At 41.4% G+C, this 144,179-nt stretch overlaps 1 protein-coding gene and 1 non-coding gene across 3 annotated transcripts; one reads left to right on the top strand and one right to left on the bottom strand.

Annotated features, from left to right (window-relative positions):
* Positions 1 to 12,788: 12,788 nt before the first annotated feature.
* On the bottom strand, positions 12,789 to 120,515 carry Ccser2 (coiled-coil serine rich protein 2). 2 transcript variants are annotated; one of them, XM_032919240.1, is made up of 13 exons: positions 120,296 to 120,515; positions 107,281 to 107,391; positions 95,565 to 97,017; positions 94,434 to 94,630; positions 70,772 to 70,862; positions 56,842 to 57,004; positions 45,816 to 46,011; positions 35,048 to 35,131; positions 32,372 to 32,458; positions 29,185 to 29,274; positions 23,420 to 23,504; positions 18,933 to 18,972; positions 12,789 to 13,288 (listed from the first exon to the last, which is right to left on the bottom strand). In XM_032919240.1, exons 3-13 carry the CDS (start codon positions 96,976 to 96,978, stop codon positions 13,225 to 13,227), a joined length of 2,511 nt encoding a protein of 836 aa, XP_032775131.1. In that variant the 5' UTR covers positions 96,979 to 97,017; positions 107,281 to 107,391; positions 120,296 to 120,515; the 3' UTR covers positions 12,789 to 13,224. The 2 variants fall into 2 exon arrangements, with proteins under 2 accessions (XP_032775131.1, XP_032775130.1); XM_032919239.1 differs by lacking the exons at positions 12,789 to 13,288; positions 18,933 to 18,972; positions 23,420 to 23,504; positions 107,281 to 107,391 and having other exon boundaries at positions 27,263 to 29,274.
* LOC116915193 lies at positions 47,400 to 47,526 on the top strand. Its single transcript, XR_004389849.1, has one exon. It is a non-coding gene; the product is annotated as a small nucleolar RNA SNORA15 (small nucleolar RNA).
* Positions 120,516 to 144,179: the final 23,664 nt, after the last annotated feature.

Genomic DNA, 144,179 nt, shown 5'->3' on the forward strand with positions numbered 1-144,179 from the left:
TGTTCTAATCATACACAGTTTGGAATGGTCCTGAGTTTGAAAAGTTAAGAAACTGTTTCCATTTGAGGAAATGGACACAGGATGCTAACATTAGGAAGTTGTTTGTCCATTTGACCACTAGGTGGAGGCATTATATAATAGAAGACACCAGACTTCAACGCCATCTATGCCTATGTGACTACTGAGTTACTTTTGGAAGCTGAGTTTTGTGCCAAAAATGGGGTGCCACTGCACAATTGAACTGAGATTAAATGCACCATGAAAAGACACAGACGTTTAATCCTGTTTAATAGGTGCGAGCTCAGGCAGGTTACTTAACTTCTCTAAGCTCAAGTGTCCCCCTACAGAGGAGATGCTAAAGCCTGTGTTGTAGGACTCCAACTTGTAGAAATTAGAAGTATGTGAAACTCAGGCCACCAGACACATCGGGATTACTCATCATTAACACCCAAGTCTCCATAGCCACATACCTCACCAAGCTCGTTTATGGGGGCGGGGGGGCCTTGTGGCTTAGGGTTCCTTCTAGGCTCCAAGGTGCCCTGGGGGCTCCAAGGAGGAGCCACGAAAGTAGACAATGAAGAAAGATGCTTCAGGCCATTGCTCCCCAAACCATAGAGATTACTCATGATCCTCTTCAAAGTTCCCACGTGCTGTTCTTCAAAACTTGGCAAAATAATACTAAAATTTACACAGAATTATAAAACACAATGAAGCAGGCTGAAGAAGCAGGCCGCTTCCTTTAAGCTGTTGTATTAATGGGCTTTATGTGAGTTATATAGTTTTAATTTGGAACTTGAAATAGCATTAGTGTGAGGTAAGTATTTTAGCAAATGCTCTGAGTGGATGCAGAAGAGAGGAATTTAGAAAGAACTTTGGTTTTTGTTTTGTTTTGTTTTTTTTCTTTTTTTCGGAGCTGGGGACCGAACCCAGGGCCTTGCGCTTGCTAGGCAAGCGCTCTACCACTGAGCTAAATCCCCAACCCCAGAACTTTGTTTTTTTAATGATCAGTTAATCTACCATGTAATATTGCTGTAAATGATACTGTGTACAGATACTCTGTTCATGTATTCAATTGTAAACTTGTCAATATTTGCATTTCTATTGCTTTCATATGGAATGAAAACTGCAAAAATAAAGATGCTTTAACTGATTTAAAAAAAACAAAAAAAAAGAATCGAGTTCCACCACGAAAGAGGTATGTCCAGATTCCAATCTGCTGTGGCTACCACAGGTACCTTCTCAGTGCAGACAGCATCAACCCTGGCCCATATGGGCTTTCCAGACTTCACTGACGATGTTTTCACTGGTAAATGCTTAACTCTGCAAATCATTCTCCACAAACGGTAATTGTTGGGTAACCAGATCTCCATGAACCCGGCTCTACCTCAAGCTACAACAGTGGTTTCTTCTTTGTCGTCTCTGCCCACAGGACTGCCAGCTTTGTACCATGACAACTACCATCCCCAGAGACCAGGGCGATATATATATTGCAGTTTTCAATAATACACTTTATTTTGTTGAATTTCATTCATTAGTTTGTATTGAGGCAAAAGAAGTTCGCAGCTGGAGAATGATATTAAAATTATATAGAATATTCTTTCTTTAAATCCCACCTCCCTCAGGCTAATTTTTGACACTAAAAGTAGTTTCTTTCCTAAAGCAAGTCCCCACAACAAATACCCACGCCCATTCTCCATCGCTTAATCATCTCGTGTGTGTTTTAAGCCAGACATCAGATCCTGAACTCTTTTGTAAAAGCACTTATATAAAGCCACTGAGAATCTGGAAGTCTGAAAGCTGAGCCTTCCAAGTGCTCTGGCTGAATTCCTCAGAGTGCCGCTGTTTCCCTCATAGATAAGACATAAGAGAAATTTTATTCAAATGTGTCAGGGGCACTATTTAGGGCCTAGTGCTGGCTCCTATGTAAAATGCGTTTGAGAAAAGAAGGTAGGCACTAGACACTCCATGCTTAGTAAGGTCCCCAGAAGTGGGGTCCCAAATATAAGTGGTCCAAACAACTTACTGTACCCCTGGATCCCTGTGACAACCTCTGAAAGCAAGCTGGGGCCTTGCCTGTCCCATCCCTAAGGTGGAGAGCTGCCTTGGGACATAACAGCCACTTTCCTAGGGAAGGTTTTGTAGCCACAGAGAATCAGTAGGTCTGCCAGCTTTAGTGGACTCAGCCCCAGGATAAAAACAGTTTGTGCAATCATTCACCTCAGCAAGGTGACAGGAGGGTGGGCATCCACACTGGGAAGAGAAGGTACCACCATTATCGGCAGACCCGATCCTGTACACAGACCAACTCTTGAGGCCCATAAATGGCATTGTTGAATCTGACAAAAGCGCAATTCCAGTCTGAGATCCACATACAGCAGTCACGTGCTTCTCTCTGTACAAGTGCTGAGGAACCCAAAGTCTACAAGAGAGAAAACAGCAATAAAATTTCACCCACGATAGCGTAAAAAGAATAATGCATTTGGAAATAAATGTAAGATCTGTATCCTGACAATTATGAGACAGAAATGATTGAAGTGGCAGCCCATGTTTGTAGACAGGGCACTGTAAGGGTGATGGTCAACCCAACACCAGAAGAGCCTGCTACCCTCATGGAGATCCTGTGTGCTTTTGAAGAAATTGACCAGTGATCTCCAAATTTACACAGAACTGTAACGGACTGTGAATGGCCTAAATCGTGTTGACTGACAAGGGAGTACTTCCTTCCTGTCATAATGGCCCACCATTATGAACAGTTCACATGGGCACAAAAACACACAGAGAACCTTACAGCGGACATCACTCTGCAGAAACAAATTCTTCTCTACACTCAGTTGATTTTCAGTACAGGCTCTAAGACTGTGCTTTCAAGAACTGGAAACTGACAAGTCACATGCAGATGAATGCAAGCCTTTACTTCATACTGGGCACCAAAACCAAGTGAGTTTTGCACCCCAGGATTCAGTGCAGGAATCCAGTAACATAACTGCTACAAGAGGTCACAGAACACTATCTTCAAGACCTTTGGCTCAGCAAGGATTCAAGGACGACACCAAAAAGATCAATGAGGCAAATTTAAAGAATGTTACAATTGCCCTTATCAGGACTTAAACATCTGTGCTCCCTAAGATATGAAGATGAGCAACCATATGGGAGAAAATAATTTCTCAAACCCATAACCAGTAAGCAGCCTGTATCTAGAACACAGAATGTAACTTCACACTTCAGTAATACAAAGACTGCCCATAAGAAAACACAAATATGGAGATAGACATGTTACCAAGCACCATAAATGAATAGCTAGTGACAACACAGAAAGACGACCCATTAGCTATTAGGAAAGTGCAGATACAAAAAACACAACTAGACGTCGCTTCACAGCCACTGGACTGGATGTACTAAAAGAGTACAGTGACATGGAGGACAGAGGACCATCAAACACTGTCTGGTACGACATAGGACTGTGTGAGCTCCTTGGAAAAACACCTTGGCTGTTTCTTGAGAAAGTAAACCTAAATGTATCTCGCATCCCAGCAATCCCATTCATAGAGCTATTCCCAAGAGAAAGAAAAATGTATCCATATGAAGGTCTAATCCCAGATACTATCAGGAGCCCTAAATGGAAAATAAGTAAATGCCTTTCAGTTGGTGAATGGATAGACAAATTGTATGTGCCCGTACAATGAAATACTAATGGAATTAATAAGCTTCGTATAACTTCCTGTGATAGGATTGCATTTTATGTATGTTATTCCTGCAGTGACACAGGTAAAGACCCGACTTCTGGACACCAGAAGTAGGACTTCAGACAGCTTCATGAATTCACTCCTTGTTTCCACTTGGGCCTTGAGGTTGACAGTGCTGTGTCAGGGATAGTGACAACTATTAGTGACAGATTTTGTTCTTCTCAAACTTGGCTTATTTGTTCCCTTGGCACATGCAAGCTGGGGGAATGGGGAGACTCACTCTATGGCAGTCCCTCTCTGGGGTCTCCAGTGTTAAATGTCCTTACTTATCATTGGTTCTGTCCACGGGCCCCCAAATAGGAGTGCCAGACATGTAAATGTACTCTGAGTGGTGATTTCCTGGGTTCTGCTGCTATAAGACTTTGCTATAAGGTCCTGGCTGTCACTATATTAGCTTCACCTTCATGCCTGAAAGGACAGAATGTGTACACACGTGGATGGCTTTCTAAACAGCAGTTGAATGGTGCTAGACACTAGAACGGGCCAAATGAGGGGGAGGGGATTGCTTGGCTCACAACTCCCTTTGACTGAAGACTTGAGGCTTCCGCTTCCGTGGCTTTGTCTAATGCCTGCCACCGCTAAGCTTGATGACTTGAAGGCCAGGCCACCGGATTCTGCTGCCTGGTTTTGAGCCAAGGAGGGAGAGCCTAATCTTTATGCTCTTTCTTTAAACCAAACAGAGATGGTCAGTCTACCTCAGTAGCACAATGCTTCTTGGAGCTTCCTTAGTGACTGCATACTTTGAAGCCATGGGGGACAAGGCAGGCTACCCTGCTAAAACTGAAGCCACCATTGACTTATTTTATGTAGAGAAATAAACTTCTCACGCTGTCAGCCATTTTTCTGCCATAATTTCTATACTCCCTGGCCAGCGGCCAGTCTCAGCAATGTCTCTCTAATGAAGTTACACCACTATTTTTCTCTGCCTGAGAAAAAGGATGATTTCCCATTGTTTTGGAACATACTCTTGTTCTGTCACTCAACACTTAAGAGATTAAAAGCGCCAAAGATAACGCACCTTGTCCTGTCTCATTCTTCGCTTGGCCTGATGGGAACAAGAGATTTCTACAGGACCAGCCATGTACAGGGGCAGGGGCTGAGAAATGTGACAGAGAGATGCTCTCTCTTCCCTCTTCTGCCAGAGGGGAAGTTGATGAGGCTAGCACTCTTGGTGCCTTTTAAGCTGTGTGGTCTGGGCTTTCTCCAGCCTTTGAGTAGTCTCATCCGGTCAGAGGATTTTGAACTTTGTATTATACATTGAATATCACTTGAGAATTAGACATCTTTCAAAGGCATCATTCCCTGGGCTCATCCTCTTTCCCAGACTCACTGGGAGATAAATTATCTTTATGTAGGGATGGTTTCCAAAGATGTCTGTTCTCATTTTGTACTTTTGATTTTTCTCTAAACTGATATAGCCAGTCATATATATATATATATATATATATATATATATATACACACACACACACACACACTTTGGAAACAGGATGGATATCATACATACAGGTTTCTTATCAATGTTTCAAAAACATCCAGTTATGCATATAATAAATGTATATTTGCATATGCTTTACAGCATATTGAGCGCTGTAAGCTATCTCAAAGTCACAAAGTACATGAGGGAAGGTGTTCAGGTTATATGTAAGCAGTTATGTGGTTTTGTCTAACGAATTTGAGCACCCATGTATTTGGGTATTAAAAACCCCAAACCAATCTTCCTCAGACATCAAAAGACAAATGTACTTCATTGATTAATCTTTTGCATATATATTTTACCCATCCAAGTATACAGTTCAAAAACATCTTAGTGAGTATATCAGGTACACAGCTCTTATTATGAATCCACTTTAAAGTGTGTCTATCAGTCAGAAGACTGACGTACTCATTTATTAATGTTTACTACTTCCTGTTAGATACCACATTTCCTTTGTGTTTATACATTTTCTACTATATATTTTCAGATATAGCATTATACAGGGTATAGTATCTTGTTAGACTTCTTCCATTTAGCAAGCCATAGCATATCTTAGTTCACTTCTTTACATAATAGAATTTCATTCTTTGGGCATATACAATTTGTTTACCACGAGTCCTATGAAAAAGTAAATGTATTTATAAGGACACAATTTGCAGCATTATTACTATTGTTGAATGCAGGTATTTATAAGCATATGCACAAGACTTCGATGCATAAGTAGATAAATAATGCCTCTCTCTCTTAACTTGCTTACAAATTGTTATAATACAGGCATTTGAGTCCTGTGAATGCAATGTGAATATTACGGTAAATATTTAAGACCATTGTTTAGCTGTGGAATCATTTTTTGTGTGTGGAAATTAGCCATCCTCTTGAGGTGTATGTTATTTCAGGGTCCCACACATTCTTTAAATACACAGGGGCATCATGAGCAGAATGCTATAGCACTATGTGTCTCTCACATGGCTGGCCAGGGTCAATGCCATGTTGGGTTGACTCGCTGTACTTCTATAGTTCTTTTGTGCTGTAACTTTTTGCATCATTCTTTCAGAATTGGGGTTCCCTGGGCTTTCCCACTGAATTCCCAGGAGCTCTGAAATGCTCCTATACCGCCCAAGACAAGCTCTCTCAGAACAACAGCAGTTAAAGGCCCAAGCTTCAGAGGGTGCCCATGGCTAGACCAAGTCCTTTCCTGAGTACCTGGGTCTAACCAAAGCAGTCCGCGGCACCAGGCTCTGACAGTCTCATAGGCCTACCTCATTAGTAACGAAATCAAACAAGATGAGTTACAGTCACAACCCATTATAGGCTACTAATTCTGTCAGTGCAATTCATGTTTGCACTGGACCTACCTTAGTCTGTCGTAGAGGTACAAAACATCAGCTACGGTTTGTCATGGAAACCAGTTTCCTGTAGTTTAAAACTACTGTGAACCAATGTGCATCAAAGAGTCCGATTGGTGAATGGGTTGGTGTGTGCTAATGATCTTTTATCAACATTAAAAAAAACAATGCAGCTCTTATTTATGGAAGAGGCAGTTTTCAAGGCGACTCCCTCTGTGGCCTGGAACACCTGTAGTGTGCCACCTGAGCTCTGTACACTCTGTCTGGGTTGTAACATCTGTGCTTCTGGATCTCGCCCAAGATCCTCCCGGCCAGCACACAGTCAGAACACCTAGTATTCCTTTCACTGCGCTGATGGATCCCTGAGATGTGATTGTGCTGTAGAACATATCCACTCTACAGCAACTTTCACACCCAACATGACTGAGAATGAATGTCCAGGTTATACTTTAGAATCTGGGAACCGCATTTCCATGCTCACAGCCCAGGAAGCAGAGCCTCTGAGGACGCTCCTTTTCTCATGCTTACAAAGAGTAGACAGAAGTGGAGGGTGTGATGATAGGGAGACGACCCATAAGTAGAGAAAAGGCTCTCCCCAGAGATTCACCTGGCAAGAGTGGGGAGGAGGATTTTCAAAATAGCTTGTGAATAAGAGGATGAAGTGAGGGAAAAGAATGAATATCACAGCAAGACTTCAATGAGATCTTTGACATGAGGTGAGAAAAGGGGAAGTTAGTTTAAGAGGGTTGAGGAATTTCAATGTTAAACTCTAAGAACATACAATAGAAAGCAGGATATTTTATGTGGCTAAGAAGTTTATATATACATACACACACACACACACCCATATATATATATATATGCGCCTGTTTTCAGAGGGCAATGAAGGCATGATACTCCAAATAAACATAATAGAACAGCATTGGGAATTAAAGCCCAGAATAAATGAACCTGGGTAGGAGTGAGCATAATGTCACATTCCTGCTGTGTTAAACAGGGAATGCAAGGACCACTGTTCCTGAAGTGAATGGTGTGGTTACCAAAACTGAACCAGCCTTCCGCTCCTGGCACAGGACCCACTCAGTCACTTGAACACACAGCAGCCAGCAGAGCCACTATGCCACCTCACCTCATTACAGTCAGAAGACAATCACTAACTTCTGCCTGGCCGTTCTCTCTGTGGGGAAGGAGTACTTTTAGAATGGAACATTATAGAACCGTCAGTGTACGCGAAGGCACTGACGCGATCATGCTCAGCTGAACAAGATTTGAGTCACCGTGAGCCTGTACTAAGTCAGACACCCTCCAAGGTGAGAGGGGTACCACCTTCTGGCATGGAAAATGGTACTGTCAACCTTAATTATTAATGAGCCCTCAGCTCTTTGTGGGAGATTATATATATATATATATATATATATATATATATATATATACACACACACACATATATATATACATACACACACATACATATAAATGTATGCGCATACACATATAAATCTCTACCTCAGATCAATACAATGGTATTACCTTTGTATCAGTTTTTCTTGGCTGATTTGATTAGGAAATACTAATTGTAATTCTCTTCTTTGTATGCAAAATTTTCTTAAGTTTTTTGTTAAAGGAATTTTGTATGTGTACTGTTTGAAAATGGCTGAAGATATGACATTTTCTTTCTTGCACAGCTTTGTAATTTTGTTTCTTTGGCTATCATAACCCATCCTAATATTTTCTTAAGACAGGTACTTCATTCAGATAGAAACCAAAGCACGAGACTGTTGCAATCAGCAAGGCCATGGAACAACTGCTCGTTCCTGAATTCCCAGGTATCGTGGCTCGGGGTATAACATGTGTGGAGGGAGCTTGCAAACGAAAAATCACAACTTGAAAATAGCAGTATCCTGTCCGTTAGTTAGTGGGGAAAGGAGAGTAGAGAAAACAAACTGTAGAGACAAGCATGCTTTTATAATTATGAACTTTATTTTTTAATTACTATGCCAACACTTTCAGGAGACTTTACATCTGGTTTCCATAATTCATTTTACAGGCAAATTCTAATATACATTATGTACTCGGAACTGGATTGTAAAATCAATGGGAGAAGAACATTGCAGATACTGTTTCTGGTTTTTGTCAGCCGTGACTAAGTTCTCAAGGCCAGCATTCCTCATCATAGCAATGCTCTGCCAGGAAGAAAGGGGCAGCTTTTACTCAACAAGGTGAAGCCACAATCGTTAATCAATTACATAATTATAGGAGCCTCACAATCACTTGTCCAAATGTAGCCTCTCAGACTGCGGCAGCAGGAAGTTAAAGGGACCCATGGAAAGAACAACAACAGAAAAGAGAACTCAAGCATCACGATGAAGAAAAGAGCAGGTGACCACCTCCAGGGAAAATCCCTTGGGTTTACATTACGGCTATACTTCATTTTCAAATGTGTGCATCCGCATGCAGACATAACTACCAAAGCTAACTCAGCAACACGGAAGCTACTGTGGAGAATGGAGAGAGTGGAAATGGGGCTACGGTCTTACTGGACTCCAGTGCAACCTCGGGAATCTGGTAGGACCACTCTGGTGGGAAATTGGAAGCCACCTGCGTCTGGAACACTATCTATGGCGCAGAACCTCGGAAGGGACAGTTACTGGGATAAAGTTGTCTTGATACACTGAGTAAAATACTTAAGGGGGTGATGGACATTCAAAGAAAACTCGGTGCTATCGTGGGCAAAGTGGCATGCTGGGATACAGTTCTGTGAAGACCGTACAGCCACCTTCAGCCAGGAACAATTACAGGGAAAATGATTTCACTGAACAAAGCCACACCCAGAGGAGACATCTTGACATTTCAGGCACAACTCCAAGCAATTAAGCTCATTTAAAGTGCGTATCTGTTATTTCCTTTCATTCTCAAATTCTTGCTTACTAAAATGTTTAGTAAGTTCCCTAACGTCTATATAAATACAACGAACAGTAGCAGATATGACTGAAAATACTGCACAAATAAAAAATGAGACCCATAAGAAAAATAGCAGGTAGATAATCTCAGTGTTTAGAAATCTTCCAAATGATACGACTCTATAATCAATCCTTTGTTGGATGTCTTGACATCGCCTGTCCCTGTGCAATAAACACCTTAGACAAAGCTTTCTTTGAACAAACTCAAGGCTACACAGCAAAACTCCAGCTCACAAAAACAGCTTCAATTTTTTTTCCTGAAATACATCCTGTTAAAAAGCCAAGTAAATAATTCTGTATATTCTTTTCTCTTTCATACATGGGAAAGTTAACCAACCTCACCCTTGGGCCTTAGAATCCACTACTCCCACTGTCCTGACAGAACAGAGGAAGTGAACCGTGTTCCTGCAGAAGTTGGCAGAGTTCGGTTGGTTCACAGACGCAACCAAGAGAATGAGTCACATTGAGAAAATGACCTCTGCTTATTCAGCAGCGCTGGGCCCTCATTTGGACTTAGCGTTACTAGGAGCAGACATGATGTTCTTGCAGCTTTTCCAGAAAACTGCAGGCCAATAGCTGCTCGTGAGTACATCCTAGATATGGTCTCTGGGTGGTGTATTTGAAGCACACGCTGTGCTTCAAAGGCATAGTGATGAGGGCTGGGAATGTCGCTCACTTGGCAGAGTGCTTGCCTAGCACACGTGGAGCCCTAGATCCAGTCTCCAGTGCCACACAGAACTGGGTGTGGTGCTACATGCCTGTGATCTCAGCTCTGTGGAGATGGGGGCAGGAGATGGAAAATCCAAGGTGATCTTTGGCTGCACAGTGAGTTAGAAGCCAGCCTGGCTTTATGTGAGGCTCTATTCTCAAGGAAAACAAAATATATTGATAAGTCTGCCTATGTTCTATCAAGACTAAGGCCCAGCAAAGGTATAGAGAGGGTGATCTGGTAGATAAATACTTGTATAAATTTATCAGGGAGAAAAAAATTAAAGTGGGTCAGAGATTAAAGCTATTACTAGAGTCAACACTTTAATATAACAGACAACAAGGACATTTCCCTCATTTATAATTTATAAATAAATTTAAAAATTCAAACTTTCCTTTAAGGATAAACCAATTTGTGGACGTATTCCATAAAGCCTATACAAGTCTCGAATTTAAAAAACCTAATACATTAGTATGTTCTACTGCGAGGACTAGACTATGATTGTAGCTGATGTGCAATCCATGACATTTAGTCTTCATTCTCCATGAGGGAAGCGGATGTGCCCACCAACACCTGGGTCCAACCTGGCTCACTTCCGGAACAGTCAGTGCTTCTGCCCACAGCAGCGATGGCTCAAGACCACCTACCCATGTGCAGCAAGTCCCAAGCTTCCTCTGACTGAGGTGCTGAAGTGGGAGACTATGCTCCCCTTCCCAAGCTGGAAAAAGGTGTGCATCTCCAAAGAGTAAATTCACTTCAGGGGCTCTGACATTTAAGGGAAGACTGCCCCCAAAGGGCAGCAAATGTGGCTTTGCAACTTTCCACGAATGCATTTGCTATCATGTTTCTCTTTGTAACCTAGGTTCATTTAAAAAGGAAGCCGTAGATAGATATTCAATTGTTTGGGCCATAATTCCTTTTGATACGTTTTGGTCAGCTAGTAAGATACTGATCCTGTAAGGTTATCTTTCGGAGAAATCTTAATGTGAATTGAACAAACGATGACCAGCCTGAGGATGGCATGATTTGGGCACACATGAAGTAAATTCACTCAGCTGCTTGAGAAGTGGCCAGCAGCACAGCTGGGCTCCTGTACGGTCACCTGAAGGCCCGCAGCTGCCTTCAACAGGACATCTGGAGCAATCTCTTCACAAAGTATTCTTTCCTACCTACAACGTAATCTTTCCCCCAAAATCTACTTTTCAAGAACCTGTCATTCAACCTTACAGCAACAGAAAAGAGGAACTTAGGAAACCCAGAAAAGTGACTTATTATGATAGTCTTAAATTTATATATTTTTCTTAAAGTGTTTTAATTCATTTTTTATAGAAAATAAGCTTTTTTAAACCCTCTTTTATAGCCCACCAAAATTTTGTGCAAATATTTCAAGTCCATTATTCCAGTCTTCAGACATTAAGAAAAAGTCAATAAATACAAATATTATAATAAAGACTTAATTTTAAATTTTCAATGTATGCTATGGAAACTTAAAAGTGATACGATGGATCCATAAGTTACTAAGATTCAAAACTCAATTGCAGCACGAAACTCTAGCACCAACAGAGGTTACAACTGATGTATCATCGGCCTCCCAAGCTCTCCAAATGTTCCCAGTAGCAATGTAAGCAAAGAGTAGATGTGTGTGGAAAACAAGATGTTACAGCAGCACAGAACTGGTTTACATAAAATGATAACTGTCAGCGTAGGAATTTGTCTGACAAATGGAGAAACAGTAGGACTAGATTATGAAAGGAAAGATAAAACTGGTAAGACTCCCCCACTACGAGCCTGATCTTTCCTCACTGGGGACCGTTTGCATAGACCTCATAAATATACAAAAGCTGGCCAGGACCCTGCTCGCAGACAACTACCTTCCATCACCACTATGGATCTCTAGTTAAAATAGCAGCCATATTGACAAGAGTTAGAATAAGCATGGCGGGCGAGATTCTGATAACCTGTCATTATGTCCCACAACAGCACTAATCCAGCAAAGTGCACATCTTGCCTGAAAAATGGAGTATTTCCATGAGGAGGGACTTGGCCTCTGGGATGGAGAAGTAAACTTGTGTTTACCTGAGACAAGCCTGTGCAAACGGTACGTAACTCAACCAGGATAGAAAATGGAGGAGCCAAGCTAGTAGAAGCTTCTGCATTTTAATGTTAAGATTTGCTGAAATGGAACCTCCAACATAGAAATAAGCTGCACATAAAGCTATTAGAGAGCAGACTGTTTTCACAGGACAAACTGGCAGGTGATGGCTATGCATTTAATGTATCTTTGGTTTAGGAAGACGAGAATATCGATTAGAGGCCACACAATCCCCAGAATGCAAACTGCTGTGTGGGGCATGCAGTTCTTTTGGCCGCGCTAAGGGCCTCGGGATGCTTGTCTTGGCCTGGAAGGTCTGAGGCTCTGCTTGGGGACTGCTTGCTTGTTTCTGCTTGAAAGAGCCTGAAGGGGGACGGAGTTTGGATGTTTTCAGATTCAAATGATTTGCGACATTGTTAGGATTAGGTGTTGGCTGATGTTTTGAATTGGAAGGTGTGACTCCTGGTGCCTTCTTACATATAGAAGTTCTACCTGGCGATGAATCAGAATCTGGAGGAGGTGTCAAAGAACTCAAGTTGGATGGCTTTAAAAGCTGCAAGGACTTGGGCTGAGGACATTGGTTTCTTCCACCCCTCTTAGTCTGGTCCACTATACTTGACTGGGAAGGTGTCCGAGGAGGAGTTATAAACTGCGCATCACTGGCTTTTTTCTCTGCCAAATGATAAGGCTCTTGAGCATTCAGAGTCAGGTTCGTTTCAGAAGCTTTGCCCTTCACCACATCCACTGTGAACTGTGGGCTTGACGAAAAAGGACGGTCTTCCAAACCATGGCTGTCTTGTTGCGAGCCACGTGTAAAGCTCCCATCTGGACGTGCACCGCCTGGACACATGCCTTGGACTGCAGATTCACTGTGGGCCTCGATACGTTGTGACTTTATTAATTTTCCCTGGGCGTGGTCTGTAGATCTGGGAAGGCTGCTGGGAGGCTGTAGTACTTGAGGCTGTTAAAATTCAAAAACATTGCCAATAATGTATATTAGAAATTCACCAAGAATTAATTCAAGTTTAATTACAACTAGGCAAAACTATCACTTATACTTTAATATGGAAAAGATGTGGCTTTTAAAGAATGAATTGCAATATCCAAGCAAACTCATGACACATAAAAAATGATAATGCAAACAAAAATGAAACAAGCAGCAAACACTGTGGAACAAGATCCAAACTACGGGACGAAAGGAAACCTTTAGGTCATTTACCAAGGGGGCGGGAATCTCTGCACTGCTCCATTTATCCTCAGCCTCATCTACACCAGAGCGGAGGAATCTCAGTAGCTCTTTGATTGAATGTTTCTACGTGGCACTCACATGTAAAGGTAGCCTTCAGGATAGCACCCACTTTATTTTATACACACCACTGTTTTACATATATGTGCATATGTGCACCATGTGTGTGCCTGGTAACTGTGGAGGCTAAATTAGGGCATCAGATCCCCTGGATCTGTTACAGATGGTTCTAACGTGCCATGTGGTTGGGAACTGACCCTGGTCCTATGTAAGAGCATTCAGAGCTCTTAACCAGGGTCATTTCTCTACCTATTATCCACTTTAAAATCCATTTTTAAATGCTTGTTGACAAGTGCTGTGTCTCTTTTGAGAATTACCAAATACAAGGTTAGGAAGAAAAGGCTATAGTATCAGTTTAAACGTTTTCAATCACTTAGCCCAGTATGTGCAAAGCACTAAGTTCCACCCTCATTGCCCCCAGCAAGCCAAAGTCTTTGCAGTGACAGCTGAGGGAATACAGAGATGAACGCACCTAGAACTAGGAGCAGAGCACAGAAGACGTGTTCTTAAGGACAAGGAGCTGTGTGTGCCCTCAGCAGCCTACTGTGACAACACCTTTACAAGCTCAAGAGAGCATACCATGTCCTTCATTTCTAGCTATCCAGTTTTTAGTTTCTTGTTTCTGTTTTTGTTTTTAAAAGGTACAAACTAATATAGGGATTAGTTAAATCAATCACTAACTAACCATTTCCTCTCCCAGATATATACTTTTTATTTTATGCTTTGGGCTAAAGTTTCAAAAACTCCCAGTTTGAAGTGTGAATTTTAATCAATCGTTTTTCACCAATGAAATACTTTTTAACTATGCTAGCCTAAGAAGAAACCCACACAGTGCCTCTCACCACTCCTCCTGCAGGAATGGACCTCTCTCACCACATCACTGTTTGTTTTTACTCCTTGATCAACACTGGAAGTGGCTGCCCAGGGTCAGCAGTGACAGACTGGTGAGGCATGGCTAGGGCTGACTGAGAACAGGATCACCACTCAGCAGGGACCACTGAGGGCTGCTGGTGCTGGTGCTTTAAAAGGTGAGAAGGAATCATAAGACGTCGTGTCAGTCAACGCTCCGGCATGGAGGAAGGAGGCGCCCACAAGCTCCCACTCCCGTGGAGCTATGAACCAGTCAACAGATTTGGGGGGAATGTGTCTGTTCTCTTTAAGGATGAACCACTCGTAGGCTGGCGAAGCTGCAGTGTAAGGCCATAAACCAAGGAGAACATGGGCAACAAAACCGGATTAATAGGTTATTTCCTTTTTACTCTTTAAAAAGAATACAAGGTTGGGATGGAGAGGTAGAGGGGATAAGGAAAACTGAGGGGTGAGAATGATCACACCATCGTATGCATTCATTAAGTTCTTAAAAAATAAAAGCATTTAAACGGCTAAACAATAGTCAAAATTAATCTGGACAGAGAAATAAATATCACCATTAACTCTAACTACAGAATATTTAAAATAAAGCTAGCCCAATCACCTCTCAAAGCTAATTATCCCAGACCTAGTAAGCATATAAAAATAATCACAAATGTCAAAAAGAGAGATCAAGCAGGACCATACTAAGGACGTCAAGATCTCCCTAACGCAGGGCCTGGAGAACAGCAGCACTAATGGCCAAGCACAGGGCCCTTGCTCATTCCCACCTCCAAACCATAAAGTTTTCTTATATCAATGTAAAAGATCTTAAAGCAATTTAAAAACTGAAAATATCAGTGGCCATCCCTAGAAACAAAAACATGCTACTGGCCTGCAAAAATCTCCTTTTCTTATTAAGACAGAGCGGTCAGAGAGCCGCCCCTCCACAGCAGACCACTGATGGACACAAACGTCCACTCACACTGCTGATTCCTCATGCTCCCTACTTCTCAGAGAGAAATACATGGAAACACAGCGGGCAGAAGGATGCTCTGCACATATTCAATGTAACACAGCTCCAGTTACAAGACTGACAATTAGAAAGTGACAAAGCTTCTAAGAACATAGCATGTTGAGTCTTTATCTGAGGGAATAAGACTGACTAGTTACACAAATAAAGTCTAAATTAGCATCTAGTTAGAAATAAACAGTGATTTTTATAAGATAAATAATATAATTTTACATTTCCAAAAATTATTAGTAATATAATTAATTTCCCTATCCTAAAATGATTGCCTCATATTTGAAAACTGTAGTTTGGAAAATTCTTACCATTATGAAGAGAAAAGGTTTCTTTCAAGGAAGAGTTAAAAATTGCTATACTGTGAGGGCTAAGACGACAACATGGACTAGACTGGCACTAACAAACAACAAGCTACCCACTAACAGCTTCAAAACACATAAGTGTATTAAAATGCATAGTGCTAGAAGTGAGAAAACCCAGAGGTGGCCACTCCACAGTCCCTGTGCTTGACAGAGCTCTTAAACAGAGCAGGCAAACTAAAGAAAACCACTCCTCACAGCATGTGACCAAAGAGAACATAAAAGCCTGACTGGAGAGAAGACATACAGAATGGACCCATGGTCGCACTGAGGTTCTAAAGGGGAAACAGCATCGGCCCGGGTGGTGGGGGGCCAGGAAAAGAGGGCTGCTGGGCTGCTTCATGACCAGGACTAACAGCGACACACAGTTCTGACATGGCCGCCATGACTATGTGGAGAGAGCACTGTGGGGGAACTGGCAAGGGTGGTACCAACAGGCACCGAACTATGGACAATGAGGGCTCCTGACGAATGTTAGGCAGAGGATTCAGAGTGCTTCAGGATCTCACTTTGGTGGAGCGAGAGACTCTATGAGGGGAAGAACCTCTGAGTATTTAGTCAGGGGTGAGCTATGAACAGCCGACTGCGCTATCACCAACAGCTCAGTAAAGTTTTCAGTAAAAGATAATTCAGCGTACAATTGTGCAGTAAGACAAGTCAATCAGACCGAGGAGAAGGAAATTCACAGTATTCCCTGCTATCTGGACAAGGTCTCCCAGGAAGCACCCAGGCATTCCATGGCTCACAAGACCTATAAGGCAACAGAAATCCAAGCACCATTGGGGGATCCAGGAATCGTCCTGTAGTAACAGATGACTGGCACTTAGTACTCCGTCCTTGGAACTTGTGGAGCATTTGTTAGGAATGTTCTCAGTGCACACTGAGGTCCAGGCTAGTCCTACCTGGACTCCGCAAGTGCAAGTCTCTCATCAGAGTTTGGAATAAACTCCGCCTTCTATGAACTCTGCAAACGCTATCGATTCTACAAAGTCCTCAGGGTAAATGGTTATGTGTCAAGGACAACATCAGCAACAGGCACTATGGGAAGTTGTGCAATGGCTCGATGGCCGTCTATAGCGAAGCCCTCGGACGCCTGTTTGGACTGCTTGCAAGGATAACCGGAGACCACGAGTCTCTGTGCGAGCTCTATGACACTTTGACTTGCATGCTCCTCAGCACTCCTAGTATGTGTTCCACAGTGCTGACTGAATCCTTGCTTGCTATATAAAGAGCAAGGGAATGTTAGCTGTGTATTCCAGAATGGCTCAATTGGCTATAAACTAGCAAAGATGACTGGTTATGTCTGTCAATAACAGATCATTAATGGTTAAACAAAAATCAACCTCTAAAAATTAATGGACAAATAAGTCTGGATAATAGAAAACAACAATCCCGCTTTTCTTAAAAGTTTGATGTTAATTACATATTAACTTGAACAGAAGTATCTTTCATAATGACCAGCTTAGCCATCAAGTGATTTCCGTTTGTTTTGTTTTGCTTTAACTTGAATGGGCATTTCTTGCTCAGAAGACTGGAAAAACCATCAACCTCAACAGGCATGTAGCTAGTTCCTTTTTCCAGTTCTAACAGTACGATTACACATGCGAGCCATATGGCACGGGGCTTCCTGACACACGTCACCTGTGAGAATTAGAGTATTAACATGGTAGGTTCAAGGTATATGCCTTTTGTAAGTGAGCCTGGTAGAAGAGCCAAGATCGTTATCACATCAACATAAACTACTTCCTACAAAACATGAGGTTTCTAGGTTCAAATGCACGGTTCAATAAGTTAGTCACAGCCATGTGTTTTGAATCAAAGTAGCCGTGTGTATTATAATGTCAAAGGTACGACTCCTTTATTCTTCCCGACTGAAGAACTAGAGTTAGAACATTAAAGTATATTAAAATTTTGAAAGAATTATTGGATGGCTCTGTGATGGAGCTAGTCAGTCAAACACAGCATTGAATTACTCAGCTTCTAGAATCAGACGGGTGTTAGCTTGAGTTTTGCATCTATTCTTTACAACTGGTGAGATACTGAGCAAATCATCACAGTGCCCTGAAATGAAATTTTTTAATTAAATTTCTGCAAATGAAAGCAAGACTATCAGGTCCTTAACACAAGGCTTCGCATTTATAAGTACTGGAGAAATGTTACACTCCAGACTGGGAAACGGGTTTCCTTCTGCCCAAGCACAGGATCCCCAATTCCAAGTTTGCACGTGTGTTGGCTACTTTTCCTGAGACTGTGGGTGAGTTTATTAGACTCTTTTTCTAAATGGGTACACAGATGTTTAATGAAGTAATGTCCAAATTTCACACACCTCATCAACAAGTGGCAAAGATCTATTTTAAAGCATCAGAGGTTTTTAAGTGTAGCACTAAAATACTGCCGTCATGTTATTTGGCTACCAGTATAAATTCCTGGGCGTTCAGAATGCACAATATAATCAGATGATTATCTTAAAGTTGCAGTGCATGAAATCTACATGTCCAACACCATCAAACAGGTAACAGCTTTCCTGAAAAACTTCCCACTTGCTTCTCAGCTGATCCTCACCTAGAAAGAGTCACAATTAGACACAGCAAGCCCAAACCCACTGGCGGAGCAGTCTGTGTGGCTCCACGGTGACTCACTGGATCAACCCCAAGGGAAGCTCCTCATCATTACTGTTTCATCACAGCCAAAGTCTCTAATTATCATGTTGCATTTCCTAAGCATCCTTCCCCTCCAGTTACTAGCAAAAAGATGGCAGCTAAAGTGTCAAGCTCTGGTAAAAATGGTCCAGTCTGGAAACGTAGAAAACAGGAAATCAAGTATAAAACTGCTATTACATAACACACATGAAATACCCACAATAATTTTCTGGGCTACATACAAGTTCATTGTTATTATTAAAGACACATCAATACTTAAAGGGCAGATGGAAATGGAGCCACCTGTAACATGCCTGTAATCTCATGCATGCGCGCTCTGACATGCACCATGCAAACGGGGAGAAAACAGAAAAGCAATAGGTGACCATGAGGAAGGTGGAGGAAAGTCTGAAATTGTACTGTACCACGCTTTGTCAGAGAAGTAATGGACCAACTTCTCAGCTCCTTGCCAATGGCACAATGGGAGAGCAGAGACAAGAGAGAGACAGGACAACGGCATCAGACCAGACGGAACACTGAGAGTCGCCACAACTGCGCAGCAGCCAAGGTGTCTGCTCCGCCTGTCTGTCTAAGCATTACCCATCACTGTAAAAGTCTAAGTGCACATGATGAGTCGTATTTGATAAGTTTATACTTTGTTGCTAAAGTGGTTTACAAGTTAGTACAAATATTCATGCTCATAGAAAAGTAGGCTTAACACTTCTTATACAAAGGGATCGCTTGAATTTTACCAAACATAATACTGAAAAGAATTTTTAAACAATTTAATACTAATATTCCAAAAACCTAAGGAGATTAGGCCTATATAGTCCCTTATGAAGGTAGAAAAAAGGCAAAAGAAATTTAGTAATTTAAAAAATCGTATAGCGCACTATAAAACTAAATATACTTAGTATTTGCTCATTTGTTTCTATTGCTGCAATGGCACTAAAGGCCTCTTAAAGGTACAGCTAACTGGACTTCAACTTAGAAATGACACTATAAAATGATACATGACCTTCCACACATCGCTGTGAAGACAACATATTCAACCAAGTCCCTCTATAGAAAAGCTTCAAATGAATCCAATCATAGTCCCTGGTGATTTTGGAAACTAGGAATACTCTTTTGTCCTCTATATTTCAGAATGATACCCCCAGAACTCAGAAAACTTAAGAGGACATAGGATTAACATGTACATTACTTAAAACTACAGAGGGACAGACTTCACAGGTCCAGGTAAGGCCTTTAAGTCACCAGAGGTGAGAGGTGACCAGTTACTGCAGGGCAGTCACTCAGAGCGCTGGCTCCATGCACCGTCTCTTACACTCTCTCACATCTACCTGGGAGTTCAGAGAGAACATGTCTAAATCCTTTAATAACAGGGTGTGATTTGCCAGAGCAACACCTCTGAACAAGGGCTGGCTAAAGGATACTTTCTCCATCGGCAGAGAGGCCATCACAAAAAGCCCCAGACAGGAAATACTGAACGCTGCACCGGCCACAAGGTCACACACTGACAGAAACTAACACAGGTCTAGGTTTATGGGAAGTCCTGCTAGACTATAACCAATCAATAACTATGCTAGATAGCATCTGAAGTTGACTACAAAGGTATATGATATTACAGAAAAAAAAAATGGCTTAGTTCAGTTTCTACCAAATTACCCTAGTTTCCATTTCAGCAAAATACTTTAATTTTATGAAAAGTCACTCCAAAGCTAATCGCTCATAAAAGCACACCGCTGACGCAATCGTGCAGTCAGAGCTGACTGACATCACATCTCGGAGTCAATCATATTGGGCCATGTAAGTCAAGCCTATCAGCATGTCTGGCCGTTGAAATATACATGGTAACTGCCCCTAGGGAACACACACGGCACTCAGCAAATGATTTCCTTCCAGAGCTCTGGCTAAGAACGTGTTGGCACTGGATTACACACAGAGATAAATGCACTGCAGTAATTTCTGTGGACTAAAAGAAAAAGATTTAATCATAATTCTCTCAAATAATAATACATTGTCATCCACCAATAAAAGAGTGATTGCGAGTTATACTATGTGAAACATGTGTATATGATTCAAAAGTATCTAGAACCAGAAAAGATTATCTCCTTATAAAAGACTAGAAGGAAGTACATACAACTATTTAAGTTCTTTTAGCTCCTTTATAATGAACTTATTATACCGTATATCAGAGGAAATTTTAAATTTTACAGAAAAGGGTATCTACAATAAATTGCAAGATAAAGGCTCTGGATTTAGAATAAAATTCAACTGTAGTGTGTTGACTTACCCTGAACAAATTACAACATCACTCTGATTAACTGATTTGTATTTCTGACTACAAAATTAGAATAATTAATGGCTCTGACTATAGTTATATGGAGATGAAGTGAGAATTCAAATAAAATACCTACATATTCAATGTTATATTTATCCTTTTCTTAAATATATGGTTACATTTTATAAACTATACATAAATATTTCCAAAGTGTAGTATTTAATTATTAGATTAAGGCCATGAACCCTGAGACATAATTCTTGAGCCAAAAAAGAGTGAAAAAGCAGAGAGCAAGCTGTGGAAAACAGGCAGGCTATAAGTTCTACCATTTCAATGTGATTGTGGTAAATATAATTATTAGAATATAAATTTAGGCATCAAGAAACACATCCAGAAATTGCTGAACTGTTAGGACAGAAGGAGACGTACTTTAGGCTCCTCCCACCTAAGCTGCTTTACACAGACAACAGTTACAGAGAATCACTAAGGTATTTTAAGTAACGTAAGGAAGAGGAAATTCTGATGTTAGGTGTAGCAACAAATGGTGTCGCTCTTAAATATGATGCTGAAGCACCAAGTGTGGTAGGAAAAGCTATCTGGACTTGTCAGTAAGGCCTTCTGCTTGCCTGAAGCAATTTTTTTTTTAGTTAATTTTTTCTACTCTACAGCAGGAATTACATCATTCTTAATCCAATGGAGGTGGGCGTTAGCGCGGAAGGAGCAACTCATGCTACTAACGGAAGTCTCCACAGACACAGCAGGAAGAGGTTCAACATACCTAAACAGAGATTATTTTCTGTACCCTGTAAAGATTTTATTTAAAATCGAAAGGTAGCACAAAGTAAATATTAGCATTCATTTTTAATAAAAATTATAAAAGAACACAACTCATCAGTTCTAGAGAAAGCCATGTAAAGCTGGGACCTTCTATACTTCTCTCAGAGTTATTCTTAAATTTAGTAATATTTCTGGCCAGTACAGCTTTGTGAAATGGCCTGGGTACATACTCCTAATAACTGACACTCTCTCACTCTGTGTGCTTTCTAAAGGCTACCTTCCTTCCACACTGTATCTGCCACGTCTAACATCTTCCACTCACTCTTACAACTCAAAAGAAACCCAAGCTGCTACTTCTGAAGACTCAGTCCCACTCCCGGCCTCTACATTTAATGATAAACACTCTAGGTAATGCTCAAGTAGGCATCAGAAAGAACTTTTAAAGTGAAACATTACAATGAAAGCAATACTCCTTAACTCTCACCTGTTATAATCAACCAATGTAACAACTGAGTGCTGGGAACCGAAAACTACGTAAATGTAGAAACAGGTACTATCATGTTGAATGTTCATTTAGTATAGAAAGAAACCTAAGACCTATTCTAAAGTGTCTCTGAAAAAAACATTGGTTTCATTCCTGACTTCATGCCCTTACTTCATATCCCACCCCCCTCTTTCTCACATACACAAACACTCTAAAGGAGGTAGAAAAATAGCTTGGTTAGCATATGGTAACAGCTATCCACAGGGGTGACACTCAGTATAGCAGTTAAAACATCTTTCTCTCCCAAAAGAACCTCTTGAACTCAGTGAGAGATGCTGAAGTGTATGTAATGATCCCGTAGCTATGGTTACAAGGATCCTATGAAAACCTCTTCAGAAAGAACTATCCACTCATTCCTGAGAGCTTAACAGAGCCAAATTATAGAACTAATCCTTATTTTATCTGGGATTCATGCAAACTATTTATAATTTGATAAAGATATAATTTTTCAAAAAGTAAATTTTATTCTAGTTGATTAAAATTCCCCTTGGGACTCCTTGTACTTTACCTAAAGAAAATTAGTGGAAAAAAGTGGTAGGAATCAGAACAAACCATGGAGAAGGTGTGGAACTAGCTCTGATTGACTCTTTTTCACTAATATTAGCTTTTGGAGGAGGTGACTTTTCAAAAAAAAAAAAGATAAAATAAAGCCAACTTACCAGGTATAGTACAATACATAATTAAAGCAGTCAAGATGTGTGGAAGGTCAAGTAATAACTGAATCATTAAAAGTGTTAGTAAACCATGCATATTCAAAGCCACTGCTTCTAGGCTGTGAAGCAGCTAAGAAATTATTAAAGTCATTAGTGGTTTTAAAATGGTCTTGAAAATTTTTAAAAGACTCTTTAGATGGTAACTAAATACAATCAAAGGCTTTGATTAGGAAATATTGAAAGTGTGCAATGGTCTAGTAAGCCTGATCCCTAAACAGTATGCATCTGTCCATCAAATCTGTGTACGTTTTAAAAATAAGTAGGTAAAAACAATTTTTATCTTGTATACTGCATGATCTTGATAACATCTACTTAGAGACAGATGCATGCCAGCAGGTCTAGGGTCACCAGTGGAAGATCTCAACAGCGTTATGGTGAAATTCACCCCTGGCAGCTTTCAGGAAGCCATAGTAGAGGTTTGTTTGCATGCAGTCAAGGAAATGTTAGGAGAGCAGACCACAGGGAATGCTCATGTTGCAGGTGCCTGCAGATTACCGGAAGGGAAAGAAGGCACTGGAGAGGGAGGGGCCATGCAGCAGGGAATACCATGAAGGGGAAGCCAGAGCAGGGTGGGAGTGAGAGACACAGACTCACTCTGTCTGCGGTGCGGTGGAACAGTCCGTGGCATCCCCTGGAAGGAGCCCTGCCAAGGAGAGAAGGAGGGAGCAGAATACCCACCCTGTGCAGAAAGAGATGGGGTAGGGAGGCATAATGAAGAAGGGAACCAGAGAAACCAAAGTCACATTTGTTTTCGCTTTTTAAATAACACAGCAACAGTGTCAATGAGAAATAAATTTCATTGTTTAACCTACAAACAACTCAAATTAATGACACATCAGAATTCAAAATCTAGTTGTCAAACATTTTACAGAAAATATCTCACAACTCTTTATAGATAACACACAAATAAGCCTTTCTTGTATGCATTAAACCCACCACCATATATATCTTTTAAGTATCAGGTTATTATTCTGCAGAAGAGCACTATAGAAGGGAAGATAAATTATATGTATTCACATATAGAAATATTAACTTATGAATCAGTAAATCAAACATTAGCACACAAAAATTTTTATGTTTAAGTCATAGATTTTCAAAAGATTAGAACACAAAAATAAAGGAAGCCAGGGTTAGAAATAATTAGGATATTGTGACAGTAAGTTCTTACAAAAGTGTGACATGCAAGACATAGGTGACACATGCTTTTTAGTGTTAGTAACTGACGGTCCTTAATTTAACTAATCATGTTTTACTAAAACAGGAAGACATCTGTAAGTCAGATGTTGAACACCACGGAGTCAGAAACACATCTTGCCTCAGCTTCACACTGTAGCCAAATTAAAAGATCCTCACTGATAAGACACCAAACACAGGTGGAACGGTCCGGTCCCAGCCACCTGTGAGATGGAGCGGTCCCGGTCCCAGCCACCTGTGAGATGGAATGGTCCCCGGTCCCAGCCACCTGTGAGATGGAGCGGTCCCGGTCCCAGCCACCTCTGCTGCTTTAGGCTGTTTTCTGAGTCTTCATAGCCAACACTGCTTCTTCCAACACATACTCAGAACAGCTTCAAAATGTCTTCCATGTTGGAATAAGTCCAAATTGAATGACAGATACTTATAAAAGCAATGTATAATTTGTTATTGGCCTTGAAAAAATAATTCCAGGCACAACATGATTAACAGTGTAAGGCATCAACAGTTAACCTTTTGTGTGCAGAATGTGAAATCTCAGAAGCACAGGGCCCCTGCCAGTATTTATAAAGGTAGCTGGCACATGCTATATGCAAAACCTGATGCCTGAAATGATTAATATTACACTATGTAAAAGCAATTGTGTGACGACTCACAAATGTGTGTGTGTGTGTGTTTACACACACAAACCCTTTTGAGTGGCAAATATAAAAACAATAACAAATAAATATATAAATAAGACCCTTTGGCAATGAAATATATTCTTTAATTCTCTCTGAGTAACAATCTCCAAATGTCCTATGGCAACTACCAGTGAAGAGGAGTGGCAAATCTGAGTTTAAAATCAGGATAGTTTCACAGAAATGTTAACCAATCATCCCACCCAGGGGATGATTTGGACTTCAAAGAAAATCACATGGGAAATTACTCAAAAGAGAATTCTGCGAGATACACTGTTGTTTCAGTTACTCTGCCATCCTATCTCTCAGACCAAAGTAGGGGAAAAAAGGAAACGGGCTAGTAAAATTATAAAATTATAAACATTAAAGTTTAGAAATCAATGCCTTTTGGGATGGATCTGTGGTAGGTTTCTGATTTTATAAAAATATACTGGGAAAACCTGACATCAGGAGTCTACTGCACAAACAGGGAAATGACTGCTTAAACACACATTATTCCACTTTTCAATCGATGTTGTATATGTCTCTACTATATGCAGTGCTGTGAACTAAGATTTATATACTCCGTGTTAGAAATTACTCCAACAGAACATTTTGAAATAAATACCAGACCATTTTCCTTGATTCTCTCATATGTAACAGTAAGTTATTCAGTCAGGAGAGAGAAGTAGAATTAGGTCCCACTGTGAACAGAATTTTAACTTGTACAGCCTTTCCACGTGACATGACAGTCTGCATACTCCCACACTTGTTTCAGTGGTAATCCAGGCCAGATGATTATATGACAGGACATGGATCCTTTAAACCTTCTTTGCTGTCTGATGGAGCCTGAGGTTAACTTTTTTAATTATTTAAGGTAAGGTGTTCAAACAAATGGCTGGCTGGTAACAAGAATCTATCAGGATAATTTCAAATTTAATATGAGAACTGATTTTCTACCTTTAAATGTTAAGCTTAAATGGTTTTAAAACAATATTGGAAGTACGCAGAGTAATAGAATTTCATCCTTGTCCTATGTTGTTTTATGTTCCAACTTATTTACTTCACAATTTTCAATTCAATATAATCACATCATTTCCCTCCTCCTAATTTTTCCCATATGCCCTACTCCTTCTCAAATTCATGGTTTTCTTTTGTTTAATTATTATTGGAATTCAATATTAAACAATGCTGTTCTTAAGAGTGGGGCTAGTACAAAGATCGGAAAAGACTATGTCTGAGAAAAGCAACGACGTGAGCTTAAAGCACAGCCTGGCTTTGGACTCTGGCCATCCTGTTACATCAGCCTCCAAGTGCTGGAATCAACGGGACTGCACCAAGCACAGCTGGCTCTGGAGCTTGACATTTAAAATGAACCTTAACTGGGCTTGTTGGTGATTTAATCTCCAAACTCAGGAAACATGGAACTCGGCTGGGTTTGAGGCCAGTCTAGTATTCACAGCGAATTCTAGGCAGCCAGGGGTTAAACAGTGAAACCATGTCTCAAACAAAAAGAAAAACAAAATAAATGACCTTTGGTTTCTCAGAGCAGCAGCCTCCCACAGCATTCCTGAGTCATGCAAGTACTTGAACAATTGCGTCTGTTTTGGCTTCCTTGTGTGCAGAGCTATGCAGGCAGACTGCTGGTCACAGTAAGCAAGCATCTTCCCGTGGGCTGGGGCTGTGTCTTTTTCTACTCTTAGTGGATCAGAGCGTGGCACAAAGTAATATGCATACAAGTATCTATATGCTGTTTTTCTTCTTCCTCGGCTCTATTGCCTTGTTTATTATTTCTCGTGTGTTGTTGCCATTCGTGGATACCAACCACACTTGGTCAAACCTCCAGAGGAAATTCATGCTGGTTCAAAGTGCTTGCTTTCCCACCATCCTGCTGTCACCAGCAGCCATGTCCTCAGGCATCTGTCTCTTTACTGCCAATCCCATTTCCTTCCTTCTCCTACGTGGCTCTGACAAACCACAGTCAGCAAACCCCTCAGCCATCACCCCTTTCTATCCTTCACTGCAGGCAGATTCTTCGCTTCACATTTAGATAATGTTCACAGAGTTCTCATGTGTACATGCTCTCATGTGTATACTCAAGTGACTGTAGCAATGTCAAAAACGACTAAGCTGTCTCAAGATGTTATGAGAAAATGTGAATGTGACAGATTATCATCTGCAATCTTCTCAAAGGCCTAGGCAGATTTAAAAAATAAAAAGAGCTTACACTACAAAGATTTTTAAATAGCTTTTTCATTTCTAAAACTTCTGCCTAAAAAACCCTAAAATTTACAAACAAGAACCATACTGCACCCACCCTTGTATCACCTAACCCTTGTCTTAATATGCTGAACTCCTGCTTTAAAAAGAGTATCCGTGAAATTGGAGGGATGGCTCAGCAGTTAAGAACACAGGCTGCTCTTCCAGAGGTCCTGAGTTCTATTCCCAGCAACCACATGGTGGCTCACAACCATCTGTAATGGGATCTGGTGCCTTATTCCAGTGTGTCTGAAGACAGTGACAGTGTACTCACATACATAAAATAAATCTTTTTAAAAAAAAGAAAAAAAAGAACATCTGGAACAAGATATATTTTTTGTGTAAAAGGAAAATCACTATAATTATAGTAACTGTTTACAAAATAATGTATTTCAAGTGAAGTCCAATGAACCGGGGGTTAAAGACCACACAGTAAACTCATTATTAACCAGATAAATATTACTGTAAATGAACACACATGTATTTATTCACTGAATGAACTCCAGTGAAACTACAGTAGTTATTCCTAGATTAGACTTTCTGACTACAGCTGTACTCCTACGAGCTTTCACACTAACTCTCACCGTTTTCCTTAGGACCCATGTGTGTTCCGGCCTAACTAACTGTGCACTTACTGTTGCCACCCTTCACTGCCTTTCCTAGCTGTCCTGTAGTTAAAAATGGCCCTATCCTCCCATTCTAACTTTCAAAACCTCTCATCTGCCAAGGCTCTTCCGTATGCTTAGGGGAGAAGGGACTGTGGACTGCTGGTCAGGAGTCCTCTAAGTTATGTTGTCACAGCCATTTCTTTGCTACAGGACGTGTAATAGTTATTTACTATATACCTTGACTTTTATTCCTATTTCTAAAACAAAGGCCAGGCAATGCCTATAAAAAAAAGTAAAGGTGAAAGCTGCAGCCTGAGATTCTGACAGTGCTTTGCTAAAGCCCTGACTTTAATTCTCCCAAGATCACTATAAGAACTGATCAGGAATACACCAGACTTGTTCTATACAGTTACTTAAGAAGGCAGATTAATACCCTGACTGAGAACAATGAGGTGGGGCCGGGGGGCCGGGGAAACTATGAAGTTTAATGATTTCCCTGAAGATGCAAAGTAGCGATGTTTAAAACTAAAACAGTCTACGGGAAAACTGGAGACCCTAGAAAGATTAAATGCCCATGGAGAGACACAGGACATACTCTCATCTCAGACTTGTCTCCAAACATTTAAGTTCCCACACCTCCTGTGAGAGGCCTCCTTCACCTTCACCTTCCCTCACAAGCTCCTCACCTGGCTGGACCTTCCCCATCCTCTGGCCTTCTCAGACCTTGCACCTGTTTTTATCAGTCTGCTGTATCTATCTATGTATTTCCCTCTCTGATTCCTCACTTTTTCTTCAAGAACCAAGATGATCTTTAAGTAAGTTAACAGAGAAGGCAATTATATATTACATGAAAAGAAGCAAAAGTAAGGTTCACAGTTGGGTTTCCTCAGTTGGATTGACTATATTAGCCTTTATTTCCCTATTATTTTCCTCAGTTGGATTGACTATATTAGCCTTTATATTTCCCTATTAATCTGTGTTACTGGAACTCTGTTACAATATAGAACACAAAAGGAATCTCAAAGTATACCAAGCTCTAATTAGTAGTAATCTATTACTTCCTCCATACAATAGAGTAATGTCTGACATCCTGAAGCGAGTTCCAGGTATTCAAGGTACTTTTAGCACTAAATATATTTTGATATATAACGCTTTAAAAAAAATGAACAATATTTAGTAGCTATTTCCTACTGTTTTAAACAAACCATACTCCAACTATGTTTTCATGTATTAATATTTCTTAATTCCCTCAATAGTTTATCATTATAATAGTAAAACCTATTTGGGAAAGTTTCAACACGAAAGGGAATACACTGTCTCTATCATACACCTTCACTGTGGGATACACTGTATAAGTGGGACAACAGTATCACTACTCCCACAAAAACATGCAATGAGAAAAGAGTGGACACTCAAATAAGATGGGCCACAGTATGCAGAATGGAAAAGCTATTAAAAGCACATTCGCTTGTACAGAGCACACAAGAGAAGCTTTGGAAAGCACATAACAACTAGGAGAAAGCAAAGAGCAGCTCACCTAAAGAAAAAAATAGCAATGGCAGATTCAAAATTATTAGTGGTTAGATTAAAACTCAAAGCAACAAGCACAATAGCAAGGGCAGAAGTGAAGAACAGAACTTACCGGAGATCTCCTCCAGGGTGTCTGCGTGAACTTATCAGCATATGCACGCCTGTCCTCTTTACATTTCTGGTGGCAGTTACAGCGGGTTGCCTGGAGAAGACGACAAGTGTTTGAAAGGGTTTAATTCCGCGAGCACACACACGCCGGCAGTTAGAGGCCAGCTCATCCACTTGCACAGTACAATGCAGCTCTGGATGCTCTGACGGCAGACATGATGCCTACATCGCACACCGAGGTCTAGCCAGGCATCTCTCCTTCTTTAGGGACTGTATTTAAGAGAAAGCCAGTGAGCTACATTTCAAATGGTCAAAATTTCTCTTGGTGATCACAAACTGTGTAAAAAACCTCACTATATAAATTTTATGTGTATATAATACCACATATAGATATAAAATATATGTAAAAGTCGGGGGCATAAAAAGAATACTACTGAGAATTATATTCCTTTTCTGATCTATTTTGACCCTGCTGTTGTAAAGCACTGTCCTATGCCCCTCACATGACCTTCATCAGGCCAACTGGAACTACTTACAAGAGACTTTCAAGGCTGGGCCTGATGGCATTAGACAGTGTGGAAAGGTTCCACTAATTTGCTGAGATTCTAGACGCTCTTCAGCACCCTCCAGCTACCTAGACCAACTTCTGCCCAAGTATCTGAGGCCCTGTTGTCTTGAGGGAATGCTAGAGTTCATATTCTAGAGAGCACTAACTCAGAGGGACCTCCACCTAGGCAGCAGTGGGGTGACTTCCCAGTGGTGTAGCTGCTGTGGGCTCACCCATGCTCCTTTAAACAAGCCCTCACCTATGCTCTGCAATCAAACTCAGCAGACTCACTGGTCCCCAAAGTTGGACTTTGGTGGAATTCTACTTCAGGCTGATGATGGTGCCCTATAAAACAAGATGTCTGTTTATAACTCTCTGGGGAAACTGTTCTGGCAACAACCGTTAAAGGCAGTTTCTTAGATGGATTTCTGATGGCACTCTCCTGGGTATTAAATACAAACATTTCAGGTGCCGTGTCTGTTTCTCTGCTGTTCATCCTGAGGAGACTCTTTAATGATCCACTGACTTTACCGGACTAGAATATTATCAATTCAAAAATAAATTCTTCTCAATTCTAATCAACTGCCCTTTTAACCACATCCGATCTGTCTGTTCCTATTCGTGAGCTGGACACCTGTAATAGGGCCTTAGTAGCACAGTTCGCTGTTATATCCTTGACATTCTCGATGACATTAGTATCAGTGACGCTGAATCTGCTTTGTCATATTGCTTTTTGGCTTTCAACAAATATTTTGGTTTTTTGCAATTTTTATGCAGTAAGTTCTATTTACCTGGCCTTTTAGATATTACAAATTATCCTATAACTGAATTCAAGGTACTATACAAGTAGTTTTCTTATGAACATTCAAAGTTACAACAATTATAAAATTAAGAAGATTCAAGTAAGCCTCATTCTGAGAAATTATTTATCGTTGCCACAGACATGAAACTACTTCTCTAGAATCCTTTCAGTATAACACAATACTTAAGGCTAAGTATTTAGTCTCTGCTCACAGAGATAAAATGCCCAGGCACTCATTTCTCAAACCATGTCTGAAAGAAAGTCATTTACTCTTCATCAACAGGCCAAAGGAAAATAAACTTTACGTCCCCACAGAAGAGGTCATCAACCATGGGCCATCAAAGAATCTCCACTTGGAGACTTCACACTGTACGTCAACGTCCAGTCACACGCTCTACATCACCCCATGGGACTTCGCACTGTACGTCAACGTCCAGTCACACGCTCTACATCACCCCGTGGAGACTTCGCACTGTACGTCAACGTCCAGTCACACGCTCTACATCACCCGGGGGGACTTTCACTGTACGTCAACGCCCAGTCACACGCTCTACAGCACCCATGGAGACTTCTCGCGTCGTCAAAGTCCAGTCACGCTCTACATCCCCGGACTTCAGCACTGTACGTCAGCGTCCAGTCACACGCTCTACATCACCCCATGGGGACTTCTCACTGTACGCCAACGTCCAGTCACATGCTCTCCATCACCCCGTAGGGGACTTCTCACTGTCGTAAGCGTCCAGTCACGCTCTACATCACCCGCCCAGTCTGTCGTCACGTCCAGTCGCCGCTCTCATCACCCCGTGGAGACTTCACACTGTACAGTCACACGCAGACTTCTCACTGTACGTCAACGTCCAGTCACACGCTCTACATCACCCCATGGGGACTTCGCACTGTACGTCAACGTCCAGTCACACGCTCTACATCACCCCGTGGGGACTTCGCACTGTACGTCAACATCCAGTCACACACTCTACATCACCCCATGGAGACTTCTCACTGTACGTCAACGTCCAGTCACACGCTCTACATCACCCCATGGAGACTTCACACTGTACGTCAACGTCCAGTCACACGCTCTACATCACCCCATGGGGACTTCGCACTGTACGTCAACGTCCAGTCACACGCTCTCCATCACCCCATGGGGACTTCGCACTGTACGTCAACGTCCAGTCACACGCTCTCCATCACCCCGTGGAGACTTCTCACTGTACGTCAAAGTCCAGTCACACGCTCTACATCACCCCGGAGACTTCTCACTGCGCACTGTCACGCCAACGCCCAGTCACCCACGCAGGTCAACGTCCATCTGCGCTCTATCACCCACTGGGGACTTCAACGTCCAGACTGTACGCCAACGTCCAGTCACACGCTCTACATCACCCCGGGGGGACTTCGCACTGTACGTCAACGTCCAGTCACACGCTCTACATCACCCCATGGAGACTTCACACTGTACGTCAACGTCCAGTCACATGCTCTACATCACCCCATGGAGACTTCACACTGTACGTCAACGTCCAGTCACACGCTCTACATCACCCCATGGGGACTTCGCACTGTACGTCAACGTCCAGTCACACGCTCTCCATCACCCCATGGAGACTTCTCACTGTACGTCAACGTCCAGTCACACGCTCTCCATCACCCCATGGGGACTTCGCACTGTACGTCAAAGTCCAGTCACACACTCTATGGAACATGGGTTCTCGGAACACAACGCTACACGAACCTTCGAGAGTCAAAAGTCACGTCAAGCTGCACTCCCACTCGGTCTTATAGAAGCAAACACCGCCCCACTGAAGACCCTCGGCTTTAGTCTGTTATAATACTTACAAGCTGATGCTCTAATAGTTGGATTTTTTCATCTTTTTTCTTTAATTCTTCTTTAAGTTGTTTTATTTCATTTAGTAAATCTTCATTCTGAAATATGAAAAATGCTGTTATGTCAAATATTCTAATGAGAAGTATAAAGTCAATGAAGTCAAGCAATGAATGAATTATTCGTTTATCTAAAAGGAAGTCTTACACTAACAACTTTAAAATAGTTTCATGGTAGTGAAACTAATGGCAACTGGCATGTAATCAGTGAGGAAAAGGGAAATAGCCACTACCACTCACCAGGCTGCCTCCTGGAGCAGCATTTCTGACCCTGACTACAAGGGTGCTTAACTGCTTTGCATTGACATAATAAGAAACTGAGCCCAAGGTTATACAGGAAAGGAAATCAACATGTAAAATTCACTCAACTAAGATTTCAAGGACACTTCTAAATTGTCTGTTGCAAGAAAATATCGGGGTTGGGGATTTAGCTCAAAAGAGCTTGCCTAGGAAGCGCAAGGCCCTGGGTTCGGTCCCAAACCACGAAAAAAAAAAAACCAAAAAAAAAAAAAAAAAAAAAAAATATCAAGGGCAGGACAAAGAGAATTAATGTATAGTAGAACTGTGTAACTAATGTATAGTAGAACTTTCAAGACTGGCTCAGAAGTCAGCAAAAGATAAATCTGCCAGCTAAGTACCAGGAGAGAGGTGTTCTTCAATGAGCCGCTGTCAGACAAGTGCTGCCTGAACTAAAGAGAAAGGTACCAGCCAACGTCATTAACTAGACATGACCAATACTGCAACCAGAAGCTGCACCCAGGGCACTGCAATACTCCAGATAAGAAGCCTGAACCAAGGTGATCACAGGCAATTTATGTCTAGTGGGAGGAGTCAAGCCTGTTTCTTGCTCACTCGAATGACATGAATGGCTATGAATCAAAAGAAATAGAGACCAGAGGACACAATAAACTATTCTATCTCAGCTTGAATAAGAAATACACAACAAGTGATCTGCCTAGGTACAGAGGAAATAGGACGTAAATTAATGTCAGTTTCAGTATCATGTAATACTAAACATATGGGCAGCTTAGAGATGAGAAGCCATGAGCGTGGCAAGGGGAAAGGAGAAGCTGGCTTTGTCTCTTTACAGCAGGTTCCTGGCCTGGTGTGGTGGTTGGCACATCCTTGTTACCACAGCAGCTCCAGGTGAACACAGGAGGATTTGAGTTTTAGGTTAGCCTAAGCTACATAACACAGTCTAGCATAGCCTGGACTACATGAGACCTTGTTTGAAAATTAATCCTTTGCATATATAAAATTTCATAAAATTTGAGAGAAAAATGATATGAGGAAAAAAGCCACGAAGCTGCAGAAATTTTAACTAAACTCCAAGATCATTAAAATCACTGGTTATAAACTGGATGCAGATATGAAACTGCTTTTTAAAACTTAGTGTTCTGCAGATCTGCTGATGTGGAATACTTCATCAGGACCATGGAATGCCATGGCTGGGAGTAACTGAGTAAGAAGAGGTAGGCACCACATGGAAAAGGCCAGAGTACTGACCTAGTGTTACTACTGTGCTATAGTCTTATGATTATGATTGCTTTGTATATTATTTGGCTCTTGGTAAATTACTCAGAAACCTAGAAGCAGCCTATGCTGCTCTATTTCCAGCCTGGGCCATCTGAATCATCTGGAAGCAGCATTTGCCATGTCTAAGTAGAACTCACATGAATTTCCCAAGTTCATTCTCCTTTATATTATAATGCTATGTCACAACACAGGGCTGACCCCTCAGTTTGGCTCTCAGATTGAAGAAGACAAGTTAAGCAGAATTTCAGCTCACCTATGGATCACGTGTAATTGAAACGTATCATTATATTATCTGAAGTCAGTAATGTTCTGAGATTAAGTTACTGCAATAACAAACATGGGCAATTATACCTTGGAAAAGGGATGTGAACACCTTTATTTGAAAATATTAAATGAACCAAGAGTATTTGTGTATGCTTGAGAAGTAGTTGTAAAGGAGCTACCTACTGAAATCTAAGGATCATGAGAATTACAATACTTTCAATTACTTATTAAAATATACATCAATTCTATAATTAGATTTGCAAACATGGAAAAGGTAATCTCATTATCTTAATGTTTCTTCAATTCTGTGAATATATGAAATACTACAATTTAATTTCATTGAAGACCTTATTTTGATAATTATTACTCCTTGGTATAAGCAACAGTAGTAACACAGGCGTAAATTACTTCCCACCCAACAAGGGATAATTTAAAAACTACCACTTTAGTTTCATAAATGGCAAAGGTTCAGAAGAAATCTGATTGTTTTCCCGGATAGCAAAGCTCTAGGTTGGCCTGTTTCCTGCACTAGGAATTGATCTCATGCATGATTTTATGGATGTTAAGCAAGTATTTGGCCACTGAAGCTACAATCTCATATCATTTTTATGACAGTATATCACTAAGTTGTCTGGGCGGCCTTGAACCCACTGTGAAGCATAGGCAGACTTCAAATCTGCCTCCTGGGTGATGGGATCTAAGGCACATGTTACTACAGCCTGCTAAAAGCCTAGTGTTTTGATACCTCTATTATTCATAGCTTCAAATGTTACCGCTGTATTATTTTTATAATGAAAACTTTGAAACCTACATGTAAATACCTAGCCATACCGTATATATCTGATCGCCGTCCTCAGGCTCTGGACTGGATGGCAATGATAGCTGAACATCATGTAATGATCCACTTCCGTCATGCTGCCAGGAAAGAGAGAACACATGAAAGAGGAATACAGCAATCACCAGCACTGCCTGTACTCCACTCCCCCACTCAAACACAGGCAAACAACAAGTGGGCAGGCGCTGAGCCTTCCAAAGCTCCTCTCCTCTGCACTGGCCAAAGGAAATGGGCAGGGGGAGCAGCTGCAAAGACAGTCCAAGGAAACTGCAGAACACTGAACTCCTGAGAGTCAGAAAGCAACCATAAGTAATGTCCTGAAGACATGTAAAATTAACTCAGCTAAGAAAAAATAGGAAATTCACCCAAATCTGCTTTGGTTTAGATAGACATTTTGAGTGTAAACAATTCAGAAATTTAAAAACTCAATGAAGCTTGGCCATAAAACTCATTTGATTAAATACTAGGTATCTAAGAATATGAGTCACATACCTCTACATAATAAGACATCTGTAAAAAGCGCAAGTGATGTTCTTTGCTGGAAATCAGGATAGACACAGGCAAAGGCACTAAGTAAGGAGGAAGGTCAAGGACATACACGGAGGAAGGCAGAAATGTTCTCTGTCTTAAAGAGTTGGTGCTATATAAGCCCAAATACAGAAGTTCAAGCTTACGATGGATAAGTCCTAAACATTCTACAAGCTACAGAATTAATAAAAAGTGAAAAAAGAAAGTATTTTGTCCTTAAACACCAAAATAAAAAAGAGGATACTATTAGTTCTAACTTTTCTGGACTGATTTACTACTAGTTGAAAACGTCCTGCGTTCACAGAGGCACTGTCAAGAAAGATGAACGGGGCAGGACGCGTGCCAGCAGTGACCCTGAGGACCTGAGTTGGAGGACAGCACAGCTGCAGCAGCTCCAGGAACTCTGCCCCCCTCAGCCACACCAGGGATTAGGGCTGCCTGAATGGGAGGTGGGGGAGCGTTTAATCCATTTGTTATACCACAGAGATTCAATCAGAATCTGCAGAAATGAGCCACAGAACATGTATTTAGCAAACCTTAAAAAGCAATACAGATTTCTTTCCAAATTCTCAGCATTGGATAAATGTCATTTCTACTAGTGAACTTACAAACACTAAGACCTGAGAGGGTCGTGTGTGTACGTGTGTTGCACACAAGTACACATGCTAAGCAGGAAGCTACCCCTTGTCATCCTCAGGAATGACATCCATTTCTTTAGACATGGTCATTCACGGGTCTGATTTACCAATTAGGCTGGGGATACCCCACTTCCCCATCTCTTCCTTCCAGCGCATTTCACACAACAACTGGGGGTTAAAATTCCCATTCTTTTCTTTTCAAGATGAGTGTCTGACTGAAAGGGCCATTGCCCCTAGTCCCAGAACATTACATTTTGAAATGGTTTTAAAATAAAGGGAGGGAAAAGAAGGCAGGAATGGGGTGCTTATTTCATATCATATATCTCAGTAAGAAGTTCATCTCCCTTCCAGTGACATGGCGTGCTAATGCGGGGGTAAGTCTTATTTAAAAAAAAAAAAATTCTGCATAAAGGAGGGTCTGAGAATTTAGCCTACTTCCAAATGACTAAATATCTTCCTGCCTACTGTACAGAACACCAGAAGAATGGGAGAAAATATAGCACATACTGTTTTTCAATGGCTGTGGGTGTAGTTGTGGGAAGTTATGCAGCAGGGCAAGAAAAAGAAAAGCCCAGTCTTCTAGGTGAAAGAAAAGAGAGAGCTCAGCCAAGCTGAAAATATCAGAGGTAAAAAATATCAGGAAAACCATTAAATTGCATCTAAATTCCTAGGCACAGCCCAAGCACAACTGCTCTTAAACAGTTTATCCAAGGTTGAAAGAAATAAACTAAACCATAACAGGCCCCAACTAGCCTCTGCTGAGCACCAAGCAGATGGAGACCAGAGGACAAGAGCACTGAGAAAGGACCTATGATGTCAATCCAGTCGGAAGCCGAGCAGAACTGTCCCTCTCTAAGGAGGAGGTAGGTGTGTGTGTGTGTGCATTATGGAACTCAAACAAAATGAAAAACTGAAATATCAAAGGCACAATACAAAATTACTACATACACAAACAGGAAAATATCAACTCATATGAACACTGAAACCTAATGGCACAGAATTTAGAAATGACTAGAAGAAATATATTACTAAGAGTTATTTAAAAATTTCAAAAGAATGGATTAACTCTAGAAGTAAATAGAAAATTTCTCTACCCACAAATAAAATATGTAAGGTAAAATAATTAAATTTTTCTAAATTTAAAGTCTTATTTGAGATGACAGAATGAATATGAAAACAGATCGACAGAGATGATCTAATATAACTAATTAAGAAAAAACACACGGACCATGAAAAATAAATGAACAGAGTCTGCTTAGGAGTGTGTGGGGGTAATCACAAAAAGTGTCACCTTCAGTCACTCATGTCACAACAGAAATGTGCAAGCATAAAACACAGGAGCGGAGAGTTTAAGAAAGTCGAATGGAACATATCAACGAGGTCCTGTGAAAACAGGGGTTCACTTCAGTAGCAGCAGGTCTCTCAAAAGCTAGAAAGAAAGACCAACCCCTAATCCTGCATGAGCCCAAAGAGGAAGACATAGGTAAATAGGAAAATGAAGATGTTACAGACCAAAGTATATGGAATAGAACTAAAGTGGTATTTGGAGAAAGTGGTGATTAGAACAGCTGACATAAATAAAAAAGGTGTCCCACCTGTAACTAGAACACAGTAGACTAAGAACAAGTAGAGAACAGAAATGAAACAGGAAGGAACAGGAAGGAAAACAAAAAACAATCAATGAGGCTAATAACAATTTCTTTGGCCAAGGTGTGGTGACTGCCATTAATCTCAGCACGGGGAGGCTGAGAGGCAGGCCAGTTTCCGTAATTTCCAGGCCAGTCGTAGCTATATAGAGACTGGCTTTAAAACAATAACAAAAACAATGACAACAAACAAACAAACAAAAACCCCAGGTTCTTTAGAAACTATCAAAGCAATGTGGGGAATGCAGATCAAGGCTAATGCCAGGAGAGGGGTCATTAAATCTCTCAGACGTTGAGAATCAAGAGCCGTCACAGGTACAATTAATTCTACATATACAAATTTGAAAACTTGTATAAAATGGAGAAATTACTTTAAAACTAAAATGTTTTAACTCATCTAAGATTAAAAAAATACCCTCTGTAAGCCTAACACTACCAATAAAACTAAATTCAAAGTTAAAAGTGATCCTATCAATCCACATCCATAAAAACAAGACAAAAGAGTGTGTAAGTAAACATGACCAATACTCTTTACAACAAAGATGAACAAGTCCTAACATAACACTGAAAATCAGATTCAAGGTAACTAAAAAGTAAAAATGTCATGAACGAACGGAATCAATTCACAAATAGGAAGCTAGTCCAATTACCTACAAGGAATGTAATCACACAAACAAACCTAGGAGACTTCAGTGGGAAGGACCCCACTGGGAGGGTCAGAGGCCTTCTGAGCAATACAGCAGAGCTCGGGGAAGGAAAGGTACGGGTAAGGAGGGAAGGAGCCAATGGAAAGGGCAGGGAAAGGGACAGGGAAGGAAATATAGAGCAGAGCACTCAGAAAGCAGGTACTAGAAGGAAGCCATAAGCTGGTGCTATTAATGGCATCATTTGTGATCCTTTTAAAACACACACCATAGCCTCAAAAAGTTAGCTTCTGTAGCCCATAAGTGAAACTGTCAAATTGCTGTTCTAGGTCACAAAGTTACTGACACATCCTTAACAATTTTATTTGTACCGATACTGTTCTTTATTATCTAGGGCATTAAGATTAGAAGTCAGTTTAAAGAAACCAAGGCACCACGTAGTCAATTTTCTTTTCTCCAGACAGTGTCATGAAACACAGGCTGGACTCAAGATTGCTGCACAGCTAAGGATGACCTTAAATTTCAGATCCTCCTGACTCAACCCCTAACTGCCAGGATTACAGCGAAGATCTCCTCAAGCTTCCTTTAATGAGTGGTGGGAACGAAACCCAGAGCTTCGTGCATGGCAGACAAGCTCTGTACCAACTGTACGATCTCCCCAGGCCACAGCTAATATTGTTAACACTGGTAAGGGGGTGGGAAGAAGATTACTGCACAGGCTTGCCTAAGACAATGAGCAATTATTGTTAAGTGCTTTCTACATCTTAAATTTAAAAACAAAAAACAAAAACCTTGCATTCTATTTTTAAAAGCCCAGCAATTTAGACGTAAAAGATCAAAGAGGAAAAAGACTTTTTTTTAGATCAAAGCACAGGAGAGCCCAATGATCATCAACACACTCTCTACCTGAATGAATTAGTAAGACTGTTCCTGCCTTAAATAAGACAATAATAGTGTTATCTATTTACCATTGACTATGATGAAAGTATCCGGGACCAAATTAGAAAATACTTTGAGACATGTAACAGAAAATTATAAACGGAATGAAAACATTTTAGTTTTAAAGATGGCTTTCCAGGTAAAGTTACTTGTCACTAAGCTCGATAGCCTGAGTTCACGTCCCAGGAACTACATGCTAAAAGAAGGAAACCAACTCTTCCAACGTGTCCTTTGTTGTCCAGCCTACACACACACACACACACACACACACACACACACACACACACACACACACACACACACACACACACACACACACACTCATACAATAAATAAATTCATGTTGGACACTGTTTTGAATATTCTGCATTAGGATATTTAACAAATACAAGAAAAAATAAGATATAAAGTGTAGCACTGAAGAAAATATGAACAGTTTGGTTAGCAGCCTGTCCAAATACTATGAGCTTTTACCGAGTGAAGTACCAGCAGTTTCCTTAGACTTTGAATTCTACGTGCAATTACAATGCTAATGAATTCATGTACGAATCACAAACGAAGACCTGTTTTCAGAGGAAGAGCTGAATCCAGGCTCCTGTTCCCACACCACTGAGCTACACTCCCCATCTACACTGGCATTTTGTGAAAGATGAATACAAGATCATGAAAGGATTATTCTTAGCCAACCTTCTCCCAGTGTTCTTTTTTGAGACAGTATGAAAGTAGACTTCTGAATTGATATTTACCTTCCACATATTAACCACTGCAAAACCTAGTAATGCCATCTTACCCAGGAGGTTCTCCCGTGAGTTTGCAAAAACTGGGGCCTTCCTATGAGTTCCAGAGCAGCTGCAGTGGACATGAATACTTGAAGTGGTCAGGAAGGCATTCTGGCAGCAGGAGCAGTCTGTGCATCATCAGTGATGTCAACAAAGCTGCTTTGTGTCTGGACAGGCCAGTGCCAGGTCCTGGAGCACCCTCCAAGGCCAGCAGGGCAAGGGGAAGGCTTCTTTCCATTTTCAAAAGTAGTTTGTAAACTCAAAGATACACAGACAGATGAATCAATCATATCAAATCCAGTCCCCAATGCCAGCTAACAGTTTTGAGCACTACTATTTATAATTGATCTATGGTGTTTAAAATCTAGTAATTCGAGCAACATCCTAGGAGGCCTTAAAACCTCATTTTCAATTTTTCAAAAGTGAGTTGATCCTAAAGATGCTTGAGCCATAGCATCTTAAGCACAAGAGAAACAGCTGGCATTTGAAAATACATGACTGCTGAAATACATGAAAACCCTCATAATAGTTTGAGAGAATACTCCGTGTAAACCTGTCTAAATTTGTCATTAACCTAAGAAGTGCATCTCTGAATATGGGCGTGTCCCTCTAAGCTGCCCTCCCCAACACATACTTCCAGCTAAGCACGGTGGTGCAGTGCGGTGGTGCGAGCTTGTTGTAATCCGACCATTCAGGCTTGGGATAAATGAGCTACCCTGGAGCACCTGATAGGACACTGCTCATCACCCCGCCCAAAAGAAAAAGAAGGAAGAATAAAGGAAGAGAAAGAAAGGGAGAGAAACACACGCAAACACACCATGATATAACCACTCAGCTCATAACAATTTTCTGTACTGCTAGTCTGGGCTATTGACTGAACTCAACAATTCTTTTTAAAAACCTTTCTCTGTCTTTCTTAATTAGTAAATCCATCGGTGTTTTCCTCTTACTTCCCATTCTCATCCACTCCATGTGTTGCTGGTTTTTTGTTTGTTTTGTCCCCACCCCCCACCCCTTAGTCTCTTTCAGTGTTCACAAAGCTTACCCTTTATCATTCCCACTTTTGGACTCGCTTTCACAAATTCCAAAAATAATGCTGCTATAATGCTAGTTAAAGTTATACTAGACCTACAGGCGGTCTGCAAGGGATGACAGACTCACATCATACACGTCAGACTGAATCTTACATAGTAATACAGCACATAACTGTCTATCCTTTGTAACACATGATTCTGATAATTACTTAGTATTTGTATGTCATCCCAAACTATAAGCTAGCCATTCTGCTTAGGCGTCTATCATCTATGAATTAAAAAAATATTAAATACTCAGTCTTTCTTTAGAACAGACATTTTTTGCATCGGTCTCTTTATAAAGCAGCACAATTATCACTCTGTAGACTTACTGGGTTTTTAGTGTTTGGCATACATGGTGAAAATTCCATTATTCACCACTCATTCGCCTACATTTATAGTTTATCAGATTTAAAGTTTTGAGTATACTATTAATTACCTACTAAATGTGGTTTTGGGGAACAGGGGACATGACACACAGAATAAGGTAAATTTCCTGTCACATTCAGATACACTACATATACATACATGAATATGTAAGCATGCATTCATCTGTACATACAGCATTACAAGTTCTATTAGTTTATTACACAAATGCAGCTATGGGGTTGTAGCTTAGATGGCCTTGGAGACCTCAAAATGTTGGAGGTGCCAGAGTTGTCACCTGTCAAGGAAAGCTACTCGCTAGGAGTGGAATTCGCCCAAGAGAACGAAGTCTGCTGAAGTAAAAAAAAAAAAGCTGAAAGAACTTTAAGATCTGAAGACTGCTTTGACATCAGAGTTTGGAGTTTGCCCAGCCAGGCTTTCTGTCATGCTTTAGCCTAGTGTTTCCTAACTCTTCTCCAGTCCCTGTGTTTTGGAATGGCAATATCTCTCCTGTGCCACTGTACGTTGGAAGTGTGTAACGTGATATTTACTTTGATATTATAGAGGATTAAAGTTAAGAGACTGCATGAATTTCAGAAAAAGACTTTGAACTTTTAAACATTGTTGAGAGTATGAAAGTCTTTGGGGATGTTTGAAATTAGAATAAATGCATTTTGCATTATGTTATGGCTATAAGCCTATAGAGGCCACGAAGAAGAATGTGGTGGTATGAATAATTATGGCCCCCATAAACTCAGGTTGTGAATGCTTGGGCCTTAGGGAATAGCACTATTAGAAGGTAGTGGGGTGGATATGTAGTTGTGTGAAGGTATGTCTCTGTGTGTTCAACTGTTAATTCTGTCCCTGCAGACAGCTAAGTACTAGCAGGATCTTGGTTAGTCAGATCAAGTTTAGAGCAGTTGAGAGACTGCCCTAGCTAGAAGGCCTAAGCTACAGAATATTTAAAAGCCTCTGCCCGATTACGTATACTGTTGGCAGGGCCGCTGCTGTCCCAGTATAAGGAAGTGTGGCCTTGTTGAAGGAAGGGTCACTGCAGGGGTAGGCTCTGAGGTCTCCCGTGCTCAAGCTATGCTCACTGTGACACAGTCTCCTGATGTCTGCAGATCAGGGTATAGAACACCAAGTTCCTTTTCTAGCCCAATGTCTGCCTGCATACTATGACAATAGCAGATTAAACCTCTAAAACTGTAAGCCAGCCCCAATTAAATGTTTTCCTTTATAAGAGTTGTCATAGGTATGTTGCCTTTTCACAGCAATAAAACCCTAATTAAGACAAGGATAACAGCTAAAATGTGTATAGGGAAAACTAGATTCTAGCAAACAGGAGTTTGCAATCAGACAGGAACACACTGGGACCTTACTACTGTTTCACTTCTCAATCTGGGAATGAGTGTCAAGCAGTTCCCCATATTTCCGTATTTGTGAGCCCTTCTGCAGTATACAGTCTTTATGATGCCATGTTCATACATGCTTTTTCCCCATGAAGTGATGAGGTCTGCATGCTGTCAAGTTTTGCCATCTATACTTGTGCTCATGTATTTAGTTTTGGTAAAGAAGTTCAAAAAACCTAAACTTTATGTTAATAACATTTTACTACAGTTTTCTATGCTTCACTTCGATATTTTCCTTGAGGTTGATTTATGCTTAGCCATATAATATTCATTTTAATGTCTCCACTGACATTATAAACCAACTGTCTCTCCCTTCATCCTTCCTCACCCTACCCCCATTTCTGGTTTTCTACCGCCAAGCACTAACCACTCACTGTGTTCTAAACTCAGAGTGCCAGTCGTGATACAGCTGCTTCAAGTATTCCTTCTGGCTGCCCAAACATGCATATGTGCATGGTACATTCATAGACATGTGCCCAGAAAAACACACAGAGAAAGAATAAAAATTCCTGGTTTTGTGCACAATACTGGAGTGACAAGAAATATGGAACACATTGTAGTTGATATTTCATAAACACTAGTACATATTATTTTATCTTATTCTCAAGATCAGCATCCTGTAGAAGACAGAGAATGTATCATAGAGACCAAATACACTACAACCCAAAGAAAAAGACTCAAAGAAGTATTGTGATTTTTTCTATTACTCTGTCTTAAGTTTTTCCTTCCCTGATCCAAAACTGAAAGAGAGCAGAATGTGCTATGACAAAGGCAAAGGACTCATGACAGGAGATGAGCAAACGACAGTGGACCTGCACAACATCTCTGCAAACTACTCAATGTCTACTAGAACTCGATGCCAGCATGCTTTATGATGGACCCAATCCTAACATTCAGGTACAGAAAAACAAAAGTGCATAAAGATGTGCATCCGAATGCATGTGCTAAGAGCCTGCAGTGGCGCTGGTCACAAAACCCAAACTGGAAACTTGCCCAATGCCTGTCAACTGTGAAACAAACAAAATGCTTGCATAATGTGACAGTCAACAACCTCCGCACTGGGGCAAAACATAAGTGAGGACCCATAAATACATTGATAACGAAATAACTCAGACAGGATATTATATGGTTCCAAGAATATTATACTTCATCCCAAGTTCAAAACAGGCAAACAGACTGATGTTTATCAAAAACCAAATAAATGGTCCCATTACCAAAGCAGAAGAACATGTTCTCCCTATGGATTCGTGCTGGCCACACACCCATTCATACCAAATGCAGTACACACTACATTTCCATTTGAGAAAGTCAATGAGATAAGCACTCTCACATGTATATTATGCTCCAACCAAAAACATTTGAAGCAGGCCTTAGGGAATTAAAGGAGGTAGGTAAGGCGTCGCCAGAACGGTTTTCAGTATATTCCCAGTCTCTAGTTCAAGATTTTAAAATAACATCAAGATCATAAATTATGAAATAAAACATATAGAATATTAGCCTAAAATAATGCAAAGGCCTAGGTTTAAAAACATAATATACACATACAGGTGACCTTGAAAACCAAATCTCAAGGTCCCTGTTTCTGGCTAAAAAGATGAGATCATGCTACTGTTCCACAATGCTCTCCCACAAAACTGTGTTAAGTTAAAGAATTAAATACATAAAAGTCCTATTTAAACTACAGTGAAAGCTGAGGTGTGTGTAACAACAAATAGAAATAGGTTAAAGGCCAAATGCAACAGTTAACAATTTTAAACATTTATATGGAAAGGAGAGTTTGTCCAAGTGAACTCAGAGAGAAGACTTTAACAAAACCAACTCCAGCAGCCGGCAGTGTGGTAAGCAGTAGCGCCCTTGCCTACCACAGTGCAAAGCCACGGGAGTGAGCCCCCACTCAAGAGGAAACAGACGCTGCTTCTTAGTTTGGGCAAGAGAATGGGAGTGGTGGATGGTAAAGAGGGGGTTGGGAGCTCCCTTTACATGCTTCACGTCATACTACCCGTTAAGGGCTTTCCTAGAACATGTGCACCAGGCCTTGGAGACAAAGACATTGTGTAAAATCTAAGCCTTCTGCTTAGAGTACTAATAAGAGTTCACTTATTTTTTTTTAAACAATATCCAACCTTCTAATTTGTCCTTTTTTTTTTTTTTTTTTTTTTCTTACTGTTTTCTCATGTGTTTCATATGTGTAAGCAGGGACAGGCACATCTCTGTGAATTCAAGGACAACCTGGCCATAGAGCAAATTCCAGGAAAACCAGAGCTACAAAGAGAGGCCCTACTTGCCTCCCCTCACCAAAAGGAATATTAATGTGAAAATTTAATGAAAGTCTGCATAGTGAATAAAATTAAAATGTGCAGGTATTACAGACTGAATCCAAACTCTCTTGCATGGGTTTATATTTTGCAACTGAGTCTTGTTCTTCACCTGTGGCCCTACGTATAGCATGTGTAAGAGGTGAAACTGGTAGAAGCCAGTCAATAGAGCGGGCCTTGGAAGGCTGGTCTGTCCCTGGTTCTAGCATTGCCTTCCTTGACAGAGAAGCCTCTCGCACACAATCTGCTACCAGAAACTGAACTGCTCCCCTCCCTTCCTTCCCATGAACAACTGGAACCTGCTCTTCAGGCCACGCTATTCCTGTGGGTACTCTGATCAGTGTGACAAGAGTCATTCCTACAAATTTATTCTCCTCTTTTCCAAGTTACAAAGGTGAAGCTGGAATAGTCATTCGGTACTCACCTGGTGTAAGAGCCGCTTGAGTTTCAGTAACTGCGTTTTGACAGCTGTGCAATCCTGGACCATGTGCCTGAGGGTCATCTCATCCAGGATCACTGTGTTATCTGGAACATCTACAAACATCTTCTGAGCCTGGAAAAAGGGGGTCCCTCCATAGCTTTCAAAATGACCCAAAGGAGATTCCCTGTAAGGAGAGCCTCTGGAAGAGTGGGAAGAAGGAAGGAAAAGATAGACAATATCAGAAGAAGAAGAAGAGCAGCACAGCATTACCACAGCAATCTTTACAACTCAGTTCAGTGCCCTCATACTCACCGCAGTCACTGGATGTCCCCTGAGCAGTACGCTCTGCTTAGCTGTTAGCAAAGCTCACGTTCAGGATTCCCTAACCCTATCCACTTGGTGTACTTCACACACTGGCTGAATGAACCATCCTTAATAAAGCGCCAAAAACAAACAAAGAAGCAATGCTCTTGACACAGCTCTAGCTGACAGAGCTGTGTCACCCCTTTCTGTAGCGCCTGGTCTTCAGCTTCTGACATCGTAACCCAAGCTAAGTAATGGGGTCATGTTATTCCCAATGTGGACACACTATTAGACTATCATCTCTTCAGTGCCCATCATTAAAGCTGACTGAATGACTTCTTCCTTCTTTTTTTATACAGCCAATAACCATCTTTACCAATAAAGTTGTGAGGTTTTACAGGAGTCTAACTGATGTACTCCCTAATCTCAAACTACATGTTAAAAAAACAAAACCTACTTTCTGAATCCTGGACAGAATTGTGTTTGCCCAACATGCACAAGATCCTGGACTTGACTCTCATCACCACATAAACTGAGTGTGTTGCTACAGTCATATAATTCCATCATTCAGGAGGTACAGGCCAGAGGATTAGGACTTCAAAGTTATCGTCCTTAGCTACAAAGCAAGTTTGAGGGCAGCCTGAGCTGCATACAAGCCTGTCTCAGAAAAAAATTCTTTAGAACTTAAAGCCAGAATCACAGCCTAAGGCAAGAGGAACTAGAGAACAAGCCCATCTCAAAAAAAAAAAACAAAAACAAAAACAAAACTGCACTTCCTTTCAGTCTCATCCTTTAAATAGCTAAGCAGAATAAAGAAAAAACTAAGGATAATGTATTTTACGGGAATACACAAAATATAATGTGCTAGTCAGAAATGTTAGCTTAAAATTACTGTAACCATGTTAAACATAATTTCAGACGGTTATTAAGTATGACAACTACATGTACCCCCATGTCCTCACAAGGTACTTAAACATTTCTCCAATATGATGTCCACTGTCACATATTAGAATGAAATTAATTCTGTATATTAAATATATAAAAATAAGTGTGTTTTATATCAGTCATCATAAAGAAGAGGAATATGGCATCTACTTAAGCTTCTATCTTTCAACAAATAGTCCCAAAACTATTCACTGTAGACATTTTTGCAAGATTGTTATTCTCTGAAGCTGCTCAAATTTTAGTACTGATGAAAAAAGGAGATTCTTCAAAATGGTTTGAATCCAGTTTATTCTTCAAGCTCTTTCCTCAAACCTGTCTCTCTCTTAGAAACTTAACCAGGCCTGGCCTACTGTGTTCTTCAGTCAGTAGTTTACACAGCCAGACACCATGCAAGAGTAAGGTCTTCCTCTAAGATGGCCGATATGCTGTATTTTATGGTATGTCATCATTAAAAGTGAGTACAAGTAAAAAGAAAAGAAAAGAAACTTAACCAACAGCTAATTGTCCACAATTCCCAAAGCACATTACAAAGTGTCCCTCTTTTCCAAAGGACACCGTCTTTTCAGTAGTTCTTGTAGTCACTCATCCTGCCGTCCCTCCACTCAGGTACCTCACAATTCCTCTTCATCGTTAGTTAGCTGGCATTTCCTTCTGGAAAAGCTCCCTTATTCCCATAAGGTAGAACCATGTGCTGCCATAGGTGTTTTCATAGAGCCTAGTACTGGGCTCCAAACCTCAATATACTGTTTGTCAAGCCTGGAAAACTAGGTACTTCATGAAAGGAAAGGCTATATTTCTTACTCTTTTATGTGCATAGGTATTTATTGTTACTACAGTTTTGGTACTATATGAGAAAGGAGAATGAATTTTAACTACCAGTTTGTTTGTTTTTTAAACTTTCATTTCTGATATTCTAAAATTCTATAGCTATGACATTAAAAACAAACTTTTTAAGAAAAATTATTATTTAGGACTGAAGTGGCTTAGTGGATAAGAGCACCTTTTGTTCTTGCAGACAACCTGGGTTTGATTCCCAGCAACCACATGTTCTCACAATCCATAATTCCCATTTCAAGGAATCCTCACCTTCTACCCTGTGTAGACACCAGATACACACATGGTGCACATACATACATGCAGGCAAAATATGGGTGTGAGAAGGGTTGGGAGAACAGGAGGATATGTGTAGAAAGGATTAACCAAAATAAAAGATGCATGGAAAAGCCTTTAGGAAACCCCCTATTTTGTAACCATGCATATGGGAATACATGCATGTGTGTGTACATGTGTGCATGTGTGTTGAAATAGAGATGCCTTGTGTGGGTAGCTAATGAAGTGAGTTCTTAAATATAAATCTCAGAGACAAGTATGAGACTTCCCTGTGATTCAGGGAAGCCCCAAAAGCCCCCAAACCATTACCGGATATTAATCATCATTGTCTTGTTTCCATATTATCACTAGATGTCAAGTCCTACTGCTGAAGACACAACACAACTTGGGTGAGGACAGAAAAATTCAGCTGGAGCTGACTTTGAAACTTTTTTCAGCTGGTTAGATACACTGCTTACCCCATGATAGTGGCCTGTCAGAATGAGGTGCCCACTAATAGTCATGGCAGTTATGAGTGGCTAACAGCCTTCTAATTGGAATCAAGGCCTGTTCCACAGGAAAGAATTCAGGTCTGGTACAAGAAATCTGGTCAAAAGGCCAGGGCTATATGAAATCACAGGGTGGAACTGATTATAATAGTAATGTTTTGCCAAATGGATAAGGTGTCACACTATCTTCTATGGTTCTGTTAATACCAATAAATTAATGTTGCTCTCAGCCTTGATCAGAGAAACTTCTTACTGCCGTGAGTAGCAGGCAATGGAGACTGACGAATGGCTACAGTGCTGGGAATAAGTGACTGTTGAGAGCTCAGCCCTAGATAGGACATACATCTCAACCCTGCAAAGGCTCAGAAATACTACAGAAAGGAGTGTAGAAGAACGCAAGAGATGGGAGGTAAGAAGAGTGCTGAGAAAGTCTGTCCTGTGGGCATGGCTTTAGCACTCATGAATTCACAGGAGCTATGTATGGTTAGCTGCACATGACCTGCACAAAATCAAGCACATCAGGATTACAGTATGGAGTGGGGAGAGGCTCTGCCCCTAGCTAAAGAGCTAGTTGCTTTGATGGCTGTGGAGGAGGTAAAGTTGGTCTTTTTAGGGGCTTGGCCGAGGGTAAATTCTTACAGATGGCTTCCTGCCCATGCCCATGCCCACGCCAACAGCACTAGCTCAGAAGCTATTATAACTCATAAACTAAGTTAATTTTTAAAAATTACTTAGGGGTTATTTTTTAAAAAGAGGAAAAGGAAGAAAGGAGGAGGAAGAAGAAAAAGGAGGAAGAAAGAAGAGGACAAGGAGGAAAGGAGACTTTGAAGTGGCATTTACCATTCAATCCACCAGCCTAAATAATAAAGCAATCCTATTACTAATGAATTATTATAATTTTAGAAGCATCTTCCAAAATTATACATCCTATTTGTAACTTAGCTTCTTATTCCTCCCCACTTCCAAAATGACTCCATTATGAAGGTGTGCTTTGCACTGTCGGGTGCAGAGTCTCTGAGCACATGCATGGATATGAGAGGCTGTTTTTGTCTATTTTCTAAGTCACAATTTTTATTTCAAAATTAATCTTTAGTATTTTTCTGACCATTAAAACCTTTCATGTAGAAGTTGAATAGACATGTTTTACGGGGATGATTTAATTCTTTAAATGCTAGATCTGGCACAATTCTATCAACACTCTAGGATGTTGTTACCTTGTAGAACCACTGACTCGATTCAGTGAGTAAGAAAAAGATCAGCCAAAACTGACACTCTCCCACTTTGGACCTTCCTATCTGAAACTGTAATAATCAAGATCGAATGGAATTGGAGAACCAACAGACAAAACAAGACAAGAAGGCGGCAGTTTAGAAATGGAAACACCAAACGCAACCACCTCCTCTTTGAAAAAGCAGCAAAGGCAACTTACTATTGGATGGCCTCTAACCAAGCAACAGACATCTAGGTGCAAAAGAAATGACCTCACATTAACAATAGACCTCAAAATAAAATGTACAACTGTAAAATTCCTACATACTAGGAAAGAAAACCTGGTGTACCTTGGATTGCAAATGTGTTTTGAAATACAATATGCATGTGCACACACATTCGTGTATTCCAAGAAAGAAAACCTGCAAACAAACTTTATTTCTAAAAGTCATCTTCAAATTTTAAAAATAACCACCATTTAAACACCATTTAAGAAATTAGAAAACACACACTAGAAGAAAATATTTCCTATACATGTATCTGATTCAGGACTAATATCTCAAAATACAAAGAACTATTAAAATTCAACAATATAAGGATAACTCAACTTGAAAAATTAGCAAAGATCTGGGTACCTTAGCAAAGATGAGACATAGATGGAAAATAGGCATTGAGCATTGTAGGTCACTGGAGAACTGTGGATTATAACAAGCACCACTACATACCGAATGGTTACTGTCCAAAGCACAACCCTTAGTGCTGGTGAGAGTGCAGACCACCATGAATGCTCATTCACTGCGGGCAGAAATGGAAAGTGGTAACAAGTCACAGCAAGAACAAATCTCGGAGAGGGAAGAGCTGATTTGAGGATTTGACTTTCTAACTTTTTATGACAAGCAAAGAATGAGATCCACTGAGTTCTTAGTGTGACAGGCACCAAGACGATGAAGGAGCAAGTCAATGCTGGAAATAAGTACTTGACGATCAGAAATTTCCAAAAGTTAATGAAATATTAATCTACATATCCAAGAGCTCAACGAACTCCAGACATAATAAACCTAGTCACACCATCATCTAACTCTGAGAAGCCAACATCAAAGTGAGTGTTTTTTTAGATGACAAAGAAGAGTGACTCCTGATGTTAAAGAAATGTTAAATAAGAGTTGAGTTCTCATCAGGAAGCAAGGAGTCAATGTCTTAAGAGAAAGACGATCAACAAAGCATTCCACCTCCAGCACAACAATCCCTAAGATAAAGGAGAAGCCACTCCAAGAGAATAGAATCTGCTGCCAGCCTACCTTCCTTCCCTAGAAGTCTGGGTGATGCAGGAGAATACAGTACCTCTGGACGTTTGCCTTCAGTAACAAACATATCAAACCAGATAGTCATCAAGGAACCAAAGGACTTGGGTAAAAACGTACTCTAAGACCTAAGAGGAATCTATAGAATATCTACAGATATTAAATTATCAGTGTAATTTTTTTCCACAAAGAAAAGTCCAAGTCTAATTTAAAATCAGTAAAAAAAAAAAAGTCCTTCACAAACTCTTCTCAAAAATACTTATAAAAGGTGACAGCTCGCAATTCATCCTAAATGACCTATAACCAAAACAACATCCACCTCAATAAAACTAAACTAGCACTTGAGAATAGATACATAAAAATATGTAACAAACAAATGTAAAAGGCGTATGCCAAAAAACTGAATAATTCAAGAAATAAATGGCTGGCTAAATATCTCCAAGTCAATGTAGTAACAAGAATGATAGGAAGGGGAGTCTACTGAAAAGTCACTAGAGAAAACACAGGATGCTGCCATGATAGAAATATTCAACAAAGGGAGGGGAGAAGGGAACTGGGAGGGAAAGAAGACAGGGACAGAGGGTGGGGGAAAAGGACTTTAGACCTGAGGGCCAACAAAGAATAGATATAGGCAACATCAGAAAGTAGGAGGTTGGAAGGACCATCCAGAATGTACCCTAGACCCGGGAGGAGAGAGCCTCTCAGGACTCCAAGGGAGGGGCCTTAGATGAAATGCCCTACAGTGGGGAGAGGGAACTTGCAGAGTCCACCTCCAGCAGAAAGACAAGGCATCAAGTGAGGGAGGGGGTTGCTCTCCCATTGTCAAATCTGAGCCATAATTGTTCCTGTCTGAAAGGCCTGCAAGACCTGCAGGGACGGAAATGGAGAAGAGCCTAAGGAAGAAAAAAAAAAAAAAAAAACGCCCAGCAACAGGCCCAAAGTGGGTTCCAGCTCAAGCAGAGGCCCCAAGACCTGACACCATTACTGAGGCTATGGAGTACTCACAAAAAGGAACCTACCATGACTGCCATCCGAAAGACCCAACAAGCAGCTGAAAGACTCAGATGCAGATCTGTGTACACAACCAATGAACAGAAGCTGCTGACCCCTCTGTTGAATTAGGGAAAGCTGGAAGAAGCTGAGGTGGAGGGTGACCCTGGAGGAGGACCAGCAGTCTCAATTTAACCTGGACCCCCAAGATCTCTCAGACACTGGAGCCAGGCAGCATAAACCAGATGATACAAGGCCCCCAACACATAAACAGTAGCGGACTCCCAGGTCTGGGTTCCCTCAGAAAGATGCACCTAACCCTCAAGGGTCTGGAGGGCCCAGGGAGTATAGATGTCTGGTGGGGAGGGGGGTGAAGACATCCTCGTAAAGAGAGGAGGGGGTGGGGAGAAGGTGTGGGATGTGAAACAGTCAGAGGGTGGACCAGGAGGGAAATAAAATCTGGAGTGTAAAAAATATATATATTCAACAAAGTCTAAGCAGAAGGTAATGTCTTCAGATTTAAAATGAAATCTATTTCAAAAACAAAAAGCAACAAAACAAACAATACCTTTCTTGACAGTAAATGAATGTTTTCCCCCTAATATCAGAAACAAGGCATAGATAGCTATTGGCTCTCACTACTGATATTCAACACCATGACAAAAGATGTGGCAAAGAAAGAATGAAAAATATTCTATGTGTACAAGAAAGAAAACTATACAGGTTTAAAAGGACAAAGTAAAACTACCTGTTCTCAGATGAAGTCGAGTATACATAAAATCCTAAGAGCTAAGGACAAAGTTAAGAGTCCTTTGTATAACAATGAATTATTCATGGTTGAATATTATAATGGAGTAGGCCAGTGAGCCACAGAGTTTTATAAAGTATACATAGAGGGATGAATGAACAGGAGCTGATCTGAGTCTCAAACTAGTGACTTAAAAATACTTCACTTAAGAGGGTTGGGATTTAGCTCAGTGGTAGAGTGCTTACCTAGGAAGTGCAAGGCCCTGGGTTCCATCCTCAGCTTGGGGGGGTGAGAAAAAATACTTCACTTAGAAGTGACGATTAAGAGTGAAAGTGTCACGCCCCATACTAGGACTCCTAAAACATAAAGATCTCACCTATAGAAATGCTACTGGAAAGGCAATGCACTTAGTTAAGAGCTAGATTTCAGTTTTAATTAGAATAACCACAAGGAGGGCAGGGCTGTACGCTTTGTTAGGGTAGAGAGAATTCTATATAATGTAAACATTTTAGGAAAAGAGAACCATTGGGAGAAAATGGGAGTGGAATATTAAGCAGGGTAAAAGAAAGAAGTGGCATTATGATGAGAATACCAGAGGACATCTGGATCAGTAGTTCTGAAACAGCAGGCAAGCTACTGATGAGACAGAATGCCATAATGAACTATGGTACCCTGGTGGTTTATACTCTCAGTCTTTAGCACTAAGTGGAACACAGAAAATGACAGCTCTAAGGCCTGTTGTGGTAAATTTCTTTGTGTGACACCCAACCTTGTATGTAGCTCAGGCATGATTAGAAAACCCAGCACAGACATGGGAATCTTGAAGATAAAATGAACCAGTCAACTACTATCAGTGAGTTCAGCCAGTTCTGAGGGAGCTCCATGCTGAATTAATCAGATTGGCAATCTGCAATGATACTGTTTGTGCTCTCTCCCCTCAACACAAACTTCTGGGAACTAGCAATTCACAATCAAAAGCGCTTTAAAGCATATCAGCTCTAAAAAGAGATTTGGGAAAATGCTATATATTATCTTTCACTAAATTCTTCAAAGTAACAATTTATAGAAACAGGTAAAATGCAGCCACCATTTAAACAAATAATTTAATTTGTTCGTTCTTAAATTTACCTGACCAAAGAACTCTCTTCTGTACCTGCTAATATATAGGGAATCAGAGTTTAGCATTCTGGAGTTTAGTGGGGGAGATGAGGTGTGTTTTCTACCTTTACTCAGTCTCAGTTGGGACATTTCTAAGGACAGAGACAATTACCTCCATGCTATCCATTCCGTTTCTTTAATTTTCTATAAATTTTATTTATTTTATTTAGCTATTACTGCTGAGCCATTTCTCCAGCCCCCACACCACCCCCATTCCATTTCTAATAGGCTAAGGTCCAACTATGATAAACCTGAAGAGTGGTTCTCTGAAAATGCCAGACTCTGTCATGCAGACTTCTGCACTGCCCTTGTTCCTGGCTGAATGCTCACAGCTCTCCTTCACATGCCCCACTAAGACACTAATCCCCTGCAGTCTCCAAGTCAGAACTGTAGGACTGATTCAAAGTAACATCCTTACTCTGTGTTATCCTAGATAGAACATACAAACACAGCTGCACACGCATGGTAACCCTTTTCAATACCTTTACTAGGCACCCATTATCACAGCAATAACACAGCAGTGTAAGTATCCGCATGCTTTCTCTCCACAGACTATATATTACACATATATGTGAGAAATGGCAGACACAAGTCTTTCCCTAGCTTCAGTGTAAAGATGTCTACTATTAAGCCATATCAATGCAGAATTCTATCATCTTTAACACAATAGTCCAAGAAGTCATTCCCAATCCACAACTCGCACTTCTCGTACTATCTCCAAATTCTCATCAGCTCAAGCCTTTAGGGTAGTATACATTATACAGGCTACCAGTGAGTATTAAGTGAATGAAAAAGTTTTAAAACTAAGCATTTGTTATGGTTTGAATATGACGTCTCTCTCACAAGCTCCTGATCCAGATGGTAATGACATTCTAGGAAGTTGGAGAATGTATGGGAGGAGATTGATGGAAATAAACCATTAAGGCCGAGCTTTTGAAAGTTATACCTGGCAGTCAGCACCAGCCTCACTCTCTACTTCCTGGTGTGTAGTGACGTAAGGAACCTCTGCCATTTGTTCCTCAAACCACGAGCTCCACCATTCCCTCCGAGCCCTGATTGGCTCAAACTTTGAAATTGGGTGAAAACAACCCTATCCTGTCTGTTAGCCATTTCTGTTGGGTGCTACGGTGACAGTGAAGCAAAAATAACACTCAATGCTTGTCACTTAGTTAGGCTTCATACGCCAGCCTATAGTTTAAGTCACTATAAACACATATGTAAGATTAGACAAGTGGGATCCCATCAGTGGTCATCAAGGCCATGTTTACACCAGGCTCTTACCTGGCAGGATTCACTCTGATGTTGCTCCCATCAAAGCCATAATGCCTAGAAGTACTGTATGCACTCCCCAGACTGCCCAATTACACCTTCTATGTGCTTGCTCCAGCACAAAGACTCACTTGGATCCCATTTTTCCTTAATCTACTGAAGAATATTTTATTGACTAGAACTTGTTCAGCTTAGGCAGAAGAACAAGAGTTAGGAAAATTACGGTGCCACCCAGTGTATGTCCAAATTTCCTCTGTGTTTGTCTTGTATGGGGACTACGTCCTGGAGAAACAAATGCCCCATCTTATACATACTGTGTGTGCTGACATGTCAAATGCCCCATCTTATACATACTGTGTGTGCTGACATGTCAAATGCCCATCTTATACATACTGTGTGTGCTGACATGTCAAATGCCCATCTTATACATACTGTGTGTGCTGACATGTCAAATGCCCATCTTATACATACTGTGTGTGCTGACATGTCAAATGCCCATCTTATACATACTGTGTGTGCTGACATGTCAAATGCCCATCTTATACATACTGTGTGTGCTGACATGTCAAATGCCCATCTTATACATACTGTGTGTGCTGACATGTCAAATGCCCATCTTATACATACCATGTATCTGCTGATATGTCAGGCTTTGCTCTCGGCCTCTGCTATAAGGACCCTGAGCAACAACTCTACTTCTTGCTTTAGAGAGCACAGAGGAACATATACTTTTCTTCTATTATTTTTCATCTCAGTTTTATTATTTGCAGTGTGATACGCTCCATGATAGACATAAATACTTTGTGGAATGAGATATTCAAAATTAGAATAAACAAAACCAAACCAAAACTGCCATTGTTAACCACAAACCCACTACAGCACACACCTTTCCCTGACCCATGAATACTCACAGGAAAGTCTCTTTAAGCCAGCTCACAAAGGGTACAGCGAAGACTGAGGTGTGCAGAGGCTTAGAGAGACCTAACTTGCACAGCTAATCTACAACAGGGGAAGCTCAGGTGTGAATGGCTGGGAAGCCATTATAGTAAGTACATGGTCTGATCCAATCCATACTACTCTCTGCTTCAGAATGGAAAGTACTTCTGGGGTCACATGGCCCCCTTTAACAGTATTTGTGGAATTTTATATTTTTAACTCATAAGCAAAATAAAACCAGTAACTTAGTTGTTACTTTGTACAATATTATTTCTAAAAAATATAAAGTCAGCATTCATTAATTCTGAAATGCAGAGCCCCACCCCAAGTCAATCACAACTTAAAAGTGCATGTCACAAATGCCATTTGCAAACCTGTGAAAAAGCTACTAAAAAAGATTTCAGCTAAAAAATGATTAGTTATTGTAACAATTACATATGTAACAATTACATATCACACATAACCTGAACTGGTTTTGGTGCTTTGAAAACCAGGCAAAATCAGCTTGGCAATAGAACTGTTAGTCAGGTTAGGCAAGGACAGACAGGAAGGCGCAGTTAGAGCACACTCACCTGCTCAAGTCACTTTTTCCATGGTGATGATAGTGATCAGGATGGCTAAGGTGGTAATGGTCCTGTCCACTCCACCTCTGCGATGGCCTTTTCCAAAATCCGTCCTGCGACTGTCGGACATTTCTGTCTGTTCGGTCAAAGCGGTTCATATTGTCACACTCCACTGGGCAGATTAAAAAGCAACAGTCTATAAATATGTGTACACTATGAAAAGTCAACTACTATGGCCTGATAATTAAATGCTGCTAAAAGATTTTTTTACTTCTAAAAGCACCAGCCATGTATGCTAATGAATCACAAAATAACGTTTTCCAAAGAAAACCAGTTCTTACAGTGAGAACTGAACTTTATATATCCAAAATGAAGTAAATTATACTTCTCTATCAACCACGTAAGTGAGCAACTACTGTTGGACGGGTTGTAAAATACGGGGAAACTGCTAAAATCCACTTACATATTCCCAATACAAAAAGGTAGATCTTAAGAACAGCACAGGACCCATTCTTACAAAGGAATGCTCCAATTAAGTTTCTCAGCCAAGAAGCACAAATTTAGCTTTCATCATACATGATCGTGTTTTTAAATAAAGCTCACACTTTTAAACAGTAAACTGCTCGAATCTGCCTGCAACAGGGCTGGCTCAGAAAGATTAAAATGTTACTGAAAACAAAGCCAGTGTTTCTTAACAACAGTCGGCTCCTGAAATCCAAACACCACAAAAACTCCACAAGAATCCCTGAGGCACCGAGCCTCTTCACTCACCCAAACGCAGTGCTCTCACATCTCGGAGCGCTCTCTGAGAAGGCTACTTGGTACAAGGGAGACATTGTGTTGCCGGCTGCCTACTCAGACATAGTTGCACGCAAGGCGCCGCTCAAACAGGCCTTCCTTCCTGCCCCACTCCCAGCCCTCCCTGTGGGAAGCAAGCCCAGCCTGCCCTGTGACTCCATCTTCGCTCAGTGCTTACATAGCTACTGAGTTAGGACTGTTACTAAAAATACTCGTAAACACTAACCCATGCCATGAGACAGGAAGGGCTTCACCAGTCCAAGAACTAAATGGAAAAGTTCAGAATTTCTTGTGATAAAAACATTTAATATAATCGTGCTTTTTAAAACTTAAGTGCCTGTTATCATTAACCAGATAGATACTTGGTTTTGAAATTAGCTGATTGTCTCATTACAGAAGACGAAAAAGTTGCCCATTTTACAAAAGGATGATGCAGAAAAAACAAAAGCAAATGACTTAAGCCTGCTTCAGAAGCACACTGAAGGTCTGTCTACAGTCATGAGGAGTCCGTGACTACTGATAAACAGTGTTCTTTTGTAGAAATCTCTTTTAAAAGAAGGCTAACATGCGAAATTACTTCCAATAATTTGTCATTTTATTTTTAAAACTAAGAGAAGTTTAAGTTTGGCTATGGAAAGCTGAAGGGTAATAAAGGCGTAAGGACCACTTCATTGCATAACAGCCGTAGAAATGAGGTGGCAGAGGCTAAAAAGTTAATCTTAAAAGTCTACAGCGTGTTTCTGCGTAGTCTCTCCTGCAACATCCCGAGCAAACACACGGAGGCCCACACTCACAGGTGCAATGAGTCCAGCGGACTTCCCCAGCACGAAGACACTGCACAAGTCAGCAGCGCTACACAGCTGCCTTTCACACACAGCTGCCTTCCACATGCTCCTTTCCAGTACCAGAGGAATCTACTTCCTTATTAGAATGACCCGATATATTGCTAGAATAAAGATCAGCACACTGCAGAGTGACAAGAGGCAAGCAGCCCAGGCCAGCAAGTCACATGTGAGAACAATGACATCACACAAAGTACTGTGCTGCTTTGGTGGCCAGACTCCAAACTAGGAATCCTTACTGAGAGCTGAACTTAATCTTAGCAGCAGGTTAGCTGAGAGACAGACATCTGCCACTGCAACAGACGGAAGTTCAAACTTTCAGACATAACTTCTAAGGACTCTCCTGGGAGTGCTGCGTCTATACTTCTCAGGCATCTGCCCATCCTGCACATCTCTACAAACTTTACAACCTAGCTGAGATGGCAATATTAAAATATTAGTGCTGGATATCTAGGCAATACTAAGAGAGTCCTTGACAGAATAAAAGATACAAAATAGAAAAGGAAGTAAAAACAACAGAGTCACAGAGGGAGATCACTAACAACCTGGTTCTGGGGCCCACAAAGAAGAGCACAGTAAGACTACAGGGTAAGGAAGTCCCCTGAAGAATGAACGCTGCACACTGGCGGTACCTGTGGGAAACCTCAGAGGAGGGGAAGTCTGAAGCTACCGTACGTAACTCAGAAATACTGGAGCTAAGTTAAGACGCCGATTTAAAAACACCTTTCAGCCAGACGTGACCCTAACCAGGACCTGAAGACATTTCTGGAGAGCCATTTCCTTCCTTCTGGAGGTGGACACTAGTTCCAACAACAATGGCAGCATCTTTTAGTTCTGGTACTGTAAGAGACAGATAGTCAGGGTGTTAGCGCACTGGAGAGGGAAAAGGGTCTAACACAGCTAACAGAGCTTTGTGGTGTGAACATAGCTATGTCAGACTGGGTGTCATTTTCCCTGGTGTGATAAAGGAACACAACATGGTTCCAAATGTATCCTAGCTTTTTCTCTTACAACTTTCAAGTCCCAGGAGAGTGCCGAGGACACAGGTAATAACTGTTGTATAAGGAACTGGCTGAAAGATAGGATGGCATCATGACTCCCAGTGCCTGAGGGGAGGCATTTTTTAAATTTTATGCTATCAAGAAAGTTTTGGTCCTGCCAAGGTTGGACACCCCCCCCCCCCGTGCAGGGGAATGTCAGGCTGGGGGCATCGGGAAGTGGAGTGGATGGGGAGGGGATCACCCTTATAGAATAAGGGGAGGGGGGTGGGATAGAGGGCTTATGTCCAGGAAAACAATAAAGGGAATAACATTGAAATGTAAATAAAAAAATATCCAATAAAAGAAAAAAAAGAATTTAAGGGAATCTTAAGCAGGAAAAAAATAAAAAGAAAGTTTTCGATTGCAATTTCATTTTTAAAATGAAAGAAAAATCATGTAAGTGAAAAAAATCGTAAACTTGAATTATTTCACACAGTACTGGCATAGAAAGATAAATTTCTAGAAAAAACACACATAACTAGAAGCAAGCAGAAGTAAGCTAGCCTCATGCATCTCAATACAAAGTGTAGCAGAAATGTGACCTTATGACTTGAACACAGGAAAAGTACAATCTAGTCAGCAAGTGTTAGAAAAACACCCTTTCAGCAAAGTCTAAAGTCTAAACAGAGTGGCTAAAATGATTAACAGTATACAGAGAAGACATTGACTAGGGCAAGCCACTAACCTGAGGATTATACTCTGATGTAACAAAGGCCAGGTGTGTTTTGTGGGCGATGGGCTGGCCATTAGCATTTCCTAAACAAGAGGAAAGGTAACACGGCTGCATTTCTGACATACCAGAAATATTGAGAAACACCCTACAACAGAAAGAGGCACTCTACAATAGAGAGAACCAATTGCAAACATCTAAAAGCCTTCCAAAAGAAATTCAGATTGCAAAACTGTTTCCTTGTGAAATTCCTTGGTATACTAATTCAGGTCAAGGTTTAAAAAAAAGAACAGCTTGCAAAATTAAAACAATCTCTCACCAAGTACAACTGTTCCTTCCAAGTCACAACTCAAGCCAAAATGTTTCACGATTCCTCACCCACAATTCCATGCCTCTTGCATTTCCTTCTGAAGCATCTTTGCCTCTGACCTATTGCCATTCCTTTTAAACTAGACAAAAGCCTCAAGTACAGTATGTGGTGAAGTTAAATGCTTTCAGAACAGAGAAAACTGTATAATCTGGTCTTCTGGGCTTCAAAACATGGCTAAAAGGTCTAAATGGCATTGGGAAAAATCCCCAGGGCAATCTGGAATAGCTCTTAGGAATCATAATATAGCGTTTGCAGATCTGTATCAACTAGTTCATAATTAAAAGACACTGCGTACAAAAACGAAGATGCAAAACACTGTGACAGCAGTTTATGATCCTATAGTGGGAGTTAGGCATGGCGGTACACACCTGTAATTCCAGTATTTAGGAAGCAGAGGCAAGGGAACCTCTGTGACATCAAGGTCAGCCTGGTCTGTGTACAGTTAGTTGTGGGCCAACCCAAGCTACACAGTTAGACCCCATCTCACCAAAGCTACACAGTTAGACCCCATCTCACCAAAGCTACAACAGTTAGACCCCATCTTACCAAAGCTACACAGTTAGACCCCATCTCACCAAAGCTACACAGTTAGACCCCATCTCACCAAAGCTACAGTTGAACCCCATCTCACCAAAGCTACAGTTAGACCCCCCCCCAAAATCTTACCAAAGCTACACAGTTAGACCCCATCTCACCAAAGCTACAACAGTTAGACCCCCATCTTACCAAAGCTACAACAGTTAGACCCCATCTCACCAAAGCTACACAGTTAGACCCCATCTCACCAAAGCTACAGTTAGACCCCATCTCACAAAAACTACACAGTTAGACCCCATCTCACCAAAGCTACACAGTTAGACCCCATCTCATCAAAACAACAAAAATTAGACCCCCTCTTACCAAAGCTACAACAGTTAGACCCCATCTTACCAAAGCTACACAGTTAGACCCCATCTCACCAAAGCTACACAGTTAGACCCCATCTCACCAAAGCTACACAGTTAGACCCCATCTCACCAAAGCTACACAGTTAGACCCCATCTCAAAACAAACAAACAAACAAACAACCAGAAACCTAAAATGGATCATGAAAGACAGACGATATAGAAAGGGTTTTCTGATTAAGTCTTTCCTGCAAACACAGGTTGAGCTCTGATTCAGGCCTGCAAGGAAAATATAGGGGCAGGATGACAGCTAAATTCATTGCAGGTATCAGGAACAGATGAACACCCTCAGAAAGTATTCACAAGATCCTAAAACAAATACTACCCATCTTCCTCACTCTCTATGAAAACCTTCACTTGAGAGAGAGAGAGAGAGAGAGAGAGAGAGAGAGAGAGAGAGAGAGAACACCACCTAAGTACCTAAGCTTGAAGATCTGGGATGAGTTAAAAAAAAAAAAAAAAGCAGATTTGAGGCTTAAAATAAAATAATATCCTCCAAGAAGAAAGATGATCTACCAGAGGATAAACAATTGGAGCTCTAAGCACCCCTTATTTACAAAGACATTAGAAAAACAACGACTACTAACAAGACAGGGAGAGAGGGAGAAAGCGGGGCAGTTGATACAAGCCTTCTCAGAGGACAGAGGACACAAGGCACTTGGCCGGCTCCCTAACTTTAAACTTCTACATAAGCTTCTCAAAAGAACAAAAGGTACCTTGTAATGTTTGCTTTATTTTACTAAAATATTACATTATAAAGAACTGCCAAATAAAAACTTCGCACAGCTAGATCAAAGGTGGTCACTCAAACACACACTCGCCCAGTCCCAAACCCTGTGCATCTTTTTTTTTTCTTTTTTATTTAATTGGATATTTTTTCCAATTTTATTAAATTGGGTATTTCTTATTTACATTTCAAATATTATTCCCTTTCCCATTTCCTGTCCATCAGCCCCCTAGCCCCTCCCCCTCCTCTTCTATAAGGGTGTTTCCTTCCCCATCCATCCCCCAACAATCCCCTGCACGGTGGCGGGGTGGGGGGGTCCAACCTTGGCAGGACCACGGGAAACCCCACTCATCTTAAGGAACATCTGTGCAGCTAGGATAGCCATTCTGAGTCTGTGGGGCTACACCTCGTGTCTGGTCACTCTCACTATGAATTACATTTCTTTTTCTGCACTTACCCAAGACACCTTAAAAATTAAAGTTAGAACACTTGACTGTGTTTCATCCTTCATGACTCAGGTGTCCTTTCACCTATGCTCTGTCCTCCCACATTACCCAGTGCTACTCTTTCTCAGTCTCCATCACAAATGTCATATCACAGCACTTAGAGGGGTAAGTAATCAAATGTTTTAATAATATGCATAAACTATAACATCATCTTAAACTTCATTACTGTTACAGACTCATCCACAAGTCACCAGAACACTCAGAAGTGGATGTCCCCGAATCCCAGACTGGAACTGTTCAACGCCCATTACACTAAGACATCCTTCCCTCCCTGGCTTGGTATATACCACACTCAGAGAAAAAGACTTGTACACAGATGTGATCATCACACAAGTCCTCTCTTTCTGACTTCCTCCTTTTAAAGAGTCTACAGTGATGGCTCAACAGGAAATATTACCCTGCAAACAAGCGGCCCAGAGTTCTAAACTTCACATACCCATACACAAAGAGGACTTGGCCATGGATGCCTTGTGCCCCCAGCCCAAGGTGGGCAGACACTAGAGCATCCTAGAGGTCAATGACCAGCTAGTCCAGACAGAATGGGGAACTTCAAATTCCAAGAAGAGACCCTGTCTCAAACAATAAGGAGGTGAGGAATAGAGAAGCACATGCATTATCTGGCCTCTGACTCATACACACACAGACAGGAAAACACACCCCCAAATACATGCAGACACACAAACAACCCCCAACACATACAGAAAACTTTCAGTAAAGGAACACCTGTTCTTAATGAGGTCATAGCAACCTGTAACCAGATCAAGTCCTGTGGAAGGTTTCACTGACATGCCTGTCTTCTTTGAGGACAAATACCAATACTACTAGCAGAATTAGTAAAGCTGAAACATGTGAGGGTTCAGAGAGCCAATTGTATAATGTCCTGAAGTAGAAGCCAATGACCACTAAGGTCAACAACATGTTAAAAGATCCCTAACCTACCAGTTCTTCCAACATTCTTATCCCACAGCCAAAAATAGTCAAAAAGTTACTTTCTGTCCTCCTAGAGTAGTAAACATAAATACTACTTTATTTTAGGCGCCTACAGAGAGAACTAATTTTAGGCTAATACCGCTTTCTTTAGCACTTTTTCTATTCAAAAGAGCCAATATTGTGTTTTCTTTTAGGAAAGATCTGTAGCATATATGCAATGCTACTGGAGTTCCTGTCCACTTCACAGGAGTATGCAATGAAGACCTTGAATATTTCTTATCTCCCTGACATTCATCTGTCTAATATGAGGATAACTAGGCTATGCTCTACAAATGAAGAAAGTTCTAAGACTACTTGGATTTGTGTTTCATGCATCAGCTTAGAAAGAGAATAAAATTTCTAAAGAGAGGTTATAGTAACCGTCAAAGTGGCACGCACTACCCCTGCTGTGACTTATCCCAAAGAGGGAATCCCTCAGCCTTCCCTATCAGCCTTGAAAAAAACAAAAACCATTAAGCACGCCACATCTCCTGCAGTATTATGTCTTGTTACTGTGTGCACAGTCGTCCTTGATGGTTTATATTTTATTTTCTCTTGATCTCTCATGTCAGTAACTCAGACTTCACAGCAGCAACTACAGTTTCAACTCCCTCTGCTGGTCGCTCACTTCCTGGTCCTCCTGGTCCTGGCTATGATCTTTCTTTCCTGGGACTGGGACTCCATTTTGGCTGCAGAAGAGCCCACGTGCCAGAGGCACCATAGCAAAGTCTCTTCCTGTAATGATGCCTTCTGCACTTCGCATGAAAGGATTTATAAATCCAAGCCCAGTCACAGCCTACCAAGTTTCTCACTATGAGCAGTTAGAGTGGGGCAGACTATCTTACAACACATGCTGTCATCAGCAGAACACGGTTAAAATGAGTGTCCTGACTCGAAGCTGTAGGTACAATGTGAGTTCCTGCTTACCCTGCTCTATTTCTGTGATTTATCCTAAGAATAGCCAGCACAAAGTAGCTGCAGACTCCTAAAATAATGAACCTCTCAGTAATCTACAGTCTCAGAGGCTATGCCATTCCAGGCAATTCGAGATCCATAAAACAGGGAAATAAACACATGTTCATTCTTTAGACTCCAACAGAACACCTACCTTGTCAGGAAATGAAAAAAAAAAGGAGTCCAACCAATAGCAATATGACTGATGAGGTGGGGAGAAGAAAGCACACTTAGAACAAATATTCGCAGCTTCTGAAAATCCACGCACTGTTCTAGCACCATAAAAAGGAATTCATCCTTTGTGCTGTTTCCTTCTCCTGGGGAAACCTGAGAGGCCATTCAAATGTTTACTGACAGGGAATCCTCAGACCTCTTCAGCCATTCTTCCCAGAACAGCAGGATGGTTCAACCCCACTCCCAAGGGTGTCTTCAGCTCTCTTACTACCACTCCGTACCTCTGGAGACGAGAACACAAGAGCCCTACCACACCGCACCACCAGAGACGAGAACACAAGAGCCCTTCTGCACATAAACTGTCTAAAGCTCTACACGGTTGGTCACTGGGACACAGAGATAATGGAAGACTGAGATTAGGAGTTGTTGTAGATTGGTTCTAATGCTATTTCTGTTAATTCAGCTCCCAGAATTACCTGGGAACCTGCATGTCTGCCTGTAAGACACTGAGGGTCCCTGCCACCAGTTAGCTTTGACTGGTAAATAAAGTTGCCAGCAGCCAATAACTGGGCAGAGAGACAGAGGTGAGACTTTTGGGTTCCAGGGCAAGGGACAAAGGAGAGAGGGAGGAAAGGAATAAGATACAAGATTGAGGAATAAAATATGTAGCAGGGGATGGGGTGGGGTATGAGGAAATGGAGATAGCCACTGGAGGGTCCCAGACACCTGGAAAACGAGAGGCTCCCAGGACCCATTGGGGATGATTTTAGCAGGGAGATAGAACCTGGAGAGACCACCTCCAGTAGGTAGTCACTACCCCAGGTCAGGGGATGGGGCCACACACCCATCTCAAAGTTTTTAACCCTGTCAAAAGGAAAAACGGGGACAAAAAATGGAGCATAGACTGAAGGAAGGGCCATCCAGGGACTGCCCCACCCGGGCATCCATCCTTTCTGCAGACACAAACTGAAACTGTTGAAATTGCCAAGAGGCACTTGCTGACAGGAACCTGGTCAGGGAGCTGGTGGAAGGACTGGAGGGGCTGAGGGGGGATTGCAACCCCACGTGAAAAACAACATCAGCTGACTGGACCACCCAGTGCTCCAAGGGACTAGACCACCAACCAAGCAGTGTACAGGGAGGGATCCGTGGCTCCAGATACATAGGGAGCAGAGAATGGTCTTGTCTGACATCATGGGAGGGGAGGCCCTTGGTCCCGTGGAGGTTTGATACCCCAGCATAAGGGGATGCTGAAAGGGGTGAGGCGGGATAAGATGGGTGCGTGGAGGAGCACCCTCATAAAGGCAAAGGGGAAGGAGGAAAGGGAGGTTGTGGGGTGGGGGATGGGCTTGTAGAGGGGTAACTAGGAAGTGGGATATCGTTGAAATGTAAAAGAATAGAATGATTAATTTTTAAAAAAGGGAGTGGGAAAGAAATGAAAAAAGATAAAGATAAAGGATTGAGAGCTGAAGAAGAGAGAGTAGCCCCAGCCCCACCCCACCCCCCAACTTGGTCTAAGGTAACAAAGATGGAATATAGGTTTTATTAAGTAATAATTCTGGAGTATCAAAAGGGAGGCTTAGCAATATGGAAGATTGGGAGTAATTTAGGCATATAAGTAAGTGTGTGTGTGTGTGTGTGTGTGTGTGTGTGTGTGTGTGTGTGTGTGTGTGTGTTTGTGTGTGTGTCTTTCAAACAAGAATCCAGAGCATTCAGGCAAGCATCGAGGAACTCAAGCAGCTGTCATTGGGGAGATTAGAGTGGATTAACCAACTACCACTACATACGGTGACCTACCTGTAGGCTCAAACTCATTATTAAAAATTAATTGGAGATTCTCAAATGGAAAACACCCATCATGATGTGAGATTAGGTGAGGAGAATTGATTTCTTAGCAGAGCTGCAGGTTTTGCCCAAACCACGTGGTTCCTCCCCAAGCTGTGCAGGCACAGAACTAGGACTAAGTCTCGCTGAACTGGCACAGTTCTGGAGTTTGTGGCTTGAGACTAGGATACCCCCAAGCAAACCCAAGGGACATGGGTGGCAGGCTAAGGACTTAGCCAGACGCTCTCTCCTGTTGTAGGCTGCTACAGAGAGCCTAAGCCACGGATGCTGAGATAAAGCAGGCTGAAGAGAGTAGGCCTGAATAAGGTAGGAATCAAGAAAATTACATTGTTTTAAGGATAGAACAATAAGCCTGGAAATGGGCCCATACAGAAATATAAAAGGGAATTTAACTGAAATTAAATACATAGGAAAGGATGTTAATTCAAGTTCTATAAAGAGAAAGGGGACATATATACCCCCAGGGATATTAATCTCCATAGAAGGGAGAATTTAAATATGTATAGATGAATAAATAAATTTAGATCTTGATCTAACTATTAAATATTAATCATGTAAGAACAAGGCAGGGGATTGTGAAAGAGCACTGTCTCAACGAATAGTTAATTGTTTATATTGCTTTGTTTTGAATTGTTTTAATTATCAAAATGCATGTGGTTATAAGTTTGGTGCTTATGATATTAAAGCTCCTCTGGGAGAGAGGTCAGAGTAGAGTGGGCCTGAAGAGAAAGGAGGCTGCTGTATTGAGTCAATCTATCCATTTGAGGATTTTAGGTTACTGGACAAAGATGCTATTTTGGGAGTGAGGTTCTGTGTGTGTGTTAATAGGAAAGAAGAAAAGGCTGTGACCCCCTCCACAGTGATAAGGATAAGATACGACAAGGGAAAAGCCCCTGAAGATCATGGCTACAGAAAATAAAAAAATCAAACAGGACAGGTAACCTGATTCCTCAACATGGGAACAGCCCTGTAACTTAGACAGAAAAATGTCTCTGGCCAAAACTTCAGCTAAAATTACCAATAAATCTTGTTGGTAATCAAACCCTTAAGATTCATCATGCCATCCTTCACATGGCATGAATGAAGATTTATTACAATTGGTTATTGATCAAATTAAGTCATAAAAGGATGGTTGTCTTTCACCTGCTCAAACAAGGAGCAAAATTTCATCCTTAACTGATCTGTGCACCTTGCACGACCCATACATATATCTTACTAGTGTTAAAATTTGGGTTGTAAGATTCACACACTGCAGAATGTGCAGCTCTGACGAGGTTCATCCTCAGGAACCTGAAGTGACCTGCTGTCCCAGGTCCTAACGCTGTTTCCAGAGACATGCTTCCAGAACAGCTTCAGGAACTGCTACTGATTGCAGACGTGCTCAGTTCATCCAGCCTTTCGGACAGATCCAAAACTTTGATCAAACCCTGAGCCTCCTAAGCATACAGATAACAGTCAAGTGCATAGGGTGCTAAAGCTAGCTTTCTTAAGTCTGACCAATTTTTCTAATTTTCCCACCTCCCTCTACCCCCTTAAAAAAATTCATCATTCCAATTTACTAGGAAGGAGTTGTAGAGAACCTTCATTACAAGCCCTTGGGTTTGAGTATCTGATTATGGCTATTTTACACATTATAGATAGTTGTCATTTTAAGGAATAAATTAGAATAGTCATAATTTTGTACAGGAAGGAAATCTATGGAACGGATTATTGAATGTACTCTTAAACAAAGCATTGTATAGCCACAATCTTATGTTGGTAGAAATTTTTTATAATTGATGCAAAATTGAAGTTGTAATTTCTTACACTGGTACAGAATTTATATACTGATACAGATTTAAGGTTTTCATTAGTACAAATTTTTATACTGATACAAAATTAATATTGTTACTCTCAGATAGGCATCGTGCCTATGCAACTCATTTAAGAACACAAGGCTCAGCCGCAGTCCTTCCATAGCTGCCATTACAAACTGTTTAGGATGATTAAGTAATGCGAGTTACGGGCCAGATAATAAACTCATCGTCATGTATATCTGATTTAATTATAGTAAGATGTTTCCAACATTATTCAAATAGAAATAGCTAAGAGTAGTCAAGGTTTAACAGTTCAGATATACTTTATATAGTTAGAGAGTCTTCCAAAGCATCAGAGATCCACAAATGTGGCATTTAAAGACATCTCATTATTATTACATATTTTGACTAAGAGACATGTCTGCTCCTGATGATACTCCCTTTATGGTTCAAAGAAGATATTGAGCATCATAACCTTTATATGGTTAACCTTTATATAGCCACTGGACAAGAATTGCGCTAATTCATCTACACACAGAAGTACTCCAGGAAAGGACACAAGATGGTGGGACAGTCAACAGCTTAGCTCTGCCAAGACAGATGTTGAAAACAGATGTTTTGAAGAACAGGGGACTGTCCAGGTAGTTAGCTGTCTTTGCAAATTATTTAAGTTTTGGTAACTGTTTTTGTGCTTCCTATATTTTCAGACAATATTTAATTTGTTCTCAGATCTCTGACAGGGTTGAAGACTAGTTATGGTCTTATCAGTCAACTTATATTTAATATTTAATTTGTTCTCAGATCTCTGACAGGGTTGAAAACTAGTTATGGTCTTATCAGCAAACTTAAGTTGTTTACCACTGAGGAAGATGATCTGGATTTGAAAGGATGGTTTTTAGATGGCAATGCAAGTTAAAATCAAAACATAATTCAGGTACAGAATTGTAAGCTCCTTGGGTGGGTAAAAGAACACCCTTATATAGGCAAAGGGGAAGGGGTAGGGTGGATGTGGGATTGGGGGTTGGGAAAAAAAAGAATTGTAAGCTCTTTAAATTAGGATAGATGCTAGAGTAATGTACCTAAATTGACAAAATTGATAAACTGCACATTATTAATGTATATCTTACCTCACAGTATACATAACTGTTACAACTATGTTCAATGTATATCTGACAGAAAAGACTTTTTTAATGCACAAAAAGGGTAAAATGTAGTGGATTGGTTCTAATGCTATTCAGCTCCCAAAATTACACGGGAACTCGCATGTCTGCCTGTGAGATGCTGAGGGTCCCTGCTCCCGGTTGGCTTTAACTAGTAAATAAAGTTGCCAGTAGCCAATGGCTGGGCAGGTAGACAGAGGTGGGACTTTTGGGTTCCAGGGCAAAGGACGCAGGAGAGTGGGAGAACGGCCATTGCCAGGAAAGGAATAAGATGCAGAACTGAGAGCTATAGAAGAGAAAGCATAAAATCACTAAGAACCAAGAAAGAGTGGCCCTAGCAACCCCCCACCCCCAAATTTGGTCTGGGATAGCAAAGATGGAATATGGGTTTTAGTAAGTAATAATTCAGGAGTATCCGAGGGGAGGCGTTAGCAGCGTGGAAGCTTGGGAGTGGCCCAACCACTGAACTGATATAGGTATATTAAATAATATAAGGCTGTGTGTGTGTGTGTGTGTGTGTGTGTGTGTGTGTGTGTGTGTGTGTGTGAGAGAGAGAGAGAGAGAGAGAGAGAGAGAGAGAGAGAGAGAGAGATTCAGGAATCAGAACATTTGGGTGGGCAGCAAGGAACTCAAGCAGCTTCCACCGGGAAGATTAGAGCAGATTAATCAACTACTGGTACAGAGGAATCAAAAGGTAATGTATGGTTCATTCAGAAGGTGAGTACTTTCCCAAAACTGACCTTAAAATAGTTATCAAATACATTATACTGTTTTACAATACAAATGTTTCTCTAAGTATATTTCTTTTGAAATTCAAAATAAAAAAGTGAGTGAAAACAGGATAATTAAACACACGCACACGCACACATGCACACACACGCACACACGTACACGCACACATACACTACCATTTGTTTAGATAAAGGTATAGAATGTGCTAAATCATACAGAATTCTATTTAAGACACACATAATCAGCTTTTTAAGCATGTAACTTACAAGGAAACCTATCTTAAACCAGTAAAGACTGTTTCTCAGTCTGAAGGCTCTACTGAAATTTAGAAACCTTGACTTAACAATTATTAAACTGGCAAAAATCAAGCCATTCACATGCATCTGGAGACTTATCGCTGATCATAACTTACCATTTTCAAGAGGTGCATCCTCCGGCAAATCCACATCCAACATAAGGTCATCATCCTCAAGGTCACACGATTCAAGATTATTCAGAATATCCTGAGAATAAAAGTAGTAAGCATAATATGACCTCATTTGGGATGCATATATAGTCATTTGTTTTGAAAGTATCATCACATAATAATTGAAACTATTCATCATTTGCACAGTAAGAATAAAGTAGTTTTAATTTTTAAAATTTTTAAAAATTCATCTGTACTATATTTTGAATTTTGAATGCTCCCCACCTAGAGAGGGAAATAACAAAATACAGGTAATATAAAGGGGGAAATGAGAAATACAAGGAGGGATTTTTAACTCAGGAGAAGAAAGAAAGGATAATATAAAAGTGAGGAGGAGGGAAAGATAACATTAATCATGTTCAAAATAGACATAGGAAATCATTATTCTATATTTACATAAAATTATGTATAATATATAAATACACGTGTATATATACATTATGTAGTTTAAATTGAGCTGCACCACTTGGATTGATTAATAGCCCTGCAAGATTCTATCTAATGAAAACCCAGCATTAGGTATGAGAAACTTTTTGAGATGTTAGTTAAGAGTCTAAGAGACTCTCAAAACATCACAAGCTATTGCTGTTGCCCTTGGTTACCTCCAAAAGTTGAAAATAAATCCCTATAGCTGAAGATACCTTGTGTCTTGGGCATAGGACTTTAAGGATTTGAGCTGGAACATGTCTCTTTCCTGAGGACTAGGCAGGACAGTACTATAAAGTGTTATGTTATCTGCTAAAAGAGGAAAACAGTCAATGGTCCTACCCAGCTGTGAAGTCTATACACCCACAAAGATGCCCAGCATGGCAAGCTATCCCTAAAGTTACAATGCTGGTGCTTATACCTTAGTGGTAACGAGAAGCCAGCTAATTGGACTGAAGGCTCGCTTAACAATAGAGAAATCATGCCTGGTATTAATAAGCTAGCCAACTACGCATATCTTCTGAATATCTACTAGGAGTAAGTAGTTCCTACAGAACTACTACACCATTTTCCTAAATCATTGTAATTCTTAACTGCATTCTAAATACTCTATTTTGTTGTGTTTTGTTGTGTTGTGTTGTGTTGTGTTGTGTTGAAGACAGGATTTCTCTTCCTGGAACTCACTTCTGCAGAACAGACTGGCCTCTGACTCAAAGGATCTGCACGCCTCTGTCTCTCCAGTGCTGGGATTATAGGCATGCACTACAACCACCTGGCCTAAATACTTATTCTTAAAGCCACAGATAAGTATAGGTCACCTCTCATCAAATAAGCTTCTTTTTGCAGCAGAAAATCATTAAAGAAAGCCACCATTAGTCAAATGTGGAAACCAACTGAGCGTGGGCAACAATCACAAGTGATATCCTACAACACAACTTTTGCAACTGAGGACTAGAGCGCATCACAGAAAGGAGACCAGAAACATTCTAAGAGCCACTGTACCAGGAAGTCTGCAGTGAGATTGTGCCTTCTGGCTGTGACAGGGAGGTTACACCCATGAAATCTCAACAACATGGCTGCCTAAGTAAGAACTTAACTATTACAACACCAGCAGACATTCCAGTGCAGATAAGGAAAGTATCTCGGGCCCCATCCTTAAAGGAAGAAGCACAAGCAATTAACACCTCATTGGTTCTCTAGTACTGAGTGGTCAGTCCTGGAAAATGATGCGTGCAAGCAGGCAACACTTTAGGACTCAGTAGGACACATTTCTATGGACTCACTTATATGTATATGTAACAACTATGGTTAAAGAAGAAGAGGACACCAACTGGGGAGCATACCTCAGAAATGGTATGGAGGAGGAAAGGGAAGGAAGATAATCTAGTTAATTTTAATTAATTCTAAAACATGATATCCTCTATAAAAACACCTGACTATCTGAGTCTGAGTGTGTGTCAAACTAGATAGCACTAGGTGTCCCAAGCCATAAATGACAATTTAGGCCAGAGGAACAAACCAAGCCAACAAAACATGGTTTTCTAAGTCTACAGCAGAGCCAAAGGAGGTGTGCCCATCAACAAGGTAATGCTCCCACAACTGCCAAAATGGTATCTAGCTTCCAGTATTCAGGACAATATGTCACAGAAGTGAGAAAGGTGAGCAGTAAACATGTTTGCCACCAAGTCTTAAGTCCACCCACAAAACTTTCAAACCAAAATTTGTCCTGTATTTAAAAAAAAAAAAAGCAGGGACAAAGATGGAGCAGAGACTGATGGAAGGGCCAACCGATAACCAGCCCAACCCTCACACCAATTCCTAACACTATGAATGATACACTGTTATGCTTACACACAGGAACCTGACATAACTGTCCTCTGAGAGGCTCTGCCCAGCAACTGACTGGAACAGATAAGAGACATCCTCAGCCAAACATTGGATGGAGGTCAGGAACCCTTATGGAAGAGTTGGGGAGAGGACTGAAGGCCCTGAGGGATGGTAACCCAACAGGAAGACCAACAATGTCAACTAACCTGAACCCCTACGAGCTCTCAGAGACTGAGCCACGAACCAAACAGTACACACAGACTGGATGGACAGAGGCCCCAGCACATATGAAGCAGAAGGCTGCCTTGACCTGCCTCAGTGGGAGAAGATGAGCCTAATTCTGCAGAGACTTGATGTGCCAGGGTGGGGTGATACCCAGGGGATGGTGCCCTCTCAGAGTCGAAGGTAAGAAGGGGGGGCACTGGGATGGGGGGCTGCATTTAAGATGTAAATAAATAAGACCCGAGTCAGTCGCCAGGACCCACATTGTAGAAGCAGAGAAAAAACTCCTACTGACTTCCACATGTGTACTGTGGAATAGTTGCACATGCACACATACACAGTAAATAAACATGAAAAAAGTTTACAAAATTACAACTGTTTTATCTAGGTGTTTTTAAATACATATTTTGTTTTACACTTAAAAAGTTTTTTTTAATAGCCTTAAATAGCAGGGTGTGAGCCTACTATGGTGGAAAAGTGACAGGATAATAATAATATAACCTTGAGGGCTTACTAAAGCCCACGAGACTATGAGGAGGAGCAGGCAGGTTAATTAGCAGGGGAGGAGGAAGCATCAGCACTTAATGCTTAGCAACAAATCACTACATACGCTATTTCTACATCCGTCCTGTCTTATGAAACGATGCTCTGTGAAATGAGAGAAGTCTAAAAGGAAATATAGGAGTAGATTAAATATACACAGATGTCTACATATCGAAATTAAAATATATCTGGGAGGAATAAAACAACTACTCCATTAAGATGGTATGTGATTATGCTCGTATTCATTTTGTTATCTCTGTAGTACAAATATACAGCTTTCACCAGATTTAAGAGTAAGACTCCACAGTAAATAAGGTTTTCCTCCCTTAGTGATAGTAGGGAAATTCAAATCCTGTAAACCCTGGCCTTCCACATGCCTAGAAGGCAACAAAATGCCAATACACATGAAGAACTATTCTATAACAGGGTACACACTGGAAGACACAACTAAAAATTTGCCAGGAACCAACGCATTGAGATTTGAATCAGAGAAATGTTATCGTGGCTTCAATACAGAGAATACATTTCAGTGGAGCAGAAATAACAGTGCTGCGGTCACGAGAGGATCCACAGGACACGCTAACCCGATCAGTGCTGGTGAGAGTAAAGAAGTAGGTCTGCTACATCTTGTGCAGTGGAAATGAGACATCGGAGTTCACAGATGACTGGAATTTGGTCTTAAAAACATGATGTCTACTAAATGAAGGAACACATAAAAAGTAAAGAACCATTCTGATGAAATTTAAAAGAGTAAATACAACAATGACTTGACACCCCCTCCCCAAAAAGGGCAGATCTGGAAGGAAAATGAAGAACACAGTTTTAGAAACCATTGATTTTGAGGTGCCTATGTTTGAGAAGACATGTCTAGCACCTACCTAGCCATCAGCTTACAGAAATGTTTGCTTTATTTTTCTTTCTTTAGTTTTGTAGACAGGGTCTCGCTATATAGAGAGCTTGTCTTAAATTCATGGTGTTCCTTACAAGTGCAGGAATTACATGAACAAGGAGAAGAGAATGTTTTCTATATTCACCTTGTACTTTAAAAAAAACTACAAATATTACAAACTATTGAAAGATTACATGAGATGTGCCTTATTTATAAACCATGATGTCATTTGAAAATAAAAATTTTAATTACTTCTTTGTACCTTACTGTATTGATAAACATTGTGTTCAACAGACATACACTGCATGAGTCATTTCAGCTAAGGCAGACTGTATATATTAATAAAACACTGGTCTCCTAAGATTGTACAGCCTGATGAAATTATAGCCTTCTTAGTTTATTACAAATACTCTATGATATCCACAAAACAGCAAAAATCACCTACTATATTTCTCAGGACACCTCTCCATCATTCAGCAACAAATAACTTTATGTTGAGTAAGAATGGTGAAGGCACATTGTGTCACTGTCAAATTAGCATACTCTTCATAAAGCAGGTGCTTAAAAACGCCTTTGCTGAAAACCACTGACCTTTCAGTTAGGCCCACAAGGCAACTAAAAGCAGAATGGAAGGCTGGCATTTCTACCCCCAATTTGTGTCTGTCTCCCTTATTTTAGACCACTCCTTGGCTCTACAGGCACGACTTATCTTAGGGATAGAAATAACACCAACCAAGGTGGGATCTTCCCTACCTGTCTCATAACTCTCATGGAAAGGCCTACCTATAACCTGGAGGCCATGTGAGAGCTGGAACCAAGGTAAGCCTTCCCTGTGGGAGCCCAGTGACTATGGGGTGATGCCTGTTCTCTTAACTGATGTGTACTTTGGCTCTTTCCTTTTGTCTTCACAGACTTGGAAGAGCCTAAATCTTCCTGGGAGCCTCTCTTTGTGTCAAACTTCATCATAGTTATGGAAGTCCCTGGATGATGCCAGAAGAAGGTGACATTTACAGGAGATGCAAAGCTCTCAAAATTGTGCAGAGTCCCTTCATCATTGCCCTCAGGATGGGCCTCTTATCTGGTTCTTTCTTTCTTTCTTTCTTTCTTTCTTTCTTTCTTTCTTTCTTTCTTCCTTTCTTCCTTCCTTCCTTCCTTCCTTTCTTTCTCTCTTTCTTTTGAAAGGTTTCTTTAAGAAAAAAAAACATTTTTCCTCCTTTTATTTAATCGTTTTTTGTTGTTTTTGGATTTTTTTTATTTACATTTCAAATGTTATTCCCTTTCCAGGTTTCCCAGACATAAGCCCCCTATCCCATTCCCCTTCTTCTCTAAGGGTGCTCCCCTCCCAAACTATCCCCCCAACTCCCCCCGTACACACATTCCCCTACACTGGGGCACTGAGCCTTGGCAGGACCAAGGGCTTCTTTCCATTGGTGCCCAACAAGGCCATCCTCTGCTACATATGTAGCTGAAGCCAAGGGTCAGTCCATGTATAGTCTTTGGGTAGTGGTTTAGTCCCTGGGAGCTCTAGTTGGTTGGCATTGTTACTCTTATGGGGTTTGGGCAGTCATATTTGTAATGGGAAATAACTGGAAGTAAACAGTATGGTCTTCAATAAATAAATGGGTAACTGTGACAAACCCACAGAATGCAATGTATGTATGTATGTATGTGTAAACTACATAAATTAAACTATCTGAACTATAGCTGAACAATAAATGAGCTATCAAAACATAGGAAAAACTGTATGAACTCTAAATTCCAGAAGCCAGTCTTAAAATTGCATATTGCATGACCCCAATCATACGACATTTTTGAGAATGTGAATTATACAGACATATGGAGGTAAGTGACAACATGGTGATCAGGGTCATAGTGACATTTCCTCCAAAGACACTCTACTGTAACCATTCTTTAAAAAAGAAAAACAAAAACCAGAGAATACGACCCTATCACTGAAGCAGCACACACTGGTCACAGGACATGGAGAAATCGAGCTAGAATGAAGCAGAAGATCCCTCCAGCGGGCTATTTTTAAGTCAACTGGACAATCTGGAGTACTGCGAGAAGAGGGTGTTGTCAGTTGAGAAAATCCTCGTCGGACTGGCCTGTAAGAAAGACAGCTTATGGTACACTTCCTTAATTACTAACTCATGTGGAGGGCCCAGGCTACTGTGGGTGGTGCTATCCCGGGTCGGTGGGCCTGGGCAGTGGAAGAAAGCAAACAAAGCGAGCGTGGAGAGCAGCAAGCCAGCATGCAGCACTTCTCCATGGCTTCTGCTTATTTCCTGCCTCCAGATTCCTGTCCCGGTTGGGGCCCTGCCCTTCTATGATGAACTACAATGTGAAACTGTAGAATAAATAAATAAACAGACGGACAGACAAACCCTTTCCTCCCCGAGTTGCTTTGGTCAGGATGCTTTGTCAGAGCAACAGACAGCCCAGGACAGTAGTAGCAGGAACCACTGGGAACACAGGCCATCAGTAGTCTACGGAGCTGTGAACCCAGTGGATTACACGGATCAAGATAGGCTCACGGCCAGTAGTGGCAGCAATGTGATAGGATAACCAACTGCTTTCTGGTTGGATAAAGGCCTGCCCCACAGGAGGAAACATGCCTGGAATGGTAAGGCTGACTAGGAACCCATGCTTGGGGAGTTCACAGGCCCTAGATGTGAACATACCATTATTCTGCTAAATGGTCATAGGATCAAACTGTCCTCTAAATTAACATCTACACCTCATCAGAGATGCTCCTCTGAATAACAGACAATCCTCAAAACCGAAACTCACAGCTGGCTAAAGTGCAGAGAATACGTGTCTGCAGAGCACTCCGTCATAAATGAGACCATGCCACACCCTGAAGGCTCGGGGGTCACTGCAGGAGAGGGTAGGGATAACTAAAGCCAGGGATTGGGGAAGACTCTGATGAAACTGCCTCCTGGCCTGACAAGACCACTGTACTCATAACTCTGCACGGCACCTGCATAGTGTCACCCAGTCTACACGCCAGCACCGGCTGAGAACACTCCCATCTCTGAGGAGCTAGCAACGGTTAACAGCTTCTGGGACAGGGAAGAACTTTTTTCTTTAAGGGTGTGGCCCTGGTACGTTACCATGACCCACTGGATTAGCTGGCACCCAAGAGTTTATAGACAACACAAACCACACATGATGAGCTATTTAAGAAAAAAAAATTTTTTTTAATTTTTAAAAAGGAGACAATTTGGGAGTGGCAATGAGGTTTGATCTAAGAAAGTTAGGGAGAAGAGAGGAGAGGAGTGGAGAGTGTGACCAAAACACACTGTATGAAATTCTCAAACAATTAATTTTAAAAAGCATCAGGCAAGTCCTAATTGAGCAACATCCTACAAAATTCTTGCACAATAATCCTTAAGACTGTGCCAAGGTCATTAAAAGGAAAAGTCTGAGACATGGTCAGAACAGAGGATCCTAAGGAAACCTGACTATTAATTGTAACAAGGTATCCCCAAAACTCAGAGGCTCTAACAAAATGAGGTACCAACAATGGTTCATTAATGTAACAAATATGTCATATTGAGAATAAAGGAAACTACCTATAAAACAGACAAAATCCTGTTACTACCTTTACAATAACTTTTAATGTCCAAAAGTATACTCTAATAAAAGTCCTCATAAAAACTACTACATTTTTCAGCATCAAGAAACATCGATGTGGTGATTCATGCCTGTTATCCAGAACTCAGGAGGCAGAGGAAAGAGGGTGACAGCCAGTCCAAGGCCGACCTAGCCTGCATACAGAATCCCACAAAGGAAAGCAGAGAGAAGGCAGGGACTGCAATGATCTTTTTAAAATGTATTATTGTGTGTGTGTGTGTGCGTGTGTGTGTGTGTGTGTGTGTGTGTGTGTGTGTAACTGAGGGAGGGAGAGAAGACAGATATAGGACTGGGTATGAATGAATGAGAATGGACATACAGGTGCGTGTGTGACATATAACAAAAACAAAGGTAAGAGGACAACTCTGACAAGCAGGTCCTCTCCTCCAACCATGAAGCCCAGGGACCTAGCTCAGGGCATCAGGCCTGCACAGTCAGCACTTCTACTAGCTGGGCCACCTCTCCTGCTGGATCACAGTTATATCTAAAGAGGACATATTAGGAAGATATTCAAAAACACTTATAATAAATCTCCCCTTTCCTCCACCCTCTCTCTCTCCCTTTCTCTCCCTCCCCTCTCCACCCACCATGTCTAACATAGGGTTTCCTGTAACCCAAGCAGGTCTCAAACTTGCCTTATAGTTGAAGAAGACTTTGAAATCCTGATCCTCCAGTCTGCTTCATAATGTTGGGACTATAGACAGACTACCTTGGCCCACACTACATCTTTTATATTACATCTAAAATAATGAGGATGTGGCTGGGCACACAGCACTGCAGTTAGAGCACTTGCTACAAAAGGATGAGGACGTAGCTGGTTCTCCAGAACCTACGCAAGTGTTAATGTGAACCTGGCTGGCCTCTGACTGCATCCTCCAGAGGCAGCAGACAGGGAACAACGGAGAAGGGCTCCATCAGTGAGCTTTGGGTCTGACTGAGAGGCCCTTCCTCCATGAGTACAGAGAAGATGTACTCTGAGGATGACTCCTGATGTCAGTCTCAGGTTTTCACATTTCCAAACTTGCACATGCATGGCACAGACAGACACGTGAAAAGTGTGGGGAAGAGTGGCAGCTGAATGGGCACACAAATGAACCAAGATCATTGGTTCCTATCAAAGCTGAAGGACTGGTAGGGTACAAGCCATAAAACCCCTCAGGTTAAAATACATCCTGAAGTTTCCACAGAGAATTAAGGGAGTGCTCCTTCTCAAAATTTAACAGAAAATAAACACTATTACAACTTTCAACAAAGCAGACCAAAAGAAAAATACAAGCTTTTTAAAAAGTAAAAACAATGTCAAATACAGAGGCAAATGCTAGCAGCAAACCACTGAACTGAGAACAGGACCCCCATTGAAGGAATCAGAGAAAGGACTGAAAGAGCTTGAAGGGGCTTGAGACCCCATATGTACAACAATGTCAACCAACCAGAGCTCTCAGGGACTAAGCCACTACCTAAAGACTATACATGGACTGACCCTGGGCTCCAACCTCATAGGTAGCAATGAACAGTCTAGTAAGGGCACCAGTGGAAGGGGAAGCCCTTGGTCCTGTCAATGTTGGATCCCCCAGTGTAGGGGGATGGGGGAGGGGCAGAACACCCTTATAGAAGAAGGAAAGGGAAAAAAAGTAAAAACAGTGGAAAGAAAACTGACTCAATGGAGATAAAATAATCAATTAATGAAATGTTTAGAAAAGGGAACAAAAACCGAGGGATAAAAGTAAAGAGAAATGTTCCCAATCTAAAAGGAGTAATGGAGAACAGTCCTAATTTATTTAGTCTTTACTTAAGACAGACTCAAAAGTGCTATTCTCTCGCTGTGATTATTACTCAGGAGATACCTACAACATATTTAGTGAGTAAAAAGACATAACTCTATAATATTCAGCCCCCGCTGACTTCTGATCCACTATTCTTTCTTACTCCACCTCCCAGTGTAGATTTCAGCTATCATCGTATTGCTAACAAGTCTTTCCGGAAAACTGATTGCAGAAACTGCTAGACCACCTACAAGTGGCGGAAGAAGCCCATGAGCCGAGAGCAACTGTTAAAAGCTGGAAATAATAAGGAAACAAGACTGCTTTAGAAGCTCCTAGAAGGCATGCCACCATGCTGCCACTGCGCCTTAGTCTCCTGAGACCTGATCCTCGCTGTTTAGCTCTAAGAACATTAGACTGTTGTAGGAATATGCACAGCACATGCGCGTGAGAAAACCAATCTATGGTGTTTCCTTAAATTCTATAGCCAGAGTTGTGTTTCTCCAGTTTCAGAGTCAACAGTATTACCATTGACTGGTTGTACCTTTCACCATTTAAAGGGTATTTCCCACTTTCTGAGGTGCTTCCCAGCAGGCTAAAAGAGGAACAGACCAACACAGAAGTGCCAAGTTCAAGGGAAAAGAAAACCGTTCGGAAATTAATAGTGGACTCCCTGTGGGCGCAGAGAAAGGCCTATGTGATATGTGATGAGCAGATGAAGCCCTGCTGAGTGAACGTGTGTTACTGACGTGAGCACCATCATGCCAAGGCGCCCAGGGCCTTAGACCCATGGGAATAACAGTCTTCTTCTGGTCCATGTGTGGATGTTCACAGTGCAGACAGAAGCTATCAACCTCTTCTGGGATGACTGTAGCCTGCGTCTATTCCCCTGCAATGACCTACATACTTAGTTAAACTCACCTCCTTATCCAGCCATTTACTGTAAACCTCCAAATCCAGCTGTGAACAGCTGTGCACCTGCCCAGCTCAAATGTATAAAATAGAGGCACAGACTCCTGGTGCTGCCACCGCCCTTGGCATGTCCCTGTCACGGCAAGCACAGCCGATCCCACCTCTTCTACGTGTGTCTGGGCATCTGTCCCTTCTTCACTCCCTTTTTGCCTCAGTCAGGTCAAGTCCTGAAGCCATGCAGCACACAGCACCGCACAGTAGCTGCCAAGCATGTACTACGTTGTGACCTCCACGATAAGCCCTGGTCACGTTGTGCTTCACTGAACTTTAAGCCTTTTAAAATTCGCTTGGTGTTTTACAGGTTTGAGATACTGTATCAGTAGGTGACAAATTTTAGTTAACACATGCTTAATAAGCTGAATGATTAATGCACTGCTAGCCTAAGTATGGTGTATTTAGATGCTCTCAGAATTGCCTTCTTTTAGATTCGACTTCTTATCCAATAAACCAGTCATCAGGGAGTGTCCACTGGGGCTGACCACCACCCCAGCAAGCTCACAAACCTAAGAATGCACACGTCTTTCTTCTGTTGCCTACTGAATTCCACACATTAAGGTTACTGTGGGGTTTGGGAGTAAGTGGTATAAAAACACTGCAGAATTAAATGTGAGTTGATAGCAATTTTCCAGATGTAAGAATTCTGAGCCTTAAGATTCGGCAGTAAACTTTCGACAGTGGCAAAGACGCCAATCATTACAGTGTCAATAATGACATGCGCCAGTTTTAGAATAACTGAACAAGCACAGGCATACACATGACACAGATGTTTATCTAAATTACAAAAAGAAATGTGCACTAGGATGGTTGCCATAGCAATCTGTAATTGCAAAATTTTAGAAATAATCCTGATGGTCACTGCTGTTAGAGTAACTGAATAAAGAATTACATATCTACAAAATAATGTAGTATGTTGTGGCATGAAAAAACAGAAATACATCCGTGCAATGAACAAAATAATTATTTTAAGCAGATTACAATGACATAAAGAAATCATGAAATTAAGTAAAAACAGTAGCAACTGAACTTTAACATTATTACAAATCAACTATCAAAGGGTGATTCGGGGAATCTCTAGAAGTCCCAGACACCTGGAATGGAGGAGGCTCCCAGAGTCAACGCATGTGACCTTAGCCTAGATGCCTAACAGTGGGCACATGGAACCTCAAGAGGCTACCGCCTGTAGCCAGGCAGGACCCCCAATGGAGGAATAAGAACATCAACCCGCCCACAGAACTTTCAACCCCAAACTTGTCCTGTCTGAAAGAAATGCAGTGACAAAGAGGGAACAGACTAAGGAATGGCCAGCCAGTAACCGCTCCAGCTTGAAACCCATCCCATGGATAAGTACCAATCCCTCACATTATAAATGACACCCTGTTATGCCTGTAAAAAGGAGTCTAGCATAACTGTCCTCTGAGAGGCTCCACCCAGAAGCTGACTAAAACAGATACAGAGGCCTAAGGCAAATATTAAAACGAGATCAGAGACTCTTATGGAAGAGTTGGGAGAAGGATTGAAGGTCTTGAAAGGCACAGGAACTCCACAGAAGACCAACAGAGTCAACTAACCTGGAACCCTGCACTCTCGGAGACCAAGCCACCAGCCAGAGAACACACATGAGCTGGACCAACGGCCCCAGCTCACATGTAGCAGACAACAGCTCATCTTCACATGGTTCCAAACAACAGGAGCAGGAGTTGTCCCTAAAGCTGTAGCCTGACTATGGAATCTGTTCCCCCAACACAGCTGCCTTTTCTGGCTTCTGTGGGAGAGGATGTGCCTAACCCTGCAGAGACCTGATGTGTCAGGGTGGGGAAATACCCATGGGGAGCTCCACCCGCTCAGAGAAGTGGAGGGAAGATGAGGCGAGGGATTCATGAAGTGGGGTGAGGGGAGGACAGCACAGGGGGCAGCTTTTGGGATGGATGGATGGATGGATGGATGGATGGATGGATGGATGGATGGATGGATGGGTGGGTGGGTGGATGGATGCTCTGCAAACCACCTTTCAACCTCTGCCTCCCTGAAACCCAAGACAAGATACTCAGTTCACAGGTTCTAAAATCAGGGCCCCTGACTCAACAAGAAAGTGACAAAAAACTAAAGTAATGCCACCAAAATGTCCCTAGAAATGGAAGAGTGTGGAAGCAATGGGTCTGGCATTTGCTTTAGAGGAAACAAAGGAGAGCCCGGGCTGTTTTAAAATGTATAAACTACTCATTCAGAATAGAACAGCAATTTCCCAACCCTTACGGCCATCCTATGAGTGGAAAACACTTGGTTTTACAGCCTCAGTGTTCTCCTGAACAAATCTTTAATCCCTACCTAATCTAACTGAGAGGAGTCAGTCCTCTCAGCCTTATTTATCATGCATCCAAATTAGGGACCACAGCTACCTAACAGGCACATGGTTATGAAAACTGTGCTTTCTGTTAACAAATGACTTTTATGTTCACCCTTATCTGATACACAGCCTTTTGCCTAGATGTTTAAATAGCATACAAACTCTGCATTTATGAAAAAACAATATTCCAAAACCTACTGTGTTCAATACCATATGTACACTAGAAGTGTATATGGAAATTTAACAAATGTTTATAAACTATTCACTACTCTATCAGTCTCACTACCTTCATAACATGCTATGGAAATATCTGCAAGTTCAGCCTCAAGCATCAGGGCTCCCCTGCCTTCCTGGCTCATTCTCTAGCTTCGTCCCTAGCTGTTCCCCATCTGACACTCGTACTCAGCTGCGCTGTTAATCCTCAGCGTGACCGGACACCCACGCATGCTAACACGCTCACCTTCAGGGTTTACTTGGTCAACAGATCAACTTTGTACATAGTCTTCAAAACTTCAGTCTAATGTCACTTCCTTCTTAAAACAAATGCATATTCTCTCTCCTCCCCCCTCCCTCTCTCTCCCTCTCTCTCTTTTCCACCCACCCCCTGAAACCTTCTCTTCTCTCTCAACACAATCACATCTTCCATCTGTTATATGAAGTCCTCAGGCAAACTAACAACAGCCCATGACTTTTAAATCCCTACTATAATCATGCTTATATGGTACCAGAATCTGAACTTATTAAAGATAGACACAACTTTATCCATCAAAGTCTTCAGAATTCAACAGTATTCCTGCATCATAGTAGAAACTCAAAAGACAGCTACTGAATTAAGCTTCAGATTGCAATGTTGCTAATGTATTACAGTCCATTGACATTAAATAAAAATAGAATTATGTTTAAAGAGTCAAAACAACTATATTAATAAATTTAAGCTTATTCAAAAGTGAGTTTGTGGGACAAGAAAGATCTTTTGCTGAAAATTCAACGTGGAAAACCATCTGTGAGAGACACAGGTTTTGTCTTCTCCGTGTATCCCCTATCTACAGCGACTACACTGAGCAGTCTGCTATCTTCTCTGAGATCCTGTGGTCCTGTACCAGGAAACGGCTGGAGAGATCAAATGAGTTTGAAATTCGCAGTTACCTATTTTAAGACCGTCTCAGAGTTCTGTAAGCCGCCCTCACCTTCCCATCTACACTGACACAGCATGTTTAGCCACTTGCAGCTTGCTATTATGACACGCGGTGCCTTAGAAACTCACTTCCTAAAGTGGCTATGTCACAATATGCATAGAAAACACTGATCAGCAACGAACAGTAGCTACAGTCAGGGGTGTCTACTTTTAAGTGGATGGCAATATTTTAGGGATCTTTTATGGCATTCATTTCGATGAACATTTACTGAGACTTTAGAGCCTAAAACCTAAACAAACAATGAGGAACAAGAAAATACTAACCGTACTCAAGGCAAGAGGTAGGAGTAGAGAGCCAAGGTGAGCAGGCTGACCGTCAGGACAGAGAGGAGGTCCCAGAGCACTGAAAGCCAAAAGGCGCACTCCACCTCACAGGGCTAAGAAGGGCCAGGAAAGGAACGAGTCCCACCAGCAGCCCCAGACAGTGTGGCAGAACAAACAGAAGCGCAACTACTACCTGCAGCTTCTAAGGCTGAGGAGGCGATGTTTCCATAGTACGATCAATCGAGAATGGAGCTCGGCCAACTGGACCTTCTCTGAGCATTTCCCAAACTGCCTTTCCTCTTCGCCTTCGGCAGGCACCACCTCAGTACAAGCCACTGCTGCTATGGCCCCACCCCCCAGCAATGGCTTCCACTGTTCTTCACGATGTCCAATTCAATCTTTGACACAGAACACTTTTAAACTGTAAACAGGTTTTGCTCCTTCCCATTAAGCTTTCCTGTAGCTCTTTTTCAGCGATCCAACCCCCACCCAGGGTAGAGCTCGAGCTGAAGACCTCTTTTCCATCTCCTAACCATGTCAGTTTTGGGCTAGCCTAGCCTCCTTACACTTCTTCAAGTACATTATCCTCCTATCCATTCCCAAAATACAGAACACTCGCCCAATTACCCTTTCTATCCTTGGCCTAACTTAATTGCATCACGTCCTCAAAAAGCCTCCTGGTCCGACACACAGGTCAGATCTGACAGTGCTACACTTTCACCTCTTTCTCAGTCATCAGTTGAAGACATTTCGTGAATTACCTCAGTGCACTGCACCCACTATCAGAAGCAGAAAGCCAAGGCTGGCTCTCGGCTGCTTTTCTCCTATTTTACTCAGTGATGCAGCAAAGCTCAGGAGATGACGTCCACCTTCCATCCTTAGTTAACCTCTCTGGACAAACCCTCAAAAACATGGCCAGGTATGTCTCCGATCTAGTCCAACCAACTGATAATTTAGTCATCACATGAACGTCCATGAAAGTAAAACCTGCACTTCAGACTCACACATGTTCCCTGCCATGCTGGACTCCACAATGCAATAAACTTTTACTGAAAACTGAGTATTTTATTTTTAATTCAAATTTACAACTTTCTAGAGCTAAGTCTAAGTTTTACAACTTGCTAGAGTTAAATCTAATGACTTCATAGAAAAATTGGTCTAATTAATGTCTGGAACATCGAATACCAGCATTCATCTCTCTGTTCCCTGAGTTAACCCAAATGAGAGCAGGCAGCCTCTTAGTGCCACGCCTTCCCTGCCATGCTGGACTGTACCTTCCGACTGTGAGTCGCAACGAACCCCTCCCAACTAAAAAAGTAATGTAAAGTTTTTGAAAGTTTGGGTCTGAACCTACCTCAGCACTAAACTATCACCCTTAGCAGGAACAAGGAGAAAAGAAACGACTGAGTGAAACACTGGAGAATGAGTAAACTCTTGAAAGGCAGAGGAAAAGGGAGGCTTGCTCTGTTACAGCACAGCCTGTGGGAAGAGACAGCACGTGAGCATTTGGAGAGAGGCAAGCACCTTCAAATGATCCTTGCACAGGGACACAGGCAAGAACACTGGTACAAAGGCATTTCCTGAACAGGTACAAAAGAAAGAAAGGTAAAGAAATAACAATGAAGACCTCCCCAGAATTTAACAAGTAATAAAAAGGACTGCTAAATGGGGTAGAAACCAGTAGGATGGAAACAAGCTACTGCTGTCTTTGAGTCAATGCATGTAAATATACTGTAGAAAAGATCAAAGATCTAGTGTCCTCTTAAATGAAAAATAGGAGAGAGGAAGTCAAATCAGACTAAGATCGTATTCAAAGATTTCTAAGTTTCCTCTATAACTCAAAGACAAATACATACTAGATCTGATAGTTTTACTTTCTTTCTATTTCTGGGCTACAGAAATCCCAAAATACATTAGAAGCAACCTAAGGAATTCATAAAGCTGCGTGAACTACCAAGAATCTCCTAACACCCAATGCACATCTCAGTCTCAGGGATGTCTACCTGCAATCGTCAGGGCAGTAACAGAAAGGCAGCCACTTGCTCCAGGAAAACACAGTCACATGAAATAAAAATGTATGGCATCACCAAATGAAAGGACAGCTCTTAGTGTCAAGCAATTTGCCCTCTAAAGTAAAATAGCGTGTTAAAATAAGGACTTGTGCTGGCCTGCTATATGAGAATAAACTGCGGGCAAAGCACACACAAATACCCACACGTTCAAGAGCCATCTGCTTCAAGCACCTCAAGGCCCTCCTATTTTAATCACCAAGCAGGCTGGCTGCTCGGGCCTTTAGTCCCAGCACCCTGAGAGTGTGGGAAAGGATACCCCACATGCACATGCTAGCCTCGGACACACAGCAAGGCCAAAGCTCCAATTTAAAAAAAAAAAAAAGCATTCCAAAACAAAACCTATCCATTCACATATATGGCCTAATAATTATCGCTTGTCAAATATCTTGGTATAAGGACATCGGTCCTCATGATACTGAAGTACTCTTCCTCCTCTTCAATGACAACCACAGCATCACAGAAAAGATGTCACCGTCTTACAGCTTCCAAGTATTGCAGATGTGAATACAATTATAAAAAATTATCAGAAAAAAATACTGTATTTAATCTTCAGAGCAGTTAAATATCAATTAAATGTTTAAAGGCTGACAAGATGACTCAGCAGAGAAAGACATTTGCTTCCAGGCATGTGTTCGCACAAATGAACACACACACAGAATAAATAGGCTGACCTGTGATTTTCTGAAAGCCTAGAGTAAATACACTTAGGCATCCTGCGTGTATAAAAAACTAAAAGCTAAGAACACCAAACTGTGAATACATAACAAACCTAACAACAGTGTTAGCTTAGCAACAAACCTGACTCAACAGTGTCACTTTACTCAACTGAGGTCACCTCAGTTTAAAACAAGTTGTAACCAGTCCATAGCTACTCCAAAGAGCGACTGCAGAGATAGGAAATATGACAGACATATGACAACTTAAAAGGGGTCACATGACAGGCCATATTACAACCACAAAGATCGGTGTAATAAATGACCGCGTACACACTCTGGTGCTCTGCCCAGAAAAGGTGCTGCCTACATGCAGGCTGGATCCTCCTAGCTTAGCCCAAATAAGAAAATCTCTCTCAGGTCCATTATCTAAACAATTTCTCAGTGAGATTCTATTTCTAGGTAAATCTATGTCAACTTGAAAATCACTGTTAATCATACCATAGTTATAACAATTTACAGAAAAACACACAAAAAAAGAAAATCTCTAAAAACCAAATAAACAGAGGCATATCCTGTACACACAAATTGGAAGAAGGCTAATGTAAACACTTGGACTCACTCCAAATTGTCCTCTAAACTCAGTACAATCCTATCCAAACTCCCTGCCTCCTTCACTGAAACTGACAAACTTATTCTAAACTGTATGGAACTACAAAAGACTACGAAATATTTATATATGCAGTCACTGAACAATGAAATGGATGCCCCTGTAGTAGAAGAATGTGGTAAGATGGTTTCCCAATTGTTACCTCTCCAAAAACAATAGCCAATACTGAACCTCTATTTTACACCATACCATAAAATTAATCTCGAGCTCTACCATACACTATACAAAGTAAACTCCAAGGTGGACAGTAGATCTGAATGTAAAAGATTAAATACAACGTGTTTAGAAGAAAATATTCAAACATCTTTTTTACTTCAGAGTAATCAAAGATTTCACATTGAACAAAAGTGAATAAAAGAAAATTAGTAAATTGAACAACACTAACAACTGGGGCAGGGAGGATGAACTCTGCTCTACTTGTAGTCAGAGCCTAGCATAATCATCATTGGAGTGGCCTCACCCTCAGCTTATGGAGCAGATGCTGAGAGCCACAGCTCGTGGAATCCTACAGAGGAGAGAGAAGAAGAATTGTAGGAGCCAGCGGGGTGAAGAACACCCCAAGAAAACTCACAGAATCAACTGAGCTAGGCTCACAGGGGCTCACGAGACTGCGCCAACAATCGGGAGCCAGCTTGGTCTGGTCCGCCTTAGGCCCTCTGCGTATGTTCTGTGGTTGTGTAGCTTGGTCTTCTTGTAGGACTCTAAAAGTGTGAGCAGGGGACTGTCTCTGACTCTTGCCTGCTTTGGGGACCTGTGTCCTCCTGCAGGGCTGCCTCATACAGCCTAAAAATGAGGAGAATACCTAGTCTTGTTACAACTCGGTATATGTTTGGTTGATATCCGTGGAAGGTCTGTCCTTTTCTGAAGGGAAACAGAAGAATGGATTTAGGGAAAAGGGACGGTCAGGGGAAGAGGCTAGGAGGAGAGCAGAGAGGGGAAACTGTGGTCAGGATGTAAAACAAGAGAAAGACAAATTTTCTTTTAAATGTTTTTAAAAACCCAGTTAAACTTACCAAAAAATACTATTCAGAAATTGAGAAGGCAATTCAGGATAAAAAATATACACACATACATATGTTAGGTACCTAAGATATATATTTATCACATGTGTTTTAGGGTTTCTATTGCTTGCCAAATACCATGACCACGAGCACGGGGTGGTTTGTTTCTTCTGACTGTTCTCTGGTTGCGCTCCCACTGAGGCCTGGCAGGAACTTAAGGCCGGCGCCTGGAGGCAGGAACCAAAGCATAAGGCATGGAGCAATCAATGCTGCTCACTGGCTTTCTCCTCACGGCTCCCTCAGCCAACTGCCCTCCCATCCCGGCATGGGCCGAGTCCACTCACATCAACCGATCATCAACAAAAGGTCCTACAAACCTGGCTGCAGGCCAGTATAAGGTGCATTTTCCAATTGAAAGTCCTTCTTCCCAAATGCCTCCAGTTTGTATCAAGCTGACATAAAACTAACCAACAAAAGCATGTGAAGGATTTTTACAAATAGTTTTTTAATGTATAGCCCAATTAAATGCATATCACAAAAGAGGCTATCCTAACAGACAGTGAGTATAGTCTCCAAAACAATACCATGATATTCCCACCAGAATAATAGAAAAAAAAAAGGCAGACAACATGAAGTATAGAGAAGAAAGCAGAGTTCCAGAATGGGTCTGTGCTGCCAATGGGAATTGTAAACACCATACTTTGGAAAACTGGTACCACTATCTATAAAAATCAGTGTGCCTATAACTAAAGGAATCCCTCTTCTATTCTGTCAACTGAAACAAATACATTTTCACGAAAAAATACAACAAAATATTTTCAACAGTGCAATTCTCTACGGAACCTAAAGCTTCCAACAACTTCAAAAGCCTATGAACATGGGGATAAAGTAGGCTGTGCCATTCACACAACGGAACGCGATTAAGTAAGAAGAATGGACAAGGGTTGGGAATACAGCTCAGTGTAGAATGCTTACTTCATCATGGAGGACAGACACATATGGACAGATGATAATACAAAAATCCTACAATTCATTAAAAGCCAGACACAAATTAACATGTACTCGGCTTCATTATATACATTAAAAACAGGACAACTGATCTACAGTAATAGAAGATTCTTCCTCTGTCTTTTGCTAAGAGTAACTAACCTTTCTTTGGAATAAGAGGATCAATGAAAGGAATAGAAGAGAATTTTCTGAAGTGATGGAAATATTCCCCATAACAACCTGGACAACTCCATCAAAATTCCTTGGGATGCTTGTAAGTTCATGCACTTTACTGAGTATAAATTATAAACAACAAATACTACTAAGCACATAAATGGCTGAGACTCTAGCTGGTAACTCTAAGAGTGCCAGTCTCAAAGGTCAGTTTATCCTTCACAAGAGAAGAACTTGTGCCATGTCTTTAACCCTTTTCCCTCAAACACAAAGTCCTGCTCTAAAAGCTGTATTTGCAGGAAACGGAGGCTCAGTGCAGGCACAGGGCTGCAGTGCTCACACAGATGCACAAGACCCTGGGCTAACTTCACAGGAGGAAGGCTGGGGAGAAGGTTCATCTAAACTGTATCTAAGCTGGTACACGATCTACAGAGGAACGTCCTTACATGAGCCCAGACTGGGATCAACACTGCCGTGAAGACAAAAACAGGAATGGCATACTGAAGCTCACTTGCGGGTAAGTCACTCATTAATGAGAATGATTTTAGCAAAGAAAAAGAAAGTGGAAAAACAGAAAAAGGAAGACAATTTAAGTAAAAGTGGTATGATATCAGAGTGAAGTACATCAAAAATGCAAGTAAAAATGAACTTAGCTAAAAAAAAAAAAAAAGAAAAAAATTGGGTTGCAGATTTAGCTCAGTGGTAGAGCACTTGCCTAGCAAGCGCAAGGCCCTGGGTTCAGTCCCCAGCTCCGGAAAAAAAAAAAAATTAAACAAATTCTGTGCTAAGGATCCAGCAGGTTTACCATGAAGGGAAGGGAAGAACACAGAAAAAAACTGGCAAAGGACACTGGTATCTGGGCAAAGGGAGGGATGATAAATGCATCAGTGGAAATAGCAGCTCAATCGAGACCAGTGAGGTGATGTGTCTGCAAAACAAAGCAAGCTGAGAATATGCAAAGCAAAAAATGTGAGCTTCCATCCAAACTACCAAAGAGGACCTTAACATGCTTTTGCCAATACGTCCATCCCTTATGGACCTTGTCTCTTCCCTGGATCAGAACAGAGTACTATCAAAGCTGGGCATGGTGGGCACCTTCAATCTCAGCCCTGAGAGGCAGAGGCCAGGGAGTCCCTAAGTCTGGTCTACAGAGAGACTGACAGGACAGACAAGCCTAACTCAAAAAGCCACAGAAAAAATCAGGAGCCACTATCTTGTTCTGCTTCCCATCTGTTATACTCAAGCATATTAATCAAGGATATGCTCAAGGATTTTAACACCATGGTCATCAAGTATGTTCTAAACTCAGTAGAGGAGGCCTTTTGTCAGTCATGATAATGAACCTCTAAAAACTGTCAAATTCTAAGTAGCTTACTGCTGCCATCTACTGGACAAAATGTTGATAAGCACTTCAACTATACATTGAAAAAGCCTATTAATAAAGAACACAGTCAAGTCTTAACCTTAACAACAACTGTAACCTTAATCTGATCAGATGAAGATACTCCGTAAGTTACATACCCCTATGTCTGAAACTTAAAAGCCTCTCATAACAATCTGGTTTCTCCATGCCACAGGCTTATATAGGTACAGAAAGTTTTGCTGCCTGAAAGTCAGAATTATATGTGTCTATAAACCAATTTGATTTATGAGTATTTCTATTTTATAACCTAAATAAGTACACTGAGTCATTTTAGCTGCAATTTTATTAGTGTGTCAGTATCTAAGTTACTTGTAGTGTTCCAGGAAAGAACTGTGCATTCATATGTGGCACTTGCAGTTCCCTCTTTCCAGATGCAGGAAGATTATTTTCCTATCCTCTTAGTACATATGTGAGACCACAAACTGATTATCAGGTTGTGAGCAAAAGCACCAGTGCCACTTGCAGGCCACATTAGATACTGCAAGAGTGTGACTGGCAATACTGTCTTCTATCATAGTTAGAGGGGTTTCGAAGATAAGGTCAAGCCCAAGGCCAAAACAGCTTAAGTCACTACAGGCAGCTGTCCTATAAAGCTGTCCAGACCTACAAGAGCCCTGGTTAAGAATAGAAGCCAAGGAGCTGTATAGCTGGGTCCTCAGGAAGTACTATATCCAATTTTCTGAGGAACTTCCAGACTGATTTCCAGAATGGTTGTACCAGCTTGCAATCCCACCAACAATGGAGGAGTGATCCTCTTTCTCCCCATCCTTGCCAGCATCTGCTGTCACCTGAGTGTTTGATCTTTGCCATTCTGACTGGTGTGAGGTCGAATCTCAGGGTTGTTGTGATTTACATTTCCCTGATGACTAAGGATGTTAAACATTTCTTTAGGTGTTTCTCAGCCATTTGAAATTCCTCAGCTGAGAATTCTTTGTTTAGCTCTGTACCCCATTATTTAACAGTGTTAGTTGATTCTCTGGAGTCTAACTTCTTGAGTTCTCTGTATATTTTGGATATTAGCCTTCTATCAGACAAAGATCTTTTCCCAATCGGTTGGTTGCTGTTTTGTCCTAATGACAGTGTCCTTTGCCTTACAGAAGCTTTGCAATTTTATGAGGTCCCATTTGTCGATTCCTGATCTGAATCCATCCCATGTGCAGCTACCAAACCCAGTCACTATTGCTGATTCCAAGAAGCACTTGCTGACTGGAGCTACATATGGATGTCTCCTGAGAGGCTTTGCCAGAGCCTTACTGATACAGATGAGGGTGCTTACAGCCAACCATTGGACTGAACACAGGAACCCCAATGGAGGAGTTAGAGAAAGAACTGAAGGAGCTAAAGGGCTTTGCAACCCCATAGGAAGAACAACAATATCAACCAACCAGACCCCCAGAGCTCCCAGGGACTAAACCACCAACCAAAGAGTACAAACGGAGGGACTCGTGGCTCTAGCCGCATATGTAGCAGAGGATGGCCTTATCTGGCACTAATGGGAGGAGAGGCCCTTGGTCCTGTGAAGGCTCTTTGCCCCAGTGTAGGGGAATGCCAGGGTGTTGAGGTGGGAGTGGGTGGGTGAGAGGGGAAGCATCCTCATAGAAGCAGGGGGAGAGATGATGGGGGAGGAACCAGGAAAGGGGATAACATTTGAAATGTAGATACATAAAATATCCAATTTAAAAAAAACAAAATCAGAGGCAATGGGTAACAAGATTAGTAAACCTTAATTTCAGAACTCAAAAAAAAGTTCTTAAAATTGTGAAATACATTATGGTAAGTTGTTTGGATCTTCGCTATCTTTACCAGTATTTGAGGGAGTTGTTTGTTGGCTTGTTTCTTTTTTTTTTTTTTTTTCTTTTCTTTTTTTCGGAGCTGGGGACCCGAACCCAGGGCCTTGCGCTTGCTAGGCAAGCGCTCTACCACTGAGCTAAATCCCCAACCCCGGCTTGTTTCTATAATAAATAAATTCAGTTAAAGTTTTCAAACAAAATTAAAAAAATAAAAATAATTAATTAATTAATCAATTAATTAAATGCCAAAACCTTTCGCTGCACTAAAGGCACACTGAACTGGTGACAAAATGGTAGTACTTTAGCACAGCGCAACCAAGGTTTGTCAACAGCTAACTCTTGGTCCTGGGGCAACTTGTCCAGCAATCCAGCCCTCTTTCTGTGGAGAACGCATGTTAAGCACCAGCCCTGACACCCCTTCACCAAGTGGCACCTCTCAGTACGGCAACTAAAAATGTTATGAATGCCATGTTCTTAGCTTAACTTGACCAATACAGTAAACACAAATGCCTTTCTGTATAATAAATTGTGTGTGTGTGTGTGTGTGTGTGTGTGTGTGTGTGTGTATGTATGTAAGTCAAATGTCATATATTCTTGAAGCTTTAGTTACACATTTTTAAGCCATTAACCGTCAGGTATGAATTCCTAATTCTCAAATAAGAAAGTTGATTTCTAGGTTTAAAATATTTATCAGTGCCATCATATGTGTGTATAATAAAATAAAAAGCAATCTCCCAAAGGGCACAGAATCCATACATACTATGCTGTTCATTTCAGAGGACTCATAGCTGCCAACAGGATGGACACTTCCAATGGGTTCCAGGCCCTCTTCATCCCACATGTACGTCCCATCAGAGCTATCGGATGGAGAGAGTTCAAATGAAGACCCAGCTCTGTAATCCGTATCGGGTGAAATCAAGTTGTTGCCAGACATATGCTTTGTACATTCACTCCTGTCTTCAAATGATTTTAAAAGAAAGAAAAAAACATGAATTTATAAAACACAGTCATTTCTCACTTGTAAAATATAAGCTCTAATAATCCAATCTATTATAATAGCATTTGGTTCAAAAACGGTAACTGTTGCATCCCTAACTCATAAATAAACTTAAAAAAAGAAGGCAAAGTATTAAAAATAAGCTACTGAAACATTTTGTAGTAAACATAAAATTCACTTTGTAACATTTTTTACATCTTCATATTCCTTTACTATTTCCCAAGGTATTTCAGTTTAACCACTGTTCAGGAAACCCCTCCTCTCTGCAGGCTACTTACCTCGCAGACATGTCCTTAAAAGACAAGAAGTTCTAGGCATCTTCCAGTTTATAATACCTGAAGACAGTTTAGTGCACGACTATCTGAGCCAGTCCCTTGACGAGACATGCCTCTGTGCACTCCCTCTGGGCTCCTTTTGTCAGGGCAGATGAACAGATAACATTCATCCCGCACTAAGGGCCAATACAGGCAAGTGTAAGGAGCAATGATCAGCAGGCACTCTGTCTCCTCAATAATATAAGTAAAGATGTGTGACGCGGCTTTACTCTCAGCAGACTGCAATGATGGCTATGGTGAATGGTGGTGTTCAGTGTTTGGTGGAAAGCCACTCCCAGGCAGAGTGGGGAAAACTACCTGGAAACCATGGCCTATTCCATGCAGGACTCAGCATATATAAAGACAGCCCCCAAGAACGCAAAGTATGAAGAGTTTGACTGATTCTATCCTACAAAATAACACAGAACCGAAGCAAGCCGCGAGGTTGCTGTCCTGCACTCTCATCTAGACTGGCCCTCTCAGTCAAAAAGCATCTTACGGTCTAACAAAGACAATGCTAAACGCTAGCTCTACTGTAATCACCAGGGAAAGCACGTAAGTTAAGGACATTCATATTTACCAGAGACACTTATATCTATCCACTCATCAGCTTTACTGAAGATCTGTTCACTTTCCTTAGGAGAATCAAATACATCCTTTGATGGTCCGTTCTCATGCTTTTCTTCTTTGAGAGTAATGTCCTCTGGAGTTATTCTAGTTCTGTTGGAGTCCTCTAAGTCGATAAAGTCATCACTGAAATCTTCACTTAAATCATTCTTATCAGAAGATGACAAAGACGACAAGGAAATATCATCCACATCATCACTTAGGTACCTAATTTTAGAATCGTGCTTCATAGTCTGATCATTGTCTCTTCGGTAACTTTCATTTTCAATTAGTTCTTGGTCCTTGCCAGTAGAGCTGTCCTTTGCCGAAACCACACCTTCTTCCTCTACGCACATGTCAGCAGATGGGTTTTTATTACTATCAACTGTCATAGACCCAGAGAATGGAGGTCGGCTAGACTTCAGAAGAGAGGGATGGCCCATCCTGTAAACCAGAGTGGACGACACCCCTGGGCCACTTGATAAAGCCAGTTTCTTTCCACCAGCAGCATAAGGCCTATTAAAACCAAACCCCAAGTGTTCATTCCCATTGAGTACTTCTGACTGCCGAGCACTTCTTGTTAACATACCTGACCGGAGAGGCACTCGAACGGGTAGCTGTTGGTTCTGATAAGGCTTTGTAAGGTCTACAGCTCTGTTGAAGGAATGTGATCTCGTTATAGATGAAGGTGGAAGGAAGGCATTCTGAATGGAATGTGAAAAACTCTGTGACCTTACCATTTTTTCACAAGTAATAGATTTAGCATTGTCTGGGGACTGTGCTAAGCTTTCTCCAGAACTACTTCGGCTGGCACAGGAGTTTATTCTTGGCTTCTGCATGTTACCAGGGGATCGGTTCCCATAAAACGTATTCAAATGTGACTTCGCATTGACCGAAGAATATGAAGTCCTTCCTAGTAATGTGCCTTTGGTAAATTTACCCAGATTAGATGGTCCAGAAAAAGAATTTTGACTTAACTCCTCTGCCGATGACACAAACATGGCTGACGGTCTTGCTAGCTTGGATGTGAACAAGGACGTACTATTCAAACCTCCCTTTATCCCATTCCCATCCAGCGTTCCTGGAGCAGGAGCATGCTGTTCAGTATCAATTAGTTTATCGTGTGTAATTTGGATATTATTAAGTTCTGCTGTATTTTGTGAACCAAGTTGATAATTATTTGTTTTTCTCCAATTAAATGAATGGGACAATGAACAATCAGAGCCATTATTTTTTATATAACTTTTGACATTACTACTCTTGGAGGTTCCTAATAAAGTCACGGTGGCCCCATTTGACATTGGCTGCAAAGTACTTCTCACGGATTTCATTCCATATTTCGGCAGCTTGGAACCCAAAAATGTCTTGATTTGTGTTTTTTCTTCCATGGGCTATAAGGTGCATTGGTTCTTAAAACTTGACAGAATCTGAGGGAGGAAAAAGATTGACATTTCTAAGTAAGTCTAATAATGTGATGTATGTATTAATTACATGCAGACAATTAATTATCCATGACTCCTATACGAAATAAGCGAAATGTAAAATTAATTTAAACTTGACATTTTGAATAAACGTAGTACATTAAGACTGAAAAGGATAGACTGTTTTCTACACCTGGGCTTAGAGATGGCTACTCTGAGTCATTGATGAATGTATCAAAAGGATTGCCAATTCAAATTAGATTCTGCAGTTGTGTCAAGATCAAGAAGCTTCGCCCTACATGTTAAAAGGAGGGGTAACAATACCTGTGACAGGCAACTGCTGCCCCCATATTTGATAGTCACCTTTAGCATAAGACACACTTCCGCCCTCAAAATACTTTTAGAATAGCTGTAAGAAAGTTGGTAGCAATAGCATAACATATATAATGGTCATTTTCCAATTGCTAACTAACAAATAATAAAGATTCCATCAGGTAGTAGCAGGAGACAGACTAAAAAAATGCCTCCTGCCTGCAGAAGTAGACTGATAAGATAATCTAGTCTTTTACTCCCTCATGCCTGATTTCCTGTCTAAAATAAGCATGATAAATGTTATTTTGTAGCACCCTTTAAAGAGAAGCTCAAAAGCAACACACTGTCACTACAAAGTGCTTCAGGGTCTGCCAACTAGAAAGGAAAACAAGAACATCTGAAACTGAATGTACCTTTTCCTGCAGTAGTACGTATGGAATTCTACACAATAATCACAGAACAAACGGTGCCTATCACCTTGAACTGTGGTCTTAGAATGAAATTATTTTGATATCTCATGTAAATTTCCTAAACCTGCGTATCTTTGTAAGCCCTGCTATCTCACTGGGAGGTAAATTACCTTCCATCTGAATGCTCAATGCTCAAGAACCTTCTACAACCTTGGCTGCAGCTCTGAAATAAACAAGCACTGTGATTCTGCAGCATTTCAATGACCAAGCTACCTCTGGTGTAATCTACCTGACATGGACTTAAAGACACAATCACTAGTGGTTTGAAAAGGCTCCTATTGGCTACATCCTCAAATGATGTGACCTGCGAGATACTCTCATAAATACTGTTTCTGAGGTTTAAGAGGGAACTGAGAGTGGATGGCACCGAGCTTGGAAATGTCTACAATTCCCTGAGTTCATTTCTATTATATTATATTTTTTAAGTTATGGTATAATTACTGATTCAGCATGGCGCACTTAAAAGAATTTTCTAAACTATATAAGGTCTTTTTTTTAGGACTAGTAAATCAAAGTTTCTTGGTTGAAAAGCAATCAATATCTGGTTAAGAACTGGAAAATAGGAACAAATATTATTGAGCATGTACATAAGTAGTGCCATATTTATTAATTACCTATCACCATAATTATACGGCAATAGACTTTTTTCCCATCTCCCATAGCTAAATCAAGATTTTAAAAACTAAAATACTGTCCATAAATTACCAGAAATGATTTGGTTCACATGTGACTTCATGGGTCAGTGCAGACTGCTCATGACAAAGCATGAATGAAATGGACTGGGAGGCAGACTGCCAGAGTGGACAGCAGGAAGGGAGGAAGGAAGTGAGAGGCTGATGTCACAGGAGGAGCGTGAAGATAGAGTCACGTCACCTGTTGACAAGCTCTGCAGGGAAAACTCAGACCTGCTCCTGCGAGAACTCCATTCACATCCGTTACCTTTTCCTCTAAGAACCCGCCCGCTTGCCTTCTTACTCAGCATTTCAAATAGCATTTCAGAAGGTTACTGACTGCCCAAATTTTAGGGATTTCAATAAGCACTACTAGGTCTGGGGGCAATCAGCTGAACAGCAATGCTAATGACTAAGCAGTCGGGTCTGAAACTCACCTTCACACTCAAATTCTGCACCATACTTTTAAATGGTTTGTTGGTTTGTTTGTTTTTTTTAATTTCTATTATTCAGTTATTTTTCCTTACATTCTCCTCTTTGCCCAGGTTTCCTGGCTGTTGTGTGTGACATATGCTGACTCAAAGTCTTGATTATGGTGATTGAGTAAAATAAGGAAACCGCAAAGATTTAAAACTGTATATTTCACTTCAGGGTCTTCGTGGTTTTAAAAAGACCACAAAAAGCTCAATACGAAGCCCCATTGTTATATCAACTTGACTTTTTCTGTCCTACTACAACTTAATTTTTGTCAAACGGAACCAAGCTTATAAAAGTTAGGCTGAGGGAATTTGTGCTACAGGAGCACTCATCATCTTAATCAATTTCCAGTCAAAGTGCACACTTGCTCAACTTGGAATTGAGAAGACAGCAAGAATTCTAACATTGAAAGGGGAATCAGAAACTCTTCTGCCCAAACACTATTTCCTTCCAGATGTTACCAATGTTTAGGCATCCAAACAGAGCATGCAAATGTCATTAACATGCTAAAGGCCAGGAAAAGAACCTGGTGCCACTGATGGAATAAAGGCCAAGCCTATTAATCAATACCTCGGTGGCTACTGAATAAGGTGGGATGCAGACATAACAAATAAATGCACTTTTACATAGTGCTGCTTCAAATCACAACGTTCAACTGTTTAATACTGCGGTCTGTATCGGGCCTGCTAGGAGAAAGGTCCTCAGATTAAATTAAATGAGCGGTTAGGTAAGGGCCACAGAAAATGTGTAAGAGACCAGCAATGTGAGTGACTAACATGAATGGAGTGTTGCTGGTATGGGAATCCACTAGCAGCACACACACTGTAGATCTGACTTAGTGTGCATTACTCCACCATGTTTGTTCTACATATTACACATGATAAACACCTGAAACAGACACAGTACGTAAGGATGATGTGATGGTAAATCTTGACTGTCAATTTGATAAAATGTGTGATCACTGGAAAGACACCCTTCTGGCACATTTGTGAAGAGGTTTCCAGGGAAGATGAGCTGAGGAGGTGTAGTGGTTTGAATAAGTTTGGCCTCCAATGATTCATGTGTTTCCATGCCTGGCCATAGGGAGTGACACTATCAGGAGCTGTGGCCTCATTGGAGCAGGTGTGGCCTTGTGGGAGGATATGGCACTGTATGAGTGGGTTCTGAGGTCTCCCATGCCCAAGCTCTGCCCAGTGTGGAAATCAGAGCATCCGCCTGGCCGGCCGCCTGCAGAAGACCGTCTCCTCCCGGCTGCCTTCAGATCAAGAAGTAGAACTCTCAGCTCTTCCAGCACCATGTCCATCTGGACACTGCCTTCCTTCCTGCCAGGATGATAATGGACTAAACCTCTAAAACTGCAAGTCAGCCACAATTAAATGTTTTCCTTTGTAAGAGTTGCCTTGGACATGGTGTCTCTTCACAGCAGTGAAATTCTAACTAAGACAGGAGGCAAGACCCAGCCTCAGAGTGAGCAGCCCCTTCTAGTAGGTAGCCCCGGTAGAAAGAGGTCCGAGGAAAGGCCAGTGCTCCTGCCTCTCTCCACTTCTCCCTGAGCAAGTGTGTGTGTTGATTCTGCTATTGGCCTCTCCAGCCTTCCGAACGAGACCTAGTAATGAGACTCCCAAAGAGCTTACAGGCCTTCTGCACGGGACTGAACCTGCTAACCCATTCAGAGTCGTGGACCTAGCAGTTACAGACTTCTAAAAGCCTCTCCAGCATAAAGGTAGTCATTGTTGGACTATGCAAGCCCTATCATGGGCTAATAAATCTTTTTATAATACACAATAAATCTTTTATAATATATACACATTCTATTCATTCCATTTCCCTAGAGAGCCTTGCCAAATTCAGAGAGACATGCATAGAAGTTTTGTTTTCAATGAAAAATTAATTTTAGTAGTTTTGACAGGCTCCAACACAGTAAAAGAACACAGTAAAGTAAAACCAATTCTGACATCCTGTTGTGAATGAAAAGAAACACAGAGTCGCCTATGAAACACCCTTGCCTATGAAACAATCTGAAGCTACTCAAGTCTCTTGACTGTTATACCTGACAGTTTACAAGAAAGGTTAGGAACAGGAAAATTCTAAGTAACACCGGACATAACCAGTTAAACCTTGAATGTGAAAATTGTCTACATGAAAAAGGACTCAGATTTTCAACAGAGACTGTTATAAACTCAGAAGAAACACATTAACCAAATGAAATGTGTAGAACTTAAAAAGGATCCCTAAACAAATTCCCAGTAACAGAATTTTTTAGACCACTCAGGAAAACTAAACAAAGACTAAAAAGTTTACACACTAAGAAGTAGGGGAAGGAAAGATTAATTGGCCTTCAACTTGTAGTCTGTCAGCTTCTCGATCAGATACACTTTTTAATTTAGACAAAGCAAAGTTACTTCCTAAGGCCAGAAAAACATCAGTAGTGTAGATGATTCTCTCCATCACTTCATGCAAGTGAACACATCAGGGAAGACTCAAATGTGCTTCAATAGTCTCTGTGGGCGCGCCTACCGAAGCACAGGCAAGCCACTCCGTGTATGGTAGCGTCTAATCATAAGACAAGCATATAACTACCTCAACTAGTGCTCAATGCTGACCAGATTACACTGAACATCTTCTGAATTTCCAAGCACAGTATTGACAATACATGATTTTTGACCTAATACTATAGAAACTGTCTTATTTTGTAGTTAAATATATCTTCCAAATCCCTGGGAGCAAAAGAAACAACAAATGTTCTCTATGAATTCTATACATTTAAATTCTACCACCAACGGGGAATAAAACATGGGCTGAAAGTAAAAAAATACCTAGAAATGTACAATAAAGAACATTCTCTTTTCTAGAACAATTAATGGCATTTTGTTTTCCAAAATACCAGTACAATGTTCCTCATACCACTATACATTTATTTTGCTATTTATTGGGTATCCTTGATATGCCATTACTATATATAGTATGCACATGAGTCACATACAGAGAAACTGGTCCAGCAAAGACCGAACATTAAATCACACGCACGCACACACACACACACACACACACACACACACACACGCACAAATATAAAGAATGTTATTTTTTTAAAAAAAAAAAAAAAGGAAATATAAGGACATACACTGAAAACTAAATCCAATGGATGGGCTAAAATGTTAAGAGGAATTTTGATATCCAAAAAGTGACTGTGACATAAGCCATGACATGGTGACCTCACTTTGCTCTGGACTAACATAATTCACCTTCTCCTTTGAAGGAAGGGCCCACTTAATTTGTTGCAATTCACTCACTCACAGAGGTGCAACTGGCTTATGTGAAAGTTTTGAAATACAGACTGAAGGAGAAATCCTACACAAAGGAAAAGATACTAAACTAAAAACAAGTCAGTGGACCATTAGAAAGACGTCTGGCAAGTTATGGTAGTGCCTGTGATCCCCTGCCTCAAAAACATACACAAGGTTTATATTACAAAGTCTGTGTATCAGTAAGTCAGCAAAATACTGGATTATAAAAAGGTGACCAGTATTACACGGATTTTGTGTCCTTAGATAAACTGAGTGATCAGACCAAACAAATCATGCAGATCATGGTCAGTGGTCCACAGAGAAAGAACAAGAGAGCTGGAGGGTTGGTTCAGAGCTATGAGTAAATGCTGCTCTTCCCAACACCCAAGACAGATGGCTCACAACCACCTCCTAAGGTGCTCCAAGGGAACTGAGTTCTAGTCTCCAAGAGCACTCACACACACACACACACACACACACACACACACACACACACACACACACACACACACACACCACACACTCACACATGCACACACACACAGATACACACACACACACACACACCACACACTCACACATGCACACACACTCACTTAGTCTCTCACATGCATATACATATACTCACACACTCATGCATGCACACATATACACACACTCATACACATGCACATATACTCACATAGACACACTCATGTATGCACACTCTACACACCTCCAAACACCCCCACACACACTCCCCCTCTCACACACGTACACACACACACTCTCACACACACACACACTCACACACACACACACACACACACACCGTTCACACAAGATGAATACACATACATAAAAGTAACAAGAATATTTTAAAAGACACAATCAGAACATTTATATTGTCTTATGAAACTGAACAGCAGGTCCTTCAGTAAACTGAGCTTGGATTTCGAAGCCCTGAGACTACAAACAGTAAATTTCCACTGATTAAGTTACTCAGTCTCAAACAGTTTCTTATAGCTGCCCTGTAACAAACTGAAATCTGCATAAACAGAAATTATTTTAAATAAACCTTTTTCGTTTTGTGTTTTACAAGGAAAATCAGTACAGACCGTAAGACAGTTTTCAGCAGATTTACTAATATTCGATTGTTTTGTAAAATTAATTTTGTATACCTGAAGCAATCTTTTCTGAGTCCTTGCAACAACAAGAATAGACTAGAACATATCAAAAAGGAATAACAGTAAAGGAAAATGTTCCAGTGAGTTTCTGTGAGTGTGCAGACCAAAACTCTCTTTTCTTTTAAAATGTGGCCCCTTTAAACATACTGAGCACTATAAGACCTAAACACATACGACATGAAACATTTTCTAGAAATTTCTAAGAAACTTTTTCCTCCCGAGTGTTTCTGGAAACATAAAGACCCAACAACTCACAAACTTCTTAACTTGAGATGACACTGCCACCTAATGGCCAGTACAAAGAACTGAATGCCTTTCTGCCTTGTTCCCCCTCCTAATCCTCAACCAACCAGGATGTAGCTGCTTTAACCTCAAAAGCTTACACACTCTTAAATCACCAGCCAACTCTTCAATATCGTGAATAATTTTATCCCATACAGTACTTTCTCCAACATCACCCACGTTATTTCATAAGACAATATAAATGTTCTATATCTGTTCTATCTTGTCCATAGCTGCCCTGCCAATATAGTAGCTGCCAGCTAGATGTGGCCATCACAGTGCAGTAAGTCATACAAAATGGGAAGTCCTGAGCTGTGTTAAAATAAAATGCCTCCCTGCTGTTGCTCTTGGTTGTTCCCCCAGAGGTAGAAAGTACATCATCCCTACTGGTAAAGACACCATGCCCTTCAGACACAGGACCCCGAGGACCCAAACTGTATCTGCCCTGGAAGCCTCCTCCCTGAGGACTAAACTTCAGAGTAGGAGAAAACGCCATGAAGACTTCCAAAGGAGGGAAGCAACCAATAGTTCTAGCCAAGTATGAAGTACTCCAGACTCAACTGGGTAATGGCCGCCAGCCAAGTTCACACACAGGTTCTTGGCACATTTACCTACCCACTTCAGTCCTTCCAATTGGTAACTACACTAGCCAGTGAGGCCATGGGTCTCAGAAGAAGACCTATGAACACCACTTGCTTAAAGCAGTAGAATTGCTGACAGCATTCTAAACATTTGTTTTTATAACTACAGTAAGTACAGAGCTGATCCTCATCAAAGAAGCTTCTTTTTGCTGCAGAAGGAAACCTTTACAGGAAGGTACAACTAGTCAAAATAAAAGCAAAAACTGACCAACCGATACATCCTCAACACAACTCCTTCAACCAAGGCTCAGGTTACATCTAGAATGAGGAGGTAGAGGGTTTGTAAGACAGGGGCCCAGAAAATCTGTTCTACAATTGTGCTTTCTAACTCTGACTGGAGGGCTAAGCTACTTTCATGCAAGCTCAGCACCATGGCTGCCTGAAGAGGACCTGAGACAACTCCCACAGTTAGCCTCCCAGTGCAGAAGCGGAAACTTTCATGGTGCCCTGGTGCATGGTGCAGGCCCATGGTGCCTGAAGAGCTACAGGCAATTAATAACTGCTGCGAGGGTTGGGGATTTAGCTCAGTGGTAGAGCGCTTGCCTAGCAAGCGCAAGGCCCTGGGTTCGCTCCCCAGCTCCGAAAAAAAGAAAAGGAAAAAAAAAAATAAATAACTGCTGCGAGGAGGAGGAGGAGAGGAGGAGGAGAAGAAGAACTCCTTTCCCCAGGAACAATACCCAGGATTGTTTGCCCAATACCAAGTGGCAACCCTAGAAACAAATTATCTAGAAGAGAATACTGAACAGTTGCTTGTATTGAACAGCGGGCTGTATTTGTATGTTGATTTGTTTATACATGTATGTAACAACAATGAAGAGGACAAGGCCTTAAATTGGAGGTGGGGGCTGGATGAGGGGTAGAGGGAAGAGGAAGAAGAAATGATGTAATTATAGATGTAGAAAACAATACATTGTACAATGTTATGCTGAGTCCTCTGTCCACATTCCTGCTGTCAACTTTTCTAGCTCTTTCAGATATCTCAAGTTTAAAGAATACAATGTTTGAACAGTGTCAAAATTCTCAAACACATCCAGTCCTTTCAACACTGCTACCTCATTTCCTAACATAGAACCTTACCATCTTTTTAAAAAATGTATTTATCACTCCTACTGTATGTGTGTACACATGCTATGGAGGGGCAGGCTCATGCCACAGTGCAGGAAGTGTGGAGCTCAGAAGTGGGGTCTCTCCTTCCACCTCTATCTGGTTCTGTTTTCAGCCATCCAAACCTACCATCACTAACCAGTATTCCAGCACAAGCCAGCCCTAATTCCTTGTTTTTCTTTTGCTCTCTTTGATCCACTCTTTCTGTTTTCCCAGAACTACTATTTAACATTATAATATGCTGGTCTTAAAGTCTCCCTGTGTTTCTCCAAAATGACTCCAAACAGAGCTCAGAGCAACTGGTATTGGTAGGCACTTGTATGTCAGGTCTTCGCATCTCACACTTCTGCAATGTTAATTATTTGAGTACTCAGACTTAAGTAAATTAACCTTTGAGGAAGCATCGTCTATCCGGACACAGAGCTGATTAGTGAGGGCAGCTAAGATTGCAAAAGCAATCTGGGCCTGGTGGCACAGCCTATCTCCCAGCAACTGGAAGACTAAGACAGGAGCACCATAGGTCAAGGCCAGATTCAACTATGTAGGGAGTTCAAGGCCAAGTGAAGCTTCTTAGCCAGATCCTGCCTCAAAAATATAAAATGGAATAGGGATACAGTTCAGTAACAAGGTAACTTGCCTAGAATGTATGACACCTGGGTTCATTCTCCAGTACAACACACGTACACATGTGCATGTGCACAGCACACACACACACACACACACACACACACACACACACACACACACACACACACATACATACACACACACACACACACACACACACACACACACACACACACACACACTCCAAAACCCTCCAAAGTTTAACTTTTTTATTCTTTCCCACTGTTCCCTACCAAGCCTTTAGGAACTCTGACCATACTGTGCCCTTTCAAGTTTCTTTACCAAAGTGTGCTACTCACTTGGCTAAAAGTGACGCTCAACCGTGGTACTCCTTGAAAATTTCTCTGAAGCCTTCTCCATTTCAGTGAGAAGGCCCTGGGATGGCTGACAGAATCCCAGTACATTCCACCTGTGAGTTCAAACCGATGCACTACAAACTACATAAAGATTTTCCAAGGTAATATCCAAGTAAGAATCTACTGGCAGCCATGTGAACACCTAAGTTCATCAGAGAATGAGTAAGGGTCAGAAAGCAACAGCAATAGCTAATTTTAAAAAAAATCCCTTTGTAAACTGCTTCAAACTATGCATTCATTTTCCTGAAGTGAGTGCTAAGTCATTCTAAATACAAGGAACTCAAAACTTTTGACCCTTTGTTCCTGAGGCAGGTTCTCCCAACACACAGCCTTGAATCCTCCTCCCTCAGCCTCCATGTGCTGGGATTACAATGTGGCCACCATGCCAAGAAACTCTTACCTTTTAAAGCACTTTACTGTGCAAATGTTACAAATCAGACAAATTATATCTAAGAGTTATTGTTGGCAATCATAGGAAAGTTTCCAGAAATTAGAGCTTTTCCATACCTCCACTCAGGTTCCAAGAAGACTTCTTCTATCACTTCAGAAACACCTTAAACGTGATGTGGGACTACAATAATGATGTTACCACCCCTGTGTAGCTTTCAGCATGCAGCAATCATATAAGGTTTTCCTGGCTACTAACAGCTAAATAGCTTCTCTTCAAAGCACCACTCAAGAATAAGCCTAAAATCCTCCACACTAAAGCTCATGTTCTGTCTACTGTCTCACAAGCATTCTGCAGTTGAGGCACTGAGAGCCATTAGGGCACTAAGAGCCAAGTTCTTACTTGCAAACTTCTAACACCTTTTCCATTCCACTAGAAAAATCATCTGCTGGGGTTGCAGAGATGGCTTAGTAATTAAGAGTACTTACTGCTTCTACAGTTGTCCCAAGTTCAGTATTCCAGAATCCACACCAGGCAGCTCACATCCTCCCACAACTCCAGCTCCAAGGGGTCTAACACCCTCTGGCCTCTAAGGTTACCTGTGCATACATGGTACATATAAACTCACTCAGACACATAAACATATGGAGTTAAAAATAAATGAATAGTAAGATTAAGGTTGTTTCCAGCAATTCTCCCAACCAGAAATCAATTCCTGTGTTTTTTCCTAATAATCTTAACAAATAATATTCTCTGAAATAAAATGTGGTGTGATGGTTTCTATATGCTTGGCTCTGGGAGAGGCCCTATTAGGAGGTGTGGCCTTGTTGGGGTGGGTATGGCATTATTGGAGTGAGTGTGGCCTTGTTGGAGTAGGTGTGTCACTGGGGGCGTGGGCTTAAGACTCTCATCCTAGCTGCCTGGAAGTCAGTCTTCCACTAGCTGCCTTCAGATGAAGATGTGGAACTCTCAGCTCCATCTGCATCATGCCTGCCCAGATGCTGCCATGCTCTTGCCTTAACAATCATGGACTGAACCACTGAACCTGTAAGCCAGCCCCAATTAAATGTTGTCTTTTTCAAGGCTTGCCTTAATCATGGTATCTGTTCACAGCAGTAAAACTCTAACTAAGACATTGGGAAAAAGAAAAAAAATATAACAATGCATCTAGTGGAGATATTGGGAAGGTAACCTTTAGTAGATGGAGAAGACTTAGCCTATGGTTCAAGAACTATTCTAGGGAAGTCAACACAAAAATACTATCCTTATGGTGTTCTTTTATAACCACTACGTGTTTCCTGAACACAAATTATATAGAAAATCAGAGACTAAGCAGATTTACTCTGCAGGGGCATTTTATGATAATCTATTCTGACAGACAGTCCAAGAAAATGGAGAAGGAACAAATCCATCAAGACTTGACAACTAATGGCAAACAAGAGACAAGAGAACAGAGACCCAGGAGTATCTAAGTAACTGTGTCACCTTACCCAAGACAGAAAACTGAGAAAAGACCTCAAAGCCAATGAAAACAAATGAAGAGAAGAGAAAGGAGACACAGGTGATGCCTCTGAAGGGGACATGGATGATGCCTCTGAAGGGGCAAGGGATGAGAGGGTGTAGTGAACTCAAAGGCTCACAGTGGGTTTAAGGAAACAAAGATGTTGTCAGGGAAAAACAATGATTCCAACAAGAAGGGCAGAAAAAAGAAGGTGGCAGGCATTTGGAGGAGAATGTAAAGGCTTTGGGGCTAGAAGATGTATGAAGCAGACCACAGGGGAGTCTGAGTAAGGCTTTGACTCCCAGGTTTTGATGTTTGAAGACTTTATTCTGTTTACATTAGGAAGAAGGCATATAGCTTTTCCCCTCAAGAAAAATACTTTGAAGATAAGGTATTTGATAAACTAGATGACAAGATAGTTAAGGTCAAAACTATTAAAAGAGGACTTAAAATCATATAAAAATAGTAATAAAGACATAAAAGTGAATGGTGGCAAAAAAAAAAAAGCAAACTTTAAAGAATATATGTGACAGATATTCACCATCCCAAGATGCCTGCGACATTACAGTATAATGAGAAATCTGGTCTCTCCCCTGGGTTCTTGGGAGACAGCTATTAAAACCCCTAGAATCTCCACAGTGATGAGTGCTTCCTTTGTATGCTAATGGGAGTCTGTGCCCTTATATAATCTCAGGACAAGGGCATGATTAGAAAGGTGGACTTTCTGCTCATTCCTAAACTTCCAAAGGGAAATGGGCCTGAAGGTCAAGCTGATCACTAAAGGCTAACAAGGTAATCAACTGTCCCCACATTATGACACCTCCATAAAAACACAAAGGACAGTGCTCAGCAAGTGTCTGGAGTGCTGGACATGAGAGATACCTAAAGAGAGGTGTGCTCAAAAAGAGCATGAGCTCCTTCCCATGTGCCTACCCTAGCCCTATGGCTATCCACCTACACCTTTTGTAATAGCCATTATAATATCCACGAGCAAATTAAACTCCAGGAGGAAGTCAGGTAAAGCCTGATTTATAGGATACGTCAGTCATAAGCACAAGCCACAAGGGCAGGGGGTGGGACTGGGGGAGGGATAGTGCTTGCCATGGCCATCTGAAGTGTCTAAAGTAGAAGGGAACTCTTAGAAGATTAAAGCTTTATCTGGTAGGATCTGATGCTGCTCTAGGAAGGCACTGTCCGACTCTGGCTGCTCCCTGTCTTCCTGTAGTGCCCTAGATGCTCTACCATTACTGCATTTACTGTATCTATACATGGTATCACAATCACCTATGGCTTTGACCTTCTCTTCCTTAGCCTCTTGCTCCTAGTCCTACTAACAAGTCAGGACCACAGCAAGTTGCCAGAAAACGTCTGGTGAATTCTAATGTTGCACAGTAATTCTAACTGTCGAACCACAGAGAACCAAGTGACCTATGAGATGGTGACAAGAACTAACAATGCTGTTAGTGGGTAGACCACGTTTAAGGAATGAGTTGTTTGGTTTGAGTTTTGATTTTTTTTTTAATGGGTTTTAAGATAGGCTGATTGTCAGATTAGGAATATACAGGAGAAATATACAGGAGAAGATAATGAGAACAGCAGAGGAAATATCTAAAACACAAACAGATCTGCCATGTATAGTAAAATTGTCAGAAAATCTTACTGTTGGCTATAAGAATATTTAAATACACAATTAGTTCTCTAAGGTTTTTTCTTATGGCTCTGTCTTTAAGAATGTTATTTGAGCCAGAGATGGATGAATATGTAGAAGTACTTTCTGTACAAATCTGACCACCTGAATTCCATCCCTAGAACCCAGAGCAGAAGGGGAGAATCAATTTTCAGACATTGTCCTCTCATGCCTACACTCATCTCATACACACACACACACACACAATGTTATTTAAATTGTTTAAATGTACTAATCAAAACTGGATCAATATTGATATTTTACTTAGTCATCCAATGAACAAAAATCCAGAGTATCTGTGACCTAGAACCATAAACTAACAGGGACCAGTCAGGAAAGCAAACTTTCCTAGAAGCACACCTGTACTCCAAACAGTGTAATAAAGTTAACATCAACTGCACTGTGAGAGCCTGTCTCAAACAACAACAAAGAAAGATGAACCAATTTAACGAGGTACTAAGATGCTGAAGGATAGCGTAGGAAATGTGGACCCAGCATTGTAAAAGAATGTATATTTCCAATGTCTCAGTTTCCTAGAGCCACAACAGACAAGAAGCAAAGGAGCTCACACGGGATTTTCTGTATTTACCTTATAATACTAAAATGAAAAGCATCAGGTAAACAGAATTTTCAAGGAAATGGTGTGTGGGCACAAAATGAATAAAAGACCTAAAAGAACGAAATGTAACTTCCGAGGTCAAAGAGCCAAGATGACAATAACCAGGACCTGCTCAGAGTCAGAAACCATAAAGTCAATAGCATGGATGGAGATGGCCAAGGAAGAAGACGAGGAAGCAACGGCAAAGCTGCCCACTGCCCGACAAAGAACCACCACAGACGCAGGCCGCAGACGCAGGCCACAGACGGAGGCCACGGTGTGTCAGACTAGGTGTGAGCTCACCTTGGCTACAGAGATTATCGTCAGGTACATGTACGGGTATAACATAGCTACTGTTGGTGATGTGTCCGGTACACTCAGAAAGGGAGGCACTACATATTCCTCTGAAATGTGGATCATATACATCAAGTACATTTTATTGGTTTCATTTTTTAACTCCATTCCTTTTCTAAAAGAGATACCTGAGAGTAAAAGTACACATCGGATAAGATTACAAATCTGTAGGATGTACACTAGAACCAGCACTGAACAAAACTGCTAAAACTAATGTTAGTAAGTATGAGGCTATGGTGCTGATTCCCTAAGAAGTCACTAAACTGTGAACAATTTTGAACTGATGATAATTCACCAACCCTCCACTAGAAAATAATGAAAGGGCTGCGTTATTATACCCATCTCTCAGCTAGTCATTGTCTTTATCTGAAGAAAGGGAAGAAAGAAAAGGAGGAAACACACATGGGCATATGCTATAGTTTAGATGCAAAAAGTCCCTCACAGGGCATGTATTTGATCACTTGATCCTTCTATAGTACTATCCTGAAAGACTGGGACCTTTTGGAGATGGTATCTAAAGTGGACCATGAGAGCTTCTCAAGTGGGCCCAGCTTATCTTCTAGCCTGAGTCTATTTCCTGAATGATATAATGACATAATGACCCCAGCAACCTCACACTCGGTTGGGGTGTCTTTCCCACCATAATTAACTGTACTTTTTCAAGCCCTGAGCCATGTTCTGTCAGGTAGTCTATCACAGCAATGAGAAAATGAACGCTGGTTCATGTCTCAGCCCTTTGGCTAGGATCAAGAGTAATAATGACAGAGATAGAGAACTTAAATTAATTCATATGTGCCTCAAAGAAGTGGCCCTTGCATTTTTTCCCTTTTTTGGATCACTCCATTAACTGCATAAAATTTAAGTGTATATGCAAATACATTATAAAATACCAGTATTTTAAAATACCAACTGCTTGATTTCACATGCCTCCACTGCTACCTTTCAAGTTGACTAATTAACAAACTCCTTGAAAATACTACCTACCCCACTGTCTGATTCCCTTCTGCCAACTCTCTCCATGTAATCCAAATCGAAGTTTACCTCCACCACTTCCCCAGAAACCAAACAGTTAAACCTAATAATCAACACTTAGGCCTCAACCTAACATAATTGATCACTCTCTCCACCCTTAAAAAACATTTAAATTCATGGACACCATTTTTTTTTTTAATCTTTCTCTTGGTTTTGAGGTAGGTTTTCCCTAGCTGTCCTAGAACCACTAACTGTCTGCCTGTGTGGTATGTGGGGGGGGGAGGGGTGGGTGTGTCTGTATTTCTCAGCATTCTAAGATCTCAAGGAACATCTCTGGACTTCTCCAGCCACACTCTCTTCCAAACTCTATTACTCAGTTCTCTGAGCATTAAATGCTATCTGCCAATCACTGGAAATTTGTATCTTTAACCCAGACCTCTACCATGAATTGCAGACTCAAGAACACCCATATACCTACAATGTCTTCACAGCTAACTTAGCATATCCAAAATTAAGTCATTAATTATTTTCCCCTCAAGACCTGCTTCTTATGCAGTCTTACTTATGAGTGTCAACTCTGAGTTTTGCAGGCCAGATCTAATCTATCATTAAATCTATCTCTGTAATCAAAATGTACACAGAATTTTTAATATTTCTCCCAACTCCTGTCTAAAATCAGTGCCATCACTGACCAGCTTTACTATTGCAGCTAGCTAAACGATCTCACTCTTCCCTAATGCTGACATTCTCTACTTGGCAGCAAAAAGAATCATTTAAAAAAATTGAAGTCAAGGATGTCACTCAGAGGTGGAGACCTCGATTTGCAACTGGGAGGGCCTAAATTGAATCTCCAGCAAAATAAACAAGCAAACAAAATTGAAATTCTAAATTGTCTTTGCACTTTTAGAGTCTAAACAACCAGAGATGGTCTGACTCCCTCCACCCAACCTACCTAGCAGACACCATTTTCTTCCGATCACTCCCGCCAATGCCTCACTGACACAGCCCTCACTCTGAAGGAGAGCAAGCATACCCAGCCCAGGGACCCTACACCATGGTTAGCAAATGCATCTCTCCACTAAGGGATGGGGAGGTGGCTTGCTCAACAATGCCCTTACTGTTGAAGCAGGAGGACCTGAATTCGGACCCACATCGCCCACATGAAAAGTCAGGCATAGGAAGATGTATCTGTGATGTGAGTGCTGGGCAGGTGAAGCAGGATCCCTGGAGCCCAATGGCCAACTCGTCGTGCTGAACTGATGAGTTTCAGGCTCAAAAACAAGGTGGAACTCAACAAAGAAAGATACTCAACACCCAGCCTCCACACACAAATACGCACATAAACATGTGCAAATAAGCACATGCCATACAACACACTAAAAACTGTACATTATAAAAAGCGTTCTCTTTTCTGGAGTCTGCAGAGACCACACTTTGGCTTGCCTAACCATCTTGTATAAGCAGCTCCCCAGCCATGTTCTTCCCACCTCATTCTGCTTCTTCCACAGACTATTAGAGCTGACATGCTACATACTTGTTCCTTTTTTATTTTCTCTTTGTATGTAAGCTCCAAAAAGGCATATAAATTGGTTAGTTCACTGCCCTGTGCCGAGCAAGTGCTCGCCCACCTTAAATGCATTGATCCTGAGTCCATTCAGACTTGGTCTGTTCTTAAAGCAAAGACTGAAGAAATCAGCAGTGCAGAAGCCTCAAATCCCAAAGAGCACAGACTGCAAAGGCCACACAGTCAAGCACCTAACTCTAGCTAATGCCAAAAATAAGGGTTGACAAGTCCAGACTATGATGAAGCAGAAATTGGGGAGGGCAAAGAAAAAATGGCCTTTCTGCCCCTCCATCCCTTGAAAAGAAATACCACCTGCTCGTTTCCTGCAAGCAGCCCTACCAACGACTCTGTCTAAAATAACACCAGCCCCATTCTACACACTTAAGAGCTGTTATGAATAGTTCCTGCCTTTCTCAGCTGTGGTCTTCTGAGAAAAATGTAACTCTCAGCCCTAACACTGGCTGCCAAGACATAATGGTCTGAGAAAGCTCTCAAATTTCCACAAAGCACTCAGGCTGCAACCAAATATCATTAATATGATGACAAGAACTAGTCAAAAACCCTTTTGATGCCTGCCTCTTTGCTGTCCCTCGAGTATACTACCAGCTCACTCATCAGAGATCGAATCTTACTGTGGGGAGGTGGAGAGGCGGGGAGGTGGCGAGGCGGGGAGGCAGGCAACCCCAAAACCATGGGATTAGAGACTGTTCCTTCCGCATTTGAAACGGTGGAAAACACTGAGAAATGGCAAACATCTGGTAGCACAGGAGATGTCCCCTGGCCTTTTCAATACCCAACATGAAAACAGAAACTATGGACCACCAAGCTTCTGCATCACCAGGGCTACATAGTAAAACCTCAACTCAAAAAAAAAAAAAAAGTTGGAACTGACTGAGTAAAGTTAAAACAATCCAGGACATATTCTATATGCTCATACAAAGATTCTTGATTATGTGTAATAATCAGTCCCATTTTAAAGCCAAGAATCCCCAAAAATGGTCCACTCATATTCAAACTAAGCTACACAATCCAAAAAAGAAAAAAAAAATAGAAAGAAAAGAAGTTCTCATGGAGGCACCCTTTAAGAATCCTCTATCTCTTCATAGCTCAAGGCCTCCACTTAAGCAATCGGAAATCTCTAAAACCAAAGGTTCACTCTGAGACATTAAATCAACTAACTCACTAGACAAGCCCTAAACTCAAAAACTACAGATAATATTTTCTGACCAGCAATTTACTCATAAAGAAAGGAACATTCTGACTGGCTGGTTTCTTAGCAGGCTGCGTGACACCCTAGCGTCGGCAACCTAGCCATCAGAAGTTACAAACCAAAAGAGACAGGAAGCTACAGAATGTTGAGAAAATATGGGGGTGGGAGGGTTGTCAGCACAACAGAAACTGTCACCTGAGGACATATCAGCCAGAACTAACTAGAACCTGGAGTGGTGTTCCAAGTGCAGAGTGTGATCGTACGTACGTCCTCGGGCTCTCTCACTTAAGAGATCCCTCAAATCTATAGCTATCATATCCCAGGGTTTCCTTCTTGGTCACTCCTTTGAACTAGGTGATTTCTTATTTCCCAGAAGTCCCTTGCCTTCTTACAGTGTCACGTTATCCAGTACTCATTCATACTTCGTACTCAGCCCTATCATTGACAAGCACACAAATAGATAGGGATTAGATGTGCCACAAAATTAGGTACAATATTATCACAGAGCAATAGAAAAATAAGAATATATATATATATATATATATATATATATATATATATATATATTCTTCAATCTCAGTTCTTTCCAAATTGCCAGTCCACATTCTCATCCCTTACTCAGGGTTAGTCAGTCTTTTATCTTTCAAGAGCTATGTTCAATCCCCATTTCCAACTCAGAGTCCAAACTTAATTTCATATGATCTATTTCTATTACCTCCTATGAGAAACACAGTTTAATATATTTCTACATTGTTACATCAGCCATCTCCCCAAGAGATACCATACAGTATTCTTAAAACCAACAATCTTCAAAGATGACCCTCCAACCATACTCAAACTAAGCTACTAAACTACACAAAAAGGTAAGCAGAAGAAAACTCTCAACTATCACAAACTGTTGGCTTGGTTCTAAATACATATCTTTCAAATGCATAGAAGTCGTCCGATCTTTAGCACAGCAATAAGATAATACGCATTTGGAATAGTGCCTTTAAAGTGAAGGCAGACTACCTATACCACGGCTTGCTACAGACACCTACTTCAGCAGATCCCTTTACATCTCATCCATAAAATGACTACAAAAAGCCTACTTTCTAGGTGGTAGCAATTAGAAACAAAGGCATGTCAAATATCAATGTAGCATATCTGATAACTATTGTTCTTGGCTATCTTATCTGTCTAGAATACATCACTTCCCAAAAAGAGGGCAGATAACAAGGCTTTGTTTCACAGCTTTTTAAAAGGTTAACAATTCAAGTTAAATCAGAAATGACCTTCTGGTCAACCCTGAACAAACAACAACTTGAACAAATACACTACGTTCAGGAACTCTTTGGTTTGTCTAAAATGTACCACAATTTGAATGCATTATCAATTTAGTGTTACTTTAAGCATTCAAAAGTAAATGTATACCTTGATAAATATCAAAAATTATAAATCATATCAGCAAAAGCCTGTCAAGGTATTCAAGAATATTTAAAAGTGCAATGGGGGTCCTAAGTCTGAAAAGCCTGAGAACCACCCTGCTAGAAATTCAAAGTAATAGGATTTATCTTTCAAAAGTAAGCATCAACCAGAAACGTGGCTCACGCCTACAATCCCTGCTGGAGGATGGCTCTAGAAGCTAAAGAGGGTGGATGCTCCAACGGTGGGGTACCATCATACTCAGACCTCACAATTAAAAGACAAAATTACCAAGAATTTAAAAGTCAAGTATTCTAGTAAAATTTTAAAAAGCTACCAAGTGTTGGGTACTAAAAAGTAAGTCAGGCCTCTGATTCATAGAAGGTCCAGTAGGAAGGAACAGGATTCAGTCAGACAAGGTTTCAGGAAACTCTGTCTCAATCCATAAATATAAAAAGTAACAAAGATAATATCTGGAGTGCTAATGCTAATAAAATTAGTAAAAATATTTCAGGAGCTTTGGGTAAACGACAACCCATTCACAGGGAGGAGAGAATAAAACTGCAATAAACCCTGCAAGTGCCTTTTCTGTGAGACAGAAAGCACTCAGAACAAAAGGCAGTAAAAGTAGGACCAAACTTCTGCTGGAAGAAGAGCAGCTCTTCCTACAGTAAATCCAGCAAGAGCTTTTGAAACTGATAAACCTTTTACCCTCCGATGCTGTCATTCCTCCCAACGGCTGTTAGCCTTCAGGGGGAAAAAAGATGACTACGTGGTCATATGCGAACTGCAGAATCCCGACAGGACAGGGAGTGGCATTTTAGTAAGGCCATCCGAGACCCCTAAATATACTAACTGCACTACTCAAAAGCAATAACCAACTCCCGTGTCCACCTAGAAATAACTGCTATTTTCTGTAAGACAGTATAAGTAACCCAATGGTATAAAAACTAGCAAAAAGAAAACCCATCAAATATTAAAACCCAGATTAAAGGTTACATTTACGCACCAATCGGTGGTATAAAATTACTTTAAATTGACAAGGAACAAGGAATAGTTTATTTTGGTTTTATTTCTTGTATAACTAAATGTCTTTTGGAACTAGTGGGGCCTACTGTGCTAAGCCCATAGTTGAAAACTGATGTGCTAGATACATAAATCTACAGTTATAACTTTTGTCCCTAAAACACTATCACAGGAGTAATCAGAGCAGCTCTTCTCACAACAGGCACATACGTGCAATTCTAGACATGCTAGTGACCATCTGTAACCCAGTTATACCAAAATCTCACTTTACAGAAGGAACGGTGAAGGGTCTCCATATGGTAACCAGAGGCTCCCAACACCAAAGTGTAAGCAAGCTCCAGGCCAGCGGAGTGGTAAAGGTTCCTCCCATTTTCCCAAACGAGGCATCATGTTTCCCAGCCACTCAAGGGCCTTCGGTCTGTCCCTAGGAGTGGCAGCTAGGGAGGAGGAAAGCACAAGGACTGCGGTCCAGAACAGAGGAGCACGCAAACATGAGGTCAGAAGCTGTGACACAGAGGTTAGTGGAGACAGAGGCAAGCTGCTTGCTTTTCCATGCTTTAGCTGTTCAAAGCTATTTCATCACTGAACCAAATAATCTGCTAAGTCTTTCCAACCTAACATCCAATACAGCCCTTTTATAATAAATATCTATTTCTCTCATACCGCACCAAGAAGGTAAACCCTTTATTAGAAATTAGAAGCCAGGCACTGATGCCTCATTTCTGTAAACCTAACACTGTGAAGCCTGGGGGATGAGGAGGGGCTGCAGAGATCTAGCTCAGCCTAGGCTGAACAACCCAGTGAGTTCTGGGCTAGCCTGGGTTAAAAAATGTAATTAGAAGTAGGATAGAGGGGAGTAAGAGTGAACGAGAAGGATGGCCAAAGGACATCTATGTTCCCAGATCTGTCCCTTTCTAGCCATAACCCCTGCACCTCAAAATAAAAGTTCTAGACCGACCCTTACTTGCCATGGTCTTCATTCCTCCATCTTCAAGTAGACTGACTTTTTCCCCGTCATAACTAGGATGTCATTCCTAACCAGTACCCATTTTTACTTCATCCTTAAGCAAATACAAGCAGTAATGTTGGGGCTGGAGAGATGGCTCCGCAGTTAATAGCATTGGCTGCTCTCTCAAAGTACCCCAGTTCAATTCCCAGCAGCCATATGTCATCTTCCAACCGTCTGTAACTCCAGTTCCCGGAGCTCTGGCACCCACACGCAGACAGAAAAGCGGGCAAAACACCAAATACGTAAAATTTTTCTAAAAATCATTTTTTTTAAATACTGATTTTTTTTTCCCCTCAACTTTCTGGTACTGAAAGACAGTCCAAACATATTTAGCTCACCCTAAATCTGCATTCGAGCCTGGACCCTCTCCTCAGAATGCACTGAGTAAACAGATTTGAGCAGTATGTGCTGTAGCAGCAAACTTAAAAAGAAACTCGAAAGCCTGAGGGAGACAATATATAAGCAAATCATTAACTCCCAATTGATGAAGTGCTCAGTGCAGCCTGGCATGGTGCTACTGGATCAGTGAAAACAAGAGATGAGATGCCCAGACAAGACTCAAGCTCTATACTCTAGTGGGAATGCAAGATGTTTACTAGGAAGACAATTCTGGAGCCAGGAAACAAAGGAAGATGCCATCTTCGGTAAATTGCAAACAGTCCCAGAGAGAGGACCTGTGTAACAGTAGATGAACTGAGAATGCAGACAGACACCAGAAACTGGGAAAGACTGAAGGAATGGAATTGGAACTATGAATTAAAAGTCTCTTCTTCCCCCACATAGTAAAAGCAATCTGGCAACCAGCAAAAAAAAAAAAAAAATCTACCTGAGGGAAGGTAGAATAAAAAAAAGTTCCTGGTCCCAGGACAGCTCCTAGATTTCTTGTTATGGCATATTAAACAGGGCAAATTACAGGTTAAGGGTTCTAAGTGTTTTTAACCTAGAGATTGAGGCCAGTGTTGTTGAGAACAAGGAAGAAAACCACCATATAAGAGAAGGGCGATGCGCTCTAACAAATTAAGAGAGACAAACATTAATAAAGTCTGGAAAGAAGACTGACTTCATCCATGCAAACCACTTATTAATGTTTACATCCTTACCAATTATAGATTATACATTATAACACCTACTTTATACTTATCCTCCTCATTCAATTTGTTTAAAGTTTTTTAAATCTAAATGATGATACGTTGATCAACTGTCTAAATACATATATTCCATTAATACTTAATGTTCTTGATAAAAAACAAAATGCTTTATCAAACAGCTACTCTGGGAAAAAAAGGAAATGCTCATTCTCATTCATAACCGCCCTCCCCAACCCTCTGGGTTTTTTTTTGAGACAAGGTCTAAGTAGTGTTTGCTATTCTGGAGCTTGCTCTATGGGCTAGGCTAGCCTGGAGCTCACAGAAATCCACCTGCCTCTGCTTCCTGGATGCCAGGATAAAGGCGTGAGCCACCACACCTGGTTTCTCCTTAAGCGAAATAGGACACTCCAATCTTGGACAGCGAAGAATCTGTGCACTAGTAATTGCCATTGCTAAGGCCTACTTTATGATCAGCAAACCTAATTGGCTAGGTAGCCAGCAAAGATGAATTTGCAATTATTGAAATTCAAAATCAGGCTTTATCACCAACGACCACCCCAAATGGATTACCCCCTCCCTTTACTTTGTCAAGAAAGTAGGTACATTTTTAAACTGTATAAAAATAGATGTCCAAAAGAGGGAGAGGAGGGGGGAAAAGCATCTGAACCTACAGAAACGGTGTAATCCAAAGTTCTCATGTGTTTTAGGGCGTGTCTTTGTTTTGACTCAGTGATTTCAAAAAAAAAAAAAAAAAATCCCACTCATTCAGGGCTCTCAGGTACTTCCCCTTACCAACGCGAGCATCTAGGCTTTGAAATCCCAGGGCATCTAAGCCTCGCCCTGATTTCCCGGTGCAGGAAGGCTGCAGCCCGGGTGTCCCGCGGTCCCTTCCCGTCACAGCACCACCGAGCAGGGGCATCCGGCCTGCCCGCAGCACCGCAGGCGGCTCGAGAGAGGGGGCGGGGGCTCCGAGGGTCGTCCCAGAGCACTGACGGCCAAGGACACCGGGCCCTCGTTCCGCCCGCGCTGCGCCCCGGAGCCAGGTAGCCTCCGGCGTCCCGAGACCCCGGCCCTGACCCCCGACTCTCACCGTGCGGAGGTCGCGCTGCCTCCTCGGCCGCGGCCCGGCTGCGGGTCGCCCAGCGACCTGCCCGCCCGAGGGTAGGAGAGAGGCGAAGGACAGTCCCGTCACATCCCCGTCCGCCCAGCTGCCTGCTCCGCAGCAGCCAGCATCGCCTCCACGGCCTGCGGGAGCGCCGGACTTCACGGTCGCCGCGCCCCCTCCCTTGGCCGGCACCTCCTGGACTCCGCCCTCCAGGGCCCGCGCACTACGCGTGCGTCGCCCCGCCTCCCGGACAGTCCTTGCGCAGGCGCGAGTCTCACTGGGCTAGGCCCCGCCTCCGGGCCCGCCCCACCCTCGCGCCAGCCGTTCCCAGGCTCCGCCCTGATCCACTGACCTTGCATCTTTGCCCCCTGACTCAGGTCTTTTCTGGTATGAACCTTTCACTCCAGTCTCTTGACCGACCATCTCAAAATAGCCCTCTGGATTCAAATGTGCTGCTTGACCACGACCAAACCTGTCAGCTCCTGCTCCAGACTACTAGGAGTGATCTGAAGCAAGCATGACTTTGTTTTGGCCTGTCTGTGTCTATGCCTCAGCCAGGCATACTGAATCTGAGCAGAGATTGCGATAAAACGCGCTGAGAGCTGAGAAAAGGAGCTATCTCATGAGGGTGTGGATCTCAATCCCATTCCATTAGCCATCTCTCCCTCGTGCCTAGATGGTCAGACAAGTCATTGAGAGTTACCGTGCAAGCCTGCACTATCTGGCTATCTATTAAAAGCGTTGAAAGTGATTATTTATCTGACCCTAGACTGCCTGTTCCCCTCACTAGCCCCAACAGCTCAAATGAAATTAATAACATTGAAAGAGAACTTGGAAAGGCACCACCTCTCCTCCAGACCACTAACATAATTACGCTGTGATAGGGGAGGAGACACTTGTGCCCCTCCCTTAGTCCATCAGACTGTTGGAACATTATACTCCAAATAATTTAAGAAAATAGATAATTCATCCTGGAGAAATGAAAACAATACCGAAGGCCTAGCGCCGTCCAGAGAAGGAGCTTGCCTCTCAGGAATTGCAGCTCTGACGTCTCAGATCACTTCGAGAGATAGACTTGAGTGAGCTGAAACAACGCTAGGTCAGCAATACCGCACCGTAACCAGGCGGAGTATTCAATTTACCACTATTTCTAGCTCTCTATTTAAACTTAAACTTCTTGTCAGTACTCCTGAAGGTGGACTTGGTGGTAACTGGACCCCTTTTCTTCCTCCAATTCCCTATGTGGCCATATTGAATAGCTCTCCTTTTTATATGTTCCATTATTACTTATCTCTTAAATTGGCCAATAGAATAATGATAAGGAGACTTAATTTTGTGGGTGATAAAATGTTGGAAAAGACTAGGGCTACATGTAGTACGTTTCTTTGTAGATTAAGTAAATCATTAGGAGAGCAAAGCCCCAGACCTCTGAAATACAGGCTCCAGCACAACACTCATGAGTTTATGCTATGCTTTGAACTTTATGCTACAATCAAAGATCAGTTGAGAGATGGGGGGAAAAGTGGCTGTTCACAGCTTGTCTTTGGGAGCTACGAAAGATGCAACAGGTCCAATCTGCTTTATAAAGAATCTGGGAGGGGGGAGGATGATCTTTCAGTTCCCCAAACCAAGATGAGCTTTGCTTTTCTGAACCACTTGGCTGTTGTCTTGTGACTCCCGGAATATTTGAGGTAAGCATGTATTTTCTTTGGCTGTTTGACGTGCTAGGTCATCACTTCCCTTTCTTCCACAAAGGTAGGATCCTCACAGAGTGCTTGATGCATATGAATTTTTACAGGCTTCATCTCATTTTCTGTGTTCCCGTTTTTGTCTTTGTCCCAATTTTCTCACTTCCTTGGTTGTCACCATGCTTCTATTTCTATTAGGCACTTCTTTCAATGTATGCCCCCAGGGTTCTAATTTACAGGACGACTGAGATGACACAGTGAAGTCAGTGTTCTGAAAGATTATTTTCATGGCTTACATTTCCTGAAAGATGGGGTGCCATGTCATGCAGGGGCATATGGAGTGGCACTGGGTGTGTCTGGGAGTAAAGGGAAAAATCCAGACCAAAGCTATTATTGGAATGTATGTGGAATAGGAAGGTAAAGACGCAGGGATGTCTTGAGAATGCTAGCATAGGTAATGTCAGAGGATTCTAAACCATGGATACCTCTCAAGTTGTTTGATAAATGACAGTGGGTTATTTAGATCAGAGAGAATACTGGCTTGGTTTGTGGAAGTTAGACAAAGGGGCAGTTGTAGTTATGGACTCGAAATTGGCCAGAGGCTCTATCACAAAATTGTTAGATGTTCATGAAAGCTGAGTTGCAAAGGAAACATAAACGATGTTCGCCATTTGTTGGTATGCTGAATAGGCAAACCTAAAAATATATATTTAGACACCATTTTAGAATTTTGTATAGAAAATGATTAGGTTATATTTTAAAAGTCTGACACTGGAAGAGCTGTGCATGCTGGAGGCTAAGGGTCCGAAAGCAGACCAAGCTAAATATTTGACTCCCAATGTTTAGCATGGCTCAGAATCTAGGAGGAGGGTTCAGTATAACACAGATTGCTGGCCACCAGCCCTAGAATTTTCCGAATTCGGTAGGCCTGGGGTGGGGCACAGGAATTTACATTTCAGACAAATTCCCAGAGAACTGAAATACTGCTCTTGGGATCAAACCTGGAGAACCACACGAGTAGAATACCTCTCCCAACAGCCAGCGGGACCTGGTGGGGAAAACTCTCCATCAACGCCTGAAGGGTTGTCAAGATACAAAGGTCTAAAGGTCTAAGTATCACGTGTCATGTGAAAAACATATCACAAGTGTGCCAACCTTTGATCAGTAAAGAACAGCTGAGAAAGCCAGAGTGTGACCCCAGCCCATGACCTGAGGAGGAAGACTGACGATGAAAAGGCAGAGGCAGATGGTACAAATTGCTATGATAGGAATGCACATACGTTGACCAATCCCCTTTGTGGGTTTATTTTCTCAGTGTACAGAGTTGTGTCAGAGCACAGAGGTGGAAAACATAGTTATCTTGCAGGATTGCCACTTGGAACTACTCGTTAAAAACTGAAGTGAACAATAATGGTTGGGCCCACTCTGTAGGTAACCTCACTTGCCATCAGGCCTGAGTTTCACCCCAGAAATTCTGTGGTGAAAGAAGAGACACAACTGTGTTTTCTGTCTTTCCTTTTAAAGACCCCTGGGCTATGTTGGACACAGTTGAATGATACATAATGATCTGTATTTTAGGGTTGGTTTGTTAGTTGCATTGGTTCTGCTTGTAACCTAGTTCCTCTTTGCTTCTGATGCTAAGGTCTGAACTCACGTACTCACTCATGCTATGAAAGAAAGCCCTCCTCCAAAGAGAGAGCTTTGCAGGGAGATTTTTATGGTTCCAAGGCAAACAGCACTGGGAAACAGTCAGTAAGACTCCAGGAAGAATTGGTTCTGGGGGCGATCCTAAATACAACATTAAAGGGTCTAAAGAAATAATCCTCCTCCCCCAGTGTGTACTGAACCCCCGCTGCATGCCAAGGTACTGTCTCAGATGTGTGGGGTTAGGTCATGAACAAGATGAGAAGTCATTAGGGTTGATTTACTGAAAACTCCAGAAGTTCTCCCTTTAAAGCAACATGATAGGAACTTTTAGCCCCATGGACACAGAAGACTGTCTTTTCTCGGTCAAGATCTCTGCCTTAGAGACACATGGATGGCATCTAGACCCTACCCCATAGACACGGAAGACTGTGTTCCTTGGTCAAGATCTTTGCCTTAGGGGAACATGGATGATGTCTAGACCCTACCCCGCAGACACAGAAGTCTATCTTTCTTGGTCAAGATCTCTGCCTAAGGGACACATGAATGACGTCTAGACCCCTACAATATTAATAAGCATGTCCAGCTTTAAAGGGCCCTGTGTTCAAGATCAGGGTTTTCATTGACGTTGTAGAAACCCTGTTTCTCAGCCAGGAAGAGGATAAAAGGGAGCAGAGGAGTGTGTGTGTGTGTGTGTGTGTGTGTGTGTGTGTGTGTGTGTCCTTTAAGATTGACTGGCTCTGGTCCAGAAAGATGACGAGGGGTATCATAGCAAGCAACAGGTACATTTTATTTTGCCTACACTATGATTTTTTTGAAGATGAATGTTACCAACATATAAAAATTAATAACATTGATTATAAAAGCCTTGTTTTCAATTTTCTCCATTATTTCCCAACGGTGTCATGCCCTGTTGTTTTAAAGTGACTGCCTCATTCTAGAGGCCACCCACATTATTCCTCTTAATTTCCTGTCCCTGATTCATGTAACCCTTCACAAAGGCTCAGAAGAGTCTGATTTCTAAATGGAAAAAGCTTTCAGGGTGGGTTCACACTCCTGTTGTTTCTCCCTTCTCCCTGGAGGAGAGAAACTCAGTCAACATGACCATGAACTTGATATGTGACAAGCTGTTTTACTTTCTGTGCTATTTTTTATTGTATATCTCAGTGGTATTAAATACATGCACTATTAACTACCATCTGTCTGCAGACCTGTTTTCATCTTGCAAAAACTAAAACTGTATGCCCATTAAATAATTCTCCCTTCCTTCCCACCCTGGCAACGTATTATTAATTTAGCCATGCCAGTAACTCTGTAAATAGAACCATCTAGTGTTTCTCTTTTTGTTACCACCTTATCACTGTATCCTCAAGGCTCATCCATGTTGTGGTGTGTGTACAAATTCATTTTTTAAGGCTGAGTAAAATTCAACCATATGTGTAAGGCATTTTTTTTTGTTTACCTGTCCACCCATCAGTGCATACCTGCTTGCGATTATGAAAATACTACCATAGATATTGGAGTGGAAGTAATCTCTCAAGACTGTCTTTTGCTGGATCACAGGATAATTTTGATTGAAGAAATGCCATCCCGTCTTCCACAGAGGCTTGGAAAGCAGCAATATATATTAGATTCTAAGGTGACCTAGAGGAGTAGCTAAGTTGAACTTGAACAAGGCCTCATGGTACAGCCCTATAGTCTTAGCTACTTGGAAGGCTGAGAGAGAAGGATAATAAGGTCAAAACCTATTCCACTCAAAGCTAGTCTGGTTAACCTACCAATTCCCTGGTAGGGAGTCCCTGATTTAGTCCCTAGTACCAGGAGAATGGGGAAAGGAAACGAAAGATCAAACTAATTCAAGCTATTAAATGAGTGTAAAAAGAATCAACTTGTTAATTATTAGTGATTGTTAATATTTGTAAGTCTAGAATTTTGGAAGTTGAAGCCAAAGATTAGGAGTTCAAGGCCGTTCTCTGCTAAACAGTGAGTTTCTGAGTTACATGCGTCTCTGTCTCAGAAAGCACACACACTCACCATGTGAGCTATAAACACAGGCATACATACTACATATGAGAAAATTCTCTGTATGGCCAACTCCATCACTGTACATCCAGCAGCTGCTGCAAGACAAATGTTCTCCCTCAGATTATCAAATCTGAATGAGGTCTAGGATGTGAAACCAAACTCGAAAAAAAAAAAAATAGAAGGGCGGTCGAGATAGTTTATAATTTAGTCTCTCTCTCTCTCTCTCTCTCTCTCTCTCTCTCTCTCTCTCTGTGTGTGTGTGTGTGTGTGTGTGTGTGTGTGTCTGTGTGTGTGTCTGTATGTGTGTATGTGTGTGTATGTGTGTGTATGTGTGTGTGTGTGTGTGTGTGCACATGCACTCGCACGTGCATGCAGGCATGTGTGCGGGCATGCGTGCATGCATAAGATATAATAGTGGGTGCTGAAGATTGAATGCAGGCATTTAAACTTGCTGGGAACACACCCCTTTGAATATTTGAAGGTAAATTACCTTGTTACCAAGGAAACCAACCCCAAGAAAACTGAATCCAAAGAATAACTTCTAATAATAGTTAAAGAAACCCTTCCGATTAATAATGAAGGCAAAGAGCCCAAATTTTCAAATGGATAACAGTCATGAATAGACACTCCACAAAAGATCATCCATGAATGGAGGAAAAGGTGAGGAAGACCATTAGTCTCTGGGGAAATACAAATTAAAGCCCAATGATGTATTGCTTCACGGTCACTACAGTGACTGCTGTGGTTCGAGTGGCCTTTCTAAAATGTAAATGGAGCTGATCTGGAACCTGCAGTCATCTGACTAGGTCTCCCCAGTGCTGGGATGACCTATGTGTACCACATCCTGCTCAGTTCAAGCTGAACTGTAACGACTCTAACAACAGTAAGCGGCGGAGCCTCCAAGAGGAGAGCAGGCTGCAAGCATCCCATCCCCTCAGAGGCATTATCACCACACGAGCAGTTTCTGAATTCTTCCTCTCCTTGCACCCTACGTGCTTGCTTGCTCTCCATCGTAGTGGGAAGTAAGAGGGAGTGGGGGGACCTCTCCAGATACAAGCTTTTGGTCTAGGACTTCTCACCCTTCTGAACAATGAGAATTAAATAATGTATTTTCTCTATAAACTACCCAGTGTGTGGTGTTCGAGAAAATTACCTAGAGCAATGATGATTAAGCATTTTTTAATGTGCATGTGTATTTTGTTTGCACATGTCCAGGCACCAGAAGCATGCCTGATTTCCACAGAGGCCAGAGGCAGGCACAGATCCCCTGGAGTTAGAGGTGTTTGTGGCTGCCATGTTGGTGCTGGGAAGAAAACCATGGTGCTCTGTAAGAGTAGCTGTCTTTACGGCTGAGCCATCTCTCCAGCCCAGTTGACCAAGACCTTTAAGAGACTGACAGCACTAAACATATAAAGACTGTGGAGTAACCAGAAGGCTCCCATATGATGATATGTGGGAAGGAGCGAATGGTTAAGGATTGGAATGCACTGTGACAGTTTCTTTTCTTTTTTTTTTTTCCGGATCTGGGGACTGAACCCAAGCAAGCGCTCTCTCTACCACTGAGCTAAATCCCCAACCCCTACTGTGACAGTTTCTGATAAAGCTAAACAGACCTCTGCCTATGACCCCACAACTCCATTTTCAGATACTTAATCAAGAAAAATGAAAATATATATCCACGAAATGACTTAGACAAGACTGTTTATACTGACCCAAACTGGAAGTAATTTTGTATGCATGAATAGTTGCTGTGTGACTACCTAAGAAAACCTACTTTAAAAAAAAAAAAAATCCTTTTTTTTTTTTTTTTAACTTATTGTTTAGTGTCAGTCTATGCTTACTTGCCCCTGTTGCTTCAAGCCTGTCATGAGGCACAACACATCCATCGAGCTCCTGGCAGGGCCTGAAGAGGGAGCATTTTTGGCTGCATTCAGAGCCCGGAAGGGAGCATCCACTTCAAGAGCATAGACCCATTGACAGAATAACCAACAGCAACTAAGCCTTTTTTAGCATAAGAACTTGGGAGGAACACCTAAGATTCAAACCTTAGCAACAAGTAAATGAATGAAGAACTCGAGGTATATTAGTAAAATAATACTGAATTTAAAAGGGATGAGTTTCTGATACACGCCAAGGAAGCCAAACACGAGACTATCTACTGCCCAGTTTTGCCCATAAAATTCTACAGCAGAAAAGCCCTCATTTCTGATGACCGCGACTGCAGCAGTGGAAGCCACAAGAAATTACAAGGCCCATCATTCCGTCTGTGACGGCAGTTGAGTTGTGCCTGGCAATTAGAATTCTATTCCACTGATTTCTCTAAACATACATTGCCAGCCTGCTTTTCACGCAGAAGAATATAGGCTATTATCTTATACAGCAGCTCCGTAGCTTCTACTGTTCCCTCTTATTTCTCTGACTTTCTTTTTAACACGATTTGAATATATTTCACCCAGGGAGCGGCACTAATAGGAAGTGTGGCCTTATTGGAGTAGCTGTGGCCTTTTTGGAGGAAGTGTGTCACTGTGGGCGTGGCCTTTAAGACCCGCCTCCTAGCTGCCTGGAAACCTGTCTTCGCCTAGAGGCCTTGAGATGGAAATGGAGAACTCTCAGCTCCTTCTGTACCATGCCTGCCTGGACATTGCCATGCTTCCCACCATGATAACAATTGACTGCACCTCAGAACCTGTAAGCCAGCCCAATTAAATGATGTCTTTTGTAATAGTTACCTTCGTCATGGTCTCTCTTCACAGCAATGGAAACCCCTAACCATGTGGCTTTGATTGGCCTGGAAATCGATATGTACATAGACCAGGCTGGCTAAACTCACAGAGATCCCACTGCCTCTGCGTCTTGAGTAGAGGATTAAAGGTGTGTACCAACAGGACCAGCGTTTCCTGACTGTTCTTGCTTAAATGTTCACCCAAATAAATTTTATAATAAACTTTTCTAATTTCAAGGAGAATATCATGTGTTATTTACATTTTTTTAAATATTTTATTTACTTATTATATATGAGTACACTGTAGCTGTCTTCAGACACACCAGAAGAGTGCATCAAATCTCATTATACAGACGGTTGTGAGCCACCGTGTGGGTGCTGGGAATTGAACTCAGGACCTCGGGAAGAGCAGTCAGTGCTCTTAACCACTGAGCCATCTCTCCAGCCCGTGTTATTTACATTTTTAAGAATGGCTTTGCTTTTATAAACTAGATCTACGTCTCCTCATATAAAACCTGATCTTTAAGATTGAATCTTTCTATTCATCAATGTGGTATGCCTTTCTGAAAAACTTTTTCAACTCTTCTTTAATGATTTCCTAATTACTATATACTTTTTATATTTTCAGTTTTATGTTTAATAATGTGTGTAGTTCTTGTCCTTCATGTCTCTATTTGCTCCTAGTGAGAGGCCATCGGGTTTTAATATGTTCTTTTTTTTTCCCTCAAAACGATGTCTATGTAACCCTGTCTGTCATGAAACTAAGCATGTAGACAAGTCTGTACTCAAATTCATAGAGCTCTGCCTACCTCTGCCTCCCAGCTGCTGGGATGAAAGGTAAGCACCACCACAGCCCAACATACATATGTTTCTTGGCGGGGGAGGAGTTGTCTTCCGTTTTTTGGGTTTTTTTGGGTTTTTTTGGGTTTTTGTTTTTTGGTTTTTGTTTTTATGGAGGAAAATTATTTAATTTTTTTCTTCTGCAGAAATGTATTTAAACTTTGTCTATATTGCTGTATCAAATTTAGTAAGTCAGAAGTTTCCTAAAAAACCTATTTCTTTCCTATTTTCACATTTATGTATATAGAATTATTTAAACTACTTTTCTTGTTCCTTTTTCTATTTTTATGCCACATTTCCATTTTGCAAATTTGTATTTTTTAACGATTTACTTATTTAATATATGTGAGTACATGGTTGCTGTCTTCAGACACACCAGAAGACAGTCTCGGATCCCATTACAGATGTTTGTGAGCCACCATGTGGTTGCTGGGAATTGAACTCAGGACCTCTGGAAGAACAGCCGGTGCTCTTAACCACTGAGCCATCTCTCCCGCCCTTGAATATTTTTTAAATTACAAAAAAATAAATAAATAAATAAATAAAATCCAAGTTTTTAAATATTAAAATGTTTGTCATTGATCTCTGGTTTTATTGCATTATAGTCAATGTCATCTCTATAGTTTGATAGTTAGCAAGTTTTTTAAATGGCCTATTATTTGATCAAGCATCATGAATTTCTCTGTTCACTTGAAAAGAAGGTAAATTCACATTTATAGAGATAATGTATTCAACAGCATTTTGTTGGAACTTCTAGGCTTCCTGCACTCTAGAGAAGTGCATAGAACACTGAAGACAGAGACCCAGACAAAGAGACCTGAGAGGAGCAAGAAACCTCCGGAAGAAAAGTGTTCCTACCACTTCTCTCCTCCAGAAACAACCAGAAAGCATGTTCAGAGAAGTGAGAGAGAACATCATGCTGCAGAAACAAGAATACACATGTTGCTTTCTCTTCTTCTTCTTCTTCTTCTTCTTCTTCTTCTTCTTCTTCTTCTTCTTCTTCTTCTTCTTCTTCTTCTTCTTCTTCTTCTTCCTTAAAGAAAGGAAAACTCTTATAGGGTAAGAGAGCCCTTGGAAATGAAGGACATGCAAACTCAGTAGAAGAAATGAGGAGAACATTTGAAAAAGATCTGCAAATAGGAACAAACGGTAAAGGACAGAGAATAAAGGGGAAGGAAGGCCTGTTTAATTAGCTCCTAAAGCTTGCCAAAGGCTTTGAGTACTTAGAGATAAACTCCTCAGTGGGGGATGGGGTGCTGATGAGAATTAATGAGGTCAGGATTCCAAGAAGTTCTCCTCAGAGTTTAGGCAGGTAGGACAGCTAGCTGCTCAGTCTGCTCTAGTGAGCTGCCAGTGATAATCTCCTCGATACTCGCCCCCAGTAGAGCCATCCTAACTTTCAGACCTAGTCCAGGCACAGGGAGGACCTCTTAAGGATGGCCCAGACCCTCATCTTGTCTCCTACTCTTAGACAGTTCTTAGCGCTCTGGTCCTAAACCTTCCTGATATTGCAAATAGCTTGTTTCTCTTCTTTCTGTGGTTTTTAAAGACCTTTCAGGCAAAGCTCAAAAAGTATTTACACCGACAAACAAAACAGAAGTGTCTTCAAAGCTAAAGAAGCACCCTCCACACCCCTACCACACCCACACCCAATGCTTAGAAACACAGTGACCAAGGTCTCCTCGCAGGGAGAAAGAAAATAAAACTACCTTTGCTCCTTCCAATGAATGACCCTCTGTTACTAAGAAGGGAGAGAAGACTACTTGCTAAAGCTGCATAAACTTTGGTATGGCTTCAGTTCTTCCACCTATGATAAAATATGGATGTCCTGTATCCAGGGGACTCTGATACAGATGCGGCAAGCAGATGTGTTCCAACACAGAAACTGGCATATATGCCTGTAGTCCTAGCATTCAGGAGACTGGGGCAGGCAGGAGGATCATGAGTTCAAGAGTAGTCTGGGTTATAGGGCAAGACACAGTGCTATAAAAAGAGAGAGAGAAAAAAAGAAAGAAAGAAAGAAAGAAAGAAAGAAAGAAAGAAAGAAAGAAAGAAAGAAAGAGGATAGAATGGAGGGGAAGGAAGAGACAGAGGGGAAGAGAGAGGGAAGAGGAGGGAGGAGGAGGAGGAGGAGGAAGAGAAGATGAAGAAGACGAAGAAGACGACAAAGAAGAATTACAAGAAGGACAAGAACAAGAAGAAAAGAAAGCCTCTTTGTATGAAAACCGAAGGGAGGGCTACGGTGGTGTAACCCTTAAGGCCGAGCATTTAGCTCACAATCCTCTCTGCCACTTGCCACTCAAGCTTTGGGAAGCTTTTGGGCAAGCTACTTTATTGTTTTATGCCCCAATTTTCATACCTTCAGACAAAGACTAAATGAAGTTCACTTGGCGACTTCAATGAGCAAACAAACGTAAGCCTTCGGAACAAGGCCTGTCAAATAGGAAGTGCTACCTAACTGTCTCGTATTTTAACATGCTCCCATAGATGTACAATGTAAAGGAGAAGTTTATTTACGCTCTTCTTCAGATAGGCAGACATATTAATTCGCTAGGGCTTCCATAGGCAAGCACCTCAGGCAGAATGATTTAAAGAGATGGACCCCCTTGTGGTTCTGGACACTGGGAGACATTGAGATGTCTGCCAGAGTCTGGCGAGGCGGCTCTGCAGGTGAAGGTACTCGCTATAGAAGCTCAGTCACCCCCATTCAATCCCTTGGAGGCCATGTACAGGTAGAAGGAGGGATCTGACTCCACATACCCGTCCTCTGACATGCGTACTGTGTTTTACTGTCAAGAAGGCTGGAGTCATTCTGAAGCTTTTCTTCTTAGCTGGTAGATGCCTTATGGTGTGCACTCTCTGTCTCTGTTCTAATCTGTTTTTATAACGGAATCGGGCTGGGCTGAAGACGGTATTTTAATTCTATTATCTGTTTCTTCACCACAGAAAACCACATTCTGAGCTACTAGACCTTAAAATAACAACGTAATGCAACCCAGCCCACGATGACAGAGAGAGAATTCCCTTACTGTGATAGTCAGCCTGGATTCCCCTCCCGAGTCTGCATTGTTGTTTGTGTTTGCTTGCTTGATGGTTTAAGAAACATTTGTAAAAATATCAATCATCTACTAAAACTTGTTTATAAGTGGCCGTTTAAGCAATGCCTTTAAGGACATCTTGAATTTTTTTAAAAGGGTTATTATCCACAACTGCCCCCACTTCCTGCTTCTTACTATACAATGGGATCTGGCTCTATAGGATGAAGGCTGTGATCCTCTGAGTATTATAGAAAGGAGGAGGCATTGAGGTCATCACACACTCTGTCTTCTTCCACCTCTGTAGCTGAAGTGTCCCCTGACTCCTTCCAGGTGAAACACTCCATCAAGGATTCAGCAAACACTGATCTATTGGCTTGTCAGCTCTCCCTGGACATCTCAGAGCCACCTCTGTCCTTGAAAACGCAGCAGACTCCTCTGAATCCTTCAGTCACATACTCAATCTCGCCCTAGGCAGGTGACTCAATAGTGCCTCAGGTAACAAAGAGATGGTGGATACTCCTACGGTAACTAAGAACATTTAGAGAAGACTGGTATGAGAGACACATTCCAAGTTAGCACGCACAGGGCACAGTTACTCCAGCTGTCCTGCCCTTCCCCATGAAATGAAGGATGGACTGAGAAGTGCCCTCTGAAAACCCTCCATGTCCATTGGCCGCAGTGAACCCTTGCAAATGACTCCTATGCCTTCAAACAGGACAGAGGGAAGGAGACCAGTCACCGCAGAGACTGCTCAAATTTGTCAAGAACTAAGTCAGAGTCTATTATAGGCCAGTAGTAGTTTATTTGGCATGCTCATGTTCTGGGATTGATACCTGCTACCACACACATGAAAAAATGGCTACAACCTCAAACTATGAGAACCACCTCCATCTATGTAGGTAAGCTAGGTAAACATGCTCGTGCAAACACTGACCAGGGATGGGACTAGGGACAAGGAGCCATCTAAAACAGTGACCCACGAACTACCTTTTTCTTCCTTGCTGATTTCATTACCAATTCTATTAGGTCAGTGTGTCTAGAATCCCCCTCACCCTTAATGGTTTTGTTTCAGTAAGTTTCCATCCACTGAGATGTACCCTGATACTTGGTTATTAATTCTCATTTCTCCCTGTTGCTACTCACACCTGTTGTTACCGTCCAGAATAAGTCTGTCTTAGCAATTTCCCTATTGTGGAGTATATCTTCATCCTAGACCCCTGACCTGCAGCTAATTCTTCTAATAGAGATTGAGATCCTTAAGGGACGGAGACGCATACGACTGCCCAGGTGGAGAGAAGCACAGAGTTGTCCCTTTCATCTTGAGTCAAGTAGCTGTGGGACTAAAGTTCTACCAGCATGCGCAGACCCAAGCTGTCACCCGGAATCCAACCTCCCCAGAACATTTCAAGTCCCCTGTTTCTCCTGCCTAGTTTCCAGCTTCAAGTGCCAAAGGATTGAAGTTTCAACCTAAACAATTTACTTTGTAAGTTGGAAAGTCAGGGTCCAAGATTCATTGACAACGTTTAAATCGACATCTATGAATTAATGTTATTATGATTTTTAAAAGTATAAACCAAAAACATCTGACCAGAATTGATATCTTCCTTATGAAAAACTAACGTGTACAAACCTAAGGTCGGAAGGGGCATCCGGTTACCTTGCAGTCTACCATCTCCGAAAGGATAGCCCTTTACAAAACTCACTCCTTCTGGCAAATTCAAGCTTCTCTGAAGTTAATCTCAGCTAACCTAACTCTACGACTGTTGTGTTTATTTTTATGATGTCCAGCATAAGCAAGAATCCTGCTAGGTTGGTTTGGCTACAATCCTCCATCCTCCCTATCTGACTACCCCTGAACTAGCACCAGCCTCCATGTGTAGCTACACTCCACACCTCGCTTGAGCAAGAACCCTGTTAGGTCAGTTTACCTGGAACTTCCCTTTCCTTTGATGTTTTCTTCTGGTAATTTTCTATCCTCTGAGCTCCACCCTGGCCCTTGGTGATGAATACCCGCTGGTTCTTGTTTTCTGTACATCTGTCATGGTGGTCCTATATAAATTCTATCCTGCTGCTTAATGAGTTTCAATTAACATCTTTTCTTCCATATCTTCACCTCTGAGGGATAAGTCAACATCTGGGTCCCACGCAGATGATAAAAAAAAAGAAGAAAAGGCAGAACATATTCTAGAAGTTTCTTCAGGAAAGCTCCTAAATGTGGTCACAGGACATTTTCTTTTATGGGTCTTCTGCCAAACTTTAGTTCATAGCCACATCGAAATGTGCAGAAGCTTCTTTCTTCTGTGTAGCCCTGTATCCAGCTACAAAGCCTACCGCCACTGAAGAAAGAGAGACTGGGTAGTCAGGGCACTGTCTATCATGGGGAGTTCAGCGTCGTGCTTCATTTCCTTCCTTTTCGCCTTCTTTGACTTAAGCCAGGGAACTTGAGAGACTTTGGTTAACACGGGATCTAAGAGGAATCCATACAAAATTTCTATCCTTCCTCTTGATTCCTTCCCAGGAGAGATTCACAAGAAGATGTCAGAAAGCCAATTGTAGGATATGTAAAGAGAGGAGATTATGGCGGGTTGGAGGGCGCATGCTAAACTGAAAACAAAAACTAAGCCTACATGTGTATAGTTATAGTTCGGGGCATAAAACTTGACCTATGATGTAAAAAATAAACATCCAAAAGTATTGGTGGGGAAGTTTGGTATGGTAGTACACACCATTAATCCCAGCACTTGGGAGGGCAAGGTAAGTGGAAATCTGTGGGCTCAAGGACAGACTGGTCTATATAGTGAGTACCAGATCAGCCTTGACTACATAGTGAGGGTGTGTCTGTATGAGTCTTTATCTATGTGATTGTGTATGTCTGTGTCTTGTCTATGTGTTAAATCAGGGATCAAGTCTAACTCGAGGAAGTGACATTGTAATAATCTGCCAAGAGATTCAGTGTTTGGGGGTCCTACGACAAGCTCTAAAGGTGGAGGAATAAAACTACCGTGTAGTCCCGGGCTCTGATGGTTTCTGGTGTAAAGCGATCCCTTGTTTATACAAAAGGAGAAGCACACATAAAGCAGGAAGTACTGATGATTTGATATTGCCGAGCCTTGCCCTAATGGTGCAAATGCCATTTGTCTGATATGGCTGAGAAAGTTTTGTGAGTCTGGGCTCACGGCCAGGCATCAGTGTGTCATTGCTGAAGGTCCACAGATGCCCTTCCAGAAAGAGCCATTTCCCCTTTTAGCTCAGCTGTTTTGTGGCAGGAATGAATGTTCCATGGGCAGTGCTGCCTCATTCTTCTCTGGGCAGGAAGGTCAGACAAAGCTTGGGTGTGGTGCAAGTCTATGAAGGTGGAGTGGGAAATCAGCAAATGCTTTCCCCTATCGGAATTCTTTTACATTAAGTTTATTGGAATCTTTAGTATAGGAAACCAAGGGCTTGTTTGGTAGGGGTGATGTTCCAGAGTGGCCCAAGTTATTTCCAAGAGTCAAAGATAAAGAAATGTCATCTGGTTAGCAAGAGCAAAGAGTTTTCTGTGAGCTCAAGGAAAGCTTCCTAAACCTAGACATCATAGGGGAGAGCCAGGTATGGAGTAAGCAGTAGAAAGGTATGGTATGCAGCCTTAATCCTTATGCATGAGGAAATAAGTAGAGGGATATAAATATTTATAAATTCTAAGGTGAGGCCATCTCTAGGGCAACTCTTAAGAAACTGATAAACATGGTTACTTTCTCCCAGGGAGATTCTGTTGCTATGACATATGAAATGAAGCTTAACTTTCACTATACATATATCCTTTTCACCAAGGCAAAGTAGAAATCAACCAAAATTAGAAAATAATGATGATAATAATAAAACACAACTGAAAACAGGCTTGGTGGTTACATGTACAACCCCAGCACTCAGGAAGCAGAGCCAGGAAGATCAAAAGTTCGAGGTCATCCTCAGCTACATAGGGAGTTCATGGGCTACAGGAGACCTTGTCTACAAAAGAAGGAAAGAAGAGAGAGGGAAAGAGGAGTGGAGGGGAAGGGAGAAAAGGGGAGGGGAAGAGAGAGGAGGAGAGGGAAGGGAACACAACTGAAAGGTTAAGTGCTAGAATCCTAGAATCAGGAACAAGTAGCAAGTAGGACTGAGAAAGGAAGTGGAAAGCAGGATCGAGAGCCCCGGCCATGAGATGCAGTAGAAGTGGAAACCAGGACAACGGTGTGGCATGTGAAAGCTGAGAGAGCGTGGGTGGGTAAACATCCAAGAGGGGAGGTCTGTAGGGCGGTCTTGTGTGCTGTGTACTCAGATGCTGAGTTCTGTGCCCCCAGTCAGGCTGCCATCTGGGCATGGTCATCATATTGACCAATATGCTGTTCCCCCAAACATCTCTGATTGGTTAAGAAAAGGCAAAAGCCCGTGACTGAGCAGAGGAGAAAGGAAGACAGAACTTCAGATTGACTAGGGGGTCTCAGGTAGGGACCATGAGGAGAAGGAAATGAAAAATGAGGTCACCGTGAGGCAGGATAGACCACGAGGATGGACCTTGAGCACGTGACCAGGAGAAGCTTACCCTGAGGTAAGCAACAGAGCAGGACTCAGTTGACGAAAAACTGGGCATTTATCTGGGTATTGACAGCCTAGTCTGGTTATAGTCGTCTTAGAAACTGCTCGGTTTGCAGCTTGTTAACAAATTTTGATGTCTCTGTGTTCTTTATTTGGGAGCTAAATGGGAAAGGGTGTGAAAACAAAAACAAGACAAAAAAAAAAAAACCCATAAAGTTAATTCAATAGAAGTCGTTCTGTCAGGCTGAGTGTTCATAGAGACAAGGTATAAAACCAGATCCAAGTAGACTCATTAACAGCAAAACTTCATCATAACTCACTTAGAGAGATCCAAAACATGTAATGCTGTAAAATACAAGGTGTCATGTCCATGGGAGATCAATGAGATGAACAACTCCAGACAAGTCATTATAGCCAAAGACCCTACCTTGGCTGTATTTAATTATACCTGTGACAAAGGCTGTGTGTTTGACAGAACCCGAGTAAGGCTACTAAGTTTTACAAAGAAGCTTGCAAAGTTGGTTTAGTGAAAATGGCCCACAGCTGCTATTCATTCCTCTTGGTCTTCTCATCTGATTCTCATCATTTTAGCATGTTGCATGCTGTTACCACGCAGGAGCACTGTTGAGTTAGTAACATAAGATTAAGGTGTGGACAAGGCTACGGAGACCAGGAAACATTGTCTTGCTGTTGGTGGGAGTGTAAATTAGAATAATCATTATGCAAAGCAATATAGATGGGGGTGGAGAAATGGCTCACTGGTTAAGAGAACCACTGCTCTTGCAGAATACCTCAGTCCTGTCCCTACTGCCCCACATGGTAGCTCACAATTGCCTATAACTACAGTTCCAGGAGATCCAGTGCCCTCTTCTGCACCCACATGGTACAAATACATAAACACACACACACACACACACACACACACACACACGCACGCACACACGCACACACATAAACATACCACACAAAATTAATTTCTGGCACACATGTATGTATGTATAACCACATACATGTGGAACTGTACACATAAGCATAAATTCACACTACCATATACACATATATAAATGTACTCTGTGTGTGTGTGTGTGTCTGTGTGTGTGTGTGTGTGTAGTCTACTGTTCAGCCTTGCAAAAGAATAAAACTTTGTCATTTATAACAACACAAATGGACTCAGAGGACATTATGGTGAAAGAAAGAAGCCAGCCATGGAAAGGGAAATACTGTGTGGTCTCACTTACTTGTAGAACATGAAGCAACACATAAGCAGAGAATGGAGCTGTGATTGCCCAGGGCTTCAAGGGATTGGGAAATGGACAGCTGTTGGCCAAAGGGTAAAAATTTTCAAGTTATGCTAAATACATAAGCCTAGAAATCTGTGCCTAGCACTGCCAATGCTGTATCTTATATTTAAAATTATATTTGGAAAGGTGATTCTCATTATAAATGTTCCTGATATACACACAAATAAAAATAAAGAAGCAAGGAGAAAACTTCAATAAGTAGTATCCATGGCAATAGCCTTGATGTTGGTTTCACAGGAATGTACTTATTTCTAAACTCATTGGGTATGCACATTAAATGTGTAGTTTGTTTCATGCCTATCATTCATCAATAATATGATTTAAGAATGAATTCTATTGAGTTGATTGAGCAAGAATCTCCTTAGCCTTCATACTTCTTCCTAGGAATTCCCATCCACCCACCCGACCCTGTTCCCCAGCGTTCACATGGGGCTGTAGTGCTCATCTACTAAAACCCCTTTCCATGACAGGCTTTCTTACATCTACAACAGGAGTTAGGAATAAAACCTAGAAGCACCTATTAGTTACAGAGCTGCTACAGTGTAACACCCAAAGGGAGGATTCTGGCTTCAGTGGTTAAACAGTTACAGAAAGTAATCACAGTGGTCTGTGGGCTGGTTTATATTTAACTGAGAATGGGCTAGAGAACCCTGCTGTAGGAGTCCCTGGCAATGCTCTGGTCATTGTGCTGTCCAAGCTCATCCCTGTTAGCCTTCTTCCCTGAGGAAGATAAGAGCTTCAGTCAGCCCCATGTGGAAAGGAAAAAAAAAGGACCAAAGAAGGAAGGATCTGGCTTATTTCCTGTAGATTTAGATGTCTATTAGGTTCAAATTCACGTTATACATAATCCAAACCACAGCAAGACTTATTATCATTATACACTAAAGAAAACCATAATGTTGCACAGCAAACTAATAAGATAGTGAAAGGCTATAAAGAGATAAACTTCAAACATGAGGCATTTTATGTCTCCCAGACTCTATGAGTGTTTTTGGTTGGTTGGTTTTTTATTTGTTTATTTGTTTTTTCAGATAAGATCTGGCCTTCGTCCTGAGCTGACCCTATGCCAAAGCTCTCTGTACCCAGATCCCTCCGGGAAAAAGCTGGTCTCTCAGAAGTGTTGACATACCCAAGAGCACCAGTGAGACCACCATTCCTGCTCACATTCCTGGCCCAAGAGGAACCCTCACGGAGCCCTCTGGACACAGGAACCGAGGAGCAATCTGGGACAGAATCCCTTCCAGGTTCCACATGGGACCAGAGCTGACCCTGTGCCACAGCTCTCTGTACCCACATCCTACTGGGAGAAAGCTGGTCTTCGAAGACTGCTGCCATAGCTGAAAACACAGGTAAGATCACCATTTCTGCTCCTCGGAACCCGCCCAGAGCCCTCAGGACACAGGAATCAAGGAGCAGTCTAGGACAGGACCCTTCTGGTTTCTGTCTCCACCCTGACTGAACCTGTGCAACAGCTCTCTTTACCCAGATCGCATTGGGAGAAAGCAGGTCTCCCAGTAGTGCTGACACACAGGCTTACAGGAAGGTCAAGCTGGTCAGACACAGCAAGACCAGCTAACACCAAAGATAAGCAGATGGCAAGAGGCAAGGGCAAGAACCTAAGCAACAGAAACCAAGACTACTTGGAATCATCAGAACCTAGTACCCCCACCACAGCAAGCCCTAGATACCCTAACATACTGAAAAAGCAAGACTTTGATTTAAAATCACAACTCATGAAGATTAAAAAACACATAAATAACACCCTTAAAGAAATACAGGACAACACAGGTAAAGAGGTAGAGGCCCTTAAAGAAGAAACACAGAAATCAACCAAACAAGTGAAAGAATTGAACAAAACCATCCAGGATCTAAAAAACGGAACTAGAAACAATAAAGAAATCACAAAGGGAGACAACTCTGAAGATAGAAAACCTGGGGAAGAGATCAGGAGTCAAAGACGCAAGCTTTACCAACAGAATACAAGAAATAGAAGAGAGAATCTCATGGCAGAAGATACCATAGAAAACATTGACATAATAGTCAAAGAAAATGTAAAATGCAAAAAGCTCCTAACCCAAAATAATTAGGAAATACAGGACACAATGAGAAGATCAAACCTAAGGATAATAGGTGTAGAAAAGAGTGAAGATTCCCAACTTAAAGGGCCAGTAAATGTCTTCAACAAAATTATAGAAGAAAACTTCCCTAACCTAAAGAAAGAGAAGCCCATAAACATACAAGAAGCCTACAGGACTCCAAATAGATTGGACCAGAAAAGAAATTCCTCCTGCCACATAATAATCAAAAAACCAAATGCACAAAACAAAGAAAGAATATTAAACGCAGTAAGGGAAAAAAGGTCAAGTAACATATAAAGACAGACCTATCAAAATCTCACCAGACTTCTCACCAGAGACTGTAAAAGCCAGAAGATCCTGGGCAGATGTCATACAGACCCTAAAAGAACACAAATGCCAACTCAGGCTACTATATCCAGCAAAACTCTCAATTAACATAGATGGAGAAACCAAGATATTCCATGACAAAACCAAACTTATACAATATCTTACCATAAATACAGCCTTACAAAGGATAATAGATGGAAAACTCCAACACATGGAGGGAAACTACACCATAGAAAAAGCAAGAAAGTAATCTTCTTTCAACTAACCCAAAATAAGATGGCCACATGAACATAAATTCCACCTCTAACACCAAAAATAACAAGAAACAACAATCATTGGTCCCTAATATCTCTCAACATCAATGGACTCAATTCCCCCCAATAAAAAGACGTAGACTAACAGACTGGATACATAAACAGGACCCAGCATTTTCCTGCATACAGGAAACACACACCTCAGTCACCAAGACAGACACTATCTCACAATAAAAGGCTGGAAAACAATTTTCCAAGCAAATGGTCCCATGAATCAAGCTGGAGTAGCCATTCTAATATCAAATAAAATCGACTTTCAACCAAAACTTATCAAAAAAGATAAGGAAGTACATTTCATATTCATCAAAGGAAATATCCATCAAGATGAAACTCTCAATCCTAAATGTCTATGCTCCAAATGCAAGGGGACCTACATTCATAAAAGAAACCTTACTAAAGCTCAAAGCACACGTTGCACCTCACATAATAATAGTAGGAGACTTCAACATCCCACTCTCAGCAATGGACAGATCATGGGAACAGAAACTAAACAGAGACATAGATAAACTAACAGAAGTTATTAACCAAATGGATTTGCCGGAAAGAATACTCCATCCTAAAACACAAGAATATACTTTCTTCTCAGCACCTCATGGTACATTCTCCAAAACTAACCATATAATCAGTCACAAAACAGGCCTCAATAAATACAAGAAGGTTGAAATAATCCCATGAATCCTATCAGATCATCACACACTACAGCTGGTGTTCAGTAACTACAAAAACAACAGAAAGCCCACATAAATATGGAAGCTAAACAATCCTCTACTCAATGATAATTTGGTCAAGGAAGAAATAAAAAAAGAAATTAAAGACTTTTTAGAACTTAATGAAAATGAAGGCCCAGCATACCCTAACTTATGGGACACAATGAAAGCAGTGATAAGAGGAAAACTCACAGCTTTGAGTGCCTGCCAAAAAGAAACTGGAGAGATCATACACAAGTAGCTTGCGAGATCATACACAAGTAGCTTGCGAGATCATACACAAGTAGCTTGACAACACACCCAAAAGCTCTAGAACAAAAAGAAGCAAATACAACCAAGAGGAGTAGAAGGCAGGAAACAATCAAACTCAGGGCTGAAATCAACCAAGTAGAAACAAAAAGAACTATACAAAAAAATCAACAAAACCAGGGGCTGGTTCATTGAGAAAATCAACAAGATATATAAACTCTTAACCAGATGAATGAGAAGTCACAGGTAATGTATCCAAATTAACAAGATCAGAAAAGAAAAGGGAGACATAACAATAGAAACTGAGGAAATGCAAAAAAAATCAGATCCTACTACAAAACCTATATTCAACAAAACTTGGAAATCTGGATTAAATGGACAATTCTCTATACAGATACCAGATAACAAAGTTAAATCAGGATGAGATAAACCATCTAAAAATCCTATAATACCTAAAGAAATATAAGCAGTCATTAAAAGTCTCTCAACCAAAAAAAGGCCCAGGACCAGATGGGTTTAGTGCAGAATTCTATCAGACCTACATAGAAGACCTCATACCAATACTGTCCAAGCTATTCTATAAAATGGAAACAGAAGGAACACTACCCAATTCCTTCTATGAAGCCACAACTACACTTATATGTAAACCACACAAAGACTCAACAAAGAAAGAAAACTTCAGACCAATATCCCTTATGAAAATTGATGCAAAATTACTCAATAAAATTCTCACAAGCAGAATCCAAGAACATATCAAAACGATCATCCATCATGATCAAGTAGGCTTCATTCCAGGGATGCAGGGATGGTTCAATATACAGAAATCCATCAATTTAATCCACTATATAAACAAGCGCAAAGGAAAAAAGCATAATCATCTCATTAGATGCTGAGAAAGCATTGAACAAAATGCAGCACCCCTTCATGTTAAAAGTCTTGGAAGGATCAGGAATTCAAGGCCCATACCTAAACATAGTAAAAGCCATATACAGCAAACCAGTAGCTAACATTAAACTAAATGGAGAGAAACTTGAAGCAATCCACTAAAATCAGGGACTAGACAAGGCTGCCTACTCTCTCCCTACTTATTCACTATAGTACTCTAAATCCTAGCCAGAGCAATCAGACAGAGAAAGGAGGTCAAAGGGATACAAATTGGAAAGGAAGAACTCAAAATATCACTACTTGCAGATGATATGATAGTACGTTTAAGTGATCCTAAAAATTTCACCACAGAACTTCTAAACCTTATGAACAACTTCAACAAAGTGGCTGGATATAAAATTAATTCAAGCAAATCAGTAGCTTTCGTCCATTCAAAGGATAAACAGGCTGAGAAAGAAGTTAGGGAATAGACACCCTTCACAATAGTCACAAATAACATAAAATACCTTGGTGTGACTCTAACCAAGCAAGTGAAAGATCTGTATGACAAGAACTTCAAGTCTCTGAAGAAAGAAATTGAAGATCTCAGATTTCACATGCTCATGGATTGGACGGATTAATATAGTAAAAATGGCCATTTTACCAAAAGCAATTTACAGATTCAATGCAATGCCCATCAAAATTCCAACTCAATTCTTCATAGCGTTAGACAGAGCAATTTGCAAATTCATTTGGAGAAACAAAAACCCCAGGATATCGAAAACTATACTCAACAATAAAAGAACTTCTGGGGGAATCAACATCCCTGAACTCAAGCAGTATTACAGAGCAATGGTGATAAAACTGTATGGTATTGGTACAGAGACAGGCAGATAGATCAGTAGAATAGAATTGAAGACCCAGAAATGAACCCACCTATGGTCACTAGATCTTTCACAAAGGATCTAGAATCATTCAGTGGAAAAAAGATAGCATTTCAACAAATGGTGCTGGTTCAACTGGAAGCCAGCATGTAGAAGAATGCAAATTGATCCATTCTTATTGCCCTGTAAAAAGCTCAAGTTCAAGTGGATCAAGGACCTCCACATCAAATCAGATATACTCAAACTAATAGAAGAAAAAGTGGGGAAGAGCCTGGAACACATGGGCACTGATGAAATTTTCCTGAACAGAACACCAATGGCTTATGCTACAAAATCAACAATTGACAAATGGAACCTCATAAAATTGCAAAGCTTCTGTAAGGCAAAGGACACTCTCTTTAGGGCGAAATGGCAATCAACAGATTGGGAAAAATTCTTTACCAATCCTACATCCAATAGAGAGCTAATATCCAATATAGACAAAAAACTCAAGAAGTTAGACTTCAGAGAATCAAATAACCCTATTAAAAATGGTACACCAGTGCTGGAGAGATGGTCCAGCAATTAAGAGTACTGACTGCTCTTCCAGAGGTCCTGAGTTCAATTCCCAGCAACCACATGGTGGTTGATAGCC

The sequence above is a fragment of the Rattus rattus genome, chromosome 13 (assembly GCF_011064425.1).
Source record: "Rattus rattus isolate New Zealand chromosome 13, Rrattus_CSIRO_v1, whole genome shotgun sequence".
NCBI classification, from domain to species: domain Eukaryota; kingdom Metazoa; phylum Chordata; class Mammalia; order Rodentia; family Muridae; genus Rattus; species Rattus rattus.

Excerpts from the sequence above, each read along its gene's own strand:
- Ccser2 (XM_032919240.1), bottom strand. The coding sequence starts at position 96,978 with ATGGAAGAAAAAACACAAATCAAGACATTTTTGGGTTCCAAGCTGCCG. Across the intron at positions 70,863-94,433 it reads CCTCTGAAATGAACAGCATA|GATATTCTGAATAATCTTGA; the intron begins GTATGTATGGAT and ends TTTTATTCTCAG. Across the intron at positions 13,289-18,932 it reads TACTTCTCTGACAAAGCGTG|CCTCAAGTACTACAGCCTCC; the intron begins GTACAGTACAAT and ends GAATTTTAACAG.